Source organism: Manis pentadactyla, chromosome 2 (genome assembly GCF_030020395.1).
Source record: "Manis pentadactyla isolate mManPen7 chromosome 2, mManPen7.hap1, whole genome shotgun sequence".
In the NCBI taxonomy this organism is placed as follows: domain Eukaryota; kingdom Metazoa; phylum Chordata; class Mammalia; order Pholidota; family Manidae; genus Manis; species Manis pentadactyla.
In genome coordinates this window covers 156216818-156324951 of record NC_080020.1, presented here as the reverse complement: position 1 = coordinate 156324951, position 108134 = coordinate 156216818, and the positions used below count along the sequence as shown (strand labels likewise).

At 42.8% G+C, this 108134-nt stretch overlaps 3 protein-coding genes across 8 annotated transcripts; 2 read left to right on the top strand and 1 right to left on the bottom strand.

Annotated features, from left to right (window-relative positions):
• The first annotated feature begins 1879 nt into the window (after positions 1-1879).
• BUB1 (BUB1 mitotic checkpoint serine/threonine kinase) lies at positions 1880-45802 on the top strand. 4 transcript variants are annotated; one of them, XR_005032420.2, is made up of 26 exons: positions 1880-2030; positions 5303-5362; positions 5442-5580; positions 7511-7707; positions 9448-9491; positions 10154-10251; positions 11744-11796; positions 11886-12070; positions 13221-13372; positions 16697-16956; positions 18667-18725; positions 19946-20074; positions 20166-20276; positions 21022-21121; positions 21501-21536; positions 22084-22159; positions 24479-24653; positions 26402-26489; positions 29303-29541; positions 30686-30829; positions 41823-41938; positions 42276-42437; positions 42613-42770; positions 42867-43054; positions 43570-43676; positions 45204-45225. XR_005032420.2 is itself a non-coding variant. In XM_057496990.1 (26 exons), exons 1-26 carry the CDS (start codon positions 1888-1890, stop codon positions 45397-45399), a joined length of 3252 nt encoding a protein of 1083 aa, XP_057352973.1. In that variant the 5' UTR covers positions 1880-1887; the 3' UTR covers positions 45400-45802. The 4 variants fall into 4 exon arrangements, 3 of the variants coding, with proteins under 3 accessions (XP_057352973.1, XP_036780024.2, XP_036780025.2); XM_057496990.1 differs by having other exon boundaries at positions 29303-29391; positions 42867-43041; positions 45204-45802; XM_036924129.2 differs by having other exon boundaries at positions 42867-43041; positions 45204-45795.
• Positions 45803-55248: 9446 nt separating this feature from the next.
• On the bottom strand, positions 55249-90644 carry LOC118931546 (two pore calcium channel protein 1-like). Of its 3 annotated transcripts, none has more exons than XM_036924127.2 (19): positions 90203-90642; positions 82501-82592; positions 81279-81393; positions 79030-79158; positions 77937-78053; positions 77716-77834; positions 77412-77513; positions 76011-76137; positions 74088-74289; positions 66496-66640; positions 65722-65907; positions 64648-64712; positions 63758-63845; positions 62815-62884; positions 60584-60803; positions 60334-60424; positions 58481-58594; positions 58149-58273; positions 55249-57494 (listed from the first exon to the last, which is right to left on the bottom strand). In XM_036924127.2, the coding sequence occupies exons 1-19, from the start codon at positions 90275-90277 to the stop codon at positions 57325-57327; spliced, it is 2352 nt and encodes a 783-aa protein (XP_036780022.2). In that variant the 5' UTR covers positions 90278-90642; the 3' UTR covers positions 55249-57324. The 3 variants fall into 3 exon arrangements, with proteins under 3 accessions (XP_036780022.2, XP_036780023.2, XP_057352972.1); XM_036924128.2 differs by having other exon boundaries at positions 55249-57364; positions 90203-90639; XM_057496989.1 differs by lacking the exon at positions 58481-58594 and having other exon boundaries at positions 90203-90644.
• Positions 90645-104344: 13700 nt separating this feature from the next.
• On the top strand, positions 104345-105408 carry MTLN (mitoregulin). Its single transcript, XM_036924126.2, has 2 exons — positions 104345-104672; positions 105288-105408. Exon 1 carries the CDS (start codon positions 104381-104383, stop codon positions 104549-104551), a length of 171 nt encoding a protein of 56 aa, XP_036780021.1. The 5' UTR covers positions 104345-104380; the 3' UTR covers positions 104552-104672; positions 105288-105408.
• The last annotated feature ends 2726 nt before the right edge of the window (positions 105409-108134 follow it).

The following is a 108134-nucleotide window of genomic DNA, read 5'->3' as shown; positions in this document are numbered from 1 at the left end:
CAGTAAATCCTGACTACCAGGTTAATTAATCTAATAGGGACATTAAGATGAACATACTGCATTTCTCCCTCAGAATAAGAATATTGGCAGAGAGGGCCTTACATTAAGTAAGGAGAAATGGCAGTCCTTGTGTAAGGCAGAACATTATTCCTAGAAACATATCAATTTCTAATCACTGCTGACAACCCTACTCCAGGATATACCCACAGTGACTGGCATCAGAACTGACCTATTTTGAGGGGCAGTGTGGAAGAGGCATCTGGAATACTTTACCCTACACAATGACAAGCCTGGTGGGAAGTAACAAAATGAAGGAGGAAAGATAATCTGTGGCTTTAAGAAAATAGGATAGAGTTAAGTAAACCTACCATGAGGTTCTACTACCAAAACCCTGTTTATTCCCAAAAGGACCAGTTGCTATCATAATCAAGTACAATCTCCTTAGTCTAGCACTAAGATTTGACATGAAACTATCCAGTCTTTGAAAAAGAAATCTCCACTACTCATTAACAGGGGTCCTCAAGGGTGATCTCTTCAATAACCCTGATTTACACCAGGAATGACTTCCCCAGGCTCTCACTGACTCAGATCTACCCCTATGCCCTACTGAAGGGGCCAATTCAAGCCCCACCTTCCCCATGGAGCTTTATCTGATACAGTACCCATTTCCCCTCCCTTCTATGGGCTCCCCCAGTAGGTAGGTTAAACACTACTTTAGCACTTAATAAACATATATACCACCTTTAAACAGTTTAATATGACTGTATCTTCATCTCCCAGACAAAACCACTAGTTTAACACAGAATATGAGTTAGACAAGGCTGTAATTATATAATGTATATACATTAATTAATCTATGCAATTTTATAATGTATAAATCCAACAGCAACTAGTACATGATGGATGCTCAATTACTATTTCCTAAAGGATGACTGAGTTTGTATCAGCTACAAGTTGAAAATTGAGTTAATGAGACCCAAAATGTGCTAATTCCAGTGATGGTAAGCAGAACCTAATACTTACCTAAAGACTCCAGAGTGAGCACCCTCTGAGTAATAAGCCACACAAATCGGTTTCTTGTGTAGATACAAATTGATTAACACTGGAAGAAATTCTGGATTCTTCGAGCATCAGGATTTCCAGTAGCTGCTTTTTTTTTTTAAGGTATTTAATTTAAGGGCCCTTAGTGAAACACCCACACAGCCTCTCTAAAAATAAGCTAATCACATGAATTGTTCTTCATATTTTACTTGCATTGCCAAGTGGCTCTTGAAACAACTTTAAGAGGTAGAACGGGAAGTTATCAACGACCAAGGGGCAGAGAAGGCTAAGCTGACCCTCCTCCAACTCACTCTCAGGTAGGAAGCATCAGGATAATACATATTTCTTCTCAGATATCTGGACTCTTTTACAAAGAGGTCTCTTTAGTTTTGGTTTTATAATTCTTGAGAATTTGGTCTCTGGAGTTCCTACTTCTATAGATGTGGAATGCTTTCTCGCTGGCATTCTCTAATCTATCCAAACTCTTCTGCTTTATTTAAATTACCATTTGGTGTAGGAACCGCCCCACACAGCATTCCAGATCAGTTCAATCAAGCGCAGAGGTCTGCAAGCGTACCAGCTCATCACTTCCATACGCCAGATGCAACTTACAAAACCGGCCCCGTAGAGCCTATCGACGTGCTCTCACGTTGTGGTCACTAAGCCGAAATCCTAAGGCCCACTCGCCGCGCCGCACCCCAAGACCCAGCCCTTCCCCAGGCAGCCGGGAGCCTCGGGATCAACCAGGCAGAGAGAAGTGGGAGGGGCCAGCGGCGGGAGGAGGCGGGACAAAGGCCTTCAGCCAGCAGCCTCGGCGATTGGCCAGTCTGACTGCAGTCAGGGCCAATGGTCAGGCGCGTTGCAAACACTCGTCGCCACTACTGCGGCTGTGCGGGAGTTCGAATCGGCGGCGGTTACTCTCTCGGCTCCGGCGGGGCTGCTGCTGGCCAGCGTTCTCCAGCCATGGATAACCCAGAAAATGTATTTCAGTAAGTGTAGGTCTGCTGGGACCTGGGCAAGACAGAGGCGCGATCCCGGCTGCGGGCCGCCTAGCGCGGTGGGGCGCCTCGGGCTCGCGCCTAGCGGTCTGCAACCGGCGGCTCGGCCTGCCCCGTCCTGCCCCCCCTTGGCGCCGCCGCCCCGTTCCTTGGCTCTGGAGGTGGTCCCCGCGCCTCACCCCAGCCAGGCTGAGGGCCCCTTGGGAGCCGTGTGGCGGGTGCCCTCCGCCGAGACCCCGGCCCTCGTTGCGGGGCCGCGGCCTCAGTGGCAGTGTGGGGGAGCTGGGCAATCGGTGAGGCCTTCAGAGGTCTCGTTTACTCTGCGGGAGAAAAAAAATCTAACCCAGCAGAAACCCTGAAGCTCGCGGGCAGGTGGTTTCACTGAAGCCTTCCAAGCCACTTCTAAGAATGCTGGGACAGTAGGGAGGGCACTGAAAGTTGCCTTGCCCTTAATCCCACAGTCAGCTTTTAAAAATCTTTACGTAACGTACATTTTAAGGAAAAAAGAATAATAAAAAACTTACTGTTGTCGTTTACGTCAACCCGTTAACAGTTACTAAATTTCCCACGCCTTTGCTTCATGACTTAGGTAATTTATCCAGACTGCTTTCAAAAGCACTTGAAACTGCAGTCATATATGACGGGAAGTAAAACCGACCGGTTTTATCAGCACCAGGGTAATTGTACTCTCTCTGGGATCAGAAGAGGGAGATCTTTAGGTGCAGTCAAAACAAAAATCTGTTTAGTAGCAAACTAGTTCACTTTTACAAGCTTGTTTTCCCCCATTTTAAAGGGGAAATCAAGTATTTCTGACCTTATTTTGGCTTTCTAGATTCTGATTCGCTGTCCGAACAGGATGTTTCAGTATCAACTTAACGGTGTTATTTAGGCTATTTAGTATTACTAGGGAAATGTGGCTGGTATTTGAACATGAAATGTTTACTTTGGCTAGTCTATCATTACATATATTTCTGCAGAAAAGTTATACCATTTAGGGATTTATCTGCTATGTGGCATGAAAGGAAGATTAAAATTCAGAAGTATTTTTTTAATTTTTAAAAATACTTTTTTTGATTTAAAAGATTTAGAAAAACACTCACTGAGATCTATACCTGTCTATACTCCCACCCCTTCATATGGAACCATTTTTCTAATTTCTTTATTTTTCAAGTGTTTCTTTTTGCAGGAATAAATATTTATATTACAATATATTAATTATGTCTATGCATGTATACATATGTGTGTATAAGTGATTATGCTATATTGATATGTCTATATATGCATGTACATATATATATATATATATATATATATATATATATACACACACAGTTCCTGCCTTTATCTCACATAAAAAGTAGAGTATGTACATTGCTTTTTTTGCTTAACAATAACCTTGGAGATCTCTGTCAATATATGGAGCTCTTTCTTATTTTTTACAAATGTATATTTCCTGTACTGTAATTGATCTGAAAAGGCCCCCATCAATGGATACTTGGGCTGTTGACAGTCTTTTGCTGTTACAAATAGTGTCTCAGTGAAATACCATGTACACGTGGCATTTTGCACTATATAGATGTATCTGTCTTCTAGATCCCCCGAAGTGGTTTTGCTAGATCAAAAGTGAATCCATCTGTAATTTTGGTAGATATTATCAATTCCCTTGGCAGAGACTGAGAGCACTCTCATAAGCAAGATGTGAGTGCCTATTTCCCATTGTTTTCACCTATATGCTGTTTTGTCACATTTCCTTTTAGCGTTGTCAGTCTGTTAGGTGAGAAATTGTATCTCTGTGAGTTGAATTTTTCTTATGAGAGAAGTTGAGTATTTTTCTGTGGAATGCCTTTTGTTCGTTTTTTTTAATTGACTTTTTGTTTTTTCCCAAATTCTGGCCTTATTTTGTTATCTCCATTTATCATTTCTCTTTTGACTCAGCTTCATGTTTTGTTTATGTGACATGTAGAAGCTTTTTATGTATGTATAGCTGACTTTATCCAGCTTTTCTTCTGTGGTTTCTAGATTCTGAGTCATAAGAAACATTGATTTCATTAGTATACTGACATGATGGCTAGAAGAAAGTATTGCTTTCAACCCTATTTTTTCAAAAGATTACATAATTTCTCTCAGCAAATCTGGAAGTCTTCCTTAGATTGACTCTCATACCCACTATGTAATCCCATCAATAAGTCCCATTGTTTCTTTCTCCAGAACACCCCAAATCCACACTTGCTTTGTTCCCAGCCTGATCTAGCTCGCCACTCACTGGGACTCTGCAATGGCTCCCTAACACTGATTTTCCACTTCTATTCTCTTCCTCACCCCTTCTGCTAGAGAGACGGAGTGGATGTTTTAAAATGCCAAGTATATCTTGTCACCTTTACTCTTCTCCTAGCCCAGCACACTTAAACAGCTGCATGGCTCCCTGACACTGATCCGTCAAATGTTGTTAGCCCCTCAGAAAGAATGGCCTTTCCTGGACACTACCTAAAAACTGAAACCTTGTTACACTCTTAACTCATCTCTCCCCCTTTTTTTTCCCCTAAGTGCCTGATATCACCTGACATTGTTTTACATGTTTGTTTACCCTGCTAGTAACTGAACACCCATGGAGAACTTGCCTTGCCTGGTTGGGTATTTTTTTAAAGCTGTGGTTGGGTACATTCAAATACAGGCGAGCAAAGCTCTCCAGGTGCTGTAGTTGCTGACTTATGAGCGTTGCCATCTTGTGTTCTTCCTCAGGCACATCGTGTTACACTGAGGCTTTGAAAACGCATTCTGTCTGGACACCCCGATGGGTGATGCCTGGGCTCTCACACAGCATTCATTCTTAGAACCTTGTTTGGTTGACCGTGTCTCAGCCCTGCTCCTGGGCAGCAAGGAGAGGGGGCCTGAGTCAGTACCACTCCTGGGTGTAAGGAGTTGCAGCAAATTCTGGTGGCACAAACTCATGATGGTGGTAGTGACAATGGGGTCAGTGAGAGAAGGAGGAGCTCTATCTTGGGATAGAGCTGGGGACCCTCTTCCAGTCACCTCTTTAAAGGACTAATGTCAGAGGCCTTGGGTCTTGCTTTCTTCTGGAAAAACGCTGTTTCTGAGTTTTCTGACCACTTCTGAGTGAAAATGCTTTTAATTTTTATATAACATTTGAATTAATATTTACAACTTCAATTTTAAGATATAAATGATAAATATTACATAAAATACATCTTTTGCTTTTAGGAATTATCCCTAATGTATTATGTGCATATTTTTCTCTGTTGTAGAATGTTTGAGGCCCATATGCAGACCTACAAGGGTGATGACCCACTTGGTGAATGGGAAAGGTTAGCTTTTAGTTTATTTTTTCCCCTTTAAACAAACTATATGCTGTCCTAAAAAATAATATTATCCAAATTTTTCTAGTTATGTGCAGTGGGTGGAAGAAAATTTTCCTCAGAATAAAGAATACTTGACAACTTTATTAGAACATTTAATGAAGGAATTTTTAGATAAGAAGAAATACCACAATGACCCCAGATTCATCAATTATTGTTTAAAATTTGTAAGTATATTTTCAGATGTATAATCAAATCTGTAATCATGTTGTACTTTTGCTTTTCCCCCCCACATTTTAAGATGATTTTAGACTTTTATTTTAATTTGTTTCCAATCATAAATTTTTTAAAGTTGTATGGCCAGAGATGTGTATTTTAGAACCTTTTGGCTTCTGTTATTATGGAGTCAGTAATTTAATTTAAAACCCTCCTTCACTATGTATCAAGTCTGTAAATGTTACATGAGATAGAAACCATTATTTTAAAACATTGTTGGATAAGAAGTATATTTGAGGAAGAGCAGAATTCAGAGGGTTCCTGGGAATAAATTAAATCCATTGTGAATAATTAAGAAAGTTTTAACTCTGAGGAACTAAGTTTAGTACTAAAAGGAGAAGGCCACATCAGGTTAGGCTTAAAAGGTTTGGTCCCACAGCTCGCATCATACTCAATGGTGAGAAACTGAAAACTTTACTTTTAAGATCAGGAACAAGATAAGAATGTGCACTCTCACTGTTTTTATTCAACATAGTACTGGAAGTCTTAGCCATAGCCATCAGACAAGAAAAAAATAAATAAAAGGCACCCAAATTGATAAGGAAGAAGTAAAATTGTCACTTTCTAAGGACATGATACTTTATATAGAAAACTCTAAAAATGCCACCAAAAAACTGTTAGAGTGAATTAATTCAGTGACGTTGGAGGATACCAAATCAATGCACAGAAATCTGTTGCTTTTTATGTACTAAAAATGAGCGAGCAGAAAGAGAAATTAAGAAAACAATTCCATTTATAATTGCATCAAAAAGGATAAAATACCTAGGAATAAATTCAAACGCCGAGGTTAAAGACCTGTATGATGAAAGCTATAAGACATTGGTGAAAAAAATTGAAGATGACATAAATAAATGGAAAGATATACCATGTTCATGGATTGGAAGAATTAATACCACTTCTGGGTGTTTTCATGAAGAAAACAAAATCACTGTTTGAAAAGATAATATGTACCCCTGGGTTTATTGCAGCTTTATTTACAGTAGCCAAGATAAATAAGCAACCTAAGTGTCCACTGATAGATGAATGGAGGTGTGGTACATAGATACAAAGGAATAATTACTCAGCCACAAAAAAGAATGACATCTTGACGTTTGCGATAGACCTAGAGGGTATTGTGCTAAGTGAAATAAATCAAAGACCAATACCATATGATTTCACTTACATGTGAAATCTAAAAACAAATGAACTCGTAAATACAGAGAATAAACTGGTGGTTGCCATGGAGTGTGGGGAAGATGGGCAAAAGAGGTGAAAAGGATAAAGAGATACAAACTTTCAATTATAAAGTAAGACTGAGACTATAGCACAGCATAGGGAATATAATCAATTCTATAATAACTCTGTATGGTGACAGATGCTATCTGCACTTACCATGGTGAGCATTTCATAATATATATAATTGTTATATTGCTGTTGTATGCCTGAAACTAATATAATATTGTATGTCAGCTATATTTCAGTTAAAAAAATTTGTAAAGGTTGGTTCTCTTCAATCTTGAAATAAATGGTTGGCATGAGTTTTAGTAATAAGATCATGATAGGGTAAACATGGATTTGTTCACTAAAATACAAAATACTAGAATTAGAAGTACCCTATGGAACTTCAGCAAGCTCAGATTAAGACAGAAGTAATACCTTACATAATGCCTCATTTAGAACTCACTCTTTTGGGAAATAGTGTGGGTAATTTGGGGGACATTGAATATCAAGGAAAGGAATGAGCCTAAACTGTAGGTTGTCGTCAAATAGCCACACAGGTCTTCCCCTACCCAATACATCCTGAAGTCTGCATGAAGACTGAACATGGAAGGCTGGCTGGTCTCTGTGCCAGACCTAGACTAGCAGTTCCTTTGTTCTTACGTCTGCTTTGGGTTTCTTTAGGCTCAGTGCAACAGTGACCTTCATCAGTTTTTTGAGTTTCTGTACAACCATGGGATTGGAACCCTGTCATCTACTCTGTACCTAGCCTGGGCTGGGCATCTGGAAAGCCAGGGAGAGCTGCAGCATGCCAGCACCATTATCCGGAGAGGAATTCAAAACCAGGCCGAACCTGGAGAACTGCTGCAACAACAGTACAGGTAGTCTGAAAATGAAACTGCATGGCATTTCCTACTTTGAAATGTGTTTGCTCCTTAAAAAATGTTATAGTTACCCATTTGTACAGGGAAGTCCTCACTGTGGCAGATGTGAATAATAGACACTAGTGTAAAGGAAAGGAAACTGATAACATTTTGTTGCATTTCCTTCCAAAATCTTTTTCCAATCTTTTCCTTCCAATATCTCTGTGTGTATTTTAATAGTAAGTCATACTGTGTATCAGTTATATATACTGAGCTTGACTGCTTCTAAGGAATTAAGAATGTTTACACTTATAAAGTAGCTGTAAAATCTGTCCCAGAGTTATGTTGTAACTTAAGTGTTCTCTAACTGGACATTTAAGCTGTTTCCAATATTTTAATTTTTATAAAGAACAATGTAATAAATGTCTTAATAACTTTTTCACAATTTTTACTTTTTCTGTAACTATATCTCACTTAGGGAATTTTGAAAATATAGAAAACTAAAGAAACAAGAAACCTGGCATTTTAGTTGGCATTTTCTTCTCAGCTTGTTATACAATTACAAGCATGCTTTACGTACATAAGCAGTTTGTGTCAGGCTTTTTTTTCCTTTATCATAAAGGTATCTCCCAATACATTTCCTATTCTTACCTAGTTCCTTTCTCAGAATTGAAACTATTGAGTTGCAGAGTGTATGAGTTTTGAAGTTGTGGTTCATAGAGTCAAATTACCTTATTCAAAAGGTTATGCTGGGTTTTTTTGTCCCCTTCTCTACAGCATATGAGACAACTTACTTCACTACACCTCTTGTCAGCGTTTAATATACTCATTTTTCAATATTGTTATAGTGCTCGTGCTCTTTCTCAACTTTATGAAAAGAATTTTCATGCTTCATTAAAGGAAAATTTGTATAATGACCATCCATTTACCTATCACCAACATTTAATAATTATTAATATTTGATCATGTTTTTTCTATACTGAAGAATTTAAAGCAAATCCAAGTCAGCAAAATATTTTACCCCAAACACTTAAACATCTCTAAAAGGTGATTTCTTATAGAACCTTATGTCATTTTCACGCCAAACAAAATTAACTATAATTCTTTAATATCATCTGATTTTCAATCATTCCTCATTATGTAAACTTTTTTTAACCTTTGGTTTGTTGCATTATGAGTCACAAGATTTAGCATTTGAATATACATCTCATAGTCTCTTTACTCTTGCCCACATCTCCAAAAAATGTCAGGCGTGCAGGTTGCATGTTACCTGACAGGTTGAGTTGCTGTGCAAAGGGGCATGAAGTGACATATTGAGGAAGTTCTCACAGCATGAACAACAATAGAGCTGTTATATTATTGTTCTAGACTATACAGTCTTGAAGATTTTTTACTTTCATTTCTTTCTTCCAAACATATTAGGTTGCAGATGTATGGAATGCCAAAAATAAGGACTTCAAACATTTGCATACTTGATACACAGAGAAAGGGTGTACCTTTGCTATGTGAGTTTAAGAAATACTGACATAAACTAGGCAGAAGGAGGAATTTTTCTAATATAAATTTATTAGATATGAAGATATTACCAGAGACTTTTTCTTGTTTTGAAGCAACTCCAAAAATCAGTCTTACGTTGTCTCTTGACCTCAGCCTTTGCTAGCTTATAATAAGCTCTCCTATTTGTTTTTGCTTTAATACAAATATGTATTAAACTTAAGTTTTATAATCTATACTGATGTCTTTATTCCTATTGTTTAGGTTATTTCAGACACGCCTCACAGAGACTCATTTGCCAACTCAAGGTAAAACAGTGCTTTCTAAAATGTCTAAATTGTTAATTTAGTCTCTGCATTGTCTTTCTTTTTTTCTTAAAAAACAAATCCATCCAGTATTTATTGTCTGTACTGTCTTACATAATGGGAAGGCACACTAAATGCATAATACATAGTAATAACGCCCACTAAATACCTCTGGAGAACAGGCCTCTTTCTTAGCACTGTAAAAGAACAAATCCCCAAGAAAAACTTGATTTCATTGTATTTTTAGGAATTTTTTTAAAAAATCTAAATTGCTCTGAATAGAGAACAATACTCATTCTATAGTCCATCTATTCTGAATAGAATCAAATGTGGTTAATGCAGCTTTTAAAGAATGTAGTCATTTTTTTTCTTCAACATAAAGATTATATACATTTCAGCAGTAAGCATTGACTATCTTATCCTGTTTATAATAACCAGTTAGATTTTACGTTTCTTCCAGGCACTTCCTTTGGGCATTTAGAAGTGATTAGAAAAATGTCTCTACTATACTTCTCTTGTCTACAGTGTATTTTAGTTACTTTTTCTGAGACACTGTGAATGAGTTGACTTATTTCTTATGCTACTTATTGAAAGATTAGGGGAATGTATTTGTAATAATTTTATTTGCATGGTTTTAGCCTTATTTCATCCTTTTTCCTCCATAGCTAGAGCCTCAGAACCTCTGCATAATGCTCAGATTGTAAATCAAATGGCATCAAAATCAAATCCAGGAAATAATTCAGCATGTGTTTCTAAGAATCAGGTAATAATAGCGTTTGTGGTTGTGTGGAAACTGGGAGTGCTATTGAATGGTCGTCCAGCTACCATCGCATCTACGTTGACATCTTTCATTGACTTTGTCTGCTGTGACTCTTACCTCCACGTCAGCTACCTGTACCTGTGGCAACTTGCTGGGCCTGCTGTTATCTGCCACTGCTCACGTCAAATATTCATTTCAAGTAACGTATTATCCAGCCATAATTTCATGCTCTTATCTGACCTAGGGTCCCCCACTATAAAACATGTCCTCCCCAGCAGTTTCTCCTCCCTCACACAGATCAGGAAGCCCTACCTTGGAAAACACCTTCTTGGGCCCTGCCTAACCACTCCAGAGCTTGCAATGATGAATCTGCAACCTCCACCCAGCCTTTACTGCTTTCCAGCAACTGTGTTCCCAGTTCCCTGGTTTGAGCTTTATGTTTTATGGTTCTCTTGTTTCCCATTCACTCTTAAAGCCATGTTAAATTGATTTTAAGCTTCTTTTCACTTTGCTCAGACTTGGGATCTGGCTGCCTCAACTCTTTCCCTCAGGAGCTGGCAAAAAATATGATTTCAGTGATACAGCAGAAGCCATCAGATGACATCTGTCAGTTTTCTGCCACCAACCAATAAATGTAACTGTGTTCTCCCTGCCATCTCAGTGGAGAAAGATGGTCTCCCACCTGTGCTCATCTTGTGTCCTTCTTGAGATGTTTACCGTCGAGATCTCTTCTGCCCCAGTGGAGTATCAATACATAAAAAATGCTCAAGTCTCCTTCCTTGTTTCCCAGCATCTCTCTCTCCATAGCAGAGTTGCTCTTTCAGAGTTTGCTAAGGACCTCTTTTAAGCTAAATCCAGTGGAAATTTCTTCATACACCTGTGCAAGTTTTATTAATGAGACACATCCTAGAAGTAGAATATGCATTTGTAACTTTGACAGATACTCAAACTATCCCAGTTTACATCCTAGACATATGCCAGCCTCTTTGCATCCTATTACCCTATCTGTAAATTTTTAGGTACTAGAGTTGAGTCTTATTTATGGTCACATTCCCAAGACCTAGCTCAGAATGTAACAAGTATGAGGTTTTCAATAACTATTTGTTAAGTGATTGAGCACTAGCATTGGGAACTTCTATCCTGAGGAGAGAACAATACCAGAAGATAATTTTTAGGCATTTATTTTGGAATTTTAAACCTATGACACTTAGGCACTGTGGCCCTGCTCCTAGACTATAGATCAAGGGAAATTAGTGCCCTTCTGTACTACCAAGTAGAAAGTTTTTTAAGCCACCCTCTTATTGGACTTCTAGTTACAAAGGTTATCATAGGGTTAATAATGTAAACTAATTGATTTTGATTATAATTTAAAAGAGCATATGTAAATCTCCTTAATGAATAAGAGGCTCCTCAGATATTTTCATACTGTTTTGTGAAATAACTTGGGTGAAGGTTTCTTTCCTGGTGAGTGCTATGTTTCTTTTTGTCTTTTCAGGGTTCAGAACTTTCTGGAGTATTATATTCAGCTTGTGATAAAGAGTCAAATATGCAAGTATAATCAGTGTATTAATCTATTAGTTTTTTTCAAGAGCTGCTTCAGTACACTGGTATAAATGATGTATTTTTCTTCATTACAGGAAACAAAGGGTGATCATGATTTCTAAATCAGAATATTCTGCACACCCATCTTTGGCAGCCAAAGCTGATGTTCAGCAGATTGTGATGTACTGCAAGGAGAAGCTTATTCGTGGAGAATCAGAATTTTCCTTTGAAGAACTGAGAGCCCAGAAATACAGTCAACGGAAAAAGCATGAACAATGGGGTATTGTAGTCTTATAATCTGAGATATTCTTATGTCACTTAAAATAATCCTTATCTCTGAGTAATTACATTTTTAACAAATTGACCATACTGAAAGAATTTACCAAAAAAGGGTCCAGCTCATCCTGTCAGAAGCCTGGAAATCTTTGTTAAATACAAGTGTAGCAGCCACTTTCGTCCAAGGACTAAATTGGTATCTTGACAGCAAAGCTCAGGTTTGGAACAGCACCAATGTTGATATCCATCTACTTTAATAGTAAAAAGCCTCTGCTTTTTTTTGGCCTTTACATATTATCTTAAATGGATTTGAACTTCTGTAGTGAGTAATTCTAAACCTTTAAGTCAGTTACTTGAACTGTGAGAGGATTAAGTTAGAAACCAGAGTTGAGAAGAAATTTTCTAAGATCTTCAACTACTATAAATCTATAAATCATAAATTCAGAAGGAGTCCTCTGATCAAAGTGCCATGTTATTTATGGCTACATAGTGGATCAGGTTCTGTTCCCCACAGGGAAAACCAGGATTGTTAACAACATTTGCACTTCCCCTTGCTGTAACAATTTGGACCTTACAGAGAAGGGGAAATGAACCTTTGTTCCAGTTAGGGCTTTTATTCCATCTCAGGAATTTGGACTAGAACAGGGAGTTTGTACTCACAGAGGACATTTTGTGCCATGCACAGATGCATTTTTCTTTCCCACCCCATGATGTAAAGTTCAGCTGGACAATTTGATTTGTGTGTGATAAGGTTCTGTTAGCCAGTCGCTGGAAGTGGAGCTAAATGCAGTGCACTTGATGATCTTCAGTGCACTTTCTTATTTCTTCTCAGCACTTCCGTTCTCAAATGATTTGCACTACCATGATAGTTTTACAAGAAGTGCTTATCATCATACTGTGCTATTACTAAATATTTTTGTTGATCAACAAATAAATTTTTTTGACTTAGATGCCCTGAACTTTAAAGTAACCATGCTGAGGGCAGGTAAAAATAATGCTTAAAAGATAATATATATTCCAATTCTAACAACCTAATACACAAGGAAAAGACAAGTAAAAAAAATTGCCATCCTAAAAATGAGCTTTTACTCACTTCTTGGGTATTCCTCTGGTGACCTGAAATTAAACTGCGTGCAAACCATTTTTTATTTAAGTAAATGAAGACAGACATTATATGAAAAGGAAAGAAGCAAACGCATTTGAAGAACAACTGTTAAAACAGAAAATGGAGGAACTTCATAAGAAGTTGCACCAAGTGGTGGAGATGTCACATGAGAACCTGCCCGCTGTCCAGGCAAGGTCTGAGGTGTGTGTGTGCTCCTTGCTGGCACTTCCCATGCCCAGTAGTGGTGATTTCCACTTTTATTTTCTTCTTTTTGTGCCCTCTTTTTAGAGTTAATTCTGATGTTAATTTAGCAACTAGCCTTCCAAATTTTTAAACAGTTTGACACAGAAAGATGTTCAAAATGTAGAATGAGAAAAGCAAGTTACAGAACAGAATGTATGTTTTATATATGTGTTTATGTACATATTAAGTATTTATGTATTAGTGTGGGTATAGCCTTTTTTCTGATTTTTTGTACAATGACTATGTATTATATAATGGGAATTCTAATTTAATAATTTCATTAATACATCATCTAGATATATTTTATGTTTGCCATTGTTTCATGTTGGAAGAGGTCAGAAGTGTTGAGAGCATTAGGGCCACATGTATTTTCTTAAAAATATTAGTAAATGGGGTAGACTGGGGATAAATCAATTTAAACTATATGATAGTTGCTTGAACTTCACATAATATGTATCTATGATATAGGCTACAATGAAGATTAACCTTATTTTCTGGAATATTTTGAAAGTTATAAAAATATGTGACTATATGATGGTTTAAAAAAATTGAAGAAAAGGTATTTATGTGCATGTGTGTGCATATATATGAATGAATCCTCTTTCATTCCCAACTACTGTAGTTTGCCTTTTTCCAGACTTTTACTATACATGAATACACATAAATATGAATACAATTAAAGTTTCTGCATAAGTAAGACTTATTTTCTGCTTGTTCTACCTAACCCATCTTACAGATCTTTCACTATTATTACATAGAGATCTGTTTTCTGCTTCCCATGGCATTGTTTCTACTTTATGTACCTATTTTAGTTGTGCATTTTTTTAAGCATATGGGAGCAGTTAATTTTCTTAGATCATATGTGAAAGCATCTTCATTCTGCCCTCGCACTTGGGTGATAATTCAGCTGCGCATGACATTGTTGGAGGGAAATCATGCTCCCGCAGAATTTGTGAAGGCTCTACTCAGGTCTTTTGACTTCCATGTTGGTTGGTGTTGAAAAGCCTCAAGGTCTTTCTGATTTTTGGTCCTTTGAAGGTGGCCTCTGTTGTTCTTTGGAAGTGGGTCAGATTGTCCTCCCCAGTGTTGTGATGTAATGACAATGTGTTCTAGGGTTTATCTTTCTATTCAGTACACTCAGTGCTTGAGCATTCTAGTCCTGCAGACTCAGTGCTTGAGCATTCTAGTCCTGCAGTTCGGGGCATTGGCTGGCATTTGTTTTGTTTTGTTTTGTTTTGTTTTTAATAATTCCCATACACATGCCTCTGTTCTTGGTTTTCAGAAACTCATATTTGATAGTTGGCTATCCCACACTGATCCTCTAGTTTCTGAACTTTTTTCTCCTTTCTAACCGCTTTTCCCCCCCAACTTTCTGAGAGATTTCCTTAACATCTTACAGTATTTAAATTTGTTAATTGGTATATTCATTTATTGGTTATGGTACATTAAATCATTTATTTTTGGTGTCACTTCTAAGATTACATAGCTTTTTTATTATGAATGTTAATTTTCTTAGCTGCCTATTCTTGTTATGAGAATATAATATCTTACCTCTCAGTTCAAAGATATTAAGGACCCCACCCCCATCTCCCTGCTGCTGACCCATCTCAGAATCCCTTATTTCCCTTTTAAATGTGTTATTTATTTGTTTTGGCCTTTGTCCTTCATATTGAAAGCTTATCATTGTATCTGGTAATCTTAACATCTATTCATCCAAAAGCAGACCTGAAAAAACTGATCGGAAGTCCCACATGTGTAAGGGGGATTGCTAACTGATCAGCTTCACTAGAGGGTGTCTAATTCCTGAGAGCAGAATCTTTTTTTTTGTTTGAAAGCATAAACCCAGACTACTAACAGTGTGGAGTCAAGGAATGGCTGGGGATCTCCCTGTTCAGTGAATAGTCTGATTCAGGCCTTTGGTTTCTGGCACGGTCTGTCACAGCCACCCTCTGCCCTAGACCACAGTCCTTTTGGTTCAGTTTCTCCAGAAAGGAAACTTGCAGTCTGCTGCCAGGCGGGACAGGAGGAGCCATCCTCTGCATGCACCTGCAAGAATGGGTCTCAGGATCTGCTTTCTTAAGACTTACTGTTGCCGCATTCCCATTTCCAGCTCCACCTTCACTTCCATTCTGAGACATATCTAAATTTCAAAACTTCCCCAGTGATGAACCTCCTCCCACTGCTGTTTTAGGTGTTAGAATTCCTTTATTGTCATTTTGGTAAGGTTTTAGGAGGGTTGTACATGATGAAGCACATGCTTAAGCCACTGTCTGTAATCAGAAACTTCTCTTTATGAAACTTACTTTTGTGTCTAGGTGTCATAAAGATGTATTTTCCAAATGGATTGCCAGTTACCACTAAATGATATATTGACCATCTTCAGCCATTCCCCATTGATTTAAAATCTCTTTATCATATACTAAATTTTTAATATACATAGATCCATTTCTAAAATATCCATACCAAAATTGTGTATTTACCACAGCTGTGATGTATGTTTTGGTATCTGGTATAGAAAGTCTTAATGTTTTTCAAGTACTTCTTCGGAGACTATTAAGATGATTTTTACTCTTTACTAATTTGGTACATAATAAAATGGTATAGGTTCTTTTTAATTATCTTTTTTGATGACTAGAATAGATGGACTTCTTATAGTTCATCCATTTATCTGTGAAATATCTATTCTTGCCCTAGGTATTTGGTGCTTTTCTTAACAATTTGTGAGAATAGTTTTATATATGTGAGTAATTAACTCTTCTTTTAACTTGGTAACATAAGAGCATGCACAATTGCAGTCTTAAGTACATGTGAGTAGAAAAGCAAAGATTCTCAGTTAAGAGTTTGTTCTCTTCCCCATCGGGAGCCATGCTCTTGTGGCAGTAATTACTGCAGTGCATAGTCACATTTCCTGCTAAATGCTGAATGTGTTTTAATAGGAGGAGCACCATAACAAGCATGTGATAACATTGATTTGTTGGTCTGTTCCCCAAATTAGGAGAAATAAGACAGTTCTTAAATACTGATCCAACTGTAGGCGCTGCTTATTTTATTGATTAGGAGTTTGAGCTGCCATCGTGTCTGTGCTTAGGAAGCTACAAAAGCACCCATCATGTAGAATGGTCTTTTTTGTTGGCTGTTCATTTCAAAATACCTGAAGGGGTAAAGGGATTCCTCAAGGGGAAAGAATCTACTGAAGATGCCATTCTTGGAAAAGCTGTGATATGAATTAGTAATATTGTGGACCTCATGGTTTTGTTTTTGTTTGTTTGCTTACCATGAAAGGTTGATCCAGCACATCTGGGGCCAGGTATAGGCTCTCCGCAGGAACTGGGAGGTCCACCTCTTCCAGCCGTCAATCAGCAGACCTCAGCGACCATAGCAGAGAAAGCCAATGAGGCAACTCCTGTCATTCCTCAAATGGCAGATGCTGTCACTGTCGCTTTGGTGTCCCCGGCTGTCAGCCAGAGTATAGCACCGCCTGTTCCTTTGACAGCCCAGCTGGTGACAGATGCTGTGTTTGCAGTGGCCAGAAAAGATTTGCAGTAAGTCAGAGGTAGTCCTAGAGATGATAATGTGGGAATGTCATCCACCAGCTTCTTTACATGGTTTGTATTATCAAGTGCAGTAAGTAAACGGTGAATAACTCCTTACATTAAAATAACTTCTAGATGGGCATATTCTTGAAAAACCAAGTTACCAAAATGGGCTCAAAGATGTCAGCCTTTTCCATTCCTCTTTTAGAGTATTTACTTCACGTCATACTGCTCTCTGAAATTAATAATTTTCAGTACCCTGAAAATCCACAATGTTTATAACTGAAGAATGCATAGCTATTAAACTGGAGTTGCCTTGCTTATGGCTTTAACTGAATACACAGAGGGATTATTACTATGCAGGCAGTTCCTTAACATGTGTTCTTCTCATAATCCTTGTGTCTTCCTGCTGGGGATTTATACCCATTACACGATAGACCAAAATCTCTCTCTGCACTATGGGTGTTTTTCCCCCAGTTTTGAGGCATTTTCCTGTTTAATTAATGTCACATCCCTTGTCTTGTTTAAATTTTTATCTTCAGTCACTTTGTCTCTCTCTCTCTTTTTTACATATAACAATTTTATTGATCCATTAAAAAAAATAAAAGCCATAGTGTCACTACCACCCTCCCTTTGGGCTAAAGCCCTTAGTACAGATTATGATTCTTAAGTACTGGTTCTTATCAATGTCCAGCGTTAACTTTTATCAATGATTTCTCCTGGAAATGAGATTTAAAATCACATGCTTTTTCACTCACATTAGGATGACAATTCAGACTGTGCCCTATTTGTACCATATACATAAGAGTACTGCTGTGTGAGGACTAGGATGTCATTTGTTCTTCATAGTTCATTTACACAACTGTAAAATGGCAAAAATGGCAGTGGTGACCAGCCCCATAGAGATGATATGTGTCTAACCACCCCTACAGAGATGGAGTCCTGTGGTTGGGGAGCCAGACATAGCTATGGTTCGTGAAACCATGAAGCTCTAGAACCTAATGAACATTTAGATCTCAGAAGGCTTCAGACTGGCCCTGGCCCAGGCCCAGGCCCAGGCAAGAGGGTAAATGGGCCCCCAGCGCTCTCAGTAGACCGGCCGGCTCACCATGCAGGGGAAAGGTGCTTTTCTCTGGAATCTCGCATAAAGAGTCATGCTTTCATGACTGTGTTGTGGGGATCTGTAAGATTAAGTGCTGTGCACCTTTCACTCGCCATCTCAGCGGTGTTCCTTCCAGGATCCTAGCCACGTTAAACAGACAGGGCTGCTGTCACAACTGTGTGGGAAACAAACTGATACAAACATCTTAACTGCTGTTTTCTTCTTTCATGGTAACTTGAAGTCTGGAGAGCAATGCCCTTGTGGCTACTGGCTCATCATGAGAGAGGCGGCCATGCAGCAGGCACCCAGGCCTGGAGCTAAGAGCTAGCCCCTTAGCCTACACAATAAATGGGCTCATTTGAATGAGGGGAGCCATTATCCTGCCCTACCACATGTAGGAATGAGTATCATGGTGTTAAAATACAGAATCCCTGTGTCAGGCAAATACCTTTATCTGTAAGAATTCTTTTCCTTAATTAAACATAAACATTTTATTTACTTACTCTTTAGAACTAAGCAGTTCCATCTGTATTTTGACAACAGGCTTGTAGACATTTGCTGACATTTTTACTGTTCTTTCTTGAGAGTTACTGTGTCTAATGAGTTTTCTCTTCCAGATGTATGACTAAAAGTACTCAGGAATTCAAGCCACAGAGTGGAGCAGAGGTAAAAGAAGGTAATGTTTAATTATAATAAATTTGTTTCTGACCTGTTTGCCTAGGTTCCTCTGGGTTGCTAGAGGTCTGTTTGGTGTCCACTGTTTGGGAAGCCTTCAAATCATAACGAACCTGGGTGTTAGCTTTCCTTTCTTAGAATGTGGGGGTTAGATGAGCTCAGGGCCATTTCCAGTAAAGGTAGCAGTCCACGTGTTAGTTGCATCTTACTAGAATCCTTTGGAAATTTTTCTGTTACATTTCATAGCAGATTTATCTAGACAAGTGTCGTCTTTAATATGTTATGAGGTAGGAAGTTTAATGAGAAGCGTTGTACTCTGTTACTATTTTGTTAGAGGCATTTGCATAAAAGGTAAATTATGCAATTTATATATAGCATAAACTATAAATGGATCGGGCATTCACTAACCCTTGCTCCTCCATATGACTGTTGCAACCTTTCCAGTAATAGCTTAATGGGGAACAGAACTACTCAAACAGCAGGAGATACCTGCATTTAACCAAGGCCGAGTGCTCGCTAGGTGCTAGGCACTATTCTAGATAGTTCGGGGTACAGCTGTGAGCACAAGGGACAAAGCTCCCACTCATGCAGAGGGGGAAGGAAGTGTTGTTCTTGGGGAGGGATTGGAATTTCAGGGGAGCCCATAAAGTGATATTTGGGTAAAGGTCTGAAGCAGGGAGCTGCCTATGCAGCTAGCTTGGAAAACCCTTTTCAGGCAGAGGGAAGAACAAGTCCAGAGCCCTCAGGTGGGAGCCCTGATGTATTCTAAGCATAGCAAAGAGGCCAGGGTAGCTGGAATGAGCAGGAGGAGAAAGACGAAGATAAGGTCTGAGGATGCCATTGTCTGGACTCCAGCTGAGTGAGGTAGAAAGCCAATCTTAAGATTTGCAGTGTGACTATTAACATGTATTTCTTGGGAAACAGTGAAGGGTGCCACTTACGACAAGGCTGCTAATTTGACATGATCTTAGACCAAGACACTTAATCTCCTTGAGCTTTCATTTCCTTCTCTGTAAGGAGTTAATTCTTGCCTTACCCACTTTGTGGGACCACTGTAAAGATAAAAATGAAAACTATGAAAGCACTGTAAGAGTGGAAGTCTCCAGTGATATTTATCAATAATGATGGAATGTTTTAATCATACATTTCTTAAATTGTATGCCTTCTAAATTATTCTCATTTCCTTACTGATAATGTATTTTGTCCCTGTTCCTTTAACAGGGTGCGAGACACATAAGGTTGTTAACACAAGTTCTTTTCACACAACTCCAAACACGTCACTAGGAATGGTTCAGGCGACACCATCCAAAGTGCAGCCGTCACCCACCGTGCACACCAAAGAGGCGTTAGGTGAGCCTTTTCTTTGAATGTGTAGCACTGACACAGTTTAATGAAAGATCTTTTGCAACCATGTTTACAGTACTCTTTCTATTCTTTTAAGGTTTCATCATGAATGTGTTTCAGGCTCCTACACTTCCTGATATTTCTGATGACAAAGATGAATGGCCATCATTAGATCAAAACGAAGATGCATTTGAAGCCCAATTTCAAAGTAATAACAGTTTGTTTAAAAGCTACCAAGTGCATGGCATTGTAGGTGGTTGCCACAGGGAATATTAAGGATTACACAAGAAGTGGCCCCAGCCCTTGATTGGCTTGTCATGTAAGGGCAGGGTAGCATGACAAAAAATATGAGTGTTTGACAAGGTACTCAATATGTGTCATAGATACGTTTTGCTTCTTAAAAATTAGTGCTAAAGAAGAAAAAACCCTCATGTGTAGGAAGGGCCAGGAAGGTCTGAGTATATGAGGTCTGACTTGAGCCATGGCTGGGACAGTGTTGGAGGCGAGTGATTAGCCTACATTTGTCTATAGTTGGGATTTTTGCTGGAAGTCAGAGAGAGATCATGATAAAGATAAATAGGATCATTGGATTTGGGAAGACTTGAAATGTAAAGCTAAGAGATTAAGTTTTCCTTACAAAAATTGGAAAAGAAAGCCACAGCGAGGTTTATACAGTGAATCAGGTGATAATAGCAGTGTTTTAGCAGAATGATTTATAGAGTGCTTTATATGTAGCAGGAACAAAGGGCCTAGGGCTTGGATCCTAACCTCTGTGACCATGCTTAAGTCACTTCATCTCACTATAAAGTGACTATATATATTTTATATAAATATAAAGATATTTGAAAAACATATCTATCTGTAAGCTGTTATTCCATATTCTTGTTTATAGTTGAAGTTTACATAAAGGATTTTTTTCCCTAATAATCAAATGCTATTTTTTACTCTTGCAGAAAATGCAACGTCTTCTGGGGCTTGGGGAGTTAATAAGATTATCTCTTCTTTGTCATCTGCTTTTCCTGTGTTTGAAGATGGAAACAAAGAAAATTATGGGTAAAGAAGCATATAGTTAATATAGTATTGAGGAAGATACATGTTGGCACAGTGACATGGGATGCTACAGAGGTTCCTGTAGGATGCAAGGTGGTGGGAGAATGTGACCTGCTGATCAAATGGCCTGGGTCCCAGTGCCAGCTCGGCCCCTGATGGCCTTTTAGCCACATGACCAGATTGTTGCTAAGGTTCTCTGGATCTGCAGTGTTACGTGGGAGTTATAAGAAAACAGGCCTCCCATAGCAAAAGCATGTGTTGAAAAGGAAAGCAGCACGGTTATAAATTATTCAAGAACTGAGAATTCTTTAGATTTGAAATTGTATTGGGTGTGAATGAATTGACCTGTATAGTTACCCATGCATGCTGTTTATATTTGCAGGACTGATCAAGTGGAAAAAGGAGTGGCTTACGTTAGGTAATGCTGCAGAGAGAATATGTTTTAAGCTGAGGGGCACTACATTAGAGAGCCATATCTGGGGGTAGAGTATGGTAGCTGTTGAAATTTTCAGTGTGAATTGACAGTGTAATGGTGTAGAAGAAATTCATATGGAGGCAGGAAGAAGATGGTCTGCCCAGCTCTCAGAGACAAATTCCATAGCTAGACCAAAGATTGGAAAAAAGAAATATAGAATGTGTGACATCCATGACATTCTTTGACTATGGCCCTAACTCTTTTTGTTCCTCAAACTTACAACTCATGTACTGGAAATTTCTGTATTTCCCTCTCTCCCTTAGTAACATATAATAACGTAAAGAGTAGTATGTAATCTGTTTTTATATACATAGGCAAGTTAATTCAGTTTGCACTCAGTTTTCCTACAACTGTTGCAAAAGGGATATGTATATAAATATTAACTTGTTAAAAAGAATAAGTGGAGAATGTTTCTAACACCCTTACTTAAGTGTTGGTACTTATTCCTTAGCATATTTTGCTATTGGTAAATTTGCAAATCTTTCCTTAGGTTACCGCAGCCTAAACCTACAGGAGCAAGGACCTTTGGAGAACGCTCTGTAAGCAGATTTCCTTCAAGACCAAATGTAAGTAAATCTCTGCTTCATTCATGAAATGAGTCTTACATCCCTTTCTTCTTCATTTTGCCAAATGATTTTGTCAGTCGAATTAGATGATGTATATAAAACTGTGCTGAACAATGAATGCAGTGTGATAAGAAGAGTGTGTTTTTTTGGAACATTATTCTGCAGCTGTTCAAGTGTCTATTATGCACCACACTGTGATAGATTTGGAGACTAAAAAATGAATTTGATATGATCCCTGCCCTCAAGGAATCTTCCCTTTAGACTGGGGGATATACATTTTTCCTAGAACTAAGAAGCAAGTCCTACAGTGGAATATTAGAAACCTTGGCAAATTTGAATTAAACAGGAGTGGTCCATCATTAGCATACCTCAGGAGACGAGTGTCACCTATTTGCTAGCCCACAACATTCCTCTGTTATAGTAGCCATCGAGTCCAGCTCTGGGTGTTACTGCATTGTGTACTTTTCTCTCCATTTACCCCTGCCTGGCCCTCTGGCTGTGATGTGTCAGTACTAAAAAGCTGGGCTAATACCTGTTTCGTGTATTAATTACACAGTGGATTCTTTTGAATAAATTATCACCTAACTCTCTATTCCTTTTGATGAACTTTTTGTCCTTCTTAATAATTTCCCAAACAGTGGACTGGATGTCAAATATAGTGACATCATTCATAGGTGCCTTTTACTGAACTGTTCAACTAGCTGTGCTTTGACTGAAAAAATCATGATGAATTGTCAATGTATCCCGGCCCTAGGCATAGACCAATTGCCTTATCCTGTGTCCACCTGAAGGAACCACCAGCCAGTTTTCCTCCAGCATTGGTAGAAATATGGTAGATTTATGAAGACTTTGCAGTATATTTAAACACCATGGGTGGCATTTTATGCGCAGTTAAAATTTCCTAAGTGCTATTCTGACTCAGCAGTTCAAGTCTTTATGTACAAACTCTGAAACTTGACCTTTGTCATTCTTGGGAAACAGCTGATTGTCGGGGTGGGGCAGCAAAAATACAAGATGAGCCTGGAGCATCCTATAGAGCTAGAATATAAGGAAACGCTTTACTAAAAAAGATGGGACATAGTAAAAGAACCAGGTGTCAACCTGAATAAGCCAACGGCCAAACCTGGAACAGTTTGAATAAGAAAATAAGTGGAATAAGGCAATATTGTTTTATCACCCAAGAAATAAAATAAATATCCATGTTGATATGAACAAATGAGGGAGAAGGGACAAAACGTCTTTACAGATGAATTCCTACTAAGAAATGCAGAAGGAATGAGTGGCAATAGAAAATAGCCATGAGACTAGAAAAACTGAGAACGCCACAGTAATCATTGCTGCAGGCACGATCTACAGATGAATACTGAAATTGGTGAGTGAAACCTTAGGAAGAAAAATTATTCTTACAGCATCCAAGCAGATCACCCAAATTATTAATTACTGTTGTTTTAACACTTGTCCACAAATTCTTTGATATTCTTCCCTCAGGAGGTGTATCTTAATTCACCTCCCTTTGGGTATAAGCTAGACTTAGTGACTTGATTCTAACAAATCCTGTAGGAAGAGGGAAAAATAGTACCTTATGGTGGAAAAACTAGCAGATGTCGCCTTCAGGTCAACCTCACCAGTACTAATTTTGTGTTGATGTCATGTGTCCCCTAATAAGATATAGTAAGAAAGGACACTTTACCGATATTCTTCCCAAAAATCTATAACCCCAGTCTAAACATGAGAAAACATCAGGTAAACCCAAATTGGAGGGACATGCTGCACGGTTCCTGACCAGTAATCTACAGAGGCAGTGTGAGAAAAACCAGGAGAGACCAATCGACTGGCATAGATGATAAGAGACCAATGGGACATGTCAGCTAAGTGCAGTGTGGTCTCCTGGATTGGACCCTGGACCAGAAAAGGGACATTAATGGAAAAATGATGAAATCCAAATAACATACAATTATTAGTATTTAGTTTTTACAAATGTACCAGGGTTTCTCTAAGATGATAACATTAGAGGAAGTTGGATGAACGTGGGAACTCTGGACTATCTTTGTATCTCATCTGCAAATCTAGACTTTTCAAATTAAAAAAAGAAAAATTGAAAAATGAAAGTGTGACCCTTGTGTACAGTGTGGCTGCACTGGGACGTGTTAAAGATGAAGTGTCCCAGTTCTAGAAAAAGACAAAGCCACCATATTCTTTGGATTACATCTAGTTTGTGTTTAATTCCTCATTTTTTAAATCTCAGAAAGTATTAGTGAATTAAATTTCATGGACAAACAGGAAGAATGCTGCTTTTTTTCAATTCATCTTTTGTTGTAGGAAGTACCTCATTCTGAAGAATTTTCAGATGATTCAACCATATGGGGTGTCCGCTGCAACAAAACACTGGCACCCACTCCTAAAAGCCCAGGAGACTTTACATCTGCTGCACAGCTTGCATCTACACCTTTCCACAAACTCCCAGTGGACCCAGTGCATGCCCTAGAAGATAAAGGTGTGTGTTATACTGTTTTACTGCCTTGTCTTCTGCCAATTTCATTTATTTCAGTATTAATGGATTTCTTCTTGCAAATTCTAAATGGGAAGTTTGAAGATCATAAAGGGGAAACTTAAAATCTATTCATTGTATTATTACCAATGTATTTTTCTTTTGGCATACTGTCTTCATAAAGTTGTGCATTTTAAAAAATTTATTAACCTAGAATATCAGTAGAACAGGAGAAAAGCTGATAGAAGCATTTGAAAAGTCCAACCCATCTGTATAGGGTTGTATAGGTTTATTAATTTTTACAACAAACAAAATAGCCTCTATGGACAGATTAAATTATTTGGAAACTGATAATAATGAACATTTATATTTCATAATTTGATAAGAGTAATAAATAGCAAATTTTAGTCTTGGATATAGGTCTACAAATTTTTGAGAGATGTAGCCAAGCACTGTACTCAGAAAATCATATGTATATGACTTTAAGAAAGTCATCTGTGATCTGACTTTAAGAAAGTAATTACAAAACTCACAAATGTTCCTTATTTACTGCTATAACGTAACACTCCTATATCAAAAATCTTCATAAATCTAAACTGAACCTTAATATATAATGATGTCATTGAGCACAGATAATTCTTACCTATTAGGTACCAACCTACAAAATATATGCAGTGGGATTTGGGACCACTTTACCATTTTGATGACTAATTTACTAGCCAAACTCTATCACTGCTGATAGTTTTTTTTAAAAACTAGCAGTTGTTCACCAAACAACAGTGAAAGACCTGCCAAACAATTTCACTCCCCTAGTTGGAAGCATATTATAATGTGAAGTCTGAGCCTGTAGCCCTAAACGTTTTTAACTTTTTCTTAGACTATACCCAATATGGTATATTTCTTGTATATCTCTTTTCTGAATTTTAAAGGAGAGTTCAGTTGAAACTTGGACAAATGCCATCACAAGCTTGCAACTTTAATAAAAAAATGTTTTAAGCTTTTTCCATTTGGGAAAACTTTAATCAGTCAAGAGTCTTTCACAAAGTCAATATTAGAGTATTTGTCACTTAGGTTGTTTAAACAGAAGCTAATGTGCTAGTACCAAAGTAGCACCTGTTTGGTGAAGCAATATCTGATAAAATTTAATCCCATGTAATACTTGGCTATATAGAGGGATACTCTATATTTCTGCCTATCTAGTTATTATACATAGATGGGTGTTCTTTTCTTTCTTCTTTTTTAAGTTAAAGTGAGTGATGGTAGGTAGTGTTAGGTAACTTCCTGAGATAAACACTAAATCAGTTCATCCAACCAAGTGCTGACTGGATAAAGCAGATTAGACCGAAATACACCAATATCCCTGCCCTCCACAAGCATTGCAGCCTCTCACTCTCCACGTCCTTGTCAGCAGGCTCCTCGAAGGCAGGGTGTGCCCTACCGCCAGGGACCCCTGTGCTGTGGTCGTTGCCCTCAGTGGACCCGCCACTCCTTGGACCCTTTTCTCTTGGAGGATTATATTGATTAGATGGATAAAGTTGAATTGCTCACATATATTAGCAGTAAAAAATGTTTAGCAATTTTTTCTCCCCATTTAGAAAATATTATAGCACATTTCACCATGAAACACTATTGTGAATTTGTAATGAAAGTCAGTGTAAAAACGAATTCTGGACTTTATGCCATATAAAATAGTGTATGTATGTGTACACGTGCGGGCATAATAATGTCTGTCTCTGATTTTCCATGTGTTTCAGAAAATGTGGTAGTGAAACAGCACACCCATGTGACTGTGGATGCCAGAGGAAAAGACCTGGTGGGACCCCCAAAAGACAAACAGTCTAGGTATTGGGAGAGCACATTGTTCTGTCACTCTCAGTTTTCATTCTAGCTTTACTTACAGGATGTAATGGAATACCAAATCCCAACTCTTAAAGGCTAAATGTTTTTATTGACTCACAGCTCTAAGTCAGGAGGTACTCTCTGTAGATAAAAACATAGTGATTAACCTAAACATCCGGGCCTGAAACAGGCAGCTGGGTTGCCAAGAGAATCCCTGTGGGAACAGTTTTTGAGACTGACTTTCACCTGTTTTGGGAGCAGAACTGCCTATACTCTTAGCAGCCAAAGACCCTGACACATAAAGACTATTGTGGACCTGAGCAAACCCTGTTTCCTTATACCCATTTTCATTATTTATACCAATTATAATTAAGAAAATCAATAGCCTTTGAAGAGGAGGATGACAGGATGGTTAAACCTTTTATTGGTGTAAAATACAGATTTGGTATATATTCATGCTTTGTAGAAGTAAAACTCCATCATATTTGAATAGTCCGGTAAATATAATAGACACTAAAAGCAGCTATAATCTTTTGAGTGTTTCTTACATTCCAGTATAGCAGTTAAGCTTGTCATGTACTGTTCCCTTTTATTATCACTTACAAAAACTTCAGTTGTAGTAACTATTCTTTCCCACCATTGTAGCTGAGGGAAACTAGGACTAGAAGACTAAATAAAACTTAAAGTCATACAGCCTCTAAATTGCAGTACTGGAATTTGAACCCATATCTCTGATTTTAGAACCCTTGCTCTCATTGCTATGCTGTACTGCCTCTTGTCAAAAACCTCTTCTTAAAATAAGACACCAGTAAGTAAATGATTGGATAAAGCACATGAGCAGAATTTACAAAAGAAAAAATAAAAATGTGGAAAATAGTTAACTCACTAATTATAAAATTAATACAAATTAAATAGCTTTTTGCCTTTTGATTTTAAATTCTACCCAATGGGTACAGTCTGTTACTGCCCACTAGGTATCTTCCTATGTTTAACTAAATTTTTGACTCATGACTCCCATAAGCCACACTTGTCACAGGATTAGTCTAGAAATAAATAGGACAAAAATCACAGTTGCCAGCAGGGCAATACTGTCCAAGAAACTGTTGTCTTTGACCCTCATGAGACAATTAAGTTGCAAGGAAGCGAGACTCACTTAGGACCCAAGTCCTAAGGCTTCCCTAGCTTAGAAGCCTTTTTTCCACAGAAGTCAGTGGCTCTTGCAGTGCTCTCTAGATTGAGCACCCAGGCCCCATGAGGGACAGATCATTGTGAGAGTCATCATACCTCAAGTGTGAAGCTGTTAGTTCCCCAGGGTTGACTCTCCCAGTCTCAATGCAGTGACCAAGGGGGTTCTTTTTGCCATGAGCAGTGGTGATAGTGACACTCTCACCTTTGCAGTGTTTATGGGAGAACGACTAGAAAGTTAGCCGAAATTCAAATTCTCATGGAGAAAAGAAAGGTTTTTTAAAATCATTTATGCATCCACAGTAATTTGGGCTCTCATGTGGTAGCAATGTACACACATCTGGAAACAACTTTTTTGTGTATGGGCACCGCTAATTCCTGTTTGGTTGTAATATAAAATAGGAAATATCTTCAGTGTGTAACCAGGGAATTGTTATATTCCAGCATACATCCCCTGGGTTAAATGGTGTAGTCATTAGAGTCCATGGTAAGACTGGAGAAACCCAGCAGATACCACCTCGACCAGTGATCATCACTAGCAGTAACTTGTGGTATCATGTGATGAGAAGGGCCCTTCACCTCTGTGATACTCTTCCCCAAAACCAACACTGACAGTCTAGTCATGAGGAAAATACCAGAAACCAAATTGAGGGACATTCTGCAAAATACCTGGCCAGTACACCTCAAAATTGACAAGGTCTTGGGAAACTAGGAAAGACTAAGAAATTCACAGATGAGAAAAGTAAGGAGACATGGCGACTAAATGCAACATGGTGTCCACAGTTGGATCCTGTAGCAGATAAAGGACGTTGTGGAAAACTGGTGAGATCCAGATGAGGGCTGGAGATTCGTTACTATAACAAATTGGCTTATTGGTTTTAACAAAGGAGCAGCTGTGTGCCATGATAACAGAAGAAATTGGGTGAGGAGTATATGAGAATTCTCTATATTATCTTACAACATTTCTTTAAATCTAAAATTATTCCAAAATTATTTTATTTTTTTTTAAATTTACAGTATGAAAAATGCCTATGTCAAGAAGTAAAAATGCAATATGAAGTTACATGTATAACTTCATTTGTATAATAAAATATATGCTTATACATGTGTTTGTGTATATGTGGATTTATAGGTGGGAGAGAATGTATGTGTAGTGATATACCACATATATAGTCAAATCTTAGTGTTTGCATTAGGGTTTTTTTTTCTGTAAAGTCATTGCCAACACTGAGTTAGCAAACACTGGACCATAGCTCCGAGGGGAAGTACACAGAAGGCATTTTTGGAACCAGGTTAAATATTCAGTCTTAGTTATAGTAGTGATACTTAGATGACGCTTGTGGAAATAAACCCATTCCTCCCAACATTTCCTACTAAACAGTATCCAGCGTATTACCTCATCTATTTATCTGGCATTTTACCCTGTCTTTGATATTATTTCTATCCATATTGTACTAGTATATATTTGTCTGAAGAAAATGCTTTAATCAACTCTTTGTGAAGCAACTTTGCAATGTCATTCTTAGAATGAAAAGGAAACTATTTTGTGGGACTTTTATATGATCAAATCCAATAGGCTCGTAATCACATGGTATTTTGTTTCCTCTTCCCTATTCCTTTAATACATCCAGTTCAATTCAAGAGAAAAGCCCAGAACCAGCCTTCCCCACAAATCTGTCTTCGGCGTCCTTGCTCCACCTGAGCCAGCCTGCTGCAGTTGGTATGCTGACCAGAGAGGCAGAGTGGGGCCTTGCAGCTTGTAAACTCACAGACACTGACTTTGCCATTGCAGAGGATTCATCAAAGGCCAACGTGGGGCTCCAAGCAGAACAGATGCAAACTAGTTCCCTTGGGAATGTTGATGCTCCAAGTATGAACAAATGCCCAGAATTAATTGTGCCCCTGAATAAGGATAATAGCCTGGTAAAAGCTGTTCCATGAAAGAAGCTCAAAGAGTAGGAACTTGAATGTTGTGGTAGAACACAAGTTCAGACAAAATGTGCATACTGTCTCACAATGCAGTACAACAGTAGCATGCTTGAAAAGCAACTTAATCCACTTTAGATTTAGAGTGGTGTCAAGATACCACTTGATTTTATTCTAGAAGGATAACTACTGTTGGGAGAGGAAGTTGGAGCTGGAGGGCCTACTATATGCCAGAAATTTAATCTAATATTGTTATTCCTATTTGATAGCAAAGGAAACAAGCTCGGCTTTAAAGGACTTCAGCCCCCAGTCCTGGGTTACAGAGAAATAGTCTTGCACAGTGGTCAAGAGCACAGGCTCTGAGGTACACTGGCTAGGTTCTAGCCCCCTCTTAGGCAGTCATGTTATCTTGGCCAAGATCATTTCAATTCTCCGTGGCCCTCTTTCCTTTTCTGTGAAGTGGAGGTGATGGTCATACCTACTTTAGACTCTTATTGTAAGGACCAAGTGCATTACTCAACATCAAGTGCCCAGAACCATGTTGTACGTGTGCTTAGCACTAAGTAAATGGTAATCGTGCTTTATTAGTCTTTGATAACTGCTGCTAATAGAATTTCTTATAGCATTCTAAGTTGGACAAACTTTTTCTTCCCTTTAGAAATGATTTCTCTTTTATGGACCCACAATGCATCTTATATGTGCAGATTGTATAAGTGTTAAGAGGCAATGTATTTTGTAGCTTTAAGTGGGAAAGCAATGAATGTTAGAAGTAACTAATATCCTAGTCTGTCCCCAGGAATTGTGTTAAAGGCAGAATCTGGCAGTTACAGGTGAGGGATGCAGATCCCTTGGTGCTGGTGTTGATTTCCTTTGTCACAACTGAATATTGATGTAAATATGTAGATCTAAAATGACAAGGAATTGTGTAGAATTACCTATTTTGACTTGAAAGTGGTTCTTTATTATTTGAATCAATGCTCTTTAAAGATAAGGCTTTTGAAATTTAATAAATGTCTCCACTTGCTTTATATGTAATTTCTTTAGTAAAATTCTTGAATTGATTTTTTTTTTTTTTCCCATTCTTTAAGACTTCACTATTGAGAATCCATGGGATGATAAGTTGATTCTCAAACTTCTGTCTGGGATTTCTCAACCAGTGAGTTCCTATCCAAATACTTTCGCATGGCAATGTAAGCTTCCAGCCATCAAGCCCAAGATTGAATTTCAATTGGGTAAGAACTATATGGGTAGTAAACCTTTAAACTCTTTGCTGCTCTATGGGAAGCTGATGGTAACTCATGTGTGTGATTCTCCTCCTGGCACCACCCCTACCCTCTGAACCCCACCTCCAATAAAGAGTTTTACCTATAGTACTAAGCTGAGAAGATCTTATTAAGCCATGACTGTAGGATTGGACTGCTGGTGGGACTATAACTTAAAGCAATTTGGCAATATCTATCAAAATTTTAAATGCATATACTTTTAGACCCATACATCTACTTTTAAGACTTGCCTGTAGATATACTTGCACACATTCTAAATGATGTGTGCATGTAAAAGCAGTTGGAAATAACATAGGTGTCTAGGGACTGCTTAAACTGTGTGACACCTCTACAATAAAGTACAGCTTGCTCTGTGGTGACAGGGAGTAATCTCTCAAACAGCTGTTCTGTGAAAGGGCAGGCTAGCATTATAGGCTGCTTTTTATTTCTTAAAAAGGGGGAAGGTAATAGATCTTCATATTTGATAGTGTTTCCAGAGAACTCTTGAAAGGGTACTCAACACTAATAAAAATGATTAAAATGTGGAAATAGGAAACAGTGGATATAGGTAACTGGGTGGGAGATTTCTCATGATATGCTTTCTGCACACACACACACACACACACACAGATTCCCCTCCTATGAACATTTTGCATTAGTTTGGTACATTTGTTAAATTTGATGAGCCAGTGTTGATACATTATTAACTGAAGTCCTTAGTTGACCTTGGGGTTCATTCTTTGTGTTGTACATGTATAATGACATGTATCCATCATTACAGTGTCACACAGAATAGTGTCATTGCCCTAAAACCCCCTGTGCTTCACTGCTTCATCTCTTCTTCCCTCCGCTTAAAACCCTGGCAACCATTAATCTTTTTACTACTGTCTCCATAGTTTTGCTTTTTCCAAAACATCATATAGTTGTAATCACACAGTATGTAGACTTTCAAATTGGCTTCTTTTGCTTAGCAATATGCATTTAATGTTCCTCCATGTCCTTTCATGACTTGATGACCTTTTTCGTGCTGAGTAATATCCCATTGTATGAATGTGCTGTAGTTTATTCACTTTTTGAAGGACATTTTGGTTGTTTCCAAGCTTTGGCAGTTAAACATAAAACTGCTGTAAACATTCCTGTGCACTCTTTGTGTGGACACAAGTTTTCAGTTAATTTGGGTAAATAACATGGAGTGTGATTGCTGGATCATATGGTAAGAACATGTTTACCTTTGTAAGAAACTGCCGAGCTTTTTTCCAAAGGGTTTTTATACCATTTTACAATACCTACCAGCAATGATAATTTTTCTTCTCTGAAGTCTGCTTTATATGAAATTAATATAGCTACTCTAGATTTCTAATTAATGTTAGCATGACATATCTTTCTTCATCCCTTTATTTTTAATCTATCTATGTCTTTATACTTAAGGTGTGTTTCTTGTAGAAAACATATAGTTTGGTCTTGTGTTTTTACCTGCTATGGCAACCTGTTTTCATTGGTATATTTAGTCTATTGATAATTAAAGTGATTTTTGATATACTTGTATTAATATCTACTATATTTGTTATTTTCTATTCATTGCCCTTGTTCTTTTTTCCTTTTTTGTCCTCCACTCTCTGCTTTCTGTGCTTTTAATTAAGTATTTATATTATTCCATTTTCTTTCTTCTCTTAGCAAATCAATTGTTAACTTTCTTTTTTACTCTAATGCCCGAGAGTTTGAAATATTTAAAACTAATCCAGATCTACCTTCAAATAACTCTACTCCACAGGTAGCACAAGTACCTTATAACAGAGTATTGCCATTTCCTCCCTCCTGTCCCTTCTAAAGGTACTTACTGTCACATTTCACTTGCACATAAGCTGTGCTTACTGAATTCATTGTTGCTGTTACTATTTTGAACAGTTGTCTGTTAAATATATTAAGAATAAGAAAAATAAAAGATTTTATTTTATTTTCATTTATTCCTTTTCCTTCTCTCTTCTAATCTGAATTTCTCACCTTATCTGAGTCCTCCTGTCTAAAGAACTTCCTTTAACATTTTCTTGCAAAGCAGGTTTACTGGTGACAGATTCCCTTTTTCTTTATGTAAAAAACAATTATTTCTTCACTTTTGAAAGGATAATTTCTTTGGATACAGAATTCTTGGTTGGTGTTTCTTTTCTCTTTCAACACTTCACTCTCTCTTCTTGCTTGTATGGTTTCTGAAGAGAAGTTCTATGTAATTCTTTTTTTAGAGGGCATCTCTCATATTTATTGATCAAATGGTTGTTAACAACAATAAAATTCTGTATAGGGGACTCAATGCACAATCATTAATCGACCCCAAGCCTAATTCTCATCAGTCTCCAATCTTCTGAAGCATAACGAACAAGTTCTTACATGGTGAACAAGTTCTTACATAGTGAATAAGTTCTTACATGGTGAACAGTGCAAGGGCAGTCATGTCATCACAGAAACTTTCGGTTTTGATCACGCATCATGAACTATAAACAATCAAGTCAGATATGATTATTCATTTGATTTTTATACTTGATTTATATGTGAATCCCAGATTTCTCCCTTATTATTATTATTATTGTTATTATTATTATTATTTTAATAAAATGCTGAAGTGGTAGGTAGATGCAAGATAAAGGTAGAAAACATAATTTAGTGCTGTAAGAGGGCAAATGTAGATGATCAGGTCTGTGCCTATAGACTAAGTATTAATCCAAGCTAGATAAGGGCAACAAAACATCCACGGATGCAGCAGAAGATTTCTCTCAAAACGGGGGGTGAGGTTCTAAGCCTTACCTCTGTTGATCCCCAATTTCTCACCTGATGGCCCCACTGCGACTGTGCCTGTCTTAGGTTGTTCCTCCCTTGAGGAATCTTACCCGTCTCTGGCTAACCAGTCATCTTCCAGGGCCATACAGGGAAATGTAAAGTTGGTAAGTGAGAGAGAAGCAATATTGTTTGAAAAGGTTAGCTTTTTACTTCTTTGCAGATTTATGCCCTCTGGCTTCTATGCTGAGCATTTGTCTTGAGGTATCTTTACCACTTGGAAGAATTATGATACTCGGTAATTTTCGATATGAGGCATGAATTCTACTAAAGGGTTGTAGTTAGGAAGGAAGAAGAAAAGCTATAGAAGTAGCAGACGGAAGAAAACATGGGAAGATTAATTATTTCTTTGACATATCTTCTTGTAGAGTAACATAAGCATGTATAGGTTTTAAACTACTAATTGAATTGCACACATACATTAACATAATACGAATACAGCTACATAACAAAAGCAGACCTACAATTACCAGCCATATCCAGTGAAACCAAGAAAACCAGTTAGGTATCCTAGGCATTTGTGAAAACTTATCAATGATATGATGGATATTGTCTAACTGAATTTGAATAGTTTGAGAAAAATCAGACAAATTAAAACAGCACATTCCTGGGAACTGTTAACATCCCATATGTTCTTTTAGCAGTAGATAGTCTATAGTTGCACGATTTTGGAGCACTGCAACTTGCACTTCTCCTAATTCTTGGCTGAGTTCCGACAGTATAGATCCAGTCAAATTTGTTGTTTTACTGTATGCACAGGCCAGCTTGGATATCTCCTTCTTCATTCCAATGGCAAGTCCAGGAACCGGTGGGATGACTGCAGCTACAACTGCAACAGCGCCAGGATCTTTGCTGAAGTTTTTTGATGTTCATCTTCTGGAATGACTCTTCCAGAGGATGTTGATGTTGGAAGTTCTTCATATCATATCTTAATTCGTTTTCTGTGTAGCCAAATTAGGCTTTGATCCTCTGTATAAACACAAACAAACCCTCTGCCTACACTTTGATAATGACCTTTATACAATTGTGAAGAACCTATTGGAGATCACCACACAGGAACTGCCTTTTTTTTTCTTTAAGAGAAAGGAATATCAGAAAAATGTACTTCCATAGCTGATCATCTGACACCCTTTAAAAGATCAAAATTAAGGATATGTAAAGCATGCATTAATTGTTGATTTGCAGATGGTTTTATCCTATCAGGGAGTAATCCCCCTTTTCTTTCTCTCTTTTTTTTTTTTGTTATCATTAATCTACAATTACATGAAGAATATTATGTTTACTAGGCTCCCCCCTATACCAAGTCCCCCCACAAACCCCATTACAGTCACTGTCCATCAGCATAGCAAAATGTTGTAGAATCACTACTTGTCTTCTCTGTGTTGCACAGCCCTCCCCTTTCTCCCACCCCCCACATTATGCATGCTAATCGTAATACCCCCTTTCTTCTTCCCCCCCTTATCCCTCCCTACCCACCCATCCTCTCCACTCCCTTTCCCTTTGGTACCTGTTAGTCCATTCTTGGATTGTGTGATTCTGCTGCTGTTTTGTTCCTTCAGTTTTTCTTTTGTTCTTATACTCCACAGATGAGAGAAATCATTTGGTATTTTTCTCCGCTTGGCTTATTTCACTGAGCCTAATACCCCCTAGCTCCATCCATGTTGTTGCAAATTGTAGGATTTGTTTTCTTCTTATGGCTGAATAATATTCCATTGTGTATATATACCACGTCTTCTTTATCCATTCATCTACTGATGGACACTTAGGTCACTTCCAATTCTTGGCTACTGTAAATAGTGCTGCAATAAACATAGGGTTTCATCTGTCTTTTTCAAATGGAGTGCTGCATTTTTAGGGTAAATTCCTAGGCCTGGAATTCCTGGGTCAAATGGTAAGTCTATTTTGAGCATTTTGAGGAACCTCCATACTGCTTTCCACAATGGTTGAACTAATTTACATTCCCACCAGCAGTGTAGGAGGGTTCCCCTTTCTCCACAACCTTGCCAACATTTGTTGTTGTTTGTCTTTTGAATGGTAGCCATCCTTACTGGTGTGAGGTGATATCTCATTGTGGTTTTAATTTGCATTTCTCTGATAATTAGCGATGTGGAGCATCTTTTCATGTGTCTGTTGGCCATCTGTATTTCTTTTTTGGAGAACTGTCTGTTCAGTTCCTCTGCCCATTTTTTAATTGGATTATTTGTTTTTTGTTTGTTGAGGTGGGTGAGCTCTTTATATATTTTGGATGTGAAGCCTTTATCGGATCTGTCACTTACAAATATATTCTCCCATACTGTAGGATACCTTTTTGTTCTATTGATGGTGTCTTTTGCTGTACAGAAGCTTCTCAGCTTAATATAGTCCCACTTGTTCATTTTTGCTTTTGTTTTCCTTGCCCAGGGCGATATGTTCAAGAAGAGGTCACTCACGTTTATGTCTAAGAGATTTTTGTGAATGTTTTTTTCTAAGAGTTTTATGGTTTCGTGACTTACATTCAGGTCTTTGATCCATTTCGAATTTACTTTTGTGTATAGGGTTAGACAATGATCAAGTTTCATTCTCTTATATGTAGCTGTCCAGTTTTGCCAGCACCATCTGTTGAAGAGACTGTCATATCCCCATTGTATGTCCATGGCTCCTTTATCAAATATTAATTGACCATATATGTCTGGGTTGATGTCTGGAGTCTAATCTGTTCCACTCGTCTGTGGCTCTCTTCTTGTGCCAGTACCAAATTGTCTTGATTACTATGGCTTTGTAGTAGAGCTTGAAGTTGGGGAGCTTCAAGCTAGGTTTTGTAGAAGAGCTTGAAGCTGGGTTTTTCGGTCTGTTAGCATATAGGTTTTCATAGTAGTCTTTAATAATTCTTTGTATTTCCGTGGAGTCTGTTGTGATTTTTCCATTCTCATTTCTGATTCTGTTGATGTGTGTTGATTCTCTTTTTCTCTTAATAAGTTTGGCTAGAGGCTTATCTATTTTGTTTATTTTCCCAAAGAACCAGCTCTTGGTTTCATTAATTTTTTTCTATTGTTTTATTCTTCTCAATTTTGTTTATTTCTTCTCTGATCTTTATTATGTCCCTCCTTCTGCTGACTTTAGGCCTCATTTGTTCTTCTTTTTCCAGTTTTGATAAATTGTGATGTTAGACTATTCATTTGGGATTGTTCTTCCTTCTTTAAGTGTGCCTGGATCTCTATATACTTTCCTCTTAAGACTGCTTTCACTGCGTCCCACAGAAGTTGGGGCTTTGTGTTGTTGTTGTCATTTGTTTTCATATATTCCTTGATCTCTATTTTAATTTGTTCGTTGACCCATTGATTATTTAGGAGCATGTTGTTAAGCCTCCATGTGTTTGTGAGCCTTTTTGTCTTCTTTGTAGAATTTATTTCTAGTTTTATACCTTTGTGGTCTGAAAAGTTGGTTGGTAGAATTTCAATCTTTGGAATTTACTGAGGCTCTTTTTGTGGCCTAGTATGTGGTGTATTCTGGAGAATGTTCCATGTGCACTTGAGAAGAATGTATATCCTGTTGCTTTTGGATGTAGAGTTCTATAGATGTCTATTAGGTCCATCTGTTCTAGTGTGTTGTTCAGTGCCTCCATGTCCTTACTTATTTTCTGCCCAGTGGATCTATCCTTTGGAGTGAGTGGCATGTTGAAGTCTCCTAAAATGAATGCATTGCATTCTATTTCCCCCTTTAGTTCTGTTAGTATTTGTTTCACATATGCTAGTGCTCCTGTGTTGGGTGCCTACATATTTAGAATGGTTATATCCTCTTGTTGGACTGAGCCCTTTATCATTATGTAATGTCCTTCTTTATCTCTTGTTACTTTCTTTGTTTTGAAGTCTATTTTGTCTGATACTAGTACTGCAATCCCTGCTTTCTTCTCTCTTTTTTTTCCTGAAATATGTTTTTCCATCCCTTGACTTTTAGTCTGTGCATGTTTTTGGGTTTGAGGTGAGTTTCTTGTAAGCAGCATATAGATGGGTCTTGCTTTTTTATCCATTCTATTACTCTGTGTCTTTTGATTGGTGCATTCAGTCCATTTACATTTAAGGTGACTATTGAAAGATATGTACTTATTGCCATTGCAGGCTTTAGATTTGTGATTACCAAAGGTTCAAGGTTAGCTTCTTTAGTGTCTTACTGCCTAACTTAGCTCGCTTATTGAGCCGTTATATACACTGTCTGGAGATTCTTTCTTCTCTCCCTTCTTATTCCTCCTCCTCCATTCTTTATATGTTCGTTGTTTTATTCTGTGCTGTCATGTTTCCTTTAACTGCTTTTAGTGGGTAGTTGATTTTATTTTTTGCCTTTAGTTAGTATTTGGTTGGTCTGCTTTCTTTGCTGTGATTTTATTTTCTCTGGTGACATCTGTTTATTAGGAGTGTTCCCATCTAGAACAGTCCCTCTAAAATACCCTGTAGAGGTGGTTTGTAGTAGGCAAATTCCCTCAACTTTTGCTTGTCTGGGAATTGTTTAATCCCTCCTTCATATTTAAATGATAATCGTGCTGGATACAGTATCCTTGGTTCAAGGCCCTTCTGTTTCATTGCATTAAATATATCATGCCATTCTCTTCTGGCCTGTAAGGTTTCTGTTGAGAAGTCTGATGATAGCCTGATGGGTTTTCCTTTATAGGTGACCTTTTTCTCTCTAGCTGCCTTTAAAACTCTTTCCTTGTCCTTGATCTTTGCCATTTTAATTATTATGTGTCTTGGTGTTGTCCTCCTTGGGTCCTTTCTGTTGGGGGTTCTGTGTATTTCCGTGGTCTGTTTGATTATTTCCTCCCCCAGTTTGGGGAAGTTTTCAGCAATTATTTCTTCTAAGATACTTTCCATCCCTTTTCCTCTCTCTTCTTCTTCTGGTACCCCTATAATACAGATTTTGTTCCTTTTGGATTGGTCACATAGTTCTCTTAATATTGTTTCATTCCTGGAGATCCTTTTATCTCTCTCTGTGTCAGCTTCTATGTGTTCCTGTTCTCTGGTTTCTATTCCATCAATGGCCTCTTGCATCTTATCCATTCTGCTTATAAACCCTTCCAGAGTTTGTTGCAGTTATGTAATCTCCTTCCGGACATCTGTAATCTCCCTCCAGACTTCATCCCTTAGCTCTTGTATATTTCTCTGCATCTCCATCAGCATGTTTATGATTTTTATTTTGAATTCTTTTTCAGGAAGACTGGTTAGGTCTGTCTCCTTCTCAGGTGTTTTCTCTGTTATCTTGGTCTGCCTGAAATTTTGCCTTTTCATGGCAATAGAGATAGTTTGCAGAGCTGGCACGAGTGATGGCTGGAAGAACTTCCCTTCTTGTTGGTTTGTGGCCCTCCTCTCCTGGGAGAACAGCGACCTCTAGTGGCTTGTGCTGGGCAGCTGCGTGCAGACAGGGCTTCTGCTTCCTGCCCGGCCGCTATGGAGTTTATCTCCGCTGTTGCTGTGGGCGTGGCCTGACTCGGGCTACTGCTCAAAAATGGTGGAGTCGTGTTGGAGGGGGAGCGGCTGGGAGGCTATTTATCTCCATGAGGGGCCTCCCTGCTCCCTGCTTCCTAGGAGGTTAGAGTGCCCAGAGTTCCCCAGATTCCCTGCTGCTGGACTAAGTGTCCCAGGACACTTCCGTCCGGTGGTGGGATTCCTGTCCCTTTAAGACTTCCAGAAAGCACTCACTTTTCTTTGTCCCCAGGGTGCCGGCTGCAGGGACCCGCTCACAGGTCTTACTCTCCTGTTTCCCTAGTATCCAGGACCCCACGCATGCACTGTGTCTGCGCTCTGGTGCGGATGGCTAGGGCTGGGTGTTTAGCAGTTCTGGGCTCCCTCTCCCTCCCCGCTGTGACTCCTCTCCTCCCGCCCGGAGCTGGGGTGAGGGGTGCTCGGGTCCCACCGGGCCAGGGCTTGTATCTTACCCCCTTCACAAGGCACTGGGTTCTCACAGGTGTGGATGTGGTCTGGATGTTGTCCTGTGTCTTCTGGTCTCTCTTTTAGGAAGAGTTGTCTTCATTGTATTTTCAAAAATATATGTGGTTTTGGGAGGAGATTTCCACTACTCTACTCACGCCGCCATCTTGGCTCTGCCCCCTCTATGTAATTCTTATCCTTGCTCCTCCATAGGTAGAGAGGTTTTATTCCTCTGGCTTCTGCCAGTATTTCTCCTTGTCTGATGTTCTGGAATTTGAGTATGACATGCCCAGGTGTAGATTTTGTTGTACTTTTTCTGATTGGTGTTCCCCAGGATTCCTGCATCTGTGATTAGTCTCGTTTAATTCTAGGCATTTCTCAACCATTATTACTTCAGCTCTTTCTTCTGTTCTTTCTCATTTCCTTTTCCTTTTAGTATTCCCATTACACAAATGCTTCACCTTTTGTACTTGTCCCAAAGTTCTTGAACATTCTGTCTTCTTGTTTCATTGTTTTTTTCAGTTTTGGAAGTTTATATTAGCATATCTTCAGTCTCTGGTTCTTTTTCTGACCTTGTTCAGCCTATTGATGAGCCCATCATTCTTCATTTCTGTTAACAATGCTTTTTTTTTCATTTCTAGTATTTCCTTTTGATTCTCAGAGAGTCTATTTGCCTGTGTACATTGTCCATCTGTTCCTGCACATTGTCTACTTTTTTCATTACAGCCCTTAGCATATTAAACATTAAAAAAAATTTTTGGCCTTTTAATTCCAAAATCTTTGCTGTATCTGTCTGGTTCCAATGCTCACCCTATCTCGTCAAGCTGTGTTTGTCTTTAGTCGGCCTTGCAGTTTTTGTTAGAAGCCAGACCTGATCTATTGGGGAATAGGAATTAAGAGAAATAGCTCCTTAGCATAAGGTTTATGCTTGTCAGGCTTGGGATTAAGCTATGTTTAGTGTTTGTTACCACTGTAGATATCAGAGACTAAAATTTCTATTTGTGTCCTTATTTCTGTCTCCCCTGTTGTCTCTGGGCTTCCTTAGAGACTTGTTCTTAAATAAGGTCTGAGACATCAGTTCTTGCTGTTCTCGTCCCCTTGTGCTGGTTCCAGTGGCGGTTTCTGCTCCTGGGCCTCTGCTCTGGAAGCTGTTATTCCCTGTATCCACCCGTTTTTCTCAGTTTTGGGGGCAGTGGTTTGTCTTGTGACCTCAGTTCTCTGCTGGATTGAAGAAGAGTTGTTGATTTTTTAATTTTGGTTTGCTCAGCTTTTTCTTATTGTGAGGACAGGGAAAGTGACTTCCAAGCTCAGATGCCACACCAGAAACCACAAGTCTACTTGTATGGTTGATTTCGAACATGTAGAGTTTTAAAAATTAATTTTTACATCTATTACAACTTCATCTCCATGGCCTTTCTCCTCAAATCAATATCCCCAATGTTATTGAAAAATATCAAGAAAGTTCGGTTTGAGGGACATTCTACAACTTACTTGACCAGTATGCCTTAGGACTGTCATGGTCATCAAAGACAAAAAGTTAGAAACTGTCACAGCCCAGCAGAAGCTAAAGATACTTGATTAACGTGGCCTGAAACATTAGCAGAAAACTAGTGAAACCTGGACCAAGTGTGGAGTTTAGTTAATAGTAACAAGCCAGTGTTGGCTCTTTGTGACCAGTGTACCGTGGTTATATCCAAGTTAATTGGGAAAACTGGGTGCAGAGCATAAAGAAAATCTAACTTTTCTATAAATTGAAAACCACTCTAAAAGGTTTATTCAATTAAAAGTTACCATTATCAGAAATATTGGTACAATTACACTTTGCCCTTTTCATTCTGCTGAGACACACATCTTTCAAAGCATGTTAGAGCTCTGGTTAGCAGTTTACAGAGGATTTGCACGTATTCTTTCTAATGTCACAGCAGTCTTGCAGCACAGGTGTCCCCCTTTACATGTAAGGACGTTGGTGAAGATGGGACAGCTGCCCAGGCACCTGTCCCCAGGGGCCAGCATGGTGCCCAGCAGTTCTGCTGCCTCTGCTGGCAACGTTTGTCCCTCTGCCACATCATTGTGGCAGGTATTTAACTTCCATCTAGGATGAAAAACATTTCCTAACGGAGCTTATATCCATTTTTATTTATTAAAGCAACTTAAGCACAAGAAAACTTCACAAATACTTCCTTTGTATAGACTCTGTATTGCTTTGAGCCTTTTTTTTCATGTTGACATATTGTTCTTCTAAGGTTCTTTGCTGGTCTATGTTGATCACCTTCTTGGAGAAGGGGCCTTTGCCCAAGTCTATGAAGTTACCCATGGAGATGTGAATGATACCAAAAAAAAACAGAAATTTGTTTTAAAGGTAAGTGATCTGAGCAGTTTTTGGTATGGTATAGAAATGAATTTTAGAACTTGAGTTTGTCAGCCTCCTTTTGCTTTTTTTTTTTTTTTTTTTTTCCAAAAAAGTGCTTATTTCATTTAGGTCTATAGTCAGCAATTAAGAAACAAAAACTATCCTACAAGGATTTAGAATTGCTTTGCCATTAAAATTATCTCACAGCAAGCCCTATTCTTTAGCCAGAGTTCATAGCTTATCATCACTTTCCACCCCATATCCTCTATTGGGATGGAACTTCCTTTCTTGCTATCATTTTCCAGAATGTGAGACCAGATATGAATGTCACATACCCTATCTGCAGGTTCAGAAGCCGGCCAGCCCCTGGGAATTCTACATTGGGACCCAGCTGATGGAGAGACTAAAGCCAAGTATACGGCACATGTTTATCAAATTCTATTCTGCCCACTTTTTCCAGAATGGCAGTGTATTAGTAGGGGATCTCTACAGCTATGGAACATTATTAGTAAGTGTATTCACTTCTGTGATGTGAACATGAATCTGAACTACATTTTTGGTTTGTGTCTTACACATAAATTTTGTTAGAGATTTTATTGACGTAGCAGGTGGGGGCAAAGTTCTTCTCTTGAAATATTAATCCTGAGCAGCCAACTCAGGATTCTGCCTTCCATTGTTCCTAGAATGCCATTAACCTCTATAAAAACACCCCTGAGAAAGTGATGCCTCAGCCTCTAGTCCTCTTGTTTGCTGTCAGAATGCTCTACATGATTGAACAAGTCCATGGCTGCGAGATCATTCACGGAGACATTAAGCCAGACAATTTCATACTTGGAAACAGGCAAGTGGTATGCTTTTAATGGGGTTCTTCTCTGTTTCCCAGCAGCCTTTGTTATTTGTGCTCATGCATCCTGGCCCTTGTTTGTGTTTAATATAGATTTCTGGAACAGGACAGTGAAGGTGATGATTTATCTGCTGGCTTGGCCCTGATTGACCTGGGTCAGAGTATAGATATGAAACTTTTTCCAAAAGGAACTACATTTACAGCAAAGTGTGAAACGTCTGGTTTTCAGTGTACTGAGATGCTCAGTAACAAACCGTGGAACTACCAGGTATAGAACTGCGGTGAGAGATTTGAAAATATTTTCCTTTGTTAAACTTACTGTATTTTCAAAATGAATTTGGGGATCTAGTTAGTTTGAGCTGCTCTAGTCTTCTAGCCTTAGATTTAGACTATACTCCAGTGTTTTCAGTTATGACCATAATACACAGTGAGAGGCTTTGGAGTGCAGTTAGAGAACAGCCACCAGAGTCCCAGGGGAGGGAGTCATAACGCCCCCATGGAAGAGGGATTAGAGTGATGTTTGCCCCTGTGTGACAAAATGAAGAACTTGAGAAGGGATATGGTAATCCATGGAGAACAGAGCTTTCCAAGGGGCTGCCTCAGGAGGTGGTATGTTGTCGGCTTCCCCGGGAGCCTCAGCAAAGCCAGCACAGGCGTTCAGTAGGGTGGCTGAACAATGGCTTCCAGGCTCTTGAAAATCCTGTGATTAGTTAGCTTGCTGCCTAAAGTTAGAGAGGCCTCGGGTACACAGGTGTGTGTAGATTAGTCATCATGCATACCTGTACTTACTTTATAGATTGATTACTTTGGAGTTGCTGCAACAGTGTACTGCATGCTTTTTGGCACTTACATGAAAGTGAAAAATGAAGGAGGAGTCTGGAAGCCTGAAGGTCTTTTTAGAAGGTGAGTATTAGCTTTGGTGCTACCACGGAGAGAGAATAAACACAGTGGGGTGTTGGGCTCCATGGAAGATGGATCTCTGCCACGGCAAGGAAGACCCATGCCTGGGGAGCACAGTGCAGCCGCATGATCCTGGACTCCAGGCCAGCGCACAAGCCACCTTGCTTCACGGCTTCTGTTTCCCAGGTTGTGTTAGCAGCAGCCAGTGCCCTCAAAGAACCAATAAAGCTCCTGGCCAAGTGGCTGGCATTCTGTGCACCCAGAGAAATCACCCAGTGGCACTGACCTCGGGTTTGTGCTTGTTTTCTTGCCTGTGTGAGTGCAGATAATACTGATTCTGTTTCCCTCAGGTGTTTCTTAAAGAAGCAAAGGAATAATGTGTGTGACAGTGTTTGTAAGTTACAAAGCAAAGTGGTGAGGCAGGTGTCTATCACATGATGGGGTTTAAGTCCCATCCTTTGGTGACTTGAGTTTTTCTAAGACTGTTTTCCCATCTCTAAACTCATAGTGAAAATCAGTGACTAGACTAGAACCCCTCCTGTCACCTCAGATGTGGGTAGCTCTCTTTCTCCAGTGTCCGGTGGAGAGATGACTGTTAATCTTTGAACCGAGTATTTGGGGTATGCTTGTTCATTGTATCACTATACACTCTTAACTTTTTTTAAAGTGTAAAAACATACACAGAAAAATGAATTTGCATGTTTATACCCTGAAAAAGTTTAAGCCAGGCTTCCCTTACCCTCATATACACACATTACACACCCCGATAGGGGTGTGGATAAAGCCAGTTATAGTAACTTTATAAAATTTAGTGTCTCTGCATAAATAAGGCTAGATTCAGGCCCTGGAGGAAACCCAGAACAACCTGGTTTATTCTGCATGAGTCCTCACATTCAGAAAATACTTTATTCTTTTACTTGCTTTTAATCACAGGACTAGAGAGTTAATCAGGCTTCCATCTCTGACCACCAGTGTAGGGTAAAGCTCCCTGATGATAGCAGGATGAATTTCCTGTCTGAAACACAAATTTAGTTATGTTCTTTCTCCCCAGTACCTCAATTCTGTGTTCTGAGTTTTCTTCAGTTACTTTAACCATTACAGTGGTTGGAGCTCTGAGCCTGAGCTCTATTCCGGGTAGTCAGCCTGGTCCTGGCACTTATGCAGGTTGGCTCTTCAGAACCATTTGGCCAGATTATCAGGTTCTGGAGGTTTGGTATTTAAAGCAAGCAAGAGCAGATCAATGTTCTTTAAAAAAAAAATGTTTTTAAGGAAGTTTCCACTGAAAAGCCTATTACTAAATTAAGACTATGTATCGAAATCACTTTTTTGGAACAAGGTATATGGACATTTAATTGTATCTTTAATTTTCTCTTGTAAAGATTCAATATTTCAATTCTTGATGTATTAAGTTGCCTTTAGGGGAATTTGCTATGGCAGGCTGTCCAAGCCTGTGATGTCAGATGCTGGAGTGAGATTGCCCTACATGCGGAATGCTACAGTTTATCTTTTATTTATGCTTTGTTGCTTCAGGCTTCCTCATTTGGATACGTGGAATGAGTTTTTTCATGTCATGTTGAATATACCAGATTGCCATCATCTTCCATCTTTGGATTTATTAAGGCAAAAGCTGAAGAAAATATTTCAACAACACTATACAAACAAGATTAAGGCCCTACGTAACAGGCTAATTGTACTGCTCTTAGAATATAAGCGTTCTCGAAAATAAAATATGGGTCACTTTGTAAGTACTCTTAGGATATAAGCGTTCTTGAAAATAAAATATGAATCACTTTGTAAATGCTGGCCTGCCCACTTTGAACCTTGCTGTTTTCACATTTTTTGTTTATGTAGATGTTTCTTAAAAATAAAGTCCACAAAATTTAGTTGTTAGAAATATTTCAATAAAATATACATAGGAAAGGTCCCTAATGCAGCAGGCTGAGTGGGTTGCCCTTGGGTACAAGCATTCATGAGAATAATTTGGATGTGAACATTCTCTAAAATCACTTTTTAAACACTGACCTGTTCACTTTAAGCCACGGAAGTGCCAAGACAGCTTTTTTTTTCTTCCAAATTTACGTGTTCGTATAAAATAAAATTCCCTATATATATCCAAGAGACTTTTAAGTTTTTATGAATAAAATTCACTTGTCCTTTATTGTACCTGTTCTTCACTGCCACTCACAGGAAATATTACAGGTATAATCTTAGGCTTCTTTATTTTTTAAAAGTACTATTCAAAGGAATATCTGAGATCTTGAAAATAATCTTATAGACTGCATATATCATTAATTAGCTCTAAAATTGTAGCAGCCAATTTAGCATTTATTGACTTTTAAAACAAAGTGTCCTGTAACTTCACCTGACCTTCCTCCCTCCTTCCATGTCTCCCTTACCTCTTTTCTAGCATCCTTGAAAATAAAATGTGCTTCACTTTATAAATGCGGCCCATTTCCGTTAAGACGGAAACAAAGCTGAGGCAACACCCAATTCAACAATAGAGTGAATTGCTTCCTGCTCCTCTTATTCCCAGCCACCAGGTTCCCCACTTTTTGTGAGTCTTTTCAAAAATGATTCTATGTGTATTTCTATATATAATAATTTTCATACAACAAGAATGATTCTTTTTTTCACTTAATGAATAGCGGAGAATGAAACTACATCCAGAATGGTCTCATTCGTTTTAATAGCTGCATAATATTTGGTTATATGATGTATCTTTTGTACAAATTCCTAGAAGCAAAATTGCTGGGTCAGAGGTGAGTGCATTTAAAATTTTGTATCAATATTGGCAAATAGCTGCCAGCGGGCCTGCAAGGGCTCTGTTCTCCTGTCCCCATTAAGGCATCAGGCTCTCTGAACTGTGCTGACAGGTGAACAAATGCTCTGAACTAGGCCAAATATATTCATATACTCAAGAGTCGTGTTTCTGTTTTTCTCTAAACTCTGTCCTTTGTCCACTTCTCGATTGTTATCTTTCAGGTTACCTGTAGGAGGTGCAAATATTTGTCCCAATTTGTCATCTGTCTGTTGACTTAAAGATTTCTTTTGCCATGAAGAACTTTAAAAAGTTGTGTACTCTGATTTATAGTTTTAAATGGCTTTTATAGCTTTGTGTCTTCAAATGCCATCCTCAAAAAATAAGAAAAAGTCCCTTAATTTTTTTATACTAGTACTAATTTAAATACTTAAGACTAAATTTTAGTTGCTATTTTAAATCAGATGTAATTTTTCCCAATTTTTTTCTAGGCAGTAGTTATAATATATGAAACCTATTGAAAAGCTTTTCAATTAATTCTTACAAAGTTTCCAAGTAAGTAACCAACACTATGAAAATAATGCTTATTTTGCGCCTTTCCCATGCTTTCGCCAGTGATTTTCTCTTGCCGCTGCCCAGGACCAAGAGAAGAGAGCTAAGCAGTGGTGGGGCTGGACATCCGTCTTCTGCTTTAGTAGGAATTCTGATGTTTATCCAGTAAGTTTGTGATGCTGACTTGGTGTAGGCATTTTTAGTCATGCTGAAGAAGGACTCATCCATTTCTTTTGACAAACGTGAATCATAACACTTTTAGTTTTCTTGCCCATCTTTCCATCTGTACTTGACCAGCTATATGCCATTCTCTTCTATGAATGTACTATAATTTATTTAAACAATCTTCTATTGGCAGACACTTAATTGATTTCAGTTTTATTGCTACAAAAAGGTGAGTGCAAGTGCAAATGTGTGTGCAGGGTAAGATGGTAAATTGGAATTCCAAAATATGTTTTTATTTTGAAAATAAAGAATGCAACCTACATGATCCATTACACACATACTCAACTTGGAAGGAAGTTGAATATGATCCAGGGACAGACCTCATCAGACAAACCAACATTAAATTTACTTTTAAGGTTAATGTTGAAATTAAATTTCAACAGTGTTGTAACAACTGAGCACTGATAGAGCCAAGTTTGAGAGAGCCAAAAGGGGTTTTTTCCTTTTTAAGGGTGTAGTTTAGACTAAACTAATAGCTAAATGTCCGTCCATGACAGGCAGCTGTGAGTGCCTTCAGTCTTGGGCGGCATCCAGCCCGTTGACATGTCCTGTATCTCCACCAGCTCATTTGCCCTTCTGGGGTCTCCATCTTCTGTCACACTCCCAGACATCCTCCATGTAATTCACACAGCAGCCTAGACCTGACTGGTGTCATCATAGCACTGCTCTTGCCCACCTAGTGTCCAGTCAATCTGTGCCAAGGGCTGCACTTAAATGAAACTTCACAGTTTAGTTTACTAGCAACAGCCTTGTACCCAGGGAGGAAGGCTCAATGCAAAGTTATTTTAAGCACTTCACCCAAGTAGCTCTGTGTGTCCATTTCCTGGTACAAACTATAATGACCATTATTTTTTTTTTATTCATTTTATTATCATTAATCTACAATTACATGAAGAACATTATGGTTACTAGACTCCCCCCTTCACCAAGTCCCCCCCCACAAACCCCAGTACAGTCACTGTCCATCAGTGTAGCAAGATGCTGTAGACTCACTACTTGTCTTCTCTGTGTTGCACATCCCTCCCTATGCCCGCCCCCCATGCTATACATGCTAATCGTAAGGCCCCCTTTCTTTTTCCCTGCCCTTACCCTCCCTTCCCACCCATCCTCCCCCAGTCCCTTTCCCTTTGGTAACCGTTAGTCCATTCCTGGGTTCAGTGATTCTGCTGCCGTTTTGTTCCTTCAGTTTTTCTTTGTTCTTATACTCCACATATGAGTGAAATCATTTGGTGTTTGTCTTTCTATGCCTGGCTTATTTCACTGAGCATAATACCCTCTAGCTCCATCCATGTTGTTGCAAATGTTAGGATTTGTTTTCTTCTATGGCTGAATAATATTCCATTGTGTATATGTACCACTTCTTCTTTATCCATTCATTTATTGATGGACACTTAGGTTGCTTCCATTTCTTGGCTATTGTAAATAGTGCTGCGATAAACAGGGGTGCATCTGTCTTTTTCAAACTTGGCTGCTGCATTCTTAGGGTAAATTCCCAGAAGTGGAATTCCTGGGTCAAATGGTATTTCTATTTTGAGCTTTTTGAGGAACCTCCATACTGCTTTCCACAATGGTTCAACTAATTTGCATTCCCACCAGCAGTGTAGGAGGGTTCCCCTTTCTCCACATCCTCGCCAACATTTGTTGTTTGTCTTTTGGATGGTGGCGATCCTTACTGGTGTGAGGTGATATCTCATTGTGGTTTTAATTTGCATTTCTCTGATGACAAGCAATGTGGAGCATCTTTTCATGTGTCTGTTGGCCATCTGAATTTCTTCTTTGGAGAACTATCTGTTCAGCTCCTCTGCCCATTTTTTAATTGGATTATTAGCTTTTTCTTTGTTGAGGTGCATGAGCTCTTTATATATTTTGGATGTCAACCCTTTATCAGGTCTGTCATTTATGAATATATTCTCCCATACTTTTTGTTCTATTGATGGTGTCCTTTGTTGTACAGAAGCTTTTCAGCTTGATATAGTCCCACTTGTTCATTTTTGCTTTTGTTTCCCTTGCCCAGGGAGATATGTTCATGAAGAAGTCACTCATGTTTATGTCCAAGAGATTTTTGTGAATGTTTTTTTCTAAGAGTTTTATGGTTTCATGACTTACATTCAGGTATTTGATCCATTTTGAATTTACTTTTGTGTATGGAGTTAGACAGTGATCCAGTTTCATTCTCTTACATGTAGCTGTCCAGTTTTGCCAGCACCATCTGTTGAAGAGACTGTCATTTCCCCATTGTATATTCATGGCTCCTTTATCATATATTAATTGACCGTATATGTTTGGGTTAATATCTGGGGTCTCTTTTCTGTTCCACTGGTCTGTGGCTCTGTTCTTGTGCCAGTACCAAACTGTCTTGATTACTGTGGCTTTGTAGTAGAGCTTGAAGTTGGGGAGCAAGATCCCCCCCACTTTATTCTTCCTTCTTCCAAAGTAGGATTGCTTTGGCTATTTGGGGTCTTTGGTGTTTCCATATGAATTTTTGAACTATTTGTTCTAGTTCGTTGAAGAATCTTGTTGGTAATTTGATAGGGATTGCATCAAATCTGTATATTGCTTTAGGCAGGATGGCCATTTAGACAATATTAATTCTTCCTAGCCAAGAGCATGGGATGAGTTTTCATTTGTTAGTGTCCTCTTTAATTTCTCTTAAGTGTCTTATAGTTTTCAGGGTATAGGTCTTTCACTTCCTTGGTAAGGTTTATTCCTAGGTATTTTAATCTTTTTGATGCAATTGTGAATGGAGTAGTTTTCCTGATTTCTCTTTCTATTGGTTCATTGTTAGTGTATAGGAAAGCCACAGATTTCTGTGTGTTAATTTTGTATCCTGCAACTTTGCTGTATTCCGATATCAGTTCTAGTAGTCTTGGAGTGGAGTCTTTAGGGTTTTTTATGTACAATATCATATCATCTGCAAATAGTGACAGTTTAACTTCTTCTTTACTAATCTGGATTCCTTGTATTTCTTTGTTTTGTCTAATTGCCGTGGCTAGGACCTCCAGTACTATGTTGAATAACAGTGGTGGAGTGGGCATCCCTGTCTTGTTCCCGATCTCAGAGGAAAAGTTTTCAGCTTTCCACTGTTCAGTATGATGCTAGCTGTGGGTTTATCATATATGGCCTTTATTATGTTGAGGTAACTGCCCTCTATTACCATTTTTGTTGAGAGTTTTTATCATGAATGGATGTTGAATTTTGTCAAATGCTTTTTCAGCATCTATGGAGATGATCATGTGGTTTTTGTCCTTCTTTTTGTTGATGTGGTGGATGATGTTGATGGATTTTCAGATGTTGTACCATCCTTGCATCCCTAGGATGAATCCCACTTGGTCATAGTGTATGATCCTTTTGATGTATTTTTTAATTCGGTTTGCTAATATTTTGTTGAGTATTTTTGCATCTATGTTCATCAGGGATATTGGTCTGTAATTTTCTTTTTTGGTGGGGTCTTTGCCTGGTTTTGGTATTAGGGTGTTGTTGGCTTCATAGAATGAGTTTGGGAGTATTCCCTCCTCTTCTATTTTTTGGAAAACTTTAAGGAGAATGGGTATTATGTCTTCTTTGTATGTCTGATAAAATTCTGAGGTAAATCCATCTGGCCCAGGGGTTTTGTTCTTGGGTAGTTTTTTGATTACCACTTCAATTTCTTTGCTGGTAATTGGTTTGTTTAGATTTTGTGTTTCTTCCTTGGTCAGTCTTGGAAGGTTGTATTTTTCAAGGAAGTTGTCCATTTCTTCTAGGTTTTCCAGCTTCTTAGCGTATAGGTAGGTTTTCATAGTAGTCTCTAAGAATTCTTTGTATTTCTGTTGGGTCTGTCGTGATGTTTCCTTTCTCATTTCTGATTCTGTTGATGTGTGTTGATTCTCTTTTTCTCTTAATAAGTCTGGCTAGAGGCTTATCTATTTTGTTTATTTTCTCAAAGAACCAGCTCTTGGTTTCATTGATTTTTTTCTATTGTTTTATTCTTCTCAATTTTGTTTATTTCTTCTCTGATCTTTATTATGTCCCTCCTTCTGCTGACTTTAGGCCTCATTTGTTCTTCTTTTTCCAATTTTGATAATTCTGACGTTAGACTATTCATTTGGGTTTGTTCTTCCTTCTTTAAATATGCCTGGATTGCTATATACTTTCCTCTTAAGACTGCTTTCGCTGTGTCCCACTGATGTTGGGGCTTTGTGTTGTTGTTGTCATTTGTTTCCATATATTGCTGGATCTCCATTTTAATTTGGTCGTTGATCCGTTGACTATTTAGGAGCGTGTTGTTAAGCCTCCATATGTTTGTGAGCCTTTTTGCTTCTTTGTACAATTTATTTCTAGTTTTATGCCTTTGTGGTCTGAAAAGTTGGTTGGTAGAATTTCAATCTTGGAATTTACTGAGGCTCTTTTTGTGGCCTAGTTTGTGGTGTATTCTGGAGAATGTTCCATGTGCACTTGAGAAGAATGTGTATCCTGTTGCTTTTGGGTGTCGAGTTCTATAGATGTGTATTAGGTCCATCTGTTTTAGGGTGTTGTTCAGTGCCTCTGTGTCCTTACTTATTTTCTGTCTGGTGGATCTGTCCTTTGGAGTGAATGGTGTGTTGAAGTCTCCTAAAATGAATGCATTGCATTCTATTTCATCCTTTAGTTATGTTAGTACTTGTTTCACATATGTTGGTGCTCCTGTGTTGGGTGCATATATATTTATAATGGATATATTCTCTTGTTGGACTGAGCCCTTTATCATTATGTAATGTCCTTCTTTATCTCTTGTTACTTTCTTTGTTTTGAAGTCTATTTTGTCTGATAATAGTACTGCAACACCTGCTTTTTTCTCCCTATTGTTGGCATGAAATATGTTTTTCCATCCCTTGACTTTTAGTCTGTGCATGTCTTTGGGTTGAGGTGAATCTCTTGTAAGCAGCATATAGATGGGTCTTGTTTTTTTATCCATTCAGTGACTCTATGTCTTTTGATTGGTGCTTTCAGTCCATTTACATTTAGGGTGATTATCGTTAGGTATGTACTTATTGCCATTTCAGGCTTTAGATTCGTGGTTACCAAAGGTTCCAGGTTACTTTCCTTACTATCTAAGAGTCTAACTTAACTCACTTAGTATGCTGTTACAAACACAATCTAACGGTTCTTTTCTGTTTTTCCTCATTTCTCTTCCTCCTTCATTCTTTATATATTAGATATCAAATTCTGTACTTTTTGTCTATCCCTTGATTGACTTTGGGGATAGTTAATTTAATTTTGCATTTGCTTAGTAATTAGCTGTTCTACTTTCTTTACTGTGGTTTTATTACCTCTGGTGACAGTTATTCAACCTTAGGAACACTTCCATCCATAGCAGTCCTTCCAAAATAGACTGTAGAGATGGTTTGTGGGAGGTAAATTCTCTCAGCTTTTGCTTATCTGGAAATTGTTTAATCCCTCCTTCAAATTTAAATGATAATCTTGCCGGATAAAGTAATCTTGGTTCCAGGCCCTTCTGCTTCGTGCCATTAAATACATCATGCCACTCCCTTCTGGCCTGTAAGGTTTCTGCTGAGAAGTGTGATGTTAGCCTGATGGGCTTTCCTTTGTATGTGATCTTATTTCCGCTTCTGGCTGCTTTTAGCAGTCTGTCCTTATCCTTGATCTTTCCCATTTTAACTAGTATGTGCCTTGGTGTTGTCTTCCTTGGGTCCCTTGTGTTGGGAGATCTGTGGATCTCCATGGCCTGAGAGACTATGTCCTTCCCCAGATTGGGGAAGTTTACAGCAACTACCTCAAAGACACTTTCTATCCCTTTCTTTCTCTCTTCTTCTTCTGGTATCCCTATAATGCGAATATTGTTCTGCTTGGATTGGTCACACAGTTCTCTCAATATTCTTTCATTCTTAGAGATCCTTTTTTCTCTCTGTGCCTCAGCTTCTCTGTATTCCTCTTCTCTAGTTTCTATTTCATTTATTGTCTCCTCCACCATATCCAACCTGCTTTTAATATCCTCCATCGTGCTCTTCAACGATTGGATCTCCGACCTGAATTCATTCCTGAGTTCTTGGATGTCTTTCTGTACCTCCATTAGAATGTTGATGATTTTTATTTTGAACTCCCTTTCAGGAAGAGTCACGAGGTCCATATCATTTAAATCTTTCTTGGGAGTTGTATTAATAATTTTACTCTGGACAAGGTTCCTTTGGTGTTTCATGTTTGTATATGGCGCCCTCTAGTGACCAGAAGCTGTAGTCTCTGTAGCTGCTCAGCCCCTGAAGTAATGTCAGGGGTCGCAGGGGAGCAGTACTGGTGCCTGGGGGGAGGAAAGAGCTGTTGCCCACCTCCCGGCTCCTGTGCCTGTCTCCACTGCCTGAGCCAGTGGGCCAGGCACAGAGGTATAAGTTTTTGTCCCAGAGCAGCCAGATATGGATCCCTGCTTTCCACAAGCGACTGGAATCCCAGTCTCCCCAGTAACTGTGCCTGTATTAACTTTCCAACCCGGTAGTCATGCGAGTCTCATGAAAACACCATGAAATGTAGGTTTGTGCTCGCAGAACAGATCTCCAGAGTTAGGTATTCAGCAGTCCCAAGCCTTCCACTCCCTCCCTGCTCCATTTCTCTTCCTCCTGCCGGTGAGCTGGGGTGGGGGAAGGGCTCGGGTCCTGCGGAGCCCCAGTTCTGGTACGTTACCCCGTTCGGTGAGGTCTGCTCTTTTCTCTAGGTGTGTGCAGTCTGACGCCGTCCTCTTTCCTGTTGCTCTCTCAGGATTAGTTGCACCAACTGTATTTTCTAATTGTATGCAGTTTTAGGAGGAAGCCTCTGTCTCTTCTCTCACGCCACCATCTTTAATCTACCATCATTATTTAATCATAGATTACTTGTCTGGATTGCACACACACACACACGCTACACAGTTTGCATAAGGGAAATTCCGCGTCTAAAGGGCAACAAAAGTAGATGCAACTGAAGTCAGTGTTGGGAGGGCAAAGAAATTTCCAGGTCACTCAACTAATGAAACTGAAATTTCCCCAAGGACAGTGCTGGGTCTTATTCATGCTGTGTCTCTTGAGCTGAGAAGGGGCCCAGGTCATTCTAAATGCTCAAACATTGGCTAGACTCAGCCTAGGTTCAGAATCAGTATCCATCTGGGTTCAAGGCATTTCCCACCCATTCTTGACTCCCTGCTCCATGTTCTGAGTTGTAGCTAAGAAAGACATTCAGAGACTCCTGTTAGCAATGTCTTTTCCCCCTGTCTTATATCTGTGGTCTAAGGCAATGGCTCTAGTATTTATTTTTCCCTAAGATATACCTAGGAAACCACAAATGTGGCCTGTGCCTATCAGAAATAGCTCCTAGATAGTTGGGCATTTGGCACAATATGTAAATAGGCCTGCAAAGCTATTACTCCACACTTTTCTCTGCCACTGATCCTCAAAGTTGTCATCTTTGGGCCTCCTTTTTCTTCACCCCTCGTGTCAAACCATCTGTCCTGTTGGTTCTTTTCCAGAATGTTTCAGAAAACCCATTTCTGGATGGCTTAGGCTTTAGGCAGGCTAAGCTACTGTAACAGGACCCACGTGCACAGTGGTCAGAGAAGACAAAAATGATTTCAGTCTCCCACTGCAATTGGGGGGTGAGCAATCCTGTGCTGGCAGGAACTGTGCAATCCTCTGCAGAAGGCCTACAAGATGTCCTGGTTGTTGCCATTTCCCAGCCGGCGACAAGTGGAGGCAGAGCAGGGAGACTTCCCAAGGGTAGTACTAGCCAGGAGCAGACCCCAGTTGGGCTCACAGCCCAATCATGTTGCCACATCCCCCTGGCAGGGAGACTGAGGAATGAACTGCCAAGCTGGGTGACTAGTTCACTAAAAGGCCAGAGAAAGACCTGGAGAAAGGCTGCAATCCCTGTCACAACTCCCCCTATTAATCCTCTTCTTCCTAGATGTGTGAGCAGTAGCTGGGCCAGTGGGGTCCCCTGGTGGCCACGCGGGCTGCTGCAAGTCAGCAGTAATTGGGTCCAGAAAGTCTGACCCAGACTCTTGTACTGACAGACTCACAGATGCAGAAACAATACATAACAAGGTTTGCTCAATTATTGTTTAATATTGAACATGAGTAACAATGTATAGGTCCCTGAAAAAGTGAATTCTTCTGTAAGTCATGAAACATTAATGGTATGGAACACTTGGCAGCATTTCTGTGTATATGTACACACACACACCCCTCAACATGAAACAAAGACTGGTAAGTGAAAAAAGCAGGTTCTTGAACATACATGAACATGTCTTCCCACTTAGGATGAAAAATACAATCAGTGTATAATAATATGCATGATAATGGCTGTAAATGGGTAGATTTTGTTCCAGAAGGATAAACAACACAGCAGTTATACTGGGAAAGGGGTGTCAGATAATGTGTAGAAGAATGAAAGGGGGTGGAAGGAGGAGAAGGAAGAAAAAGGCCACTTTTTACTCTTATTTCTGTACTGAATTTTTTACAATGCATCATAAAAAATGGCCAGCATATTTTCCAATTTAGAAAATTAAGTTGCCACTCAGTACTTTCAGTTTAATTCTTTACATAATAATAAGTGTTAGATAAAGAAATAAGAGAGGTCTGGTAGGATGGCAGGACTGCACAAATCCCGTTAGATAGGTCGGCAAGGTCCCCCTCCTGGGAATCTTCATGATAATGGAATTCTAAGGCACTGATGCCCAATCCCAGGCAGAGTTTTAAACTGGGAACAGCAAACGCTGAGACAGCACTGAGCCGGCATTCCACCGGTCACCTTCCTACAGGCACCAGGTGTGGGAGGGAGGTACCATTTGTGTCAAATGCAGGTGAGGAAATGGGGCTCACAGAGGTTAAGTGGTGTGGCCAGTGAGGAACCAGATATGAAGCCAGACAGTCTAGCCCCAGAGTCAGTGCAAAATCCTGGCTTTGCTCCTATACCAGAGGTCACCTGCAGAACGGAGGAAACAAAGTCCCTCCCAAGCTAGTGTCATGTGTATCGACACATGACTCAAAGCATGACTCAGGCCTCACTGCACCCAAAGACCTCAGCTCATGGAGATGTGTTCCCACCAACTCCCCTGCCATATGGTGGGGCCATGACGAGGTACAGAAAAATGAGGAGTCACACCCAGACAACTCTGGAAAGGATTACACTTGCTCAGAATGCAAATACCATCCAAGTAGTCAGATTCGTATAAACAGAAGGTGGGATGGTAGTTACCAGGGGAGGAGCGAAAGGGGAGTATAGTTTAATGGTCACAGTTTCATTTGGGGTGGAGGGAAAATTCCAGAGATTGGTTGCATATAGATATGAATATGCTTAAAACTACTGAACTATACACTAAGAAATGGTTACAATGGTAAACTTTATGTGTATTTACCACAACTTAAAATTTTTAAATAAATGAACTTTAAAAATCCTTTTTAATTTTCCAGAAGGAGCATGTCACTGTACTGGGATATTTGCAGCTGGGGAAAGTAACCTCAGAGAGTGACTTACTCAAAAGTCTTGCTATAATTGTAATTTAATTAAACATTGAGAAACTCCCCCTGAAAAAGAAGCAATTTTACAGAATTTTATTTTCATGTTTTTCTTCATTTTGAATAAACACTGCATCTAAAAGCTACTATACTAGAATGTATTCTTTTACTATAGTTATTAAAAATTTATTTGTGCAACATTGTAGCACAGTATTTGTTTAATAGAATAGCAAAATATATAAAATAAATGAAAAGCTTTTATATGCCCACGGAAAGGACTCTGCACATGTACTTAAAATGTGTATGATAAATGCTCCTCTCAATCTCTTCCTTTCCTCTCCTGACTTCCACAATCAGACTTCAGAATGACCCCAGGTGGGGCACACAGAGACAGCCTTTCCACACCCTTCAACTGGCTACTCAGGGTGAGTGGAATGGGTTCACAGGATTATCAGAACACAGAAGGGAACCTGGCCTGGAAACACATTCTCTAGGTAGCATATGCACAAAGTGATAACAGCTTATCTTGATTTCCAGTTGTGGGCCCACAGCCCAGAATCATGCACTGTTTTCAAAACTGGGATTCTTGGGATATATGTCACTGGGTGAGAAGTTGAGAATCTCATCCAAGGAAGGGGCTTCATCCTCCGGGGCAATTTCAGACTCAAACATCTGCTGCAGCAAGGTGTCCACAGTCCTGTACTCTAGGAGGAAGGAGAAAGGCACATGCAAACTGGTGCTTTGGGCCAGCGGGGAGCAACTGACCAGGGTAGAGCGAGGCTTTCCTGAAGGATGGCCTCCGAGTCGAAGATGATGCTTGGCATGGGAGCCACTCTTTGAAAGGAAGGATGAAAATGTCAGAAAAGAAATCACTCATCCTTCCTGGTGCTGATCCCACTGAGCTGTCCAGCCATTGAAGGCTCTGGAGCCCAAGGAGAAGTCCTTGAAGGAGGGAGGAGGACAGCCACCCTGCTGGGGCTGCACACTCAGACCACTGTTCTTGCCATCTGTCACACTCCTCAGTCTGCATTTATTTTGTCATGGGTGCTCCAGCCAACCCAAACTGACATTCAGGTTGGTTTGCATTTACTCAGCCAATTGTTAATCACTGAGAATTAATAAAGCAAATAAACAGTTGTTGAGGGTCCCCATGTCTGATGCATGTTGTAAGGCCCTGGGGACACAACAGAAAGCAAAAAGGACACAGCTCTGCACACATGCAGCCGAGCTTTGAGTCTGCAAAGAAGACAGATGGTGACCCAACAATCCCTTGACAATAAACATGCAGCAGGCATGGCGGGTCCTGGAAGGAAGGAAGAGAAGCTGAGATAGAAACCGGGCATGGGGGCTGCAGAGGCCGTGGCAGGGGATCATCTTTATCTTAAGAATGGAAAGCCACTGAAGGTCAGATCTGCATTCTAAAATCACCTCACTGGCTGCAGTGAGGAACACAGTTTGGAGGAAATTTTGTACTGGGTTAGAACTTACTTTTTGATGCAATTCTGAAGTACAGCCCTTTCAAAGTCTTCCTTTTGTTGTCTCCATCATCTCCATGAAAGCCACTGTCCTTGGATTCCATGTTATCAATGAGCTTCCCATCCTGCATTTCTTCCCTTCAAGGACAAAGAGACCACATGAGCAGGGTCAAGTCCCTTGGCCATGTCCTCCGAGCCCTGGCCCCCTGTCGTCATCTAGCCACAGTCAGGGCTCTCATCCAGCCAGTGTCCCTGAGAACTGGCTCTTAGAGATTGCAAATGACCAGGATCTTTCTAAAAGATTGGGCTCTTCTAAAAGTCTGTGAAGGGAAACACACTACTCACTCTTGGATTCCCATTCTGAGCTCTTGAATCTTCTTCTCAATGGCAGTTTCTACTTCACTTTTTTCTAATGAATATGCCACAAAAAATGCTTCCAAGATGAATGCTATGAAAATACTGAGAAAGAGTAAGAGGGTCAGGGTGTTAGGTGGGGTCAAGCGGTCTGGGTGTTAGGGAATCCTGGCTCCAAGGGATGTCTGAGCCCAAATAGCAAGGCAGCCTATAGTTGCAAAGAAGAGGCAACACGGAGGAGAGAAACGACAGACACGTCTCTCAAAGATGGGACACAACTTCCATTTGGGAACCATCCTTTAGATCCTATTTAAACAGTGCATATAAAAGAAAATGGTATTTATTTAAGGGAAAGCTTAGACTAATTGTTGATAGATAATTCTTCATGAAAATTTCATGTTTCTGCACAGTCTGGGTCCTCTGAGTAAAGGCATCAAGAGCTAATTTTGGAATCTTTGTCTTCAGACACGTTCCAGGATAGTAAGGCTTAGCAGTGCCTCCCTCTGCAGAGACAGTCCAGGGGAGCAGAGATAAAGCTCCTACGCTCCCCTGCGATCTGTTGACATTCCAAAGTAATAATAAGATCTCTCTCTTTCCCTGTCTCCAGATGGGAGGGTGGGCAGGTCCCCAGCAGCCCTACTGATATAAGATCAGAGTTTCCTCATTTTGGAGTCCCTTCCTGCCCTGTAGCCCCTCCAGCTGGTGCTCACCACATTGTTCAGGGGGTTTAGGGCCCAGATAACTGATAGAGGGCTTCCCAGCTCTGACTGCAGTTTTTGCCATAAGTAATAAACTGTCTTTGTCTCTGACCCAGGGTGCCCTGCTTTCTGTCAGTGTACACAGGTGGCAGATGAACCTGTTAGCTTGCAAGTGGGGGAGAATCTCATACCCTTCACTGTTTTTGACTTAACAGTGATGACACAGAGCCCAGGCTGTCAGAGCACCACACGCTTTAACTGGAGCAGAGCAAAAAAAACCCCTGCAGTCTTTTCCCATTATTGCCTCCACCAGCCCCAGCCCTGGGACCCAGACCTCTTTAAGTGGCCCCCAGGGAGGCGTTTCTCTGTTCCCATTAGTATTGCATTCAGGCTGCATAGGACAAGCAGGCCTGATTTGATTAGAGCCACCTGTGGGGTTTCCTCTCTTCCCCTCTGTTGACTAGGACATTACCAAGGCATTATTGACCAAAGCAGCCCCAATGTGACAAGGCACTGGCGTTGAGCTGTCACCCCAGTAACTGTGGGCCCCAGGCGCTGAGAGGGGTATGACAGCCAGAACACGGCTCTGGGAGAGAATCCCAGGGGTCTGGGTACTCAGGTTCTGGTCCCACGAGAACCAGGGACCTAGAATCAGGGACTGTGAAGCTGGACCGGAAGCCCTTTGGAGAGGTGATATGTCACAGCCACTTTCAAATACTGAGACCTCCGCTGGGAGGGGTCAGGACAGAACTGGAACCAGTGACCCAGGGGCACACTGCCCTTCTGCCTCTGCAAGGACAGTGGAGGCTCCATGCAGGGAAGGGCGGACAGCATTCTCAGGGAGGCCTTCATGGTGAGCCCGCCCCAGTGGGGAAGGGGAGGCGGCCTGGCCAGGACCCGAGTCCTGACCCAAACACCTTCTGAGGCTGAGACGGGTACCATATGCCCACGTGCACAGTGCTGGCAGACACTATGGCAAAACAGGTGTGAACAGAGGTACGACCTCTTCCTTCCCGTGCCCTCCCACCTAGCACGGCATGCGACCTACCCACAGTGTGGGCTGGGGAGGAGCAGGGAGCAGGTGGAAGCGCCTCCACATTCTGAGAAAGGAGAGCTGCAGGGGCCACCAGGGCAGGAGGAACTCACTTAACAATGAGGATGACAACCACGACGTGGAAGCCGATGAAGTACAGCTTCGCTGCCTGATGAGTCACCAGGGCAAAGCCGCCGGCAAGGAGTCCGAGGCTAAGGAACCAAACCTTCAGGCCCGCGGTGGGTCCCCTGGGCTCAGGGACACCAGGACGGCATCCCCTTCCCGGAAGTCTCTCTCAGCGACCCCTGCCCAGCCCCGGGGAGCAGCAGCCCCTGTGGCAGACCACCTTCTCGGAAAGGATATTGTGCCACTGGTTCACCACCGTGAGCTCCACGAGGAGGATGAACGAGGAGGCCAGGTCGTTGAAGTTGTTCTTGCAGTATTTGTCTCGGGCGAACGCCGAGTCTTTTAGGGCCGGGTTCCCACACACCAGGGCATCAGGGGTGGTGGCGTTCGGGCCGAAAAACCGGACCTTGCCATGGAACACTTCCATCCCGATGATAGCAAACACGTAGTAGACCACCTAAGACCGTCAGTGGGCACATGACCCGCAGACCCCGGGGGAGGCACGTGCAGGATGCGGGACCGTGGACACCTGGCCATGGCCAGAGGCCCCGCAGATTTGGCTGCTGCTCTTGTTCCGGGGATGGCTGCCCAGCCAAGAGTCCCGAAATGCATCGGGAAGAGGCTGACCAATCGGCCTCCTTCCAGAGAAGCCCAAGCTGCCCGGGCGGGAGACAGGGAGGACCTGGCCAACTGGACCACTCTGTGTCCCTACCATGGATTCCATTTACAAAGTCAAAACAAAGCTGCTAGCAAGCTGGTGGATAAAATATATTCAATAAATAAGAGCTAGTCCTCTCGGAAAAAATTAAAGTTGGAGCTTTACCTTGTTTTTTATACCAAAATAAATTTCAGTTACCAAAGGCTCAAATGTAAAAAAACAGAAAGTAACAAAAAAAAAGTGAGTAGAAAAGGCCTTGCTAAACATGACATAAAACCTAAGCACTAGAAAATAAAAAGACTGGCAAAAATGACTATGTAAATGAATTTAAACTTACATACAGCCAAAAAAACACAAGAAGCCTTTATGTAGGAAAAAAAAGTGACAGGTAAGGAAAAATAACTGCTCTGTATACAACTTACCAAAAGCTTGCTCCTTAATAGGCAAAACATTTCTATAAATCATATATTAAAAAGAAAAATAAATAATAGAAAAATGGACCAAGGATAGAAATAGGCTATTTATCAAAAAATTAGCATAAGCAGCCAAAAGAACATGGAAAAGACTTCCAGCTTTCTGAATAACTGAAGAAGTACATGTCAGAGCCACACACTTGCTGGCCTATCAGATGAAAACATGGAAATGTTTAATAAACCCCAGTTGCGAGGCCTGCATGGCCACAGAGGTTTTCATACGCTGTCCTTTGGAGTGTAGGAGCACATCTTTTGGAAGGCAATTTGCCTCCACGATCCAAATTTTGAACACATCCACCTTTTTTTGGCCTAGCAGTTCCATTCCTGGAATGTATCCAAGAGATACAAACAACAAAGCACAAAGATACATGTGTGAGAATGGTCTTCACCACAGCACTTGGGTGAAACCAAAAAGGTGAAACCACCTCACCATCTGTCTGTAGAGGGCTGGCCTTTTGCTTTCTGGAGTCCCCCATCAGTGGGACACATTTAACCATAGCAGAGCCTATAGGCATGTGCCTCCAGGACATATGACAAAGATAGTGGGTCCAAGAAAAGCTGTGCAGCATTTTGTATGGACTATCCCGTCTGCCTAAACAACGAGCTGGATGGGTGCCTGCCTGTGTGTGCCATGCCTGTTGCACCCACGGTAATGGTCAGTAGGAGTAAGGAGGAACACTTGATAATGGCTATCTCTGGGAAAGGAGCAGGGGTGGGAATGGGTGACTTGCAGTCTACCTTTCATTCTTCTCTACTCATTGCCTTTTGTACCATTATAACAGAAAAGAAAAATAAGTACCCCATAGCAGCCTGCCCACTGATATTTGAGCTCCCCCATCCATGGTGCAGAATCCCTTGAGTGGGAGACACCAGCCCCCTGGAGCCTTGTGTGGCACAGGTGTTCTTTCCTTCAGGGATCTTGAGGGCAGGTGGGCTTTCTCAGCAGAACAAGAAGGATCTGAGGCCTGGGGGTAGCAGAGTCAAGAGCTAGAAGAAGCCTACATTCCTGAGGACCACCTGCCAGCTAGGAACACCCACCCCGGTGGTGGGGTTGGGGTGAGGGTGCAGAAGAAACTCCGACTGGGTGAGCCCACTGAAGTTGTGATGTCTTCACAGTAGCCAGTGTACCTTCACTGAGAGAGGCCCAATGTCCCTAGACAGTTGCTATTTCCAAAAATAAGAGTTATAGAAATAACTACTGGCAACCAGCGAATCTCATTTCCTTCATCACCCTTTCTTTCCCTTGCATAAATAAAGTAAGGCTGACTTGAGAGTTGCTAAGAAGGAATGTCTCGGTGCTTATTTCACATAGAGCAGCAAGGAGAACACCCCCTTACCAAGACAAGTCCACCAAACGTCAGCATCGCAGGGCCGATGTTAATCAAGGTGGTCATGATGACCCGGAATCTAGGGTAAAACAAAGTTTCGGGCACAAGGCAGTAGATAAGATGTAGGACCAGCACCTCCCAGCATGCCCAGTCTGATGCCCCTTGCCCAGTCCTGAGCCCTCTCTGAATACTGCAGGGGTCTGCCTTTAGGATTTTGTCAGGATCAGCCTATCTGCGAAGCTGAGGGGTGAGTTATCATGTAGGGGTGTAGCAAAGCAAGGCAGTTTTAAAAAACATAAGAAAGGCAATCACAGAATTTTGCTGGTAAGAAGGAGGTGGGTGTTGAGGCTGAAAAACCATTTGCCGTCTCAGCTTTTCTCTCCCCACCTTTTTCTCCATCAAAATCCAGCCTGTTTTAAGGCTGACCTGGAGGCTTAAAATGATGCAATCACCTTCTGGAGGTGCAGACCAGTCCTGGGAGGGAAGCATCTCCCCACATCCTTTGAAAGGAACCCTATCAAAAACAGGCAGAGTTTATCCACGCTTTGGGGTCAGGATCCTGGGTTGCCTCTTTCTCGCTGTGCACTACTGGGAGAGTTACTCAGCCTCTCTGAACGTCATTGTCATCACCTGTGATCAAGGGCTAATCAAAGCCCTACACAGAGGGTTGTGGGAGGGACTTACGACATCAGCTGCCTTCATGACCACTGTTATTCAGGCGCTGTGCGGCAGGGGGACATGGGGACAAATCCCCACCCTCACAGAGCTGCCCTCTGAGTGCTCTTTGCCTTTACACGGGCTCCCTCCGCTCCCCACCATTGCCAGAGAAGCCCAGGTCCTCCACACAAGTTGCATTCTGGGTCCCTAGCTGGGTGTGGCTGCAGTTCCGAGGCAGGAGTGGTCCCCACCAGGCCTGGCAGCCACCCCAGCACGGCTGTCACTTCATCATTACCTCTGGATGCTGACAATGACCCTCAAGAGCCGCAGTATTCTCAGTACCAAGACGATGTCCAGTATCTGCTGGCTGTTGTATTTTCTTGCTAGAAAAAGAATACAGTCATTTAACATTCCATTTTCTGAGAACCTCTGGCTTGTCCCTTTATTCAAGGAGGCCTGAGACTCTGTGGGCACTGGGGAAGTTGCGGCCGTACTTCAAGACCAGGACGATGGCTCTGAGCCGTGAGGATGTGAGTGCCGCCCCAGATCACTAGCTCCCCCAGCAAACCACACCACACTGGCGAGAGTGGGACCCGGGCAGTCCTGCAGGCCCTAGAGCTAAATGGCGAGTGTAGGTGGAGACTTCAGATGGTCATCAAGAAGTGACTGTGGGTGCAGCTGAACAGATCACATCTCAGCACGCCCTCCCTTCCCCAGCACTCACTCCAGAGTCATGGGAAGAAGCTGCACTCTCTCTAAGCAACCTGCGGTGCTGTCTATGGGAAGGAGTGTGCATGGCAGCGGTGGTATGTGTGGGTGGGGCCACAGGAGGGTAGAGAGAAGAGGGTGGTGAGCAGGGAATGAAGCCAAGTTCCTGCTACAGCTGGACCCTGAGTGGGCGCAGGGGGAAAGGTGTGGAAGTTAGCCCTCAGACCAAGGGCGGTGCGGGAGAGGAGACGGCAGGTCTGTGATGGACGCCTACAAATGGCATCTCTAATATACAGCTACACACACAGGGAGTCACCAGCCTGCTCCAGAACATGCAGCATTTTTACTAATTCTCTTGTGTCCCCTCCTCCTCCTCCCAGAGGCTTTGGTGGTGCACAGCAGTTGTCTGACCGAGACTACTGATTGGATGCGTGATCCTAGAGGGCGTGAAGCTGCCCGTCCGTGAGCGGCTCTGACCTGGCTGAATGGTGGTGGTGGCCACAGTGGCCAAAAGGGCTGCGATGATGATCAGCGTGTCAAACCTGACGGGGAGGAAGCAAAGTCAGTGACAGATCAAGGAAAAGGCTTACCAAGCTCAGGATACAGTGAATCCCGGGAAAACTTTGAATCCAGTATCTCATGCAAAGCAATGACCCAGCCATAAAACTGATTTCCATAATTTTTAGGACAGTAGATACAATGTAGGAAGTGCTATGTTTGAACAATCTGATGATCCTTCACTGGATGCTCCAATGAACCATGGGAATTTGTAGGGGGCTTACTTCAGCCAATTCATACCCCTTTGTCTTCTAAAGTAACTACATATCTATAAGAATACTGTGATACATATTCAGAATACATAGTATAATCTTTCTTGGTATTAATTTTACTAAACGCATTGTAACTTTTTAATTAAAAGGGAAATTCATCACGTCCTTACTTTTCTTTCTGACAATGGTGTCAAAGGACAATGGAGCCAAAGCATTGGACGACACTGACCAGCTCCCCTTTGGCCGCATCACATCCTAGCAAGTTTCTTGGCACTGAGAACAATGACTGCAGAGATCCAACCCTGCTGAGTCCTACTTAGGTCAGGCCTGCATATTGTATCTTTGTGTCCCCCAGTGCCTAACACACAGCATTCAGGTGATGGTTTGCAACCAGGCGGTACACAGCCTGGAGAAAAGAAGGTCATGGGAGATACATCCAGCCCAGAAAAGAGCTTGTTAACAATTCTCATTGTTCAGCCACACAGGCCAGGTTTTCTGATAACAAGACTATGGAGTTGCGGAAGGAACTGCCTGGTGGGGTATGACATTCTAAGGACCTTTCCACCCCAAGGTGTCCTCATCTGTGATGCTCATTTTAGCCAGAGTCAGTTCAAACTGACATTATACATAATAACTTTGAGGAAGCCAGATATACTCCCACCCACAAGGTGTTGTTATCATATGCCTCAAGAGGCAGATGGAGCTTGGGAAACTAAAACTATATTCCCCGAGCTGTGAGGGCAAGCCCCTTCTCCCCACTCCCCAGAACCCACATGCTCACCAGTTCCAGAACTGCTTCCTTCCAAAATAGACTCTGGGCTCGAATGTGTACAGTTTCAGGAGAATCTCAATAATGTAGAGAAAAAGGAAAACCCATTCTGCATAGGATATGAAGGGGTTTTTCTCTTCCAGAGCAATGAATATGGCATTTATTAGAATGATGACATCATAAACCCAGACAAAAGCCCTGCCATGAGGAGAAAAAGATGACATCGTGTCACGCCACATTTCAGTGAAAGGAGCACCTTCCGGTAGAGGAACGACTGTGTTTCCCCCCAATGTGATGAATACAAGGTGCTCCCCACCCCCCACCACACACACATACACTCACACACATACACACACACTCCTCATGTAAGGAAAGTTCACAGCATGGCCAGGGGCCTGCAATCCCCGTGCTTCCCCCTGATACTGGCACAGCCTGTGGCACCAAGGAGAAGGTGAGGACAGAGCGAGACGGGGCAAGAGGCATGGTTCCCCGTGCATCCCATGGATCTCCCTCCGGGGGCACAGCACCTGATCAGATGAAAGCTTAGGCAGAATCAGGGGGCGAGGAGATGGTTTAGGGCTTAGCACAGGATCATTACACCTCTGTTTGGCTAAAGTCCGACATAGCATCTCTAGAATGCTTTCCAAGCCTCCCTGAGAAATCAAGAACCCCGATGGAGCAGACAGCTGATTTGTAGCTTTGGTGATAAAACATATTCGGCCTAGCTTTAACAGATTACCCTGTTTGTAAAGCCACTTGAGAAAAAATTGACCCCATCCCACTTGCCTGTGCCGAACCACCTTCTGTACCCAGAGGCTTGTGGACGACTGGTACAGCCGAGGCATCCAAGCTTCCAGCGGGTGTCTCTTGATGTTGACAGTGACCACCTGAATGTTGAGGAGGTCAGCCAAGCGTAGAAAGTTCATTTTGTCTGCAATGAAAAAATGACCCTAAAATACATCGCCACTGTGACATTAAGATTCAAAGGGTGAAGCCAGGTCAGCACAGACTCTTGGATCTGCATTTCACAGGTAAAGACCTGAAGCCTCAAACGGTGAAAGCCCAAGGCCAAGGAGTCAGCGAGTGGCAAGCCTCCCACCTGTCCTCACAGACCCTCGGCCAACCCAAGCATGACATGTTGCTAGTTTACAGACACCACCACCTCATTTCCTGCCTTTCACCCACTTTTGGCCTCACACAGGCCATCGCTGCTTGCAGTGTCTGCCTGAATGCCTTTCCAGCCCCACCCCACCTCCCCTTCCGCTCCATGAAGCCTCCAGGGCAGAAGTGATCCACACCCTGCCTCCTGAGCCCCAACCCTCTTCTCTGCCACTGTCCCTTCTGCCCCTTCGCAGGGACTCACTCCAACCCAGAGCTTCCACATCATGTCAGCCCACCACCAGCCAGAGCACAGTAGGCACTTTCTTGACCAGCTAGAACCTCCCAACTGCTGAGTGGGTGCCGTCTGACACCCTGCAGCCCCGCTGAATACCCAGGCCAGCAGGGCACCTCCTTCCCACCAGGCAGGCTGGGTGCTGACCATGACTCAACTGGACGGGTTCTAAACCTGTATATGCATGAACTTGAACTATCACATCAGTGGATGAAATCAGAATGTGCAAAGAGTGTTGCTACTTTTCTGAAAACTAAGTTGAGATTTAGGAGCTAAGTTGAAGTTTGGAAACTTCAAAGAAAGTGGCTGAAATAAATTGCAGGTGCGTATCAGCTGAGACGACTGCCCAAGACAGGCAGGAGCTTTTCAGTCCTAGAGAGCTTCTCATTTAGAGGGCCTGGCACATGTCAGGTCTCCAGGTCAGGTTTTGGAAGTAAGTCACGAATCATGGTCCTACAGGTGTCAGCGCAGTGTGGTCTGCACCAGAAAGGATACAGCGCTGCTGTCAACAGACACCCAGCACAGAAGCCTCAGTGCTCTCAGAGGTGTGGCCCCGCCAGAGTGAGGAGCTCAATCAGACAAAGACTCCAGCAAGAGTCAGCATTCATCAAGTGTACTTTCCCTAACTGGTGGGTGGTCCTAGGAACATGAAAGGACAGGAGTCCATCAGGTTAGATGAACTGGGTCTTTGGAGTTAGAAGGAACATATATACCCACTCAGCTGGACATGCAGCCTCAGAGAATTAGGTGACATGGGAGCTTGGATCCAGGGACCTGAGCAATGTGCACTCCACCACTGGGATTAGGGAGACCTGGCATAAGAAGGGTTCAGGGTGATCCAAACCTTGTTCATTTAAAACCTCAACCAGCAGAGAATCCATCAGTCTCACTGGGATCACATCTTTTAATCCAGAAGGTTCAGTTGAACAAGAAAAGCCAAAGAGAATCAAAACTATCATTTTGTGTTAAGAACAAAGTTGGACCCATCTGATGACTGGAGATCAGAGGTTGGCAAACTTTTTCTGTAAAGGTCAAGATAGTAAATATGTTAAGCTTTGTAGGCCACATGGTCTCCATTTCAACTAAGCAATTCTGCCAGTATAGCATGAAAGCAGCCATAACGATACATAGATGAGCATGGCTGTGCTACAATAAAACTTTATTTACAAAAACAGGCAGTGGGCCATATTTCACCCACTGACCATAGTGTGCCAACCCTTGTTGTAGATACATTACTTGTTACATATTCTCTTGCTAATTCTAGTCAGCCCTTTTCTGTCCATTCTTGTAAACTTGTGTTCCTTGGTTTAACACTTCCAGTGTTTGGCCTTGGAAACCACAAATGCTCACGGCTGCTGATCAAAGGGGCAGTGACAGTGCTCACAGAATTACTGCTATTCCTGTCCACACAGAGAGGAGACTGGTGTGTGAAGCTTGTAATTCTGTCCAGCTTTCTGTTATTAAAATGGTCTTTGAAAGTGTTCATTGAACAAAGGAGTCTTTTAGACACGTCGACCTTAGAAATTACTGCTTTGTCCTATGATCTCTAAAAGCCAACCAATCAGACTGGCTGTCTTCTTTACAACTGTTGTTTCCCTGGTAACATTTATTTAAGTGCAAGGTTGTTTGGTAAAAGGTAAAATCCTGGGAAGTCTGTAGATCAGTATACCCTGGCACAGTCTTCTGGTCACATCTATGGAGCTCTACTGATGGATTCCTTTTCTCAAACTAAGTGAGTCTTGGTCTCATTCAATTTACAAATAGGATTACAACTCAGGTGACAAACTCAGCAGGACTAAGGGCTGAGGACCCAGACCTCTTGCTGACTCCAATCGTGAGCTGGCAGAGATCACAGTCCCCATGGGTGTGTCTCTGGGGCACCTGACGGCCTCCTCCGCCTGCTGCTAACCTGCTCAGGAGGTCCTGAGCTGCTTGTGCTGAACGTCTACAGGGCCCTTAGAAAGCAAGAGAATCACGTAGGTACGAGTTTTGTCTGGGGCATGGAAGGAGTGTCATCCTGTGGCTTTGGAGTCTTAGACTAGCAGAGTCACAGCTGCAGAGGCAGCGAAGTCTGCAGTGGACGAACTAGAACATTGCAGCTGCCTCCCCCCACAGTTGGAGACTGATCGGCTGAGAATATTAATAGGACTCAGGGCTTCAGAGATTAGTTGTGTGGAGGGGTGGGGGAAGGTAAACCATAGGTAGGAGAAGGCCCCAGAGCAGGGCTAAATCTACGGCCAGAACCAGCCAAACAGGAGTCACGGCTGAACTGTGTCCCTCAAAATTAGTATGTTGACATCTTAACTCCCAGGGCTTCAGAGTCTGACCATATTTGGAGATGGAAGTCTCTGGAGAGGTAATTGAGTTAAAATGAGGTCATTAGGGTGGGCCCTAATCCAATATGGCCAAGATCCTTAAAAGAAGATAGGACACAGATGCCTAGAGCAGAGAAAAGACGGTCATTTACAGACCAAGGAGAGAGGCCAACCCTGTGGGCACCTTGATGTCAGACTTCCAGCCTCCAGCACTGTGAGAAAATAAATGTCTACCATTTAAGCCACCTACTAATCACCTTGTGATGGCGGCCCTAACAAACTCACACAAAAGGGAACAGTTTCTCAATAAATGGTTAATTTAATAGTTTTGAGGTGAACATTATCCATTCCTTAAATTCTCAATGGAGACTTATAGATTCTCCCAAAATTTGAAATCTAGGAAAACTTCTGTATGCTTTAAATAATGCTATCCTTTTTAAAAAATTAACCAAACATTACAAAGGAAAACAATCACTAAGATAGAAGGGGAATTCCAAGCTCAATGACCACCTTCTTTTCTTTTAACAAAAATCTGCGACAAACTCCCAGTTTGCACAGAAGTATTAAAAATGCTAAACAAGTGTTATGTGAACTCGGTAATGAAATGATTCTCTCCCTGACACAGGTACCTTCCAGACAAAACCCTGAATTAACATATTGGTTTATAAAGCCTGGCCCCACAAGTAAAAACTATGTAAAACAACAAAACATTAATTTAAATAGTATTTTTATACTCTTAAAATATTAAGAAAATCAGATGGGAACCAGGGAATTCTAACTTGGTTTAATATTCTTGGAGTCTCTACCTAGTTAGGAAAAATAAAGAAAAAACATGCAAATTAACAAACAATATGCTACAATCAGTAGTAAAACAAGTTTTCTACCTTTTTTAGTAAAAAGATACCTCTTAAAGATCTGGTTAAAATTTTTTAATCTAAAAAGTTTTAATCAAAAATTAAAATGTCATAAAATTACTTCATAAATCAAGTTAAAATAATTTAAAATTTTAATCTAAATGTATTTAATGCTCCTAATAAAGGAAAACAAATAAACTGTTCTGTGACTTAGAGTTCAAGATGTGGCTTCATATCTTTTTCCTGACTTTATCCAGTATAAATACAAACTTGAAATATAGCATTTTAGCTTATGCAAATCTTTTATCCAAAGAAGCTAAAATTGCTGGAATAGTCTCACAGTCCCCTCCCTTATCTTAAAGGTCAATTGGTATCACACTTTCACCTAATAGGGTCCGTCCGTAAACCTAAACATGGGCTAGAACCCCAGAGCATGATTTAAACTGTGCTGTGATTTAAAAACTTGTATCTTTATCAACTGGCTTGTGTAAATCTCATACAATATTGAAAATCACAAAGCCCTATGGAGTTAGTTGCATATGCTATGTGGCTGCAGCATTTAAAGTTCTATAGTTTCGCAAATCCTTCATGTTAATAGAGGATCAACTACCTATGGTTTCTTAAATGCATTTCCCAAAATTACTAACTGAGTTCAGGGTATTGGATGAATGAATACTGAGATGAAGAGTCCATAATCTGCATTTACCTAAAGATTTCCTAAGAAATTAAAGTGCTACGTCCCCATGTATAAATATATTTATTCTTCATGACACCCAAATCAAAACCAAATTATATAACAATTACCTTAGGCTACAAAAATACTTTTGTTAAAAACTAGAGTTTTCAAGCTTTAAATCACAGAGTCATTTAAGCATACTGACTGGCATGACTATATGTGTATATGTCTATAACAAAGTGCATTAATATTAATAGATAAAAACTCAGAACAGGTCCACAGTGTTCTTCATGTGAGGGACGGAAGGTGGGTCTTTGCCATCTCTATTCTGCCCAGGGAGCTGGATTTGCAGCTGTCACCCAGGCAGATTCTTCTATTTCTCACAAGTCTGCAACACTTAGGCTGACCTCCATTATCTCCGGATAATTGCGGAGCACTGTACGATGGGAGGCCCTCACTTCCGGAGGCGCTAAGATGTTGCCTGGTCCCCACACTCCCTGGCTGAGGCCATTCTTGGCCCACACAACACTGTGTTACACACAGCATGGCTTTGCATTGCCTCCTCCTCAGCTCCTCTGCTCCCTCTGCCTCTGACCAGCCTCGTCCGGCAACTCTCGCAGATGTTCCCCTGTCCACGCTCACAGCCACATCAGAGAAGCCTTCTGCACACGGGCAGGTCTTTGCTAGACTCTGAAGAAAGTGGTGTGGTGGCACCAAAGAACTCCTCCTCCCTCTTGCTTCCATCATCCGCAGAATGGTACCCCCAAACCAACAGGGGTGCCAGGAGAACTCAGGTGTGTTTGGTACACTCCGTATTTATCCACTTGACTGAACAGCTCAGAACATGGAAGGAGCTGTCAAGACAAAGCAGCTCACCCTCCCACTTGGGAAACAGCTGCCAATAGACTGACCCTGTAAACAAAGGAACGTTCACATGAGTATGTCCTGGTGACCATGGGTACCTTTTCTGGTTGGGCAGAAGACACCCAAGTGTAAAGGCCTCCCTGTGCCTGACTGACAGACTGAAAAGGCCCCACCTCTGCATTTGGAACATCCCACCTTTTTTTTTTTTTGAGAGGGCATCTCTCATATTTATTGATCAAATGGTTGTTAACAACAATAAAATTCTGTATAGGGGACTCAATGCACAATCATTAATCGACCCCAAGCCTAATTCTCATCAGTCTCCAATCTTCTGAAGCATAACGAACAAGTTCTTACATGGTGAACAAATTCTTACATAGTGAATAAGTTCTTACATGGTGAACAGTGCAAGGGCAGTCATCACAGAAACTTTCGGTTTTGATCATGCATTAGGAACATCCCACCTTTTAATAGAGATCCAGGAATTCACTTTACAGAAGGAATCACAAAGAAAGTTTGTTAAGTCCTAAAGATGCATCAACATCTCCAGAGTCCCAATCATCTAGAAGCAGCAGAAGCACTAAATCATCACAGAATTCCCAAGACCAGAGGGGCCAAATGGGAACACCTGCACTGACGTGGCCAGCACCATCGGCCCGTCCTTGGCGTGGAGGTCTAAGGGGACACAGGTCCCAATACTGCCTGTAAGTACTAGGGCTGGGCCCTGCTGGTTCTGTTCTTGTGTTCTCCCCTCCCTGAGATAAGCTCTGAAAATTTAGCAGCTTGGAGAACAATTGCCAGGACCATCTCATGGCAGGACCACTGATGCTAATAATGATAAACTGGGTGTGGATTCTACATGTTTGTCCATTTCATTTTTCTGGTTATTCATTTTTGTGCTATTTTACCAAAGTATCAGTCCACGACAGGCTGGAAATTAAAAATCTTCACCGCACACATCTCAGCAACTACCGTGTCCAAGGATTGCCCAATAGGGCCAGCCACCCTACCCTGCTGTCTGGAGACCCCTCCCGCGACCCTCTGTGAGGCCCTGTGAATCACCGCCCGACCCTCACAGGGGCACCAGAGCAGTGTGTTCAGGGTCTGAGGAGTCTGGCTCCTAACCACACTCAGAGCCACGAGGCAGAGCTGGGTGCCCGAGGAGACACGCTCGGCCTCCCCAGAGGGCGCCTGTCAAGCCCTGCTGACTCAGGTGGTGAAGGCCTTCTCCCACCCTGCATCCAAAATTCTTGCCAGAACATTCTGGTGCCACCATGTAGGAGTGTCTTGTTATATGATTCTCTTTTTCCCTGGACACTGCAATGACTTCTCACATAAATTCCACAGAGTCACTGTCTTTTCCTTCTTCTCACACATGCATGGAGTCCTAATAAAACCCATGGTTCTCCTGGGCTCGTGTGTGTGCCCTTGTGTCTTGTAAATTTACAACCTGCTGCTACATTTTGGTGTGTTTCCATCTAGGCTTCTCTTGAAACAGGTGAAATGGGGGTGTTGTACAGGTTGGGACTTGTTTTAGTCACCTCCCATCTTTCCTCATGGCTACCTCAGCTTCGTGGTCATTTTTAATGTCACCAAAATGTGCCTTTAAATGACTATCAGAACTTGGGGCAGTTCAGAGCAACAGTAAAACACACGGACCAGGAGTCAGGTGGCCTCCTCTTCACAGCTGCGTGGCTGCAGGCCAGATACTGAATGTCTTGGAGTCTCAGTTTTCATATCGACAAGTAGGAACACAGAACCCCACCTCAGGGGGAGTCTGGGGAAAGATTACAAGCACACGAAGCCTGGGCGAGAATCATGACAATGCCCCACACGGGATAACCAGGCCACAGATACTAAGCATTACTAATAATAGCTACCAAGCACGGACCCATAAAGTGTAGGTTCCTTTCAACTTTGCGCTTTCAAATACTGACTGCAATCCAGATGATTGCAACCACTCACTGATACGTTTCCTCGCTGTATTTTAGATTTCCTCTAAAGCAGCGTGGAAGTGGAATGCTCATGGCACAAGGTAAGGGCTTTGGGATGATTCACTGCACCTTGCCAACATGCACTGGGTCGGCCCTGTCCGAACACAGCGTGAGGACTCTGCTTCCACCGTCTTGTTGCCAGCAGACTGTGCCAGTATACATTTTTATTTGCAGATTTACAAAAATAAAAAAGCAGTACTGCAGTGTTACCCATCACTTTCTGCAGCCCCCCAATTTTGGAGCGCACAGGGAAGAGGGATGTGAGGGGCCAAGGCTCCTTACCCACGTGCCCCTTCTGTCCCTCGTCGGAGATCCTCAAGAGGAGCTCCAGGTGGGAACTGCTGATGTCCGGCGCCACGACCTTGGCCAGCCGCCTCCACTGGGCCTCCTTAACCACAAACTCTGTGCCCACCTTGACTTTCAGAATGTTGAAAGCCTCTAGCATTTTGTGGCGTTTCAGGTATGCCAGTTTGCGAATCTCATTCTTTAAAAAACAGAATTGTGTTTTTTAAGAGAAAGACTCAAGAGAGCCCGTTTCCTCATCCCAGACATTTTCAGGTCATCCAATAGCCAAAGAGAAGGCACAGATGGGTCTGCTAATGAGCAAGGTGTGGGGTCCTCCGTGGCTACAGGTACACGTAGCTAAGCCCTGTCTGCAAAAACAGAACTCCTCTTACCAAGTTCAAACGAAGGAGCCACGAAGAAGCAGCTGTGAGGTGAGAAACAGAGCAGCAGGCAGGTCCCGACTCCGGGAGGAGGGGAGATTCCAGAAAGGAAGGAAATCGGGTATGCTGCTGAGAGAGAGGGAGACCCAGGGGCAGGAGAAGACAGATCTACCACTAAGTCAATCAAAAAACGAGGAGGAGGAGGAAAAGCGGGGAAGTGAAACTAGGCTAGAAGTGGTCCGGAAAGAAGAGGTCCAGGGCCGGAAGAACAGCTGGGCCCTGCATGGAACTGCCATCTGGCCTGACCACAGGGAATCTTCCAGAAGGAGGGGTCTGAGCAGAGTTACAGTGGCCACCCGATGCCTATCCTTCCTGCGGCCTGGAAGCCTGTAACCGCATACGGTCCTCACTTACTTAATTACACAGCGAGACCTCACATTCTTAGAGGGTGTGGCCTGGGCCTTAATCCTCTTTGAGTCCTGAAAACTCTGTATGGTGCTGGGCACATAAAGCATGTTTCAGATTCATTTGCTGACTGATCCATGTTGCAGAAGATTGATTTCTGAGGAGCGATACCAAGAGACACTTCCTTCAAGGAAGGGGAAGCAGAGCAACAGTTCTGTCCCGCAGTGAAAGAGGAGAGGTGCCCAAGGCTCTCTGCGGCAGCACATTTCCAGCCAGAGGGAGGAAGTCAGAACAGGAGGGTCTCTGGGAGCCCAGCCTTTGGGTCAGGAACAGCTGAGATTCCTCAGGGCCTGGACAGGCCAGACACGTTCAAAGGCCAATTTGGCCAAATCTCAGCCTTGGCCCTACCACCTGTTTCTCTGTAGCTGCACATGCTGAAATTCTCTCTGCTTTCTACTGGCCCAGCGGTGGGAACACCCTCTAAGCAATGAAAAATTCAAAACAGAACCAAACGGATCAAAACCCAAAAGGTAACCCTTAAGGAAAATCCCCCTTTGTTGAAAGGCTTCTCTCTGTGCAACTAGTTTTATAGTATGAGAAAATAGCCAACCAGAGGTCTGTGAAGGTGGGTGGCCGTGGCCGGCGGCCAGGGGAGATAGCCGAGGCATCCGGTCCACCCCAAATACCCCAAACCTTCTGCCCACCCGACACCTCTATGAATTCTCCAGACAGAAATCAAGCAGGCAGGCATCAGGGCAGAAACTGTTGGCTTTAAGAAGTTTCCCCTTCTGTTGGAGGCAGAACGGAGTCGGAAGCTTAGAGAATATCCCCAACCCCCAATCACACAAGATGTTTCAAGGAGCCATGAGCAATCTGATGCCTCAAGAGCAGGGGGCAAAGCCAGGGCCTGCCATTGCACATGATTTCTGGACGTGCTGTCAGGCCCATCGCAAAGGCTGCTTGAGAACATCCCTGTCTAGCAGAAGAGAGGAAAACACCAAATAAGTTCAGACTCACCAAAGCAAAAAGAAAAAGGACACTTTCAGACATTTAGCAAATGCACTGGCCAGCCTCCCTGCCACTGCACTCAGCGGATGCCTGTACCTGACTCCTCACCCTTCGTCAGGCAGGTTACCTTTAAGTGCTTCCTGTAATTGTTGTAGACCACAGCCAGAAAGACGGACATGAAGATGTAGGTGTTGATGATGAGGTAGGTTATAAAGTACAGAGAATACCACCAATTGAAGTCATAGGCAGGCATCCTAGAAGGAAATAATTATGTTTCATTGTTTTGAATCCCAAGGGCTACAGTGCTTAAGAGGTGACATGCCACATAGATGATCCAAGACCACAAGGCACAGAAAACCTCTCAATCAACTCTCCCTGAGATGGTAGAATGGAGTCTTAAAGCCACCACCATCCCTAAAGCTAAACAGCTCGCTCCAAACCTACCTTCTGGAATTCTGAGCACCTCATAGAGGCACCAACTTGCCCAGCAGGTGGGATCTGGGAGATCCCCCAGTCCCATTCCCTACCATCATTGAGAAAATAGAGGCCTAGAAAGAGAGCACCTTGCCCAGAATTACAGAGGAATCAAAGTGTGGCTTGGGTTTACACTCAAGACCCTATAGGGACATCAGATTGCCTGCTGGGGGGCCAATTTTCTATCCACAGGGAACCGTGAGAACCAAAGGGGCACCATTCATCAAGGCACCAGGAAAGAGGCACAAGCCAGCATGCCTGCCAGCACCACATTGGTGGAAACGGGGGTGCTGGCACGGCTGGCAGCCTGGGGAACCCAGGAGGGCTGGGAGCTTCCTCTCACTTCTGTTTTGCCTACGCCAGGCCCGGGAGTGAGCAACAGCCCAAAGCAAGTTGTTATGACGATCCCGTTTGGGACTAGGGGACAGACGCAAAACACAGCAGGATGAGATGGGACACTGGCATTTGCAGTTAGAGCTCTGTCCACACCCTAGAGCCATGTACTCAGTGGAGCACTGTTTAATAATTCTACCTCCATGATCAAGGTAAACCCATAATACAAAGGAAGGTAGAATAAAACACAGTGTCGTCCTCCTAAGTAAAGTCCACAAGTGTGAAGAACTGGCATTTGGGGGGGAAAGATGACAACTACTAATCCTTACTTGTCTTGCCTATTTCCTTTAGCCAGAAAACCGCATCAGTGTTTAGGGGAACAAGCCATGAGTCCTTTACAAAGATGTTTGAATTCAACACTTAAGTGAAAATTTCACAATAAAAAGCAGACTCAAATATTTAAGAGTTGTATCTCAAACAATGTCTCCTGTGGTTTTCAGTTTTTAAAAAAGTCATCTAACTTTAGTTTGACATAGAAAGGGTATGCTATCACGAGTGTAAAATTCTGTATTCTTCAAAATTTTACCATGAATATGAATAAATAGAAAATCACTATTTTCCCTCTCTCAGTCCAGCTAGTGTTAGGAGACAGCTGCTTTGAACAAAGTGAGTTCTGTTGCAGTAACAGATGTCCATGAACATGAACTGGGGACAAGCATACATGACGTCTGGGCTGTTCGCAGTCGTGACCAGCACATAGAGCTCAAATGCTATCTCCAGGATGTTCGTGAAGTAAGCCGATCCTTCCACTGTTTTAAGATTCCTAAAGAGGAACCAAAAATACAGAGTGAAAAACCTACCCACATAAATAAAATTGTGGTTTCTGATACACTTTTCCTCCTTCAAGAACACTCCCAGGGTGTTTGAATGAGGAAGGTGGCGTCTGGTGACAGACGCGGCCGCCAATAGGCTGAGCCAGTCATGCGAGCATTCGTGGGTGAAAACTTCCAGAGCGGCCTGCTCACCTATCCCCAAAAAGCTTCAAGGCCATAAGGGAGAATATGAGCATATTGAACATAAACAGGAGGAAGACGTAGAGGATATCAGGCAGAGTGTTCCGGATGCTTCGGAAAGCCCTTCGGATCTGTGAAGACAAAATTTCATGTCATTTACAAGAAATTGGCTAATTTTCTGCAAAAACCGAAGTCAAGCCCAAGCCCTCGTGCATCCTAAAATGTATCCTTACCTGACGACTCTCGGGGAAGTTAATTAGGAAGACTGGCCTTAAGACCCTGGACCATCGAATGCTGTGAATGTTAACAGCTTCCAAAGACCCATAGATAATCAGATCGATCAAGGTCAGCTGTGAGAGACACGGGACAGATGTCAGTGCCACACACTAGGGGACAGAGGAAGTGATGGTGTGGATACCTGTTCTCGGATCTGGAAGGAGGGTCACAATATGTCATGAAAAATGCAATTTTCACAGTTTGCGATGTAACATTAATAGTAGCCATCATTTGTGTGTTTACTAGCCACAGAGTATAAAAAGCACCTTCCATAATTATTCTATGTCATCCTCACCAAATCCCTAAGGTGAGCAGGCACTTTTCCTAGATGGAGATGCTTGAGGCACAGAGAGGGTGAGCCCGTGGCCTGTGGTCACACAGCCAGTAAGTACAGAACTGAGCCGGGAACCCGGGCAGGCTGAGGGCAGAGCCTTTACAGTGTCCTGCTCCCATACTCCGTCTTACTCAACTGTAGCTTTTCTTCAACTTGACACACCAAAGAGCAGTTGTCTATCCTAGTAACAAAGGTAGGAATATCTAGGATACAGAAAATCCTTATACTGATCTTTATTAGGGGCAGGTTTGTGATCACTGAGGACAGGGCAAAAGAATAACCCAGTGTATGTTAGAAAAATGCAAGTGAAAAAGAATCATCTACCATATTCAAAAATGTTAATTCAGGGCCTTTGGTGGCAGGGCACAGAGGATCCAGCACGAGGATGCAACACCAGGAGAGGGGACATGGACACAGAAAGCAGCTGTGCTGGCTGCCACGCTGGGCAACCCCCAGAGGAACGGGTGTGGCTGTCCCAGGATGCAGGGACAGGCACATCACAGAGGGTTTCGTCTGGGGAGGCTTCACAGAGCAAAGCAAAGGGAGAGCTTTGAAAGAATAAAACTGAGGAAGGTCAAGAGGCAGTTAGTCGTGCTAATGTCTTCAACTGAACTGAAGCTGCCCTCTGCCTTAACCGAGTCAGACCAACCCAGTCTTTTCCTTCACAGTTCTCACCTTTGACCACAGACTCTTGAGGCACGACAGTGAGCACTCACCACTATGGCCGCCATGATGCAGATGTTCTTCGTATCCTTCCAGAAGACCATTTGAGGAGTGACTTTTGCAAAATGTATGAGTCTCCCGAAGAACGCCGTCAGACAGAGCACTTCCACTAAGGAGGTAGTCTGCACGCCGAAAACAGAGACTCAGCACAGCACCCAGCCATCAGGGGCGTAACTCAGTTCTCTCATAGCACCCTCAATGCCAGCCTCTGAGAATCAGCGATGTCCTTAATTTTAGGGCAAGTTGCAGCAAAATTCTTTGCTGGTTGGAATGGTTTCTTCCTCTTAAAAGGAAACCTGTCCTGGAGCCTCAAACTCCCCACCCAATTGGCAGGGCTTGCTGACTGGGGCCCATTCAGGCAGAGGCCCCAGAGGGCAGGTCCTTAGGACAGGGAAGGACAGGGACAGCAGAGGCACATGTTTAGATTCAGAAGAGACAGCACGGGACGTTTAGTTTCCCTAATAGCAGAGTAACTCTCCGAAGATGTGTTTTGGAATGGTGGGTCATTCCTTGGACTTCACTGCCCCTGCTGCCCTATTTGGTGAGTTAGAGAATGGAGGCCACTGAGACCCAGTGCTCAGTCCTGGCCTCTCCTCTGTGAGGTGCAGCACACGACCTCCCAACTCCCTACAGGTGGTGAGATTCGCAGGCCCTGCTTTGCCCACGATTGCGTGAAGTGGTAGTTCCTCCCTACGGGCACTTTCCTCCATCAGTGGGGAGGGAGGGTGACAAAGTAGGAAGAAATGGGGAGGGCCTAAGGCTTAGGCCAGGAAGACAGAAAGGTCTAGTGTGAGGGCAGGAGGGATGGACTCCCTAAGGGACAGGGAGGAAGGGGCTGGCTCCGGACTCTGAGAGCAGCAGGTGATGCAATCCCCACCCCCCAACTCCAAGCACCTGTGTCCTGGGCACATACACGGGCTGCTCCCCCTTGCAAACCTTCTGGCTCTCAGCCTGTCCATCCCTGAAGGGCTGTAGGGACTCACTGTCAAGGTCAGGCTTGCAAAATGGCCTGGGGCAATTTCAGGACCCCCTGTTTTTTTTGCCTGTTGATGCTAGATCAGGGCCAGAGCACCCATAACACATTTAGTTTTCGAGACTTGAGGTACAAATGCTGGCTGAAGGAACACTGAAACTCAGAAGGCCAACCCAAGGCTCTATGCAACCAGTAATGCGCAGAGGGGTGAGGACCTGGGAGATAGGCAAGGGGCTGCGCAGACAACCCTGTAGAATGTTCCCCTTGGTCCAGGTGGGCCAGTGTTAGGGAGAGACTCAGTTGGGTCTGTGAAAGCACAGCTCTGCTTCTTCAGACTTTGTTTGGATAGTCACTAGGCTTAAAGTTCTCTACCCAGAGACTTCGCTAACTGCAGAATCTGGATCACACGGAAGTGTGCAGACTGTCACCTTGGTGGCCCCCAGTGAATCATCTGGTTTCCATTCCCTTATGCAGGGTCCTCTCCTGCTGACTCAGGGCTTGGGCACCTGATGGACTTTGTACCTCAGCAAGTGTGATGCAAGAGGAGGCTTGACAGTGCCTGCACACTGGGATGCTCCTTGGATTCACCACCACCATGGGGAGAACCTAAGCCATGTGGAGCAGCCGTGTGGGAGACAGCAGGGGGCACTCTGGCCCACCGCTCCTGCAGGTAGGCTCCCAGCCTCCAGAGATCTCCAGAGCACCCAGATACCTACTATGCCAGCCAAGTCTCCGTGTGCAAAAATATGCCCAGGTTAGCCCACTCACCCACAGAATCACGGGAGAAAATACAAGCCTGTTCTGTAAAGGGAGGGGCCCATGAACTTTACCTGTGAAAGGACCAGAGAATAAATATTTTAGGACTCTCAAGTGACACAGTTTCTGTCACAACTACCATCAGAGAAGAGAGCAGCATTGGGTTGGGAATTAGCATGAGAACATTGTGAACATATACTATGAAAAAAAAGCTGGGAATGTGGCATGTGCAAGGTGAATATTACACTACCTTACGATACTGTCCACTTGCCAGTAAAGAAATATGCTTTCAAAATACAATTTTCTATCCATTTAACCCTGTGTGCAGAGAAGACAAAAATCTTCCACTCTGTTTAAAAAGACTTATGATTGAAGAATCAGCTCAGCCAACCCCCAGCAATAAAAATAAAACCAAATGCATAGTTATTGAAATTTGAGAAAGAAAAGTAAGAGGAGTGGGGTCCGACGCACGTGTGACAAAGTCTGGTCAGCCAGTCTGTCTTTAATCCTTACCAAGAAAGGTACTGGAAATAAGGCAGGTTCCTCAAACAGGGCGAGGGAAAGGTCTACACAGATAAAGAAGTAGGTGGCAACTCGCATTGTCCAGTGGTTATAAAAATAGTAAAGCCTGAAGAGGAAAAGAATAAAGGTGATTATAAACTAGGTGCAGGATTAGGCAGGACCCAAACTTCCTGTTATCCCATTAGAACACCAGTGGCAGGTAAAATACAAGCTATGCTTTTTTTGTTTATAAGTATGTATCTAGTACAAAAAGAACTCCCCTCCATCTCCACTGCCTACTCAAACCTCCCTCATGCCAGAGGTAATCAACATCAATAGCACCACATTCCCTTTACATTCAAGGGAGCAAAAGGGCGGTGTAGAATTGAATGCACACTACAAAACACTAACAGAAAAAAATCAGGGATATCATCATATCTCACAGCACATTCCCGTAACACTCAAGCCAGGATCAGGCCTTTCCTCATGGGGTGGTTGTGGCAATAATAAGAGAATTCTTTTCGAGGACTTGGAACAGTGGCTGACGCAGAGGAAACCCTCAGTTAAAAGGACCAATTATTATGTGGATGGCAGCCTGGCTGTTTTAAAATATGCGTCATGCATCTGTCTTGGTGGAGTCAGAGAGATCTCATGGTCACATGACGCTCTTCCTGGGCAGGGGGACAGTCCCCCAGACTGCTCGACAGCAGCCAGGAATGAGGCGCTCACTGCTTTGTGGGCACTAGCGCTGAGCCCTGATGGTCTGAAATGGTTTTCGTTATCCTGAGCCAAATCCTTGGTCTTAGTCCATCCTCTAGGGGCTGAGACAGAAAGCTGAATTCTCATGAAAAGAACAAATACACAGATTTCATCAAAAGGCAACAGAAAGAAAAAGAACACATCTTTTGACTCAGGTGGCTCTGAGGAGACAACTCTAAGGCGAAAAGAGGATGACCTTGGGTTGTATTTGGCAGGTCCCATCTCCTGCCCTGCACCGTATTCATTTGCTCACTTATCTGTCTTTAATATAGTTATTGAATGCTTCCCTATGTGTGAGGCTCCCTGCTTTTCTACCTTAAAAAAAAACATTGGATTTTGTCCAAATCGTTTTGGATACACCATACCATATAGAGTTCTCAAACTATGTGTGGGAACAGTGTCTTCAGTTTGGGTTCAACTTCGACTAGCAAGTGCTGAAGGTCAGGTGGTTCTGCATGACGGTTTAACGTTTTACCTGATGGCCCGAGGGGATGTTTCAAATGGAATATTCCTGTTATACTGGGCATCAGAAACATAGGCAGCTGCCAGGAGCAGGTCCTGCTCCTCCTTGGGAGAAAGTAAGGGGAGAACAACAGTCAGAGGAGGAAAGGATGCTCTTTTTTTGTTTATAACTTAGTACAAAAGGAACTCCCCTCCACCTCCACTGCCTACCCCAAACCCACTCTTGCCAGAGGTAATCAACATCAATAGCATTGTATGTGCACCTCCAGATGTTTTCCTGGGCACTGAGCATCTGCAGTGGTGCTGAGACACAAGCACACTCAACTTTCTTGAATTCAAACGTGGGCTCTCAGACGAAGAAATGAAAACAAGAAAGCACTGAATGGTGTATATACATGTACCCAAGGGGTGTATTTATACAGACATACATAGGGCTTGTGAACATATTTTTGACTCTCTAAAAATATCAAGATGGAATCACATTTGTCAGACACAATGGAGTTTTTCTGATAAACAATCGCAGACACTGTGGAGAGGTGCCCAACACACCCTCACTCCAATGTGAACTTGAACTTTAAGCCGTGCTAAACCACCATGTCTCAAGGACCGACATGACCAAATTCTGCTGTGACTGTGACCTCTAGCTTTTCAAAATACCAGCTGCAAAATAACCTGGTGGCTCTAAGGTTTCCCCCTGTGGATCTTTACTTAATATGCACCCTCATCTCTTGCCAGCACCAATCTTAATTTCTGACAAAAAGCTTATGTGGTTTTCCTTAACCTTGTGTTTTTTGCCTTCAAAAGCCTCCCCCATTTTGTGGTCCGGGGGAACACAACTCAAGTGCCTCTTGAATCTGTGTCTCCTGGCCTGTGGTCCTGACAAAACCTGAATGAAACTGTGTCTGTTTAGCCTGACCAGGCTCTTGGCTTCCATTCTTGACCGACAGGCTATAGACACACAAAAACACAAACACAAAATTACGTTTTTTATTTATCAGTAGTTGGGGGGAGGGGTTTCAAGGGTAATTTGACAAGCAAATCATTGCCTTTCTTGATGACTTTTGAACCTACCTTGTGTTTCCCTCAGTGTTCCTCAATGTTCCCAGGATATGCTTAGAAATCTCTTTTAGGTAAAAAAAATGTCTAAAACCAGTAAGAGTTGATTTTTTTAAATGAACACACACTAATTTTGAGAAGTTCCACTGAGCCTCAAAAAGGTCATACTGGGACAGCAAAGAATTCTGATATTAAGGCTTTAAAAAATATTTAAAGCGAAATCTCTTAAAGCCACTCTTGTTCCCAATTCTAAAAGATGATGCTACTAACAGCCTTCCAGCCCCAGAGAAACAATTTGTCCACAACATGAGCAGTTTGACAATTGTAAATTTGAGGTGCATCAGCCACACACCTTCCAAGTGGGGAACGGAAACAAATGCTCACCAGCAACCTGGCCAGATGGGCCTCAGCACTTTACCTCCATCAGACATCACCCAGACACTGGATGGTGAGTGATCTAAGCACCATGGCACCCTTCCCCATACCCCCTTGCCATCTGAATTCATGCCTGTGATGTTGAAATGTGCCAACACTTTCATAATGGTCAGTTTACCTTTATATTAGCATTTCAACACTTTCCCATTACTAAGTGCAATTACATTCTGACATCAGCCTCCTTTTAAAGTCTCATCTGCTCTATCCTCAAGCCCTACTTGTCTTCCTTCCCTGCGTCCCATTGGTGTGCGACTTTTAAGTCTCCTGCCCATTTCTGCTTGGGAATTCATCCTCTTAACAGGCAGGCTTAGTGTCATGAGCATTCTCGCTTGGATTAAGGCCATTTGTATCCTCCCATAAAACAAATTGTTTTCATCCAACCCAAGAATGTGGCTTATGTTAGACATGCTGCTCCACAGCTACACATGCTTTTCAAGATTACATGGGAACTGCTGCCCATATCCACCGTGAAAATGGCAAAGACCGAAGAGCAGATGTTCCCCCAGATGCAGCTTATAAATGGCTTTGTCCCTCAAAATAGCAGCCCAGCCTGGGAGGCCCTGGTGACTGCCAGGGCAGTGGTTCTCAGCTCCACCACACACTACACTCACCTTCAGAGCTCTGGCTTTTAAAGATCCCGTTGCATCAGCATGTCTGGGAAGTGAGACCCAGGATTGAATTTTTAAAGCTCCCAGGTGATTCCAACCTGCAGTAAAGACTGAAAACCGCTGGTCTAAGTATGGCCATTTTTACCACTCGTTCTCATATTTTGTATTTTCATTTCACGGTGGCAATGACTGACTTCTCTCGGCTTCCTTTCCTCTTCTCACAGCTGGGACATTTCCTTTCCTCTCCACAAGATTTAAAAATGTATTAACATTTCTGTGTTTTTCTCTTGCCACCCTCCCAACTTTGGAAGCCTTCATTCTGAGGAAAGGTGAATACCTTAGAACTCCTTAGGGAGAAGGGGCGGAGGGCGTGTAGGAGGGAGGGGCAGATGGATTCCAGAAGCTCTCAGTGGACAGCAAGGAAGCCCCAGAGTAGAAAGAAACAACCCTGAGCTCCGCATGAGTCAGGCACCAAGAACTTTGACAGAACACCAAGTTGTTAATAGAAGTGCTTTGAAAAAAGCCGCTATGTTTTGTTTAGATATATAAGAAAACTAACATGACCAACCATAATTTAAAGTAAAGAGAAGTTACTGTAATTTTTTTTTAATCTTTCTTTTTTTTAATTTATTTTATTTTGGTATCATTAATCTACAATTACATGAACAACATTATGTTTACTAGACTCCCCCATCAAGTCCCCCCCACATACTCCATTACAGTCACTGTCCATCAGTGTAGTAAGATGCTTTAGAATCACTGCTTGACTTCTCTGTGTTGCACATCCCTCCCTGTGCCCTCCCCCACATTATACATGCTAATCGTAAGTCCCCCTTTCTTCCCCCCATTTATCCCTTCCTTCCCACCCATCCTCCCCCAGTCCCTTTCCCTTTGGTAACTATTAGTCCATTCTTGGGTTCTGTGATTCTGCTGCTCTTTTGTTCCTTCAGTTTTTCTCTTTGTTCTTATACTCCACAGATGAGTGAAATCATTTGGTGTTTGTCTTTCTATGCCTGGCTTATTTCACTGAGCATAATACCCTCTAGCTCCATCCATGTTGTTGCAAATGTTAGGATTTGTTTTCTTCTATGGCTGAATAATATTCCATTGTGTATATGTACCACTTCTTCTTTATCCATTCATCTACTGATGGACACTTAGGTTGCTTCCATTTCTTGGCTATTGCAAATAGTGCTGTGATAAACATAGGGATGCATCTGTCTTTTTCAGACTGGGCTCCTGCATTCTTAGGGTAAATTCCTAGGAGTGGAATTCCTGGGTCAAATGGTATTTCTATTTTTAGTTTTTTGAGGAACCTCCATACTGCTTTCCACAGTGGTTGAACTAATTTACATTCCCACCAGCAGTGTAGGAGGGTTCCCCTTTCTCCACATCCTCGCCAACATTTGTTGTTGTTTGTCTTTTGGATGGTGGCCATCCTTACTGGTGTGAGGTGATAACTCATTGTCGTTTTAATTTGCATTTCTCTGATGATTAGTGATGTGGAGCATCTTTTCATGTGTCTGGTGGCCATTTGAATTTCTTCTTTGGAGAAGTGTCTTTTCAGATCCTGTGCCCATTTTTTAACTGGTTTATTTGTTTTCTGTTTGTTGAGGTGTGTGAGCTCTTTATATGTTTTAGATGTCAACCCTTTATCGGATATGTCATTTATAAATATATTCTCCCATACTGTAGGATGCCTTTTTGTTCTATTGATGGTGTCCTTTGCTGTACAGAAGCTTTTCAGCTTGATATAGTCCCACTTGTTCATTTTTGCTTTTGTTTCCCTTGCCTAGTGAGATATGTTCATGAAGAAGTTGCTCATCTTTATGTACAAGAGATTTTTGCCTATGTTTTTTTCTAAGAGTTTTATGGTTTCATAACTTACATTCAGGTCTTTGATCCATTTCAAATTTACTGTTGTGCATGGGGTTAGATGATGATCCAGTTTAATTCTCTTACATGTAGCTGTCCAGTTAGTTACTGTAAATTTGAAGGAAAACTCTTGCCCATGTTTTTCCCACTGTCACTATAAGCACTGTACCTTCCATTTGCCTCTCTGCCTCCCTCCCTTTCTGCTGTAGGTCACAGGCACACTGATGCCCACAACAGAGGTGATCATTGCTTTCCTTTGCAACCCCCATTCAACAGCTGCAAGTGACTTCTCTTTGCCTAGAGTGCCTTCAGAACCAGATGTCAAACCCCTGGCTTCATATTTAGGGGCTCCACAATCTCCTCCCACCTCTCCAACTTTGTCTCCCCTACTTTCCCTACAGGAACCCTCTTCTCTAGCCAAAACTGGTGGACTCATCGTCCACTGGCCCACAACCAGCCCCACTTTCACCCCTTGATGTCTTGCTTACTTAAAGCCAGGGGTGGATCTCCCTCATTGGGGGCCCATCTCAAAATTTCCCTTTCTCCATGAAGACTGGCAATATCAGCAGCTTCTACTTCCATTTGGAAAGACTACCAAGAGAAGCTGGGGTTGGGAAGTATATTGTGGGCATTCCATTTGAAGAACCAGCTGCTAAGGGTTGGCTGGGCACAGCAGCATGGCAAGATGGTGCGACAGTAGGTGGCAGTTTGGTGCTGGTGCCAACACTTCACGTCCCCCTATGCCAGAAGGCCAACAGCTAGCAGGCCAAGGGCAGCCTAAAAATGTGTTTTGTTTGGCCCACACAGTGCTCTGTGGATGCTGATCATTAATACAATTTTTTTTTAAACTGGAGCTTATACAAAAATGAGAACTTCTGGTTTCTCTTTAAGAGATCATAACATCTGACAGTGTGGCCTGTATTTCAGTAAGCTTTTGCTACCCACCCTGGTACTCAGTCACCTGAACAAACGCTTATTATCTCCCCAGATTCTGTGGGTCAGCCAGGCAGTCCTTCCGGTCCAGGCCAACCCAACTGCTCCCTAGGGTTATCTGGGGCTGACTGGTCTAGAACCGCTGCACTCACATGTCTTGGCCACGTGCATCTTGCCACAGGCTAGCCAGGGCTCCTTCACAGGGTGGTGGTCCAAGTGTTCCCATGAGCAATGCTCCAGTATTTTTCATACCTCTACTTGCATCACATCTGCTAACGTCCCATTGACCAAAGCAAGTCTCATGGCTGATGGTCTCAAGGACTGGAGAAACCGACTCCACATCCTGATGTAAGGAGTTGCAAAGGCTGGTTGTAAATGGGGAATGTATCCAGGATGGGAAGAGTTTGTGGCCATTTTTGCAATCGATGATGGCCCAGGGGATCATAACTAACTGGAGGTGGGCACCTATGGTCATTTTGAGCCTTGGACATGCTCTCCATGTTCCCACAAGCCCAACTTACCTCATTCCCTCCCAGGCCCCTGGTTTCTCCCTGGCCCTTGTGGGCATTTCAGCTGGTGACTGCCTGATTTACCTAACTCTCCCAAGCCCTCCAAGTTACTGCCATTTTCCTCCTGCAGAGGACTTCTCTACATATCACTGTAAGCAAACACCAGGAGACCACGAGCCCAAAGACAGCAGAATCCAAGGCTTGGATGAAAAGGTTTAAGAATAAGAACATTCAAAAACAAGTACATAAAGTGTCAAGAGGTGATCACATCGAGTCACAAAGAAACAGCATAGGACGCAGGCTATCAGCCTTGGCTTTAACCTGGTAGCTTTAAAGTTCCTGTTGCCTGGCCACACCCAGGCCAATTAAATCAGAGTATCAGGGATAGCACCTGAACCCAGGTGCATTTCTGAAAGCTCTCTCAGGTAATGCTAACAACAGCGAGGTTTGTTAGCTGCCACTGGATTGTTTCTATTGCAAATCTGAAAGTGTTGGAAAATGCACCAAGGAGTAGGTTGCCATCTTAGGAGCTGCCAAAAGAACCTCCAGGTAGAAAAGTGTTCTAAAAAAACTGCTTGAAAGGACAGAGTAGAAATGTATTTAGGTGACTAGGCAGTTTCTTATTAAGTGACCCCAAACTAACTTTTAAATAGGTTAACCAGGTCATACTGGCCACCAAGTGTCTGAAGTCAGAGCCTCTGTTTAATGACTCAGTCATTGCTGTTATCTCAGTAAACAAGGAGATCTGAGAATTACCTTTTGGTACCTGGCTTCTGGCCTTTTATGCCTGCACTCCTTTGAAAGGTGTTTGAAAGATACCGACATAAATACCTGGATCCTGCAGACATGCATTAAAGCCAAACCCCTCACACAGGACTCAGCCAGGCCTCTGAGCTGTTTTCAGCTCCCTGCATTTCTTGAGGTTTCAAATTATTAGTCTTTTCTTTCTTTGCTTAGACAACAAAGCATTAAGTACACAGAATAGTCTCAAGTTAAAACAATTTTGTTGCCATGGAAGACTGGTGATCCCAGACCCATCACTGTGCAGAACAACAGAGCAAAGCCTGGGCTGGGTCAGAGCTGGGGACCAAGAATCCATCCCTTGTCTTTCTCCTTGACTGGCTTTCCTCCACCTGTTCCCTTAGGGTTAGGGGACATAGTAAAACCACTTTCTGGAAGTGCCCAAGGCCCTTTGGGATGCCAACAGGCCAGAGAAGGGGGCCAATGCACCAGCAGGGTTCTTAAACCCCTCACCCGAGCCTGGCCTGTGCCAACCAGAGCAGGCTGCAGGAGCCGCTGAGCAGAGGCAGGGCTATACCCCAGGAGAGAAGAGCTGAACGGGCCAGCTCAGGGAGGCCGGGAAGAGGGACTAAAACACCCCCACTTCCCACACACTTCCACAACCAAACGCCAAAGCAGCACACATGAATGGGCCCGGGGATGCCTGAGGCCTGGCTGTCATTGCCCTGGGCCTGACTGCGTGCCCTGGGCCTGACGGTGTGCTCTGGGCCTGAAGACCACTGTCTCCCCCACTCCTCTGGACGATGTGATTTATCACCCCCACCGTAGGAGCGGGTACCCAGAGGCCAAACCATGCTTCTGGCTCCATCCTCTCGTAATGCACAGTTCAGATTTCCTCAGTCAGAGCCGTCGCCCCTACCACGGGAGCAGGGCCTCCCTCTCTGCGGAGTCTTGGACTAGCGAAAGAAAACAGTCCAGAAAGGACTGCCTGGAAGCTCGGCTGTCAGAGCGAAAACAGCTGAGCGGCTGTGCAGAGCCTGTGCTCGGCCCCGCAGGGATCGGGGAGCTGGCTGCACCAGCACTCCCAGACCTCCATCCTGCCTGCAGCCCTCCTCCCGGGAGTTTCCCTGCCATCGGACCCTAAGATCTTTTCCGCCGCCATGGAGCGAAGCGCGGGCGTGCACGGGCCGCCCCGACGGGGAGCTCACAGGGGCCCGTTCTGCTGGGACAGGATTCCAACTCGGAGCCCGGTGACCATCCCAGCTCGGCCGGCCCCGCCTAGGGCGGCGGCCAGGGGAATTGGCTTGACAGCTCCCCCCGTAACTGCAGCCTGCGGGGCTGCGGCCCGGGGAGCTGGTTCAGGGGCGCCAGCAGGAGTGCGCTTCCCCTCTGAGCACCCGGAGCGCCGCCAGCCCGGGGCACAGTCCGCGCGGAGCGGCTCCTCGCCCGCTTCCCCGCACTGGCCTTCGTTTCCAGCGGCCGGCGCGGGTTCGCTTGCCACCCCGGCGCCCCAGGGTGGCCCGCGCGGGGAAGGCAACCTCGGGGCGCCGTGCCTTACCTCTGGGGCGGGCGGTTCCTCCGGGGGCTTTGGGCACGGGGGGCGCAAACGCCGGGCTCGGCCAGCCCCGGGCATCGCGGCGGCGGGGACGCGGGAGCGGCGGCGCTGCGCCGCGGACTGTGGGTTCGGCCGCTGGGCCCGCACGTGACAGCGGCGGCCCCAGGGCTGAGGACCGGTGGAGGGTCTGCGGGTCGCGGCCGCACTCGGAGCCGGGGGCGGGGACGCGGCGCCGCGGGGGCGGGGAAGCGAGGGTCGGTCGGGGAGCGACCGAGAGGCCACCTGGCCGCGTCCCCACCCGCGCGCACGGGCTTTCTGTTCCAGTCACACGGCAATCAGGCCTTCGGCCCAGGGTTGATTTGAGAACTGCGTTAATATATACACAGCGGCTGCCGCTGGCCCCTGCCCGGCATATGTTGGGCCCCTCCCAGTGCTAGCGGAGGCCGGGTAATTGCTGGGTGAGCACGCAGTGGGGCCTCCTAGGGCAGATGCCTCTGGGGAGAGGGCGCGGACTCGCCTCCCACACCCCGCCTCCCCCAGTTTCAGTCTGGCCAGGAACTCACGGGTGCCAGAACTAACGAATTTTTTTTTTTTAATTTAGATTTTCGTGAGAGTGTTTCTGATATTTTTTAATGTTATTCATGAATTAATAATAATAACATGCGAGGCCAATTCCTGGATGAGCCTTGGTGGGCAGGGCAGATGGTCCTCAGCTCCCATACCCACTTCATTGACACCTCCCAGGGTAAGAAGAGACCTGGCAGGGCTGCCGCTGGCCCTGGTCACCTGGCAGGAGGCATGATGTCCCTCTGGGTCGTTCATCAGGACTCTGCGCTTAGGTATCCATGGCTGCCAATGTCCAGGTCAGGGGTGGCAAGCAGAATTACGGCCTCCTACCCCCCAAAAGAATCCACATCCTAATTCCTGGGACGGTGACTCTGTTACTGTACTCCTTAAGAGATTTTACAGATGTAATTCAGGTAACTGATTGGTTGGATTTAAAACAGATATTGTCCTGGATTATCGAGGTTGGTCCAATGGAATCACATAAAAGCATAAAAGGAAGGCAAAAGGGAAGGTGAGACTGGAAGCCCAGGAAGAACTCAGGATGCCACTGCCTTGAAGATGGAGCTGAATCACAAGGAGCAGAATTCTGCCAACAACCTGAATGAACCTGGAAGCGGAACCCTCCCCAGAACCTCTGGGAAGGAACACAGCCACACCAACACCTTCATTTCAGCCGTGTCAGCCTCAGAGCATAGAATCCAGCTTTGCTTCTGGGACTACTGACCTGTATAGACTATGAGATAATAAGTGGATTATGTTTTAAGCCCCTGCATTGGTGGCAATGTGTTCAGGCACTCTGGCCTGCACTTCAGTGCCAGCACCATGTTCTAGTCATGAGACTGGCCTGCAGCGAGAACAGCCTGCGGCCCTCGTGCCTTAGTGGGCACACCAGGTGCTGCGTTTGTTGCCCCACCTCCCTTGATTGTTCCCACTCGATTCTAATGTCACATCTCTGAGAGCCCTTCTTCAACTTCTCCCAACCAGTGGGCCACTTCCTCTCTGTGGTCCCACACTTTTCATGAAAACAACCACACTGTGCCTTGGTTCTTCAATTTGTGTGTGTTTCCTACCAGGCCACAAGCCTGGAGGGGGCAGGAACCTTCATCCTTGATCCCTGGCTCCTAGCACAGAGCATGCATATGGTGGTCGGTGAGATGCCAAAGCAGAATTCATACCAACTTGTAGCCAATGACCCACATCCACAGGTGTCTGACATAATTCTTATACCTGTTTATTGTGGAGATTACCATAACACTTGACATACTCTTGCAAAAAGACAGTTATTCTATTTCTGTCCTAAGTGGTGACTTACAGAATGGTTGTTTGATGGTGGGGTCTTTTAAAATGGCTTTTTTATTTTTTGATAAAATGTAAATATGTTCAGTGCATGGAAACAACTAAGATAACCACTGTTAGCAAGTTTTGAACATCCTTCTTTACATTGATCTTACTGCACACACTTAAACAAGTGTGCAAATTCTGTGCAAAATATATGCAATTCTGTGCAAATGAGATTACCTCCTGTCCCACAGACACTGCAGACACTGCTGGCCCTGACCCACCCCTGCCTTGAAAATGCGGCCTCGGGTCAGGCCTCCTCCCCATTTCTCACAAAAGGACCGTCCTACTTGATGTAGGCCCATCTGTACAAAGCTGTTGCCTGGAAACAGTTATCCTCTAAGAGAATTATGTGACTCATTAGCTCAGCCTGCCTAAAAAGAAGCTATGGGCCTGCAAGGAGAGGTATCTTTCTCTCTCTTTTCTCCCTTCTCCTGTGAGTGTTAATTTTAAAAACCACATATTAATCATGGCTATGGGCAACCATCTTGCAGCCCACCTCAGGTGAGGAGGATACTGCAGGTGGCAGAGGGGAGGTGCCCTTGGTGGGCCTCTGATGGCCTCATGGAAAGACTACTTTTGAAACCAGCTGACCTTTACACTTAGCTATATAAGCTATGTAAGCTTATAGCTACATATAGCTATGTAAGCTATATTATGCAAGCCAGGAGGCTGAATGAAGTCAATCTATATGGCCAATAGAAAAAATTTACAAGATGTTAGATGCGGGAGGGGTGGTAGTACCCTGCACATGAATTTGGGGGAGGGCACAATTCAGCCCATAACAGGTACTGATTGCAATCCTCACCTTAGAGCCAAGGAAACAGAGGCTCAGAGAAGAGAATCAACCTGCCCCAGGTCACACATCTTGAAAGTGGTGATCACAAACCCAGACCTCTACTGGCACAGAGCCTGAAAATTTCCAAGTCATTCTGCTCTGTATAGAAATAGCTACTAGGTAGTTTCAGCTGAGCAAATAAAGTCCATGTTTAATCAAAGAATTTTGCCTAATTCTATTTGCTAGTTACCTCCTATAATCCCATGAGATTTTGTACAGTGTTTTAAACACTTCAAAGCAATCATCAGGATGTGAGTGTAAAGACAGTGGTCGTGGTTGACAGCAGAGGGCAAACCTTTTCAGACTCATCCACACCACAGTGTTCTGCAAGCCCTACTTAGTCTTTGGCAGGCTCTTTCACTCCGCTCCGGCCTCATTGGCTTCCCTTCTGTTCCTCAGACTTTCTAGGGGACTTTGCTCCAGCCATTCCCTCAGCCTGGATTGCTCATGGCATAACACCCACCTGCCCAACTCCCCCATCAAGTATTTATTCAGATCCTTCTGTCTCAGAGACACGGGCCCTGACTACCCCACTTAATTCTTCAGTCCACTCCTGACCTTCTGTTCCCCTTGCCCCTGATCTCTTACTTTTCTGCACTGCTCTTATCTCCTTGTACCATACTATATAGTTTTTAATCTCCTATGTTTATTATTTATTGTCTATTTATGCCTTATAGAATGTAATCTCCACAAGGGTGGAAATCTTTACTTTGTCCACAGATATTTCCCAAGCAACTGAAATAGCATCTGGAAAACAAAAGGTTTTCAGTAACTATTTGTTGAGTGAGAATTTCTGGAAGTGGTATGGAATGGTTAACCACAGATAAGAGGATGTGGGGTTATGCTGTCCGTCAGATTCCTAGAGGACACAATTCTCTCAAGGCTCCCCTCCCTGTAGAGCCCAATTTCACATCTTTCCTGTCCCCTGATCCTGTGATAGTCTCATGTTTATTCTCCCCAACGCAGATGGGCTAATGCCAGAACCCCAGTGTGACCTACCTATGTGTCCCTTGAAGCCATGGGAGATTCCAAAATGAAAGTTTGCAGGCTAAAGTGCTGGTCAGTTACAAGTCAAGAACTTTATAAACAAAAGTGAGACCCAATACTAAAAAAATAGGCAAAATAAAGCATTACTGTGGATTTTTTCATTTAACATGTGGTTTATAGTTCTACTTTGATTGACTGATTCTTATAATGTCTATGCTTTTGAAAAAAGTAGTTCTCTCAAAATACTTTAGCTTCTTATGAAAAGTTAACTGAATTGCAAAGTCTGAGGGAACAGACCTTACAGGGCTGCCCTAACTTCTGACATCAGTAACAAATTTGGGTTGTTCCCACAGCCATCCTCACATTTGATAATTTACTAGGACTCACAGAACTCACTGAAAGCTGTTATGCTCATGGGTATGGTTTATGACAGGGAAGGACACAGATTAGAATCAGCCAAGGGAAGCAGTGCATGGGACAGAGTCCAAGAAGGGTCCAAACACAATTTCCAGTCATCTGACCCTTGTGGATCCTTAGACAATGGTACCTCCTTCCGGCCATGATGTGTGACAAGGAGCACAGATTGCTGTCAATCAAGGAATTTCCCCCGAGTCTTTGGTGGCCAGAGTTTTTATGGTGGCTTGATTACATACTGCATGTGTGGCTGGCCTTTCAACTCCAGCCTCTCTTAGAGGTAAACCCTAGTTTCCAGGTCCCTCGAAAGTGAGAAGTGTTACTGTGTGGCCCAAAAACCCCAGTCAAACAAAGACATTCAATCAGGCAGGATGTTCTGGGAGCCTTAGAAATCACCTCTCAGTAGCTCAGAGTAAAGACCCTTCTTTGTGTAAGATCAGTTCTGCACTGTACACGTGTGCTTGCATTTCTTTTCTTCTTGAGAGTTCACTGCTTTTGTTATTTGTACAGAGAAGAATGGAAATAACTGAAATGTCCATTAAGAGGGAACTGGTGGACTAAACTGTGGTACCTTCACACAGTGGAGTACATTAAGCTGTGAAAACGAGAGGGGTATCTCTCTACAGTATAAGTGATGGCCAGGATATGTTAAGTCAAAAAAGCACGGTGGAGAAAAGTGGGTATGAGATACTACTGTTTATCTAAGAAGGAGGTATGAATATCTAGGTATATTTGCTCATTTTGAAACCCAAAGAAAGGATCCATTAACACTTTTTTTAAAGGTTATCTCCAGGGGAATGAGGGAATAGGGGTACCCCAACACTCAGATTATAGATCCTAAACTACTTACTCTACTAAAAGAAATCAGAGCTCCTTGGAGAGATGGCTGATTCCAGGTCTGGGGGAAGATGTATACAAATGAGCCTGGAACATCTTGTCATACCAGGAAGTGAGGACGCTTTGAAGGCCTTTTAGGAGCAGGTCAAAAGGACTCAGGAACCAGCCTGAAGGGTTTCCACTGGCCAAAGATGGAATGATTTCAGCACCAACAAGAATAATAATGGCAAATGATCGAAACGTATCAGGTGTGTTAAAAATCTATGAGTTTCTAATGATACAGATATATAAAAATATAGCTAGAGAATTCTAGGAATTATTTGGAAAAAGTTGATCATTCAGTTGGTAAATGTTGAAGCAGTGTGATGGGAATATGGGAGTTCATTATACTGTTCTTTCTACTTTCGTATATATTTGAAATTACCCATAATAACATTTTTTTAAAATTTACAGCTCTTTCTGATTTGATTCCTCAAATGTAGAAACATTAATGTTGAGAATTACTTCAGGCTGTCCCCTAAAATAACCTTTCTGTCACCTGGTATTTCTATTGACACGTTCAGGTATCCAATACATACACGCTCCTATCTCTAAAATATGGTGCAAAAGTCTGATCTGCATTGCTAGCCACCCTCCTCTTTGGAGGTAGGTTTGTACACAGTAGCAATCTCCTTGGTTCACTCTGAGCCATCAATTCTGAAGCTTCAGTTTGTGGAGAAATATTCTAAGAAGGAAGAGAGGGGACATACAACAGAGGACACACACAAGCCAGTAACACAATACACAATAATGGGGCTGCCAGGAGAGAAATAAAGAGCAAAAGAAACAAACAACTGAAACATATGGATACATAACAGTGTTTCCCAAATCCCACGCCCAACAGAATCATTTGTGGCATCTGTTAAAAATAGAGATGTCCAGTGGCTGCCCCTGGAAAGACTGCCTTAGCCGGTCTGCCGCCAGGCTCCCTGCACTGTGTTTTCTAACAAGAAATTTATTTCTAACAAGGGTGACTTCCTCACCTGGTAGAATCAGGGAACCACTGTGTACACTGCTAATTACAAACAATTCACCAGTGTTTCTGCGGGATTCTCCAAAGTTGTTGGAGTTTTCAAACTCCTGGTATTGGAAAAAAAGACACTGGGGTTGGGGGAAGGACAGGACTCAGGGAGAAGCCTCTGGGTATGGAATTTTGATGCTCAGAAGTTTTGAATCTCAAAAAGGTGATTCTCAGTATTCTCATCATAAAGTCACCACATACAGTGAGTAGCGAATAGTGAACCATTGCTTCTAGGGGAAATATGTACAGGGTGAGATTCCTGCCAGACTGGTCATGTTTCGTCTACTGATCAACACAGCCTTGTTTCATGGCCACTAGGCCTGAACAAATCTAACTTGTGTATTTTCTCCACAAGGCACATCGCAGATTTCTTGAGTTTAAGGACACCACACAGCACTTCAGCACTATGGTTGGGGAACACTTTGACCAGCAAAATCACAAACAAAAAGCACAAAAGTGTAAAAAAAAAATTTAATGACACTAAACAGATGTGAAAAGGACACTGGTTTACACAGTATGAGAGCTGAAAAAAAGGCAGACCATCACTTGTTCGGACCTCAGCTGGGACACGTGCTCCAGGGCAGTCAAATATTTTGCCACTTTGCCCATGTCCATGAATGACATCGCTGGCATCACCAGTGTTGATTTGGAGTCACAAATAAATTCTAATTAGTAGGTGAATCTGTAAATACAGAATCCACAGGTGAGAATCAACTGCATTTTACAGACTCAGGTGTGTCCCTATGTCAATTAGGTGAATGGACTTGTTCCAACCAGGCAACTTCTGAAAGACCTGTGGGCACTTCACTGGGCTGTCCAAAGACAGAGACATTCCACTTTGGATTTTTATGCAGCAGTGAAAGACTTACACCAGTTTCTCAGCTGACCCACGTCTTTTTCAGCACTGTGCGTTTGGTTTCCTGCCCCAGTGCAGAGTCCAGGAACTGCGTCCTCACTAGGCTGTTGCCACCTGGGGTCTGGAGCTGCATTATATTTTACTCACTTGGTACACAGCACCCAGCACAATCTATACCTCTCCTTCCCAGTGTTCATGTGATGGTCAGTTTCCTAGATATGTCCTAGTTGCTCAGGAAAAGGGTGAAAAATTAACAGACACACAGCTCTAAGTTGTGCAGCTGAACTTGGTATGAAATGCAGGAGAAAGAGCAGCCTTTGGGGGTGGAGGGGGATATATACCAGCCTGGGTACCAGCAGGAAAAGGATATGATGCTCAGACTTGGAGAATTCCTCTTACTCGGTTTAGTAAAAGGACTAGCTATCCCCCTGAAGGCAAGATGTAAAGGATGTACAGGCCCTAGGGCGATGAGACCAAGCTGGCAACCAGGGCCCCCACCCAGGTCACAGGGATGAGGGGAAGGAGCTGCTCCTGGAAGAAGGGGAAGAAGAGTGGAGAGAGGGTGCTGGGGCAAACTGAAAACAGGAGGCCCTCTGTTCAAAACGCAGAGGAAAAAATGGCATTAAAGGTGCCGAAATATAACTGATTTCCTTTCTTCCGCTGTTAGGTCCCCTCCTTTCCCCTCCCCTCTTCTCTCCGTTTTTTTCTCTTCTCATGGCTACCTCTTCCCTTGTCCTGTTACTTGCTGTTAGACCTTAGGTGCTCCAGCTGGGGGAGACTCTCGGGGAAGCACAGATCCTCACTGGTGTGGGCCCCGCCCTGGGTCAGCGAAACCCCAGCCTGGCCTCTCTGCTTCACGCTGGCCACCCACACCCAGAGGCAGGAAGGAGCCCAGGAGCCCAGAGCCGCCCTGGAAGGAGGGCACACAGCCAGCTGGATACAGCCCCATGCAAAGGGAGTTGGGGAAGGAGTACCCCAGCTCTGCTCTGTTCCTCCTTCCCATTCTGCGTTGGGCCCCTCCCTGGCCGAACACCCCAGAGGCCAGAGAGAGTCTGTGGAATACAGCCACAGAGATCAGGGTGCAGGGCGGATGGAAGAGTGGAAAGAAGCCCTGGAGGGCCTAGTCCCACACAATCCCAGCCCCTGGCCCTCAGCGTTGGCTTTTTTCCCACCTCCTGATGACACCCATGCAGTTAGCTCCCAGTGATGTTGGAGGTAGCGGTGGGGTGATCTTTGTCATTGCAGCAAAGCCTGCTTCTGCAGCCCCATGCTCCCCTTGACCTTGCCTGTCATTATTTGGCAGGGTGATTCAACCTGTCTTTCCTATTGGATATTAATTAGTGCTCCTGTCTTAATTGCGTTGCTGTTGTTTTTCCACAAACTTTTATAATGGGATGTGGAAATACACTAAGAGATGTCCCAGGGAATCCCCCAAGTTCCAGACATAGCCCTCCCTGCCCCATAGTCTAGCGCCCCTGGGGACCTGCTACTCCAGCCAATATAGTAAATGCACTCTGTGTCTGTTTGTTCAGCAGCATGAGGGGCCCAGCTCACTGGGGAGCCAATTCCACTTCCAACTATTTGGAGCCATGACCATGTTACCGACAGAAGAATTCCCCTTTGCAGATCAGCACTGCCAAACCCACAGAGGCCAAGACTACAGAGGCATAACATAAAAATTGTGGGTGAAGTATTGGATAGAATAATGACAGGGGATGCTCTTCCCACCCCAAACCTGTATTCTGGGGTAACACAGGAGTAGGCGCTACACACTGGCTGCTGGTTTAAGATATACATATTATATCCTGTAGGGTTGCACACTAACCTCACAGTCTCCCAGCTGACATTCTAACGGAGTTCTCAGCAGGCTGATTTACCATTCTAACCTGCTAGTTCTCTGGCAAAATCAGTGGATTCCAAGGGCTTGAGTTCCGAGTGCCAAACGCTTCTGCCAAGAACTGTGTTACCTCTGTTGTGCAGCTATGGATAAGGCATCCTATAAAGTTGTGAATGCCATTGCTGGTAGATGTGCTGAGGACAGGGAGGGCAAATCCATACCCAGAATAAGTATTTATCCCTGTGAGGACAAGTTGCTGCCCTTGTCAAGATAAGAAGGGGTCAATGCAATGCCACCCATCTCCTACCAGTGGGAATGGTGTCATTCCCAGGACTCAGCGCTGACCTCCACTCAGCTGACCTCAGCCGTGGTGGGAGCCAAGTCAGCCCTGGTGAGGGGAAGACCATGTGATTAAGTCCATGCATAACTTCCATCTGTGTCTATGTGGCCACTTTGTACATGGATGTACTGGGCAAGTGCAAGGGAGGTGGGAGAAGAGGATCTACATGACAGCTTGCCTTGTTTATCTGGGTTGTGGAGAACCCCCTCTATGGCAGATGTCCTCTAGTGGCATCCAGGTAGATCCAGCCGTGAACCAGGTCTGTGGCTTTTTCTTCACTATTAACCAGTTCCAGAGAACTCCTCAAATCCCCATGAGCACATAAGCGTGGACAGAGGGAGAAGCAGCAAGCCAGAGGGAAGCTCCATGGGAGCTTGGCCCATGAGCTTATACAGGTTACATGCTTTTCAGACATGCTTGGGCCCAGCTTCCATTGACCATTTTTGTTTTATAATGGAATGTGCTATATATTTCCAATATTCTGGCATCAGATAATACTCATTTCATAATAGTCAATTCAGGTTGCAAAGTCTTGACATGGTCAGGTGTTCACTTTCTACCAGAATCAAATTACCAAGACAGAAGCTGCTTTACAAATGGAAAATAGTTACAACAGGAGGACGGGGGGTGGGGGGGGGGGGAGGTTGTCCCTGTAATTCTCCAGCTGGGACTCTCCAAAGCTCCATACATCAATGTCATCAGTACCTTCCCAGGCCATTGGCTTAACCTGGTGATAAAGCCCAAGTTTCAAGTTGCTTACGAAACAACAAATCCAGCTTGTTTGTTTTAGCTATTAGGTGGCCTCTTCCTTCCATATAATCATAGTATCATTCTACCTAGATTTTGTATTGTTGTTGCTTTAGGTCAACTTTTTTAAGTTATGACTTGGGTGATTACTCTTTACAAATATTTACTTTTTTTACCTAAAAATAATTATTTCATTCAAAGAATATTTATCAAGTACATACTGTGAGTTTACAATGGTGAACAGCAATAAAACTGGTCTCCACTCTTATGGAAATAACCATCTGCTGGGGAAAGCCAGACCTTAATCAAACAAACATACCAAGATACACAAAATATATAACCATGTTCACTCCACTACGAAAGATTAACTCCCTCCTGCCACAAACAACTATTAAAAAGTGGACAAAATACACCGAACAACTAATTTAAGACATTGTACATCACAGAGAACCAAACTGATCTCTGAAAGAAAGGAAAAAATGATGTCAGCCCTATTCTTGTCCTATCACTGCCTGGAGGGAGTTTCTAGGCCACAGTACGTAAGGAGGGCAAAACCTAGAAGAGCTCGGCAGTCTCACTGAGTTGAGGAGATGGAGACTGGAATTCCTGGAAGAAGAAGTGGTGAGAATTTGTGAGGCAAAGTACTATTAGAGGAGACCATTCTACTGTGCATGTCTCCAGAATTATAGAACAGAGGCCCACTTGAAGAAGGGTCCTCAGCTTCCCCCACAGTAGGCCTTGCATTGTTGCCTACACTGGGAGAGAATGATCTGCATTTGGAAATCACACAACCAGGCATCTATCTGTACGTGGTGTGTTTGCCCACCTGCCCCAGTCCCAGCCGCTCAGTGTGTGCTGGCCGTGGCAGGTGCATGAGTTCAGCAGGACACCCAACCACCCTGGCATTTCTCTTCTCACTTCCAACAGCTCATGGAAGAGAAGGGGATATAAAGGGTCTGGCAGTTAGTCTCCTTAGTCCTGGGGCTGTGTGTTTGTGGCTGAGGGGAATAGGCCCAACAGTAGTTCTTCTGAGCCAGAACTCAAGGACCTAATTAGATGAATACTCCACCCTGATCAGAGCTTGAGGGTGTAAAATGACTACTGGAGTTGCAGAGGAGACCAGTTCCACGTACACACTTTGTATGGACTTGAAATCAGTAAAGGTCTAATACTGTAAATGGTAAAGTCTTTCCCCTTGGAAAGCACTTCTACAACAAACTCGACAGCGCCGGTTAACATATCATTCAAAAGAACACTCGTGATTGATGAACTCATTACACTTGACTATTCAGCCTGCTAATCCAAATTTAATCATCAGCTCCAAGCTGGTTGACCATTATTAAGTCTACTAAAATATCCCACTGAAACAATGCATCCAGGGAAGTCTCAAGCCGGGGACACGCTGGCTCTTTAAGAGGGATTTTAAATCTTATACCGCTGCCTCCTCCCAGCAGCTCTATTTTCCCCTCTGGCCAGAGTTTCCTCCTGTTAAAATAAGGATATTTCTTTGGTCTCTGCCAATCCCATGTCTAAGGTTTTCCCAAATTTAAGGCTCCAGCATACATGATCTAGCTTATTTTTAGCCTAAAAGCCACTTAGGGATGAGGCAAGAACTCCAAGTGAGTTTCAAATTTGCAATAATACCAGTGACCCAAATATACACACTCAGGCTGTCAAAACTGGCTTTTAAAAATGTCTTAGAGCTATTGAATCAGACCAAACTCCTTCTTTTACAAATGAGAAAACTGAGATCCAGAGAAATTTCATCTCTTCTTCTATCCTACTTATCTTTCAAGATTCAGTCCAGCCACATATCTAGAAGTCTTCCCTGACCACTCCCTGCTGTCAGCAATACCAAATGTTTATTGAGTGTCTGTTATGTGCCAGCCCCTGTTGCAGGCACTTGGGATTCACCAGTATACAACTGAAACAAAGACCCCAGGCCTTGGCTAGCTAACATTACAGCAGGGGACAGGCAATAAACCAGCAGTGTAGTAAATTAATAAATTCCACAGCCTGGGGAAGGCAGAAAGTATATGGAGGAGGGGAATTGAGCATGAAAATGGAAATTGAGAGTGCCAGAGAGTAGGGTTGGCTTGGATATGTGATTTTTAAACTGTCAGGTAGGCCTTGTGGAGGAGACAGTGACAGAAACCTAAGAGGCAGGAAGGAAGTTGGTCATATAGGTACCTGGGGGAAGAGTATGACAGGCAGGGGAACTGCACATGCAAATTCCTTAGGGAGCCCAATGCCTGGTGAGGAGAGGAGAGGAGCTGATCATGCAGGGCTCTGTGGACCATTGTAGGCACTTCTGGCCACTGCAGGGTTTGAGCAGAGGTGGGACACGATCCAATTTCTGATTTCAAAGGCTTGCTCTGGCTGCTGTATTGAGAACAGAATGTAGTGAACAGATATAAAGCACAGAAACCTGACAGGGGTACTGCAATAACTCAGGTAAGAGCTGATGGCAGCTTGGACCCAATGGTAGCAGTAAGGAGAGAAGTGGTGTGAAGTGGCTTAATTCTGGCCATACTTTGAAAATAGAACCAACAGGATCAGTTGATAGGCTGGATGGAGTGTAAGAGAGAAAGAGAATGTTTCTGCAGTGTTTTTTTTTAAGTCTAAACTACATACTTAACTACATATTTCAATTCATCTGAATGTGTCTAATTCTTTCTTTCCCCATCTCTTTCTCTCTGCATTAAGCCATCTGAGGGCAGATGTTGTGCTGTATTTACCTTTACATTCCCAAAGCCTACTGCAGCATTCAATAAATATTTGCTGACTAAATGAACATTAAGCATGGCAGATGTGAATTCACACTGGATCCAATACTGTCTTCATCATCTCCTTACTAAGATAGGTTTTTGCATCAAGCATGAAAGGCCTGTTGCTGATGTTTGTAGAGAGGTGAGGTCAGATCTCCAATCTAAGAGTTCAGGCTTCCACATGCTGGTCTCCTTTTCATGGCTGTATTAGTTTTCTATTACTGATGTAACAAATTACCACAACCTTAGAGACTCGACACACATTTGTAACATCAACTTCCCATGGGTTAGGAGTCCAGGCACATGGGGCCTCTGCTAGGTTCTCACACGGCTACCATCAAGGCATCAGCCACACTGTGTTCTCATCTGGAGGCTGGACTGGGGAAGATTCTGCTTCTGATTCAGGTTGGGGGCAGAATTAATTTCTTCGTGATAGCAGGACTGAGAGCTCCAGTTTTTTGCCGGCTGTTGGCTGGAGGCATCCCATTGCTCTGAGAGGCCACCTACAGGTCTTGGCTCTATTAGCTTCCTCAGCAATTTTGCCTACTTCATCAAACCCACAAGGAGAGTCATCAGTCTGTCAAGATGTTTCATATAACTTAAAGGAATCATAGGTGTGATATCTCAGCACCTTTGCTTTATTCTATTAGTCAGAAGCAAGCCACAGATACAGCTCACACTTAAGGGGAAGGAATTACACAAAGGCATGACCATTAGGACATGGAAATCATTGGGGATCACTAAGGGTCTGTCCACCACAAGGACTCTCATCTTCAGAATTTTTGCCCTCTTTCCCAACAGCTCTGACACAGTGTTAGTTCTGGCTAGACCTTGCTGTCCAACATGGTAGCCACTAGCCCTGTATGTGACTAGTGTGACTGAAGAGGTGACTTTGAATTTTAAAAAATTTAATGAATTTAAACTTAAATTTAAAAGCTGATAATCAGTTATTGGAGAAATTTTTGTGTCTTTGGAACAGTGTGGGTATGTGGATCTAATTTTTCAACTAAATTTTGTGAAATCTAGTTACTGATCAAGTGTTTCCACTAAAAACTTAGGGTTCAAATTTAGATGTACTGTTAATTATAAAATTGACATGAGATTTGAAAGGCTTAGTATAAAAAAATGAAGTATCTCGTTAATCATTTTTATACGGATTACATTTTGAAACGGTATCATCCTGTATCTACTGGGTTAAGTAAAATACATTACTAAAAATATTGTCATGTTTTTGTTTAACGGGTTACCAGAAAATTTAAAGTGACATATGCAGCTTGTATTCTACTGCTGTAACAAAATGCTGAGGGTCCTGAGGGTGGGAAAGACACACCACCAAAGGCAGCAAATAATCAATGCCTGATGGATGCCAAACGACAAATACCTCAAGGCTCAGAGGAGGGAAAGGCGGGGACACCCAGCAACTCCGCAAATCCGCAGGAGGAGGCCAGATGCACGAATCCTTAGGAGTCCTGCGGCCTCGTTGCCCCGCACGCCCCGCCCCGCACGCTCCGCCCCGCGCCCCTCCGTGAGCGCGCTGCGCCGTTTGACCCCTTCACCGCGCCGTAGGTCGTGCCGCACGCCGGGCGGCTGCAATGCCGGACGTATCGGAGAGGACGCTACAGGTGTCGGTGCTGCTGGCCTTCGCCTCCGGAGTGCTGGTGGGCTGGCAGGCGAACCGGCTGCGGAGGCGCTACCTGGACTGGAGGAAGCGGAGGCTGCAGGACAAGCTGGCGATGACTCAGAAGAAGCTGGACCTGGCGTAAGCCCCAGCACCGCGGCCCCCGCGCGGCCACCTCGCTCCGCGGCGCGGGGGCTCGGGTGCAGGCGGCCTGAGTCAGGCTCATCTCACTCCACCCGCCGCGCCCGGCTCCTCTTGGAGTGTCGGTGAGCGCTGCTTGAGTTGCCCTCAAAGGGGAGAAGACTTTGGGGCCCACGGATATCTTAGGGTGGGAGGGCTTCTGGATAGCTCCCAGGAGGTGATTCGCTCTCACCGACGCGGGAAAGAGGAGGGAGTTTTGTTTTCCCTAACAACTTGTACTTTGGTGTCGTAGCTAAGTTCTCTGCGTGTGTTTAACGGGAATGTCTTACCACGTGAAATGGCGTTGCACCTTCAGAACGTTAAACTTAAAAACAAAATACTGTAAAGAAAGAGGAGAAAAGAAAATGGGCCGTAGAGTTGTACTTGCACCTCTTTACCCCTTATTTTTTTCGATGATATCCTGGGTAGCACCATACATCTTTGCGTTCATGTTTTCTAATCCCCAGTCTGAATTCCTTTGTCACGGGCAGGGCAGCCGGTAAGATGAAAAGGGCATGAATGGTCCGAAAGTCAGGAGCCTTGCCTAGAGGCCTAGATTTATGTTAGAGCTGTGCAAATTTTCAGGGTCTCAGTTTTCTTATCTGTAACATCAGATCTTATGGTTCACGATTTAACTCCACAGTAGAATAATTTGAAGTTAACGATTGTGTATTTCTAATTTTTTTTTCTGTTTCCAATAGCATGTTGAAGATGGATGGACAGCACTGGACAGAAATAATTTCTCCTCGCACTTTATGAATCAATTTTATTTTTAAAATAAAAATATAAACATCTCTGAACCTTTTATCAAAAGGAAAAGGAGTATCTTGCTTGTCTTGCAGCTTATTGCATCAAGAAATCTGGATTCTCAAAACTGATGTTGATGTAATAGTGATTTTGAGCAGGTGTCTTCTTAAGCAACCTATGCCAGTTCTTTTGTGGGACAACCTATAAAGTGGAGTTAGCTTAGAGACTGTTATCAGTCCTTCTGGTCACCTGTTTTACTGGACCTATTTAGGAAACCCAGGGGCTATGTAAAAATAACTGAGGCAAGAATGATGTATGTAAAACCTTTGTACTTCTGAGAGTGACAACATATTCCAGGTGCAGAGTATAAGCTTTATTGGCAAAAATTTCATTTGTGTGTCATGATGGAATATGCATGTGAAGTAGAAACCCTCTTGAAGAGATCTTAGTGATAAAGTCCAACTATATCTAAAAAGAAAGTGACCAGGTCCCTGGTTATTTTTTGCAAGAGATGTTTTTTAGAATATTGCCCTTGCTTATTCCTATAAAGATTAATTTTATGTCTCAGCAAATTTAACAGCAGCTCCATATTAAGGAAATTCAAAAAAGTTGTTTCCACAGAAAGCTTTTTTTTTTTCCTCCCCATTTTACCGGGAATGTTACACTTTATTATTTCCAACTTTATTTTCATTCTGTGAATGCAGGGACTGAAATGTTAATTCTTAAGGTTCATCCCATATGGGGATGAGTACCCTGAAGTATCCTACTCACCGTTTGTCATTGAGACTGTGAGCCAGGGGGGGTCTCAAGGCACATGCTGCCTGGAAATGTTATGATGTGTCCTGTTAAGCATCTGGTTTATAACCACTTATGGCTGTTTGGTTCTGTTCTTGTGCCATGTTCCTGGTGGACCCGGTCTTCTCAGTGTTGATTCTTTTCCCATTGTGTGCAGCACCCTGACACCCTCATCTCCCTCTGCTGTCTCACCTGCCACCCCTGCCCCTCTGGGCATGTGCTACTCACCCTGAGTCCTGTCTAGGTCCTCTGTGATCTTTAGCCACCCCGTACCACTCTTAGTTGTCCCCTATAGCCTCTTCACACTGCTCATGTGTCCCCAGCCCTGTGGTGGGTCACTCCCTGGGACAGCTCCTCAATCACTTTTTCTCTTCTTGCCCTCTGCCCTCTGCCTGGTTTTTTTCCCTGAGGATATTGTCTTACATGGAGATGTTAACTTTTTTCATGTTAGCCAGAATTGGCAATGAGGAAGTTGGGAGCCAGAGATTATGATACCCATGGTATAACCTGGAAATGACATGACTCATTGACAGACATATCTCACCCCCTCTCTTACTTTTGTCACTGCTGTGTAATCACAGCAGCTACCTGTTGCATTGGCCCATTTTTATTTACCTACCCTTCCTTTTGACCCCCTGAGGCTCTTCAGACCTGCTCCATTCCACATTGCTTCAGCCATACCTGACCTTGTCACAGTCTGGGACCTCATTGTCCCATCATACTTGGCCTCTTCAGTTTCAGCTGGTAAACCTTCCTCGAGGACAGCTCACATCTTCCCCACCTCTGCACTTACAGAACTGCCCACTCTGGAGGAGACCACTGGTTATTCCTCCCTTGCAATTCACCTCATGTATTCTGGGTGATGTGGTTGGCTCAGACTCCCTCCCTGCTTACATATTTACCCTTCATCACTGCTTTTGCTCTCTCTGGGCCACCAAACTTAATAGAGAAAGACCCTGCACCTTTCTCACTTAGCTACTCCAAATGGGGTCTAAGTGTAAGTGTACCCTTCTGGTGTTGTAGCTGCATTTGTCCACATTCCCAGTTTACTTCTCCTATTCCTAGCAGATTGCTCTCAACTGTAAGAGAAGGTGAAGTCCGTATGTGGGAATTCCTTCATCTTTCTTCCTCTTAGTAGCTCTTTTGAGGACAGTGGTTTTCAACAGGGGTGCATATCATGATCATCTAGGAAACTTAAAAATACTAATTCCTGCATGCCACTCCCCAGATACTTTCATTTATGTAGTTTGGGGTGTGCCTGGCCATGAGGATTTTTAAAGCTCCCCAGGTGCTTGTGATGCTCAGGTTGAAAGCTGAGGTTGAAAGCTAGGTTGAAAAAAGCTAGTTTTGAGGCTCTTTCACTTTCCCTTTTCAGAAGAGATGTACAGATCCCTTCCAAGGCTGACTCCCCTCTTGGCTCAGTTGAATTCTGCATCTCCCCTCCTGGACCCCAGGACCTTGTTCTTTAGTACACTTCTCTTTCTAGCAGCTTCAGTCTCTCCCAGCTTTCCCTCCGTGTACAAATATGAACAGATTTTTTAAAAATCCCATTAGTTGACCCCATCATTTCTTAGAGTGGTCCACCACCACTTTTCTTAAATGTTTTGCCCATTACCCTGCTCTAGTTTGCTGTCTGCACCCTCCACAGCCATTGATATGTAACAGACATTTCTGAATATTTACCTTTCACGTCCAGTCTATATGATAATGTCAATTATTCCCTTGAAACTCTCCTTTCCTTGCTTCCCTAAAACTTCCCTGAGTTTCCAAACTTTTACTATGGCTGTCTTTTTCCAAGTTCTTGAAATGGCAATCCTTGGTCCTCTGCTCTACCCTTTTGACTACCCCAACCATTCCTTAGGCTGAACTGTCAAATCCAAGCAGACCCCTTCCCAGATCCTTCTGTTTGACCTGATCCTTTTCTTGAATTCCAGCCTCACAATTTCAACTACCTAGTGGACATTTTCATTGGATAACCTCACTCTAGAACTCAAATGCAATGTGTC

Excerpts from the sequence above, each read along its gene's own strand:
- BUB1 (XM_036924129.2), top strand. The coding sequence starts at position 1,888 with ATGGTCAGGCGCGTTGCAAACACTCGTCGCCACTACTGCGGCTGTGCG. Across the intron at positions 13,373-16,696 it reads CTGTCCAGGCAAGGTCTGAG|GTTGATCCAGCACATCTGGG; the intron begins GTGTGTGTGTGC and ends TTACCATGAAAG. Across the intron at positions 21,537-22,083 it reads AAAGGAGTGGCTTACGTTAG|GTTACCGCAGCCTAAACCTA; the intron begins GTAATGCTGCAG and ends ATCTTTCCTTAG.
- LOC118931546 (XM_036924127.2), bottom strand. The coding sequence starts at position 90,277 with ATGCCCGGGGCTGGCCGAGCCCGGCGTTTGCGCCCCCCGTGCCCAAAG. Across the intron at positions 78,054-79,029 it reads GCATCATGGCGGCCATAGTG|CTGACCTTGATCGATCTGAT; the intron begins GTGAGTGCTCAC and ends TGTCTCTCACAG. Across the intron at positions 63,846-64,647 it reads CACCACCACCATTCAGCCAG|CAAGAAAATACAACAGCCAG; the intron begins GTCAGAGCCGCT and ends TTCTTTTTCTAG.
- MTLN (XM_036924126.2), top strand. The coding sequence starts at position 104,381 with ATGCCGGACGTATCGGAGAGGACGCTACAGGTGTCGGTGCTGCTGGCC.